General features: G+C 53.1%; 2 protein-coding genes and 2 long non-coding RNA genes across 9 annotated transcripts in view; 2 read left to right on the plus strand and 2 right to left on the minus strand.

The window, feature by feature from the left end:
- Positions 1-4,909, minus strand: part of LOC125106733 (NADH-cytochrome b5 reductase 3) — a 27,119-nt gene extending 22,210 nt beyond the window's left edge. The window contains exon 1 of one of the 2 annotated variants that reach the window (XM_047741219.1): positions 4,752-4,909. In XM_047741219.1, coding sequence (XP_047597175.1) covers positions 4,752-4,772 — 21 coding nt within the window. In that variant the 5' untranslated portion in view covers positions 4,773-4,909. Of the gene's footprint in view, positions 1-2,550; positions 2,629-4,751 lie in introns of those variants that run through there. The other variant, XM_047741220.1, reaches the window with a different exon arrangement.
- Positions 4,910-13,845: 8,936 nt separating this feature from the next.
- Positions 13,846-30,302, plus strand: LOC125107972 (uncharacterized). Of its 2 annotated transcripts, none has more exons than XR_007129718.1 (3): positions 13,846-14,031; positions 29,581-29,663; positions 29,965-30,302. It is a non-coding gene; the product is annotated as an uncharacterized LOC125107972 (long non-coding RNA). The 2 variants fall into 2 exon arrangements; XR_007129719.1 differs by having other exon boundaries at positions 29,977-30,302.
- Positions 30,303-41,660: 11,358 nt separating this feature from the next.
- A4GALT (alpha 1,4-galactosyltransferase (P blood group)) lies at positions 41,661-69,137 on the minus strand. 4 transcript variants are annotated; one of them, XM_047742429.1, is made up of 3 exons: positions 69,076-69,137; positions 45,748-45,868; positions 41,661-44,180 (listed from the first exon to the last, which is right to left on the minus strand). In XM_047742429.1, the coding sequence occupies exon 3, from the start codon at positions 44,132-44,134 to the stop codon at positions 43,073-43,075; it is 1,062 nt and encodes a 353-aa protein (XP_047598385.1). In that variant the 5' UTR covers positions 44,135-44,180; positions 45,748-45,868; positions 69,076-69,137; the 3' UTR covers positions 41,661-43,072. The 4 variants fall into 4 exon arrangements, with proteins under 4 accessions (XP_047598385.1, XP_047598384.1, XP_047598386.1 ...); XM_047742428.1 differs by lacking the exon at positions 69,076-69,137 and adding an exon at positions 46,580-46,706; XM_047742430.1 differs by lacking the exon at positions 45,748-45,868 and having other exon boundaries at positions 69,076-69,128.
- On the plus strand, positions 69,133-87,398 carry LOC125107395 (uncharacterized). Its single transcript, XR_007129535.1, has 3 exons — positions 69,133-69,275; positions 81,647-81,717; positions 86,100-87,398. It is a non-coding gene; the product is annotated as an uncharacterized LOC125107395 (long non-coding RNA).
- The last annotated feature ends 14,153 nt before the right edge of the window (positions 87,399-101,551 follow it).

Genomic DNA, 101,551 nt, shown 5'->3' on the forward strand with positions numbered 1-101,551 from the left:
CCTCAAGTGACTTGCCTGTGGTTGGGTCCTACAGCAAGTCAGGGAAGAAGCCAGGACTCAGCACCAGGCCCGTCTAGCTCTTCCCAGGCCACCTCCCTGGACAGGTGCCCTCTCGGTGCCCCGGCCACAGAGCCCGAGGCCCGAATCCCACCCACCACTGTCCCATATCCTGCCTCCCACAATGAGACCCCAACTGCCAAGCCAATGGGGCCCCCACTCCCTCCTCAAACACCCACGATGGCTCCCCACTGCCTACACTCAAGGCCCCTACTATATGGCTACAGCTCTGGCCAAAAGCCCTTCTTGCCTCAGGCCTTTGCACAGTCTTCCCTCTGCCCCAATCGCCCTTCTTCTTCCCTCTTCCAGACAGGAAACTCCTATTCATCCTTCAGAGCCCAGGTCAAAGATCAAATCTTCCTTGACTGGCCCTCCCTAGCTAATCTGGCCCTCAATGGACTTCCACAGCCCATGCTCCCCTCTGCAAACTCGGTGGGGGTGAGGAGAATCCGCAGGTCCCTCCCAGTCAATCGGAGAAGCCCTATCCGTTGGGAGCACTGTTTAGGGAGAGAGTGGAGTGAACTTACATTTGCAGGAAATCACCACTGGAAGGAGCCCTGCAGATGGACTGAAATGACGGTAAGGGCCAGCTGGAGTTGTGTCTGGTGCTCCCTGGAGTTTTATTTTCCCCAGACCTTGGCCAAGTTTGATAACATAAGACCCTCTGGGCCTGCAGCTCGCTGTGCAATTGGCAAAAGGCCTTCCCTTGCATTCCTCACTGACCCACAGCAGTGAGAGTCAGGCCCACTGCATTCATTTGACAAATGAGGAAACTGAGGCATCGAGGCCCAGGGTGGAGTCTGGGCTTGGGTCCCCAATTTTCTGTCACTTATCTCTCACCTGCCCCAAGCCCACAAACACTGGCTGTGACAAAGATTCCCAGGTCAACAGCTCTGAAGGCAAGTCCTGAATACGGGCTGCAGCCCTCGCAGAGCCCTTCCAGAGGCCAGGTACCAGCCTCAGGGACCGCAGACGCCAGCCTGCGCTCAAACGCCCGTGTGTGGTCACAGCTGAAGTGCCACAGCAGACCCCAGGGCAGGAACCCCAGGAGGTAGACATCTGGGTGTCTCCTCACCAGGGCACATCCCCCCTCAGAGACACTTGGTAAATATTTGTGGAAAAATCCAGGCCCCACCCCTGCCCCAGGCCGTTCTCTGAATCCCTTTATTTTGTCTGGAAGTTTCAGGAACCAGGGCAAGAGGCCAGGTCCCTCCCCAGCAAGCTCGGGGCACCCGCTTACCCTGTCCCTTTGAAAAACCCACAGCCCTTCACAGAGCACAGGCCAAGGTGGCTAGGACCCTTGCTCCCACCCTGCTGGGCACAGCCGCCTTCCAGAGGTCCGGAAGGATCAGTGCCCTGGCCCCGGAAGGAGCTGCTCCCGTGGGCAGTTGACAAATGTCATCCGCCTTCCTTCTAGTCCCCACTCCCCGTGACTGCACTACATAGAGCACATAATTATCTCTCATAACCCTGTAAGCCCAGAGACGTGAGCTATTACCACTCCCAACCCAGGCAAGGAAGCAGAGGCCCGGGCGACAGACCTGGCCCAAGGACCAGCATTTAAACCCAGGCATCTGACTCAAGTCCACGCCCTGAGTCACTGTACAACAGTCTCTCTGTGCCCGCGGGCCCCGTGTGGCCCCTGAGAGAGCAGAGGTGGACTTCTGCCAGCCTACACCTTCTGTCCGGGGAGGCAGCTGTGGGCTGTCAGTCCTTCAGGCCATAAACCCTAGGAAGCACACCTCACACCAGGGTCGTGCCACGGGACCCTGCCCCTGAGGAACGCAAGCCAGTGGGAAGACAGACACAGCCAGGGGAAAGGGTACAGTGGAAAGGTAAAGGCTTCAGCTCCCAAAAATGGAAGACTTTGCCAGATTCACAAGGGGTAGGGATGCTCTGTTCCCGCAACTTGGAAGTGGAATGAGCTCTGCACCGCACCCTCCCCCAAGCCCAGGGCACCACTGCCACCCCTGCAGGCAGTGGCCAGAGGAAATAGAATGCAGATGGCTGAGCCCAAGGACCCACCCCAGCTCCTGCTCAGCCGAGCTGCTCATACACAGACACACACATGTACCCACACGTACAACCAGGTCACCGCAGCCACTGGGTGGTGGGGGTGGTCTGGGAGACCGGTGCCTGCCTCCCAGACCTTGACCTGATGTCCCTCCAGGCCATGCTCTGCCCCTCAGGGAACCCTCCACCTGCCTTTCCTCACCTCTGCTGACACAGGAGGGGGAGAGGGGAAGGAGCAGCCAAAGTCCCAGGATGTCTCCAGGGAGCGCCCAGCACACCCACCACTGCTGAGGGGCTGGGAAGCTCCCCCCTACCCGCCACCCTCCCCAGGGCAGCCCACCCTGCTGCTCAGCCCCTGGAATTCCCTACTGGGACCAGGCGTGCCATCCACTCTACCTGTGCCATCCACTCTACCCGGGTTAGGTCTGAGGGGGCAGGGTGAGCCCTCCCCAGGCGCCAGCTCCATGTGCTGAGGCTTACCTGCCTTGTCGCCCACCAGCTGTCCTGCCGGGATCTGAGTGTCCACCTCCCTCCTGGTCCCCTTCTCAGGAAGTGGAAGGAAGTGGGAGGGAATGGAGGAAGTTCTGCAGGGGGGGCTCCTGGCTCGCAACTGTGGGGGAAGGGAACTCAGGAGGAGGGGCAGGAGGATAGCAATGGGGCTCTCAGCAGAGGAGACACAGCCCTGCTCTCCGGGGCCAGGGATGAAGGCCACAGACTAGACAGAGAGCTGGGGGAGGGTGGGGGGAGCAGCGGAAAGCCTGGGACTCTACCTGTGATGGCAGCCTATCAGCCTGTCAGGGCCCCCTGAGCACTCAACAGCTGAGCTGGGGACCGGGGAGCCACAGTCCCAGAGGGCGGGCCAGTCCCCCAGGGTTCCCCCCAGGTGGCTGACAGACTCCAGAGCCAATCCCTCAACTTCGGGGAGGCCCCCTGGAGCATGGGAGGAGGCCTCCTGTGGAGCCTGCATGTCCCAGATAAGGCGCCCCAGAGCAGTCTGGTGCGCAGAGCTGGAGCCAGCCCCCTGCAGACCCTGTAGAGCCTGAGCCCAGGAGGCCTAGCTAGGGTCTGCTGTGGGTATTTCCGGCTAAGCGGGAATCCCAACAGGGCACACAAGGAAGGGGCAATTCCTGCCCAGCTACCTGCGGGGGGCATGTAGGGGGACTGGCCTGCCATCCGGGAGGGTGACTCCCCTGTCCTCAGCACAGCTGAGTGCTCAGCAGGCTCCTTGGGCAGAGGAGGCCGAGGAGTTAACTGAGTCTCCTGATCCCCAGACAGGGCTCTGCCCCTCACAACGCGGTTGCCAGGGAGCCCTGGCTCTTCAGCAAAAATGGATGGAGCAGCCACTTGCTGGGACGCAGCGACAAATCCTACCACCAGCAGCCAGAAGGTGAGAAGCATCGCAGGAAAACAGCCGGGGTGCGGGTCAGGGGTCGAGGAGGACGTTCCTGTGCAGCTGAGTAATGCCCACGGGTTCACCCTGGGCAAGGCTGCTGCTCGGTCTGAAAGTCCCCCAGAGTCCTGGGCTAGGCCACAACTTCATGAGCAAGTACCCAGGCCAAGAGGCCTTTTAGCCTCATGAGGAGGAACCTTACAGAGCCAGAGGGAGGAGGCAGGCGCCCTCCAAGCCCCCGGGGCCTGGGGTGGGGACGGCGGTGGAGGCAAGCAGCCCAAAAGGGACAGCCGGATGGGGACTTTGGAGCCCACAAATCCAGGCCCTGCCAGACACCGGCAGGTGACCAAGTGTGATCTGCATTTCTTCATTTGTGAAATGCGGCTCACAAGTCAGTCAGCTTCTAGCCTTCACTGGAGAGCCCGAGGCGAGCCCAGCCGGGCAGCCCCGCAGGGCCCCTTCCAGCCAGACTACGGTGCCTCGGAGTCACTGTGGCCCCAAGAAGCCACAGACCCTGCCACCAGGCCAGAGTGCACACGTACGGCACTCCCACACCCACGAGCTCTCAGACGCTCTCACACACATTCACTCCCGCCTGCTCACTCGGCCACACAGGCTGCTCGGCGGCACACCTCCACACGCACACTGCCCACCACGCCCGGCCCATAGATTCGCGCTCAGCCACACATCTGCACTCTCGAACGCATGCCCATTCACGCTCACTCTCGCGCACACTCACACTTCACACCCAGTCACTTCATATATTCAACCAGCCGCCTATTTGCACGCACAAACTCGTGTGCGTTCACACTCCCACGCCACCCCGTCGTGTCATTTATTCACACTCAGCCACACACGTGCGCTCTCAAACTCATTCCCATTCACACTCACACTCGCTCACCGGCACACTCGGTCAGACTCCAACTTTCCCTGCCACACCCTCTCCCACCCGCACTCGCAGGGCTCAGGCGCAGCCCGCTCCTCCCTCCACTGGGCGGGACCGGGCGGGACCGGGAGGGATGGAGGGGGGTGGGATGCGGGCGAGCGGGCGGGGCGCCCAGTGTCCGTCAGCCGGGTGCCCGGCCCCCGGAGCCCGCCGCCCGCACGCCCCCACCCCCCGTCAGGAGAGCTGGGTCCCGGGGACGGAGGGCCGGGACGTGAGTCGCGGCCCCCGCGGGACACGCGCGGGGCGGGGTCCCCGTGCCCCCCGTCCCCACGTGCCCCCGCGACCCCGTCCCCACGTCCCCCCGCGACCCCGTCCCCGCGGGCCCCCGCGCCCCTCCCCGACTACCGTGCTCAGCTGGGCCCCCATCGTGGCGCCGCACGGTGCTCCTCCGCCGCTGCCGAAACAGTCGGTCCGCCGCGCCCAGGCCCCGCCCCCCGGTCGCGTCACCTCGGCGGAGGGGCGGGGCCGCGCGGGCCCAGGCGGCCCCGCCCCGCACGCAGCCGCAGGGAAGGGGCGACGGGGGAGTTGCCCGCGCGCTGCAGGTGGCCGGCGGCCGGCGGCGGAGTTGGGGTCTCCATGCGAGCGCGCAGCAGGGCTCCGGCCCGCGGGGCGGCCTGGGGTCGCACGTCGGCCTTCTCTGGGTCCCTTTTGTCACCAGAAAGAGGGAAGGTGGCGCCCCTCCTCGACGGGATCCGGAACAGAAAATCCGGAAGCGGCCAGGCTATGCCTGGCCTAAACTTAGACGGGGGCACCTAGCGCGGCGCTGGGCCTCACGGGCCTTCCCGGTCCTGACACTGCTTAGCTGCGTCCCCCTCCAGGCCTTTGAACCCGCTGTTCCCTCTCAACGGGTCACTGTCCCCAGCTGCCTCAGGGCCGCCGGACTCACTGTTTGGCTGCAGGCCAAATAGCTCTTCCTGCAGCTGAAGTCATCCCACTGTGTTTCCTCCTGTGTTGCCTGTCCCCAGGCCCACCGCATCCCAGGGGACTATGGGCTCCCTGAGGACAAGACTTTTTTTTTTTTTTTTTTTTTAAAGATTTATTTATTAGGGAGAGGGAGAGAATTCTCAAGCCGGATCCTCTGGCCTCCCCTGCCCTACACTGAGCGCACAGCCTGATGGGGCTCAATCCTAGGACCCTGCCATCACGACCTGAGCCAAAATCAGGAGTCCCCAGGGGTATCGTGGTTGCTCAGTAAATACTTGTTGGAAGAGTCAGCTGAACAGACGGCGCCGCCTCTTGTAAACCCATGCTGGCTCCAGGGAGGCTCTCTGGCCTTGGCCTCCTGGAACGGTCTTGGACTCAGATGTGAGCTTCTGTCGGATGTGAGCTTCTGGTAGTCTGACTGCTCGGGCTACCGGCCCCGTGTCCCTGCAGTGTGATGCTGTCCAGGCAGAGAAGAACTGGGCCTTCCAGGCAGAAAGAGTTGGACAGAACCTGGAGGTAGAAGAAAGGTGGACAGACACAGGGTTGCAAACACCAGAGGCTCACTGTGCCCCGAGCTGGACCAGGGGGCACAATGAGATTATGTAAAGCCAGGATGAGGCAGTGTGGGGACCTGGGTGTAGGGCACGGGGATGGGGGGAAATGTGAGGAGGATTTAGGCATGTGGGGGAGGGAAGGGCTGGTTTTGAAAGGCAACGGAACAGCGTGGAGGGAGGGACAGAGAAAGAGATCTAAGGGTGAATGTCACAGCAGATCAGTCAGGTATAATTTCAGTCTTACTGATCTCAATTTTCTTCTTCTTCTTCTTCTTCTTTTTTTTTAGTAATCTATGCCCAGCATGGGGCTCAAACTCAGGACCCTGAGATCAAAAGTTGCATACTCCCCTGACTGAGCCAGGCCGGTTCCCCCTTACTGAACACAATTTTAATATTATGAAGGAAGTAATCAAATCAGAAAGCTTGCCTTCAGAGTGTGCAGCCAGTAACTTCCCACTGGTAGGTCCTTCTTAGGATAAGCGCCCTTGTCCACAGATGCCTTCCACTGAGGCCCGGGAGCAGATCACCCCTGACCTCCTCGTTTTCCCCAGTCACTTCTGGTTTTCTTCATATCCCTTAATGATGATGATTATCACGAATGTGGACATGTGATGTTGGAGTTCGCTCTTCTTGTGAAATCTGGAGGTGACTGACTTGGCTTTCTCCTTTCGGTCATCCATCCTCACAAGCTAGGAAGAATTCCCACACAGGGCTTTTCCTCGAAAGATTCATCCCTTAAATGGCATTCAATACACAAACAAAACTTAAGTACCATTTAGACTAAGGCTATAAATGCTAGTCCAGCAAACAGTCCCACAAAATCAGAATTAAGACAGAATCTATTTTTCTGTCTTGTAGTATTATTTAAATTATTAGATGTCTTTGTAGACTCAAGAAGGAAATAGCCTTCTTCCTGAAGTCGTCACGGTATTACTGCCTCTCGTAGGATTTTATTAACTATCCACTTCTCTTTATTTATCTCTCAGAACCTCTTCATTTTTTCTGTATATGAAATTAGCAGTGTTCTTAACACAAATTGTTGAATTGTTTTGCTCTCACTGTAATAAATCCTGTCTGTGTTTACACCTCAACTCAATAACACACGTCAGTATGTAAAGCACAAAAAAGAGATTCCACTCCAAGTTACATCTGTAAGCGTCCCTAGAAAGCGACCCACCTGCCAGGCCTGGCCTCACACAGGTGTTGGCTCCGGCTTGCCAACTGGCTCCGGCACAGTCCGTGGCTACACATGAGTTTGGGGAGGCCAGACCTGGTACATGAGTGGACAAAAATTGAAGCTGAAGCCAAAACTAGGGGCAGATTTTGTCTGCTTGGGACACCCATGTGGTCTGGACACTTGCTTGAGCCCTAGGTAGTGCCGACTCCAATATCCCCAGAGACCCCTTGCAGCCACACCATCCAGCGGGCTTGGGCCCCAGGCCCAGCAATCCTGTCCTCCGGCTGCCCCCAGCCCTGAAAAGGGACTGGTGCAGGTGCACCTGTCTTGCCCAGTTATTAATCTGGGCCTCGACTCCCAAGAGTTCCTTCCTTTAGATCTGCTTACAATGGCCGAGTGCCTGTTGCTTTCCAGGGGACCACCATTATGACTCTTGTCCCCTTTTCTCTGGGCTCCCCTCGTCTCCCTCCTGTCTGATCCTGCGTGCATCTTGGGAGGTGGGATGTCCGTTCAGGGCAATGCAGGTTGAGGGAGCTGTGGCTCTGTTCCTTTGGAGAGAGAGGGATAGACTCTGCGGGAGCTGCTCACCTCTGCAGGTCTAAAGGGGGACCATAGTGTTGGGGAGAGTGTGGGGCGCACAGAAAAGAGCTGGGTTGACATTGACTAGGTGGCCCCCTCCTGCCCTTGAGACTCAAACTGAGATGGTAGGTTTAACTGCCGTTCACGGTGTGACAGGCTCAGGCCTTCCCCTTTCAGGGTCCTCCTCTGAGAAACCTTGGGCTGTGGGTGTTGGGGAGGGCACGGTGCCTTCAAAACCACTTCTACTTCTGCTATTTTATTTTCGGGGGCCCTCAGACTTGGAAAAATACCCAATGTTCAGAGAAATTGCAAGAATAGTACCACAAGGGAACACCTGGGTGGCTTACTCTTGATTTCGGCTCAGGTCCTGATGTGGGGGTCATGAGATCGAGCCCTGCATCAGGCTCTCTGCTCTTCAGGGAGTGTGCCTGCGGTTTTCTCTCTCTCCTTCTCCCTCTGCCCCACCCCCTGCTCATGCTCTCTAAATAAACAAACACACACACACACAAATAAATAAAATCTTTACCAAAAAAAGGACAGTGCGATGAACTAGCAGATTCACCAACTGTTATCATTTGACCTCTCTCTCTCCCTCCTTCCTTCCCAGCTGTTTTCTTTTTTTTTTTTTTAAGATTTTATTTATTTATTTGACAGATCACAAGTAGGCAGAGAGAGAGGAGGAAGCAGGCTCCCTGACGAGCAGAAAGCCTGATACAGAACTCAATCCCAGGACCCTGAGATCATGACCTGAGCTGAAAGCAGAGGCTTTAACCCACTGAGCCACCCAGGCGCCCCTCCCAGCTGTTTTCTTTTGCCGCACCTTGGAGAGTTATAGTTGCCGATAGGTGACCTTCCACCTCTGAACACTTGACCGCATTTCTCCTGAGAACAACGCCATTCTTTTACAGACCACGGTGACATGATCCAATTCAGGAAGCTGAACACAGACACGACACTGTGACCTCGTCGTCCCCAGTCTACAGTCCAACTGCCCCAGCTGCCCCTATAATGTCCTTTCCAGCTATTATTTTTTCTGGCTCAGGCTCTAATCCCAGGTTCAGGGTGGCGTTTACTTGGCAGATCTCTTAGTCTCCTTTGGGTCAGAGGGTAGGGGACGGACTGTTCGCCTGGTGTGCGCTGCGGGGTTTGCTGACAATCCGGTAACTTCCGTGCGATCTGAAGGTCCTCACCCCCCCACCTTGGTTTTCTCATCTGCCGAAGCTCCTTGCCTAAATCAAGGATCATCACGGTGGTTTAACTGGTTTCCTAGTTGCTTTGGGGAAAGAAAGGAAAAAAAAAAAAAGACCTTTGTCCTAATCATTCTTTAAGATCCAAGGAGCTGAAGAACAGAAGCTCCCCACAGCCCGGTTTGCCTTCTGGGCACACGCTGTCCGCTGAGGATTCCCTACCCCACTCAGGTGTTTGATCCTGGGGAGGGGCTGAGAGACAAGGTGGAGAAACCTTTAGTTTCATTTTATAGAAGAGGAAACTGAGGACCCGAATGAGGAGAGAAGTGGGCAGCAGTTTCCAGCGCCTTTCACAGACCAGGGTAGGAGTTTGGAAATGAGGCTTTCAGGTTGACTGCGGGGCAGAATTTCAGGGTCCAGGTTGGGGCTCTCTGACCCCCGACAGTACCCTGGTCCCTGTGACCTGTGCAGGACCTAGGTTGCCAGATTTAGCAAATAAAAATACAGGATGCCTGATTAAATGTGAATTTGAGTACAAGAATATCCCAAATAAGGGGCGCCTGGCTGGCTCAGTGGGTTAGGCCACTGCCTTCGGCTCAGGTCATGATCTCGGCGTCCTGGGATCGAGTCCCGCATCGGGCTCTCTGCTCAGCAGGGAGCCTGCTTCCCTCTCACTCTCTCTTTCTCTCTCTCTGCCTGCCTCTCTGTCTACTTGTGATCTCTCTCTGTCAAATAAATAAATATATAAATCTTAAAAAAAAAAAAAGAATATCCCAAATAAAGCACTTAAAACACATACTAAAAATAATACTAAACCCTCATGATGTCTGGGATGTTTGAACTGACTCAAACATTAAGATATATGACAATTAAGATATATGACACCTGGGACGCCTGGGTGGCTCAGTTGGTAGAGCATGAAATTCTTGACCTCACAGTCGTGAGTTCAAGCCCTATGTTGGGCATGGAGCTTACTTAAAGATTAAAAAAGAAAGAAAGAAAGAAAAAGTTCCCTCTGGCTATGGGGCAGCGGGAGCTTGGGCAGAGGTGAGCAAGGCTAAAAGTCAAGGACTGATCCGGGGACAGCTGCGGTGGCCAGTGACATGTCAGGAGGTTCGGGCCAATGGTCAGGGGATGAAAAGAACATTCAGGAGGCAGGACCTATGGGGCCTGAGGCCCAGCAGCTCGGGAAGGTGGCAGGAGGCTTCTGGACTGGCATGGGGGAGGGTAAGTTTGGGGTACTGTGGGAGGGGGCAGGGAAGGCCTGAGAGGTAATGGGGTTGGGCACCTGTTGTTCAGCAGGGGCCAGGCCCAAGGAGGAGAGTGTGACCGTGGGGCAGGGAAGGAGGGACACAGGGCTAGGGCGGGCTGGGGGGCTGCACAGCAGTGCCTGGGAGGCATCGCCTCCCACATTAGGTCCCCCAGCTCGTTCCTGCCTTGGAGGAGCTAGCTGGACTGTAGGGCCCTGGAAAGGGTCTGGGGGTGCCCAAAGCTGCCAGACCACCTGCCTCCCCCCACCCCTAGCTGTGTCTGGAGAGGCCCTGAAATGATTTGTTGGGAGCTCATGTATTCCTCTCCTGGGGCATCTGCAATGTGGAGAGAGAGCTTATGGGGTTCTGGAGCAGTGGGAGTAGCAGCAGGGACTGGGGCGACTTCCCGACCAGCGACGGAAGCGTTACTGATGGAATCTAGGCACCTGCTCCAGTGCTTCAATGGCAGGGGGCGGGGGGAGCAGAGGGGGTTGCGGGGACAGGAGGTCAGCTCCGGGATCACCAGGCCTGTTCTAGAAGTCAAGCAGCCAGCTTTGGCACAATCTTCATGTAGGCAACGGGAAGGATGATGACACAGGAACTAGTGTGGTCGGTCCTCTGTGTGGTAAGCCCGTGAGGAGTATTCAAAGACAGTCCTGGCCTGGGGAGCCCCAAAGCCACGCAGCCAGTGGAGTGGGGTGGGCCGAGGGGCCACCCAAGCTTGAGAGCAAGTCATCCCTTACCCCAGGCATCCCGTCCCCATCTTACAGAGGAGAGGTGTGGCTCGGAGAGGGAAGAACTTTGTCAGAGATCACCTGCCACACAGCTGATGGGAGTTTGGGCTGGAGTTTGAACCCGGGGCTATTTGCTTCTGAAACTCAGCTCTCCCCATGACCGCCTGGGCCAGGAATCAGGCATCTGTTTTTTCCTCTTCCTTGTCGGCCCAGGCTGCCTTGCAGTGAAGGGCAGGGACTGAATCCGGGCTGGGGAGGACTCTGGGTCAATCCCCCTAGAATACTGCTTCCTTTAGACCAGAGATTTTCAAAACCTGGCTCTTGCCATGTGACCCCGGGCAAATCACTCCCTTCTCTGGGCCTGTTTCCTCACCTATAAAATACAGGATCCTCTAGAATCTAGACAGAATCTTGATGGAACAAAGGTTGCAAACTGCTGGCCAAGGATGGCATCCAGCCCATGGAAGAATCTGTTCTGGGTTTTGGCATCATTTGAATTAATTGCCAACAGAAGATCTCTGGCTTCTTGTGACAAATCCACGGCTCTCATCGGATCAGCTTCTGGTCTGGGGGCCCTTCAGTTACTGGATTTGCAGCCTCTGGGGAAGCTGATTCAAAGATCCTCCCCAAGTGCGCCAACATGCCAGCCATGGGAGCACACCATCTTGGAAGCAGATCCTCTCGCCCCCTATTGAGCAGAGCTGAGACGCCGCCTGCAAACTGTGTTCTAATTGCACACATGTGAGCCAGTGACAAATCTTGTTGTTTTATACCACGACGTTTTAGAGGGCCTGGTTACACACTAAGAGTTCCCTGGAACGAACCTCACGAAGACAGTGTCCCCATTCTACACATGAGAAGCTTGGGCAAGGAAGGCGGAACCAGTTCGCCCAAGGTCTCCTAGCCATCCGTGAGACACCTGGCCTTGGAAATAAACCTCTTAATGTTGTATTTTGATGACCAGCCCTTCTTAATTTTAACGAAGTCCAATATAGCGATCTTTTCCTACATTGAATCTGTTTTGTGCAGATAGACTGTTTCGAAACATTTTCCCCCATCTATGACTACATGACCTCTTTGGTTGTTGAACATGGGACCACGTGTAGCTTCCTGGGAGCTAGGGAGGACGGTCATTTATTTGACCGGGCTCCGTTCACGGCTATCTAGCTCTTTCCTAATTTTTCACCACTTTGGACAAAACTGTGGGGGAACACCCTTGCATATATATCCTTGTGTTGTCCCAGTTATTTCCTAAAAGAGACGTGCTTAGACAAGCAATAGCCCGGGCAAAGACAGAGCAAAGTTCAAATCTTCCTAGGAACGCAGCCAAACGGCTGGTGGGCACGCTGTGTGAGCCGGTCGGCCTTTTCTAGGGCAGTAGTCACACATGACGGCAGGATGGCTGCCTTCCCTAAACAGAAGGATATTCTCTTCAGAGTTCAGGGGGCCAGGAGAGGAAATCAGGTGTGGCTCTCTCTGAGGGCCCTGAGAAAGAAAGTTCCCTCCCCTTCTCTCCGGGCCTGCAATCCTTGGTGTTTCTTGGCTTGTGGTAACATCACTCTGGTCCCTGCCTCCACCTTCCACAGCCTTTCTCTGCGTCTGCATCCTCTCCTCTTCTCATAAGGACCCCAGCCATTCAATTTAGGGCCCACCCGAAATCCAGGGTGATTGTACCTTGAAATCTTTCAACAATTACATTTGTAAAGACCCATTTCCAAATAAGGTCACAGTCTGAGGTTTCGGGTTGTGGGGGAAACCTATCTTTTTAGAGGACATGGTTCAACCAACCCACCATACAGCTGTTCCTTACTGTCTCCTTGGCACAGCCCAGTTGTTGAGGATAAACAGGATATTCCCAGCTCAGTCCAAGCTGTGGGCACCCGGGGTGGGGGGGAGGTCAAGCTAATCTGGGCAGATCTGTCTGACCCCAATGGCACAGGTCTGGCTGACAGCTGATTGCGTGAGAGGTGAGAGCCCCTGGGAGGGGAGCTACCCTTGGGAAGAGGAGCTGTGCTGCTGGGCACAACCCCCGTCCTTCCTGAGCACTTTCCAGCATGGTTCAGGCACGGCTCTGGGTGCAAATGGGGTGAGCTGCACCCTGAAATAAAGCTAGCCACTAAGAGAAGAGACAATTCTGAGTCTATCTGAGCCACCCCTGGGCTCTGGACTGCCTGCTAGGGAAGGCCAGATTTAAGCACTGGGCCATCTTGCTGTAACATGTGTGTTAAAACACTGAGCCCCTGAGGGGGAGCGCTGACTATGGCAGCCCTGATCACTAAGGAGAGTCAGTGTCCGGCCTTCCCCAAGGAGGACGTCAACCATACCGCGGCTGCCCTGAGGGACACGCCAGACAGACACCCCGGGGAGAGACTCCGAGGGTCTCGGTGGGTAGAGCCCAGAGCCTTCCTGATGGAAAAGCTGGAGTTCCTGAGCTCCTCCTGGGTGCCCGCTGCTATTACAACTCAGCCCGCACGGTAAGCCAGAGCGGGCTCAGATGGGGAAACTGAGGTCCTGCGCTATTCATCGACGCACCAAAGGTGACAGAGCCAGCGGGTGGGGCCTGGCTTCGGAGTCCCGGTTCTAGCGCCTGTGATGGGCCGCTGGGCGGAAGCGGGATTCAAACCCGCTGGACAGAAGGGATTCACTAAAGCCGCAGGTCACCAGAGCATAGGAGGGACAGCCTGGGGAAAGGCTGGGGAGGACCAAGGCCAGGGCTTCTCTCCTGCACATCTTTGTCTCTCCCTTCCCGGAAGCCTCATCTCTCCGGTACCGCGGGGCACCTTCCCACACAGAGGCACCTCCAGCACCCACACCCCGCTGGTTTGAGGAGAGAAATCCCAGGGAAGGACCCTGATTGGTCTGTTTTGTCGAATGTCCATCTTTGGGAGATGGCACTCTCTGATTGGCTCAATTTGGGTCAGGAGTCAAGTGGGAGGTGGAGTCAAGAGGGGGTGGAGTCAAGCGGGGAGGGGTGGGTTTGGTAACTCCCCCTGGAATCACAGGACAGGAGAGAGGTGCCCACAGGAGGGTCCCCAGATGAGGGGTCAGTCCAAGTGCCTCTGACCACTGGGCACTTGAACTGAGCTGCCTGCCACCCGATGGCGGGGGTGGGGTGGGGGGGCACCCCTGGGTCCCAGAACTGGAAAAGTCTCCATTCCCGACTTGCTGTGTGTGACCTGGGCGACGAGAAGATGGGAAAGTGCTCTGAAAACCTGGAAGAGTATGTGGTTGGAGGCAGACCGAGGAGGAAGGGAGCCCCGGGGTGCCAGGCGCTTTGCCTTGGTGGAGAGATAGGATCAGAGATCTTGATCTGGGCTCTGTTCTCTCTCTGTTTTCCCCTGTATTTTCCTCCTTCCTTTTGCCTGTTCTCGCTGCCCCTGAGGAAGGGCTAGGCAGGGCTTCTGCTTCCAGCACCCTGTCTGGAGCAGAGAGAGGACTCCCAGCATAGACAGAGCTCCTTGAGAACACACAGAGGGATAAAGGTTTCCAGCCCTGATCAAAGAGGTGGACTGAGGGCTGGGCAAGTGGCCAGATGCTAAGGGAGGTGTGGAGATCCTGGAGCCAAGAGGCCTGTCCTCCCCCCACCCTCTGTACTCCTGCTAGGCCCATAGGGATGCCTTGTGTGAGTTAGAGACAGGAGCTTCCTCTGGGAGATGCCCCTGCTCTGTCCCACACTGGGATCCAGGGCTTAGTGGGCACCCACGCCGGGTGTCGAGCTGGGTTTCCACTCCCCCGTCCGTTTTGTTCTTGCACGACAAGCCAAGACGATTCTAACCGCATCTGCCTCCTGAGTGGGCCACGCTGCCAGAGCCAGACCCAGGCAGTCTCTCTAGAAAAGTCCCCGGGCCCCAAAGGGTGGAGGAGGCTGCTGGGAGCTGCCCAATTTCAGCCAGCCCGTGCTGATGTGTGAAGACAGGCGTCCCGGCAAAAACCTGTGGGCCAGCCCCTCGCAGTCCCCCCTGCCTGAAAATCCTGAGACTCATAGAGCCAAGCTTGTGTTTTCCGCCAGCTTTGTGTTAGACACTGACACTGCCTTTTAGAAAACAGAAATCAATGTTTCTTGTACCCCCACGTGTATGGCGTGAGGTTCATATCCACTGCACACCAGGGACCTCACCTTACCCTCACATCAACCGATGAGGCAGGAAAGCCTATCTTCGTCTCACAGGTGGGGACCCTGGAAACAGACTCAGAGAGGTCCCGGGGCTGCCCAGAGTCACACAGCCCCATGGTAGTGGCTAATGCCACCCAATCACTAATGCGATCAGTCAGCCTCTACTTCCGTCCTCTCCCTCTTTCCCCCTTTTGACAATTTTACTGAGTGCCTGTTATACCCCTCATTCCCTGTGAGGTCCAAGGCGACATAGCAGGGAATAGACCAGACGGGGAACAGGCCAAGACTCCCCTGGGGAGCTGAAGCTTCCCCTTGACTAGCTGTGTCATCAGAACTTGGCCTCTCTGAGGCTCAGTTTCCTCAGCTGTAAAATGGAGACAATATGGGGTGCACCTAAGGGAGTTCTTGGGAAGATTCAATCAGATCAGCTATACTGTGGGAGGAGGCTTCTGGGCACTGCCTAGTTTGAGCGGGAGTTCCGCTCACCTCCCTGAATGTGGGGCATCTACATAACGTATTTGAAATTATCCTGCCTAGGGTGCCTGGGTGGCTCAGTGGGTTAAGCCGCTGCCTTCGGCTCAGGTCATGGTCTCAGGGTCCTGGGATCAAGTCTTGCATCGGGCTCTCTGCTCAGCAGGGATCCTGCTTCCCCCTCTCTCCCTGCCTGCCTCTCTGCCTACTTGTGATCTCTGTCAAATAAATAAATAAAATCTTAAAAAAAAAAAAAAAGAAAGAAGTTATCCTGCCTGGGAGATTTGTCCTCTCTCCCCTATTCATTTATGTAGTCAGTCGTTTATTTGTATCAATATGGACTCATGGCGATTTTTAAAATTTATTTATTTGACAAAGAGAGAGAGATCACAAGTAGGCAGAGAGGCAGGCAGAGCGGGTGGAAGCAGGCTCCCCGCTGAGCAGAGAGCCTGATGCGATGCAGGGCTCGATCCCAGGACCCTGAGACCATGACCTGAGCTGAAGGCAGAGGCCTAACCCACTGAGCCACCCAGGCGCCCCTCATGGCTATATTTTTAAAGAGATTTTCCTCCTTGAGGTTATCATCCTCTCCCTCTTTCTTTCTTTCACTTGGATTGTTTCGTCTTTGGCCATCAGTAACTTTTCGTTGGCCCGTGTCCCGTTAACACACAGCATGTGTATGTTTAAGCACATCCCCGGTTCGTGGACAAGGTGCTCCGGGCTCACCCTGTAGAGATCCCACCCTAGTCCCAGAGGAGTTTCTCCAAGGAGCCACCGTTCCTTTGACTGGAGTGTGGCATTAGAAACCAAGGTCTGGCTGAGCGACATTCCAGTGCACGGATATACACTTTGTTTATCCATTCTTCTGTTTATGGACACTTAGGTTGTTTGCCCTTTTGGGCTATTATGAATAATGCTGTGGGGCATCTGGGTGGCTTAGTCAGTTGGGCGTCGGCCTTTGTTCGGCTCAGGTCGTGCTCTCGGGGTCCTGGGATCGAGTCCCGCATCAGGCTCCCCGCTCAGCAGGGAGTCTGTTTGTCCCTCTCCCTCTGCCCCTCCGCCTCACTCATGTTCCCTCTCACTCTCTCTCAAATAAATAAATAAAATCTGTTTTTTTTTTCTTAAAGTAATGCTGCTTCGCACATCTGTGTGCAGATTTTTGTATGTATATGTTTTCATTTCTCTTGGGGATAGACCTAGAGGCGGAATTGCTGGGCCGTGGTGTAGTTCTATGTTTACCTTACTGAGGAACTACCAAACTATTTTTCAAGGTGGCTACCCTTTCTCCCACTCTGACCAGCAACGTCGGAGGGCTCCAATCTCCCCATGTGCTTGCCAGCACTTGTCATCGCTTGTCTTTTGGGCGGCCATCCAGTAGCTGGGAGGTGGTATCTTGGTGTGGTTTTGATTTGCATTTACCTCCTGATTTTTTATTTTTTACAAGATTTTATTTATTTATTTGACAGAGAGAGAGACAGCAAGAGGGGGAACATAAGCAGGGGGTGAGGGACAGGAAGAAGCAGGCTTCCCGCAGAGCAGGGAGCCCAAAACAGGGCTTGATCTCAGGACCCTGGGATCGTGACCTGAGCCAAAGACAGATGCTTCACGACTGAGCCACCCAGGCGCCCCCGCCCCATGATTAACGATGTTGAGCATCTTTTCTTGTGCTTGTTGGCCATTTGTGTCTCTTCTTCAAAGAAATGTCTATTCAGACCCTGTGCCCACTCTTAATTGGGTGGTTTGCCTGATTCCTGCTTTTGGGCACCCCCTCAATGAGGGGCTGGAGGAGTGTGCCTCTCTCACGTCACCCAAAGCCCAGCCTTGACTGAAAGAAAAGAATGGGGCTCCATGAAGTTCTGTAATGGGGCATCTCGTGCATCCCCAGAGGTGTTCGGTGACCAGGTGCAGGATGAAAACAGGGCTGAAGGGGCACCTGGATGGCTCAGTGGGTTAAATCCTCTGTCCTCGGCTCAGTCATGATCCCAGGGTCCTGGGATGGAGCCCCACACCGGGTTCTCTGCTCAGCCGGGAGCCTGCTTCCTCCTCTCTCTCTGCCTCCCTCTGCCTGCCTCTCTGCCTGCCTCTCAGAGATCACATACTTGTGATCTCTGTCTGTCAAATAAATAAATAAAATCTAAAAGCAAAACAAAACAAAACAAAACGGGGCTGAAGCCTAAGGGGCCCTAAGTCTGGGTGGGCGGGTGTCCTGTGTATGAAGGGGAGGGGGCCAGCACTGGACACCAGCAGAGAGGACCGCCAGGGGTACCTCTTTATGCACAGACCCTGGAGGAAGCAGGGAAGGTTCCATCCCACTCCAGCTATGAAGATGCTCCCAGAGTCCCCACAGCTGACACAAAACAGAGGCAGAGCCTGCTCCCGGCCGTGGCACCCCATCTCTCCCTGCCCGCAGGGCAGCTGGAGTGCCCCCCTCGGACTCTCTCAAGGCTACCCTGACCAGAGCGAGAGCCAGGGTGTTCGTCCCCAGTCCAGGTTGTGGCTGTTTATCCTTGAGACTGTAAGTCCTAATGGAATTAAGTGTTATGTAAGCTGTTGCAACTGGAGGGTGAAGCAGAACAAGGGCTGTGGTTTCCGTGAGAATAAACTTGAACCCCACAGGAAAGTGTGACATAAGCCAGTGGCTTAAAAAAAGGAGGTGAAGGAGGGGGCTGCTGCATTCAGGGAGGAAGTCTGTGTGCACGTGGCTCGTGGGGTCTCTGGGGGGTCGCGCTCTGCTTTGGGGGGGGCCATGCCTGGAAGTTGCAGGTGCTGCCTGGCGGGCGTGGGTCAGACAGGAAGCACGGTCCCCATCTCCAGCAGCCGCCCCAGGTTCAGAAGGGTCCAGGTCCTCGGGAGGGGATGTCCGCTGGCTTGCACTTGCTCAAGTGAAATGTTGAAGGCGCATGTGCCCCTTGTTACTCGCGGCGCTCTAATACAGAGAACATCCCCAGTAACCGACCGTCCACGGTCCTACTTGTGGAGGTCACGAGAGCGCGGCTATGTGACGGCGTCCCGGGCTCCAGGTATGGAGCCGCGTGGAGAGGAGGAAAGCTCATCTTGGGACATTCCCAAGAAGTTGGCCTCTAGGATTCAAGAGGATTCGGATTCTTTTTTTTTTTTTTTTTTTTTTAAGATTTTATTTATTTACTTGACAGAGAGATCACAAGTAGGCAGAGAGGCAGGCAGAGAGAGAGGAGGAAGCAGGCTCCCCAGTGAGCCCTGGATGCAGGGCTCCATCCCAGGACCCTGGGATCATGACCTGAGCAGAAGCAGAGGCTTTAACCCACTGAGCCACCCAGGCGCCCCAGGAGGATTCGGATTCTCGACACAGCTGGAAGCAGGCAAAGGAAAGGACACAGATTCCAGGCTTGGATGGAGTTGGGTTCAAGACCCAGACCCCCTACCCACCCGCCGGCTCTGCGACCTCAGGCACATTCGTTGGCTGGAGTCTGTTTCCCCACCTGCAGTGTAGACTTGACGATGTGCCCCGCAGCCCGTCTGTGGGGCCGCACTCCCTCTACCGTGAGGGAGCACCTTGCAGGGTTAAGGAACACGTGGACCAGTGGTGAAGGGTTGGGAGAGAGAGCTGCGGCCAGACCCCTGACACTCAAGGACTTTGCCACCCTGGCTGGCTCTCAAGGACCACGCTGTCAGCCGAGGCATGATTTCCTGGCCCCAGTGAAGGAGCCCAGGCTCCAGGAAGCGAGGCGTGGGCATGGGGGGTGGGGATGGCTGGGAGTGGCAGAGTCCCATCCAGTCAAGGGCCTTTCTCTGTCGTGATCACTTCCCCTCTGGGGACCTGTGTCTCCTCAGCTGTGCAAAGGGGACGATACCCCCGGCTATCGTCTGGGTGGCTGGGAGGGGCAGAGGAGTGCCTTCTCCATTCCCTGAACTCGATGCTTTCCAGAGCATTCTGAGAGGTCTGTTTGATCGGAGCTCCATTTTCTGTCATATCCTTGAATTGATTCACTGTTTTCCTTTAAAAAAGACTCTGTCATCCCAAGTAGACAATAAGTATCATTTATCAAAAACAGTAAGTAACCATGAAGATAAGCACAATGGAAATAATGTAATTAAGTTCTAGCTGGATAGTGTTGCCCCGAGGCCTGCGGTAGGACCGGGGTTCCTGGTCTTCCCTGAAAAGGGTGCTCCCCCAGGAAAGGCCATCCTCCTAATCAGAAGGCTGGGAAGAGACTTGAAAAGGCAGGAACTTTCTCTCCATGGGAGTCCCATATGGTTCACTGCCATGTTCACATAGCACCAAATGGCCCCAGGCCCCCCAGCCCCAGTGGGACGCGTGGGCACTTAGGGGAGTGGCAAAGGACCTCCTTGGTGGACCCACAACTGCCTTGCACACAGTAGTGTTGGGCTTGTGGCCAAAGGCCCCCCCCACACCCCACAGCGGCTCCCCCTGGGCTGGTCAGACCACATGGGTAACCCTCTGTGTGAATTAGGACCTGTCTTCTCTGGGTTCTTGGTCAGCTTTTTTGGAGTCTGGTTAGCAGAAAGCCAAATCCCCCAGTCCACTTCCAGTCCCCCTGGGAATGGCAGGGGCAGAGGACCCAACCACAGGTCCCCTGGGGTCCCATCCCCCAGAGGCCCAGAGGCCCTGTCCTGTCTGGACCACACCACGACCCACAAGGAGACCTTGTGCCATTCGTGCGCTCAGCACACTGTACGGAGGCCTCCCTGGGCTGTGCTCAAGGAGCTGAAGGTCTGGGGGTCTTGGGTCCAGAAACAGGGGGTTACAGAGTCAGAGATGGGGGGAGCACCAGGGAGGAGGGAAGGCCGAGCATCTCCCGTGATCCTCTGAGTGAGGGTGAGCCCCCAGCCCCCTCGCCCTTTCTGGGCCCTAGTTTTAGAGCAAAGAAGGAAAAGGAGGAATTCTGGAAATAGAAGAGGTGCAGGAGCACGGCCAAGGGCCCAGCTGGGAGGCCAGTGAGGTGGGAGAGCCATAATGCCCAGGTCCAGAAATGCCACCTTGATTAACACAGGTGTGGCCTCGCACACTCGGGACAGGGGAGGGTGAGCCAAAGATGACACCTGGAGGTCTGTCCAGGCTCGTGGGTGGGTGGGGAGGAGCTGCAGGTGAGTAGGCAGCAGGAGGGAATCCTGGGGCCCCCAGGGAGATGTCCTGGGCTGCTGGGGAAGGGATCTGGGCAAAGCTCAGGTCCCAGCTTTGCTGTCCAGCGCCCCCTGGTGGACAATTTGAGAGTGGCCGGCAACACTGAAGAAGGAGAGAGAAGACTGGTGTTGCCCTTCCTTCCCAGATGGGCTCAAGTCGCCACAAGAAGCAGCGTCCTTGAGCAGCCCCCACCGCTCCCTTGCTCTGGGACCTCAGGCAGGCCCTGAATTCTCAGTTGTATCGTATGTAAAACGGAGTTCAGTCCCAGGAGACCCTCGGCTACTTGCAGGTTCCTCCCCACCCCCATTTGTTTGCTCTGGTGAGGCCAAGGTAGCAGGGTCACTCTGCAGGTCTCAAAATCTGCAGGATGCTGAAATACAGACGCTGCGGTCAGCTTGACCTCTCTGCCACCCACCCCCCACCAAGCAACCCTGGGTAAGCTGCTTTCCCTCCCTCAGCCTCAATTTCCTCATCTGTAAAATGGGGTGAATGGTCTGTAAAGCACTCAGCACTGAGAAGATACTATCTTCTTCTAGGTAGGGTGACTCGGAGGATTTAATTACAGTAAGCTACTTTTTTAAAAGATTATTTATTTATTTATTTATTTGAGAGAGAGAGAGAGAGAGCAAAGCTAGCAAGAGAGAACACACGTTTGGTGGGGGGAGGGAGAAGCCTGCTCCCGGCTGAGCAAGGACCCCAGTGTGGGATTCGATCCCAGGGCCCTGGGATCACGACCCGAGCCACCCAGGCGTCCCAGTGTGCCTGCTTTAAACCCACCTCGGCCAAGCCATCCCTCCACCAGGAGGCAGCCACATACTCTTTCCTCTTCTATTAAGCCTGGTGGAAAACCCTTTTTCTTCTACCTTCTGTGATCCTGGGGCTGCTCCATACCTCTGCTCGGCCTAGGCCTGTCTCCCATGGGTTGAACCTGGGTTCACGGGTGAGACGTGGGTGGCTGCTGACCCAGGCCTGCTTCTCCTACAGGAGATCGGGGATGTGGGGACCACAGAGACTACACAGACCAGGGAACCAGGGGTGCTGGGTGGTGTCCCAGGAGCTACAAGGTCACAAGGATTCAGAACAGGCAGCAGTGAGGGACAGGGATAAAGGGCACGGGCTCAAAGAGGAGACACCAGCTCTGCCACTTGCCCACTCTGTGACCCTGGGCAAGCGACTTGCCCTCTCTGAGCCTTGTTTGCTGAATTGTAGAGAATCCTATCTTTCACCAAATGAACTGACTTTGGGAGAAACCCCAAACAAGCATCTCCATAGATGCCGAGGAGGTCCGACTTCATAAAATCCAATATCCATTCCGAAATTTAGAGAAATACTTTATTAAAATAGGAATGGGTTTTATGCTTCAACATGATAAAATATGTATAAATACATGACACCAAACGCCAGCATTCTATTCTCTAGTGAAACACAAGATGCATTCCCATTAACTTCTGGAACAAGGCAAGGACTTCCTGTCACTGCACTTTACCACTGCTCTGGGGGAGGGGCGGTAAGCCATGCAATTAGACAGGACACATAAGTAAGAGGGATAGCTGTTAGAAATGCAGAGGCCGACTTCCACTACTTTTAGATTATTACTTGGAAAAGCTAAGAGAGTCCATTGAAAAAATTACTATTTAAAAACCAAGAGCAACCGGTCTGTGTGATACCATAATGGTGGATATACATGATTATGCATTTTGTCCAAACCCATAGAATGTGCGACACCCAGAGGGAACCCTGATGGACTCTGGGTGACAATGACATGTCAACACAGGTTCATCAATTGTAAAGAATGTCCCACTCTGGTGGGGAAAGTTGATAATGGGGAGTCTGTGTATGTTGGGGGGGGTGCTAATGTATGGGAAATCTCTGTATCTCCTGTTCAATTTTTCTGTGAACCTAAAACTACTCCAAAAAATAAAGGCTATTAAAAAAATCAATGACCTATATATAGCCTAGATATAGATATAGATATATAGTAATTGGTCAAGATATGTATCTGTAGAAAAGACCTGATTCACAATAGCATTTACAAAACAAAAAAAACCAAAAAAAAACAACCCAGTAAAATACCAGAAAATAAATTTAGCAAGGATTGTGTTAATTTCTATGTGAAGAAAAGGGGCATAAAGGGAAGATCTGAATCAAAAGACAAGCTTTATTCTTGGAGAAACCCAACATCTTTTTTTTTTTTTTTAAGATTCATCCATTTACTGGATGTAAAGATACATCCATTTACAGGAGGAACAGAGGACTAGGGAGAGAATGGCAAGCAGACTCCATGCTGAGCACGGAGCCCGATGTGAGGCTTGATCCCATGACCCTGAGATCATGCCCTGAGCCGGTCTCGAGTGAGGCTTAACTGACTGTGCCACCCAGGCACCCTGAGAAACCCAGCATCATTAAAACATCTTTTTTTTTTCCCCTAAATTACTTATGCATCTAATGAAATCCAAACAGGATATTTTAAAAATTAATTAAATGATTCTTCTAGAAGAGTAAATGTGTGAAAATAGCTAGGAAAAATTCTGTAAAGGAGGCGTAATGAGGAAGGACTCACTCCATTAGCTATTAAAAGATGGAATACTTGTTATTATAATTATCTAAGTTAATTGAGCACTTAATATGCTTCTGGCTCTGTTCCAAGGGCTTTGTAAAGACCAAACCATTTGATCTTCATTCCAACACTTGAGGTCGTAGGTATTAGGGCTTTAGGGGCTCAATACATGTACCCTTTTCCCCGTGCCCAAGTTCAAGCCCACTGAGAGAAAGAGAAGTCAGGACATATCCTTCTTCCTGATAGAAGCTGGATCAGGGGGTGAGGCAGAGGCGGTGGCAACAATGAGCTTGTTTGTATTTTTATTTTATTTTATTTTTTTAAGTAAGTTCTATGCCCCGTGTGGGGCTTGAACTCACAACTCCCAGACGGAGGGTCACATGCTCCACCAAGAGCCAGCCAGGTGCCCCAATGATGAGCTTCTTAAAGCAGAACGCCATGAAGAGATTGGAAAGATAAGTCAGAGACTGGGAAAACCTATTTGTAAAATGCATATCTGATAAAGAACTTGTATCCAAAATAGGCCAAGAACCTTATCACTCAACAGTGAGAAAGCAAATGAACAACCCCATTTAAAAATGGGCAAAAGATCAAAACAGACACCTCCCAGACGAGATAAACAGACCAGCAAAAAAGCATCAGAAAAGACGGCCAAGATCATATGTATTAGTCAATTGCAAATTAAAACACCAATGAGATACCGCACACAGCTATTAAAATCAAAATGGCCCAGATCCAACAAGCTCAAATAAACGAGCTCAGATGCTGGTGAACAGTACAGCAAGAGAAGCTCTTCGCTCAGGGCTGGTGGAAATGCACGATGGCACAGCCCACTTGGGGAGACGGGTGGGTAGTTTCTTACAAAGCAAAACACGCCCTCATCATTTGATCCGGCACCCACGGGCCTTGGCATTCACCCGACTGACTTGAAAACTTATTGTCCACACAAAACCCTGCATATCAGTGTTTGTAGCAGATTCATTCCTAATTGCCCCAAACTGGAAGCAACTAAGACGTCCTTCAGGAGATAAAGAGACGTTGCAATGCATCACCATACAATGGAATAGTATTCTGTGCTAAAGAAATTTTTTTGCTATTAAGCCATGGAAAGGCATGGACTAACTTTAAATGCATATTGCTTAGTCAGAGGCCGGTCTGAGAAGGCTACACAGCTATGATGCCAACTACAGGGCATTCTGGCAAAGGCAAAACTGTAGAGACACCACAGAGGGTGGTGGATGCCCGGGGTCTGGGGGAGTGGGAAGGAGGATGAACAGGTGGAGTGCAGTGGGTCTTTAGGGCAGTGAGACTGGTATCCACAGTGTCATACGGGACAGTACGTATCCACACCATAATTGTGGACACACAAAATCACGCATTTTTCCAAACCCACAAAACTGTGCACCACAAACAGGGGACCCTAACGTGAACTACGGACTTTAAGTTAATAGCGGTGTACTGGTATCGGTTCTACTAATAGTCACTAAAAGTTACTAATAGGGGAGCCGTGGGCAAGGAAGGCTGGTATATGGGAACTCTGTACGGTCTACTCAATTTTCTGTAAATCTAAGGCTGCTCCAAAAAAATAAAACTTATTAATTAAAAAAGAAAGAGAAGGGGCACCTGGGTGCCTCAGTCGGTTAAGCCTCTGGCTTCTACTCAGGTCATGAGCTCAGGGTCCTGGGATAGAGTACCCCATCAGGCTCTTTGCTCTGTGGTGAACCTGCTTCTCCCTCTCCCTCTGCCCCCTTCCCTGCCTTGTGCTCTCTCTTTGTCAAATAAAGAAAGAAAATCTTTAAAAAAAAAAAAAGAAAGAAAGAAAGAAAAGAAAAGAAAAAAGAAAGAAAAGGAAAACCAAGAAGAAAAAAAAAAAAAAAAGAAAAGAAAAGAAAAGAAAAGGAAAGGAAAACCAACCCAGAGAGGGACAGACTTTCCCCATGCAGCACAAGCCCCTGGGAATGCTGTCAGCACCGACCCTCCTCCCCCACAGAGGAGTGGGAGGAGCCTCTCTGGGGACCCGGTGGCGGGGGTGGGGGAGGTGGGGGGTGGGGGTGGGTACTGGCGGTGTATCTAGGTCCTCGCCCTAACTCACCGGTCCCGTGGGCCTCGCTCCTTCTCCCGAGCCAGCGATCTAAGTGTTGGGGAAAATCCCTTCCGGGTGAGGGGGTTCAGAACGTGCTACCCCAGACTCTGCCGCTTGGGCGCATTGGTTATTTTGAGTTGAAGGCTTGAGAAGCTGCGGTGGCATCCAGGGTTCTCCACCCTCCCCCTTTCTACCTAAAAGCTGGTCATCACGTTTCCCAAGAGGAAGGTGCTCTCCCTGCGCCAAGAAGAGAACATTCTTATGGGGGGGGGGGGGTCGGGGGTCGGGGGCGGGGGAAGGGCGCCAATGCCAAATCCGAGGTGTAGGAAAAAACCTGCAAAAACAAGCCATCTCTTCCCAGAGTTTCCCTGTAAACTCCCCAGTCCCTGTCCCACGACTTCCTGCCCCAGCCAAAACCCTTCCTTTGGTCATGTCCTTACAAGGTACCTCATTCTTAGATTTTCTTTTTTTAATGTATTTATTTGAGAAAGAGACAGCCCCACCTGGGGTTCCCTGCTCAGACTCCCTGCTGAGCAGGGAACCCCAGGTGGGGCTGGATCCCAGGACTCTGGGACCATGACCTGAGCCTAAGGCAGATGCTTCAGGACTGAGCCACCCAGGTACCTGGTACCTCATTCTTTATGCAAAAAGATATATAAGCTTTTGGACCCAGTGGCTTCTCTGGGTCACTTTTCTCCTGAAGATTCCTATGTACACATAGAAACAGGCCATAAATCAGTATGCTTCTCTCCTGTTTTTTGTTTTTTTTTTTTTAAGATTTTATTTATTTATTTGACAGAGAGAGATCACAAGCAGGCAGAGAGGCAGGCAGAGAGAGAGGAGGAAGCAGGCTCCCCGCTGAGCAGAGAGCCCGATTGCGGGACTCGATCCCAGGACCCCGAGATCATGACCTGAGCCGAAAGCAGCGGCCTAACCCACTGAGCCACCCAGGCGCCCTGCTTCTCTCCTGTTAACCTGTCTCGTGTCAGCTAATTCTCAGGCCAGCCCCAGATCCAGGAGAGTCCTCAAGGTAGGTAGCAAATTTCCCCTATGCAGGGAAACAGAAAGGGAGCTGGGGAGGGGCTCCCAACCCCACAGAAAATCCTATTATTGTTCCCATATGGGGAAAACTGGGTCTGTCCAGTGCAGAACAAACATCAATGGAACATTCGAGTCGGGTACAAAGGTAGCATTCAAATTAGAAAGGGAGAGATGAATTACTCAGTAAGTGGAGTGGGGAGAGCCTGCGGAGACCCCCCTCCCCAGCATGTCACTGGACCTAAAATTCCAGCAGCACAGCCACTCACGCTGGGTTCCGGTGTGGCCACACCAGACTTCACCAACCTTACTCTTCCCGCAGTGCGTGCTTATCCCATCTGGGCTACCCCAGGGCTTGTCGCTCCAGGGGGCTATGTGTGAGTTGGCAGTTGAGGGGCCTGGCCCAGAAGGTGGGCACCCCCTTCTTGGATGATGGGGGTGGGCGCCAGCAAGCCTGGTGATGAACCGGGCGGAACGAGCAAAGGGTGCAGCACACGGAAAGGGCAGTGTGTCTGCGTGTGCACGTGCAACTGTGTGAGCGCACGACTGCCGTGCGCACATGTGAGTGCGTGCTTGCAGGCGTGTGATGGGCCGACTATGCGCCCCGGCATGTGCGTGCGTGCCCACGGTGTGCGCGTGCCATCCAGTGTGGGGGCGAGGGGATCCGGGACGGAAAGATCTGCTTGGTGGTGGATTCAGTACCTGCCGGTTGTAGGCTCCCCCCCACCTCTCCCTCCCCTTGCCCCGGGAATTCCTGGAGGAGGCGCGCACTCTTCACAGACTCCCCACCGATCCTCCCAGCCCGCGAGGAATCTGGGGAGAGGCGGGGGAAGGGCAGAGCAGGGGACACGCCCGCTAGCGGTTTGGGGAGGCCGCCCTGCCTGAGGTCGGCTGGGGGGGCGACGGGCAAAGCCGTGGTGCGCACCCGCTGGCAGACCCCGGCCACCAGGGGGCGCCCCGGGCCAGGAAAAGGCTCGGGGCGCCGTTTTGCCCGCCTGTGGTCTTTTCCACCCCAAAGAGCCACCGGGCGGGGGTGGGCGTGCGTGTCTGCGGGTCCGTGCGCGCATCTCCACTGCATGTCCGTGAATCTCCGCTGTGTGCGTGTGCGCGTGTCCACCGCTCCAGGAGATGTTCCTGGTCATTCGACGTCTGTCCCCCCCTACAGACTCCTCGGCGGAGAGGAGAGGCCGCCCCCCCCCCCCCCCGAGGGCGGTGCAGGACCCTTGCGCTGTGGGGCGCCGGGGAAGCCGGAGGACGAAGCAGAAACTCTGCCCAGGGGAGGGGTGGACAGGCCCGGTGAGGCTGCCCGAGACCGTCGGGAGGACGAGCAGGGGCTCAGAGGGTGGAGAAGGCGCGGCTCTAACAAAGGCCGCGAGGTGGAGAGCTGGCGGGGCTGGGGAGACCCGCCCGGGCCCCGGTGAGGGGCCGGGGTCGCCCTGCGGAGAGCTGCGCCCCCAGCCCCGCGCTCCGGACCAGGGCGCCCTCAGACTCCCCGGAAGGCCGCGCAGCCTGGAGGCAGCAACCGTCGGCCTCCTGCGCTCGCACAAATTCCCTTCCTTCCCGCCCCAGCCCCTCCCCAGGCCATCTCCGCCTGCGGCTTACTCCCCGCTGCACTCAGCACCTAGTTCTCCCGCGCCCCAGGGCTTCTGGCCTGGGTGGGACCAAGCGCTAGAACGAAGGCCAACAGGCATCTGCGGGGCCACCGGCGCAGGGCCCATCCCTTAGACGTCCCCACCCGACGGGTTCAAGGAGGTCATGCGCTCAGTGCTGAGAACAGAGCCTGGCACAAAGAAGGTGCTTAATAAATGCTCGTCCTTTGTAATAGCTGTCTCCCCGCAGACCTCCCATAGGTGCCAGTTAACTTCTCCAATTTCACATTCTGGAAAGTTCGGTCCCTTTCCACCGATCTCCTTCCAAAACAGACTCTGCTTCTTCCTGGCACACCCCATCTCCTTCCATCTGATAGGGCACTGGTGCTGAGCCCAGTTGGAGAGCGGGGAGGGGTGTTCCTGCGCCAGCATTTCCCGGGGGACTTCTGCACAGCCTGCGCTGGGCGGATTCAGCCGGAGACTGAGACGACTGCAGGACCAACTGGGCAGTGGTGAGGCGGGCCACCGGGGCCCTCTGTGAAATCCTACAGAATTCCAAAGATGGGGGATGTTACTGAACGCAGAGGCGGGCCCCTGACCTGACTTTGACACTGACTTTGACCTTGAGCCCATTACTTAACTCCCTGAGCCTCAGTTTCCTAGTCTATAAAATGAGAATAATTATACCCATTTGGTCTCTGGCAAACTTTTTAATGCCTCCGAGCGTCAATTTTCTCATCTGTAAAATGGAACTAATTATAGCCTTTCCTGTCTGCCTTACAGTTTTGCAATTAAATCCATCCACCCATTCATCAAACAATAAGGGAAGGAGGGTGCTTGTTAGATGCTCTCTGTGGCACTGTGTGCACACCTCCCATTCCTCCCAACCAGTCCGGAGGCAGACAGGTTGTATTACCACCATTCTACAGATGAGAAAACAGGCCACTGGCTCCCTCCCCGGCATCAGGCCACTGAGTGTGATCCGAACAGGGCATTCCTGCCTGGCAGGCCCCTCTCTGGAGCAGCAGAGGCTGCTGTATGGTAGCCCACAATAAACAGTGGTTGAGTGGACACTGCAGAAGTCCCCTTCGGACAGAGGGTCTGGCACACCTAAGTCAGCCTGGGGCCCGGGGTCCACACGGCAGCCTGCTCACTGACAACGGATGAGCACTGCAGGTTTCTGCACTGTAACAAGCAAAGGATGGGATTTGCCACGTAGTTTCATCTCCGACTGAGATCTGGGATTGTATGGGTCCCCTGGGTAGTTACGGGGCAGGGTCTTTGGGAGAAAGCTCAGGACTCCTTGGTGTGGTTGAAGGAGCATGAGTTCTATCCTCAGAGAGATAGTTCAGATCTTCTCTGTGTGACCACCTATCTGAGGCCTCAGTAGTCTCATCTCTAAAATTGGAATCTCGGGGTGCCTGGGTGGCTCAGTTGGCTAAGCGTCTGCCTTCGGCTCAGGTCATGATCTCAGAGTCCTGGGATTGAGCGGGGCGTGGGACTCCCTGCTTGGCAGGGAACCTGCTTCTCCCCCTTCTGCTCCCCATGCTTGTGCTCTCTTGCTCTCTCTCTGTGTCAAATAAATAAATAAATAAAAATGAGAATCTTTGTTACAACGTAGTAAGGGCGTTCTGTGAATTAAACAAGAAAACTGGGCGAGAAATCCTACAAAGTGAGCAGGAACCATGGCGCAGTCCAGTTTCTCTGGGGAACCATGCTGTGGTTGTTGAGGTAGGACCAGGAAAAAATTAACTTGCCTGGAAAATACCTTCTTAGTAGCTTTCCTTCTTCGCAGCTTCCCGGGGAACCCACCCTGCTTGGCGCAGGGGTCACTTGATTTGCTTAATGAAGCTCTTCGTGGAGACAGATCGTTTGCAGGTAAAGAACTTGTCGAATCTGACGCAAGACGGTGTCAGGACAGAGGCCCTGAACTGCATTTGTTCAAAGATTAATTCAGATAAGCACCGTCCCAAGGTTTGTCCTGGGCACAAAGAGAGCCAAGGTTTTGTTCTGTCTTGTTTCTTTAACTTTCATTCTGAGATTAATTTTATAACAAAAGAAATCAACCCTGTGGCTAAAAAAAAAAAAAAAAAGAAATTACATAATAGCTTAAATGTTTGAAACTAACAAACCCTGCCTCTGGTGAATCTCCTCTTCATTCTGCTCAAAACCCGAACAGTTGCATTTTTAGGTCCTAGGTCCTCTCCTATTTCATGACAGGCAACTAAAAGAAGACAGCTGGCATTTTCAACATTCTGCCTGGACAGCCTTCAACTGGATCTGTACCTTCCTTACACACCTTTTCTAGGTTCTCCATCACCCCATGCAATAACTGATCTAAGCGTTGTGTCATAAAGACTAAAATTAAAGCCAATATCGGGTACCGAGTTAACTTCCGGTGAAATCAGAAGACCCTCAAATAGCCTAATGACAAGTCCCCCTACCCCTAACTCTGCTCCCGTGGATGGATAAGGCCCCAGCTAGGGGCACCTGGTTGCTCAGTCAGTTAAGGGTCTGCCATTGGCTCAGGTCGTGATCCCAGGGTTCTGGGATTGAACCCCGTGTGGGGCTCCCTACTCATCGGGGAGACTGCTTCTCCCTCTGTACCTCCCCCCAGCCCTGCTCATACTTGTGCGCGCGCTCTCTCTCTCTCTCTCCCTGAAATAAATTATTTTTAAAAAAGAAAAAAGAAGAAAAGGAAATCACAGCATTTCTTGAGCTTTTCCGATGTGCCTAGTACTGTGGCGGGTACCCCTGTGTGCAATGCCACAACGATCTTATGAGGCAGGAACAATTATAATCCCATTTTACAGATAGGAAGTTGAATCACAAGAAGGTAGGTAATTTGCCCAAAGCAAATTCCTGGCTTACAGGAAGAGGGTCCAGAGTCACACCTGAGCAATCAAACCAGAGTCAAACTCCAGAGCCCAGCCTTAGAACCAGCAGCAAAGTCCAAAAACCATTATATTTTTATCCCGGGACATGGATTTGGCATTAATAGTAAAGTGGAACTGTGCCCAAGATGTTAGCAAGTTCTAAATAAAACAAACTTCGACATTCTTTTTTTTTTTTTTAAAGATTTTATTTATTTGTCAGAGAGAGAGGAGAGCGAGCGAGCACAAGCAGACAGAATGGCAGGCAGAGGCAGAGGGAGAAGCAGGCTCCCCGCCAAGCAAGGAGCCCGATGCGGGACTCGATCCCAGGACGCTGGGATCATGACCTGAGCCGAAGGCAGCTGCTTAACCAACTGAGCCACCCAGGCATCCCCAAACTTTGACATTCTTAACGCTTTAGCATGGCACATTCTGGAAAACTGTGCCATAGAATGGTTTGTATTTTCCCACAGGAACCCTCTGTGGCAGAAATGGCCAGTTTCTCCCAAATAACTATTCTTCTGTCTTAAATAGCAATAGACTTTTTAGTTGGGCACCTGGCACCCCACCTAACGACTGTTTTCTCCAGCTCCCCTTGCAATTACAGGGAGTGAGGTCTAGCCAGTGGGATAAGAGCGGAAGGGATGGCCACCATCCCTGGGTTGAGTCTGCTGGCGGAGTGTGGGTGCAATGGCAGGAGCTGGAGCAATTGCTTTGGACCATGAGATGAAAGCTGAGTGTGGAGGGACAGGGACAGAGCAGGTAGCAGGAGCCTGGGGGTTTGGATGACTTTGAGGGACAGCTAAATCCTTGAGCCCTGACTGCCCACCTTTGGCTTCTTGCCTGAGAGAGAAATAAAATTCTACCTTCTTTAAGCCATTGTTAATTTCAGTGTTTGTTTCTGCATTTGGAATTGTATCGTAACTCACCGGCTATCTTCAGATGGAAAGGTGAGTATTTGTGTGGGTATGAAGCAGCTGGCCTATGGTCTGTGGTCCCTCAGGGTCCTGAAATTCTGTGGCTTTGTGACGGGAGAGTGTTGGTTGGGTTGAGGACTTCCAGTAGTTTCTAGGCTCTGGACTGGATGCTGATCTTTTCCTTTTTTTCATCATGTGAACGATTTTCCCTCAATCCTACTTTGGCCTTCTGCAATTTGAATGCGGAGTTGGACTACATTGAAAGCCCAGTGGAAAGTAAGAAGCTGTTTGAGATGAATTTTCCTTTCGGTCTCTTTGGGAAGCTGGTACAGTTTATGATCATTTTCCAATAGCCAGAAATCATTTTGTGAAGTGCTGTGTGTGTGTGTGTGTGTGTGTGTGCGCTCTTTGCTCTACAAAACATCATGGAGTCATTTGGGGGTTTTGTGTGTGTGCATGTGTGTGTGTTTCCTTTTACTTTGATTAAAAAAAAAAAAAAAAGCTTTGTTTCTCCATCAGGGTTAGGATGTGGAGTTTCCTGGTGAAAAGATATTCAGTTGATTGAGCCTCTTGGGGCATGTGGGGACTTCCCTGGGACAGGGATCAGGATGGGGAGACTCAGGAGTTGGGGGAGACAAAAACAGAACTGAGAGGAAGGAAGCGTTGCCAGGCAGGAGGGTCTGGAGCCCCAGCCATGGCAAGGCTCAGGGAGAACCCAGAAAGAGGAGAGGGTGACAGGGCAGCTTCGTCAAGGACCACAGGTCTCAGAGCAGAGAGCCCCGTAGCTGGTTCCAGGGGGACAGCCCCCATGCCCGGGGCCTCTCTCAGATGGGGTGTCCCTATCCAAGGCGCTATGCCTGACATGTCTTGCCAGAGGAGTCAGGAGTCAGACTGGCCAAACATGGAAACAGAAAATTGATTAAAGGCCAACAACCAAATGACATTGACCCTCATGGCATATCTTGAGTTGGACGGATGCTTGGAGATCTTGCAAAGTGGAGTCAATATCGCTCCTTCTTTAGGAGTCCCTGGGCAGCTCAGTCGGTTGAGTATCTGACTCTTGATCTCAGCTTTAGTCTCAGTCTTGGCGTCATGAGTTCAGGCCCGTGCCAGGGGCCTGAAAAGAAAAGCCCCTTCTGCCAAGGGTGAGTGTGAGGATAACGAGGTTGAGAACAAGGGCTCGGAAAATGTGAGTGGCCACTGCCATCATCGTCGGGATTTTCCCTCTTAAATAGTTACTCGCCAGAGCCAGCAGTGGTCTTTTGTGACTAAGAAAGTCTGTCGTTAAGAAAGTTTCGTGTTGCTATTAAAACAGTGGGTGGCAAAGTAAGAAAGGCACTGCAATTTCCCTGTGATTTGAAGAATTTTAGGCTTGGGGTTTCTGTCTCTTAAGCACAGTCAGCATTGACACACGTCTGTTGGATGGGGTTCAAGTTCAAGGCTTTGCCATAGGGCTTCCTGATCTCATTGAGCACTTCCCATCTCCTGTTGGTTATCACTGCAAAAAGTTAACTGCGATAAAACATGCCCAAGGCTTATCCTCTCACACTTTGGGTAAGTGTCACGTTCAGTTGTGCTAGGCATACCCACACAGTTTTGGCTCATTATCATTTTAATTTTATTTTGAATACCATCTTGCCCCATCCTGGGGCTACAAGTTCATCCCTGTTGTTTCCCCAGGCTCTGAGGTTCCAGGAAGATGCCCTCTTCCCCAGTCTCTTAGCTTAGAAGGGGATCCCACTTGAGTCTTCTGGCTTGGAGGGGGAATCCCACCTCGGTTGGGACTTTAGATCAAGCTGGGGTCAAAACTGCCTCTGCCCGCCTCAGCCCTGCTCTGCTGTCCTGGAGAGCAAGGCTGCGTGGACTCCATCCACAACCCGGATGGGGGCGGGGGGGTGAGGAGACGCTCCAAGGGCGGGGTAGGTCTTCATGAAGCCATTGCCTCTGAGATGCCCTGCCACCCAGAAACAGCTGGTCCAGCAGAATGGGGCAAGGCCCGCTGAAGAGCCAAGTTCTGTCTGCCCGTGGGAGGTAACGCCTAGAAGTTAGGGACCTGTCTCGGTGGGTACAGCGTATGCGCTGACCCCCAGGCCGACATGTGCCATAATCATGACCAGACATCACGACCACACCCAATCATTGCTCATGGAATTTTTGTTTCCCATCCCCGAACCCTGGAACGGGGAATTTTTTCCACGGTGGTGGGGGTGGGGCAGAACAGTGTTTCCACTGACTTTGGAAGGGCAGACTGCCAAGTCAGGCTCCCTACCCTCTGAACCCCCCCAAAAAAGTATGTATTACATATTTAAAACAACAACAACATTATTGAGATACTGTAACATCTGCCCAGTGGTTTTGTTTTAACATACGCACAGAGCTGGGCATCTCTCACTCATTTTCGAACATTTTTGTCATTCCAGAAAGAAACTGTACCTTGTGAGCAGTCCTTTCCCCTCATCCCGCTTCCCCCCCGCCCCCCAGTCCCTGGCAGCCACTCATCTATTTTCTGTTCCCATGGGTTTGCCTATCCTGGACATTTCCTATCAATGGAATCAGGTGGTATGTGTCTGGCTTCTTTTAGGGAGCGTATTTGCAAGGTTCATGGGCACTACAGGATGTGCCCAGTTCCTGAGAAAGAAGCTATAGTATGGATAAAAGCAGCCATGGGGGGTGCCTGGGTGGCTCAGTGGGTTAGGCCGCTGCCTTTGGCTCAGGTCATGATCTCAGGGTCCTGGGATCGAGTCCCACATCGGGCTCTCTGCTTGGCGGGGAGCCTGCTTCCTCCTCTCTCTCTGCCTGCCTCTCTGCCTACTTGTGATCTCTCTGTCCGTCAAATAAATAAATAAAATTTTTTAAAAAAGCAATCATGAGTTAATAGACATTTGGGTTGTCCCCCGCTTTCGGCTGTGATGAACAGACACGCTCTGATCGTTCATGTTCATGGTTTCGTGTGGCTGCACGTTTCCAGTTCTCTCGGGTATACACATCCGAAGGGAACTTCTGGGTCACGTGATAACCCCGTGTTTAACTTTTGGAGGAACGTTCTAGCTGTTTTCTGAAGCGGCTGCACCATCTTAGATGCCCCCAGTGATGTCCAATTTCTAACTCCTTTCCCGACACTTGTCTTTTTGACGATGGCCATCCTAGTGCATGTGAAGTGGGGTCTTGCTATGGCTTTCACCTTTCCTTCCTGATTAATGGTGTTGAGCATCTTTTCATGTGCTTAGTGGGCCGTTTGTGTATGTTCTTTGGAGAAGTGACTTTCGTGCTTCCTGCCTCCTCCCAGTCTGGCCGCGGGAGACTCAGAGGCTCTGCGCCCCTGGGAGCTGCTGGAGGAGTAGGGACAGATGGTAGGTGTAGCAGCCCACCTGCAGTGCCCTGGGGGCTGTCGAGGCATTCTGCTCAAGCAAAACGGGGGGCGGGGGGCTGGCAATGTTTGCCAACAGGGGAGGGAGCTTCAAGTTCCTCCTACATTCCCCCTTAGAGGGTCAGTCCCTTGGCTCTGAAAGCTTTGTGGTTTACCCGATGGGATTGACCTGACATGGGCTGTACCTGCAGGTCCTGTAACCCTTTCTGCAATCCCCCTATTAATGAGTTGGAACTTCTTGGGTTTCCCTGGAGGACGTCAGAGCTGCATGATTCCCGGGCTCAGGATCGGACAGACCCGGACCGGGTCCTGGCCCTGCCTCCTGGCCCTGCCTCCTACTAGCTGTGGACTCTGGGCAAGGCCTTCTCAGGGCATGAGTGTCCCCTCGGTAAGAGTGGGGATAATCCTTGCCTGACAGGAAGAGGGGACACTTTGTGAAACGTAAGATCCTGCACCCATGAAAAGGACAAGATTTTGTCCTTGATGTTCTCATAGCCTGGAGGGGAGATAAAAGTGCTCTGTGCATGAAGGGCTGGGGTAGACAGGGGGACAGAGAGGGAGCATGGGGCCAGGCTGGAGGCCGTACTCAAGATTGAGCTGTTCCAGAGGTGCCTGGGTGGCTCAGTTGGTTACGTATCTGCCTTCGACTCAGGTCATGATCCCAGGGTCCTGAGAGCGAATCCCACATCTGGCTCCCCGCTCTGCAAGGAATCTGCTTCTCCCTCGGTCCCTCTGCCCTGGTCATGCTCTCTCTCTTGCAAAGATAAATAAATAAAATCTTTTTTTTTTTTTTTTTAAATAAATAAAATCTTTTTTAAAAAAGATTGAGCTGTTCTGGGGCGGGCAGGAGCCAGCTGTGTGACTGGGAATACACCAGCCCTCTTGGGCACCTGTCTGCTCTTTGGCAAGATCACAGTCACAATCCTATCCCTGAGAGCTGGGTGGAGCAGCGTTCAGTACACTCTCCTGCACTCTGCCTGCCATCTGGGGACAGCTCTCAGGCCTTCACTGCCTCTAGGCTTTGAGGCATGTGGTCTCCTGGCATGGAAGCTCTATAATGATTCTGTAGGCTGGATCCAGAAACTTCCTCCCAGGCACTGATACAGGCAACCCCACCCCTGCACCCAGGCAGCTGGGTCAGAGCCCCCGTCCCATCGAGGTCTCACCAGAGGCCTGTGGCCACATCCCAGCTCTAGCCCCTGAGACCCCTTGAAGTTTCTCATCTGTTTGGGGATTTTAGAGCCAGAAGCTGCTTAAAGGCTCCTTGGTTTCCGGCCCCCACTTTGCAGATGAAGAACCTGAGGCTTGGAGAGGATGTGATTTTCTCAAGTCCCATAGGAGGTTTACAGCCCAGGAACATAATTGTTTCCACTGCCCTGCAAAGCAGCCTTCCAAGGGGTCTCTATGCACTATGATTTGCACACCCCCGACGGACTCTTTCAACTTCTTAAGGTACTATTTGGGGTGAATATCCCCAAGGCCCCAAATCCCAGGGGCCAGCCTAGTCCTTCCACTCCTGGCTGATCTGGATGCCTAGCCCACCACTGCCCCTCTGCCCAGCTCCGTCCTCCATACCACGAAGCCTGGGCTGCATCTGGCCAGGCCTGCCTTGGCTCCCTGCCTGTCCTCTGCTCTGAGAGCATAGGCTGGGCAGGCAGGGACCCGGCCAAGTCTCCAGCATCTCCGCCAGCACCTCCTCTGCCTGGGATCCTGCGAGGCTTTCTGCCCTCTAATGGGCAGAGTGTGTCTCATTTCCATCTTCCTTATTCCTTCCAGCTGGAATTCATATGTGATGCTGGTGCTTGAGCAGCCATCTTGGGCTGTAAGGCAGAACCCATGTGCTGTGGGTAGTGGAACCTCAAGCTGACCGGAACCTGCCTGGCTCATGGTGCTGGCCACATCAGCCCTGCACTGCCCACCTTGGGTTTCTTTGCAAGCGAGAAAGTAACCTCTAACTCATTTAAGCCACATTTACTTTGTTGTCGCTGTTTACTGTGGAAATAAACCCTAACAGATTAATTTCCTTTATGATTAATGAATCTTCCAATGGTCTCAACCAGCCATGGAATGAGTGAGACACCAAAAAGAGTAAAACTGTGCATGGCACCTAATAAAACAGATATAAAAAAACGATTTTGCAAAGAGCCTTAGGATACTGTAAAGTGTGCATTCATTCAGTTACAATGTAGAATTAAACCCGGAGTCTCCCCCCGTTTATATCATCACAAAATATTTCGGGAGATCTAATTTTGCTGGTCATGGAACTAAGAAGGCCCTGTCACCTGACTTCTGCTGGGCTATCGGGCATTAGGAGGAGCCTGGATCTAGAGTTCGACCTGTTCAAGTCTCCTCTGAGCATCTCTGGTTGGCTCATCCTCCCACTGGGGCTGGAACTGCAGCTCTGCCACGTCTTGGCTGTGTGCCCTGAGGCAGGTCCTGTAACCTCTCCGAGTCTCCATTCCCTCATATATAAATTGCAGCTGGTGTCCTCCTCCCAGGGGTGAGGTGAATGAAATTGGGTGCAGGAAGGTGTCTACCGTGGGGCTTGGGGCAGAGCGGGTGGGCAGGAAGTACCAGTTCCTGCAGAGGCTCCTTCCCTACAGCCATACCTCCCCCTCTTCTTTTGCAAAGGGAACGCTGATTTTGTTCAGCCCTCAGGTGGCCTTGTGTTAGAAGGGAAGTAGGGCGCCCTTCCCAGGCCTTGGGGGTAAATGTCAGTGGGTCTAAGCCAGTCCTTGGTCCCATTCATTTCTGCAAAAAAGGTGACAAGGCGCAGCCCCGGCCAGGGCACAGAGGCCAGGAGGCAGGGAAGAGGGATCTTCATGCTCCCCTGCTCTGTCCTGAGCCTTTGGACTCCGTTTGCTAGTAACTGGGGTAGGAATGGGCATTGGACACTGCTTATGGGGCCAATGAGAATTGGGGAAGTCCGCTGGAGGAGAGGGGTTCTGAGAAAGTTTTCACAGACACAAGAGAGGAACATTCTCTTCTCTGCCCTTTTGCGTTAGCACATAAGGGTGTGAGGCTTGGAGCAGTGGCAACAATCTTGAAGCCATGAGGGGACAAGCTCGAGACCAAAAATCAACTCACGAGATCCTTGAAGATACGAAGATATTGATGAGCTGACTTAACTAACCCTCGAAGCACTCTGCCACCAGCCTGCTTGTTGTGTGTGACAGACACTGCTGACGGTCCCTCTTTGTTCCTACCCACCCCAATCTGTTTAGGAGTAGGACACGCTGAGTTTTAGCTGGGTGTGTGTTCCCGGGCTTCAGACCAGCCTTGGCAGCTGGGTGTGGCCAAGTGATTAAGTCCCGGCCAATGGGATGCGAGCAGGAGTGATGTATGCAAATTTTGGGATTAGAGCCGGTTGCCTTGGGCGTTGTTTTGCCTCCTTCCAGCTGGCTAGAAAATGGCAGCAGCTGGACCCTTTTAGATGCCCCAGGTTGGGGCGGTGGGTGGGTGGGTGGGGTGGGGTGGAGTGGGGTGGGGGTGGGTGGCCCCAGGGCCTCGGAGTACTCACCTGGGGACTGTGACCTGAAGCAGGAACCATCTTCTGCCTTCTTTAGGCAACTGTCTTTTGGAATCTTTTCATTGTAACAGCTTCCTGGGTTTCTTAACCAATACGTCACGTGGGGCGATAAATGCCTTGTTTCAATCACCCTGAGTTGTTTCTAGCAGCTGGTGGCCCCCTTTCTGGTCTTGTTTCTGTCCTTGAAACTTGGTGGGGGGGGGCTGGGTTCTGATCTGTGTTGGTGGTGGCACAAGGCTGTGACAAATGTCCTCCTGTTTGGGGACCTCCCCCCCACAATTCAAGTGAAGACTTTGGTTCCTTCCTACTATGGCCCCTTGCCCAGGGAAGTGCGTGCTCCCTCCACCACAGCCCCGATCACCCTTGAGTCCACGGCTGGTTGTCAGTTCCGAAAACTGTGTCCAGTCTCAAGCCCGGACCGTACAGCGGAATTCCCAGCATGCCTTGCACTGGGCTGGCCCCTGTTGGGAATGTGAGGGCCTATTTAGCCAGAGGGATTCCATCTTGGGTTAAACAGTGATTTTGTTGTTCACTCAGTAAAACTTAAACTGACCCTGCCACCCCCCCCCCAGGGACTTACTTAAAAGCAAGCCAGGGAAACCAGTCCCAGGTAACAAAGCCCAAATACAAGGGTGGGGCAGGCCAGGTGGAGGTATCCAATCAGTGGGGGCACATGCTGTCTCCCTAGCTACCAAAGAGTGTGGGTCCCGCCTTTTGGGTGCCAATTCTGACCAAGGTGATAGGCTGGTTCAAATATCTACTAGGGTAAATTGTAATTCAATTGGCCACCCGTGTGTGACCTAGCATGACTGTGCAGCTTTCTCCGTCTGTTACAATTTCATTGGCCACCTTGTGCATGGCCAGGCCCAACCACAGGGCCTTTGCCCTTAAAAGCTAGTCTGTAAGGCAGGGAGGGGTCGCGCTCTCTGTAAGAGGCGCAGCCCCGAACGGTCAGTTTGATTCTTGATGCTTGGCGCGAAATAAAGCTTTGCTTGACCTTCGCTTTCTATCAGTCTCGCTCCTTTAAACACGGACCCATTATTGGGGGACCTTTCAGGACTAGAAGAGATTTAGGAGTAAGTGAACCATGAAGCCAGACTTTCAGGAACACACTTCTTACTCACTCATCCTCCGTCTCTGTTAGGCCCTCAGATGGAGAGCATTGCAATTTAATATTTAAACAAGAAGCTGAATATTGCTACAGAGGCAAGGGAAGCATTCCCTCACCCCAGTGCGGCTGGCTACCAGCCTCCTTGCCTGTGCTCGGTCAGCTGGGAAGGTTCATTCAATTATTGACAACACACCTGCCTCAGGCCCTGGGGGACCCCTTGCTGACCCCCTTTGAAGGAATGGGTCCTCATCTTCTTCCCCAACTCCCAGGCAAGAGCATCTGCAAACGCACCCACCACCAGCCAGAAACAAACCGCAGGGTTCCGATTACTGTCCCTAGGGCAGGCTTCCGTGGGAGCTGGCCCCTCCTTTCTCTTTTCCGAGAACTGGAGAACTCAGTTGCCCAGCAAATGTTCCTGCTCCTACCACAAAGGGGGATAGCCCGAGGCTACCAGAGAGCACCTAACAAAGCAAGCTTGGGATGGGGCAGCAGCAAGCACAGGGTCTCCAGGGAATCGGGGAGAGGCAGAGGAGCCAGGAAGGGGTGTGTGCAGGGCTGTGTGTGGGGGAGGGGTACCTGGTCTGTGGATATTGCACAGGGAGGTCAGGAAAAGCCCTCTCAAGAAAAAAAGGAAGAAGCCTCTCTAGCTCCCGGAGTCTGCCTCCTTCCTGCCTGGAGCCTGGGGCTCAGGATGGCTCAGTGGCTGGCCCATGCAATTGCCACAGTCATGCAAGGAGGCTGGTCCCATCCATTTCTGCAGAAGAGGGAACAAGGCACAGCCCTGGCCAGGGCCCAGAAGCCAGGAGGCAGGAAAGGGGATCCTCATGCTCCCTGCTCTGCCCCGTGCATTAAGATGATTCCTCCCAGCCCCAAACCCTCCACCAGGATGGGCACGGGCTGGGGCCCATAGGGCTGGGTGGTGAGGGTGGCACCTTGTGGCCTCACAGCAGGGCAATGATTCAGCCTTTCCCCCTTCCCTCTGCCTGCCCACGCCCATCCCCTCGGTCTCTTTTCTCCGGGACATGGCTGTTATTTCTGGCCAGCGAGATCCTGACTGGTTTCTGTCTGCTTCAGTAAGGGCTGGGTGTGGGGCAGGCTCAGCGAGGTATAGCCCCCCACCCAACCGTCAGGTTGATGGAAGGACAGTCCTTCATGGAACGTGGGAGAGGAAAAAAATCACCTCTGTGCCCTCTGCCTTCCCCTGCCTGCCCGCTTCCTTGGAGAGAGGATGCCAGGAACATCTGAGAGTTCTCCCATTCTTGGCCCTGCCTGGCATGATGGGAGGAGAGTCTGGGGCCAAGGTTCCCTCCTGGGCCCATTTCCAGAACGAGGTCCTCCTCTGAGGTCTGTAAACATTTGGCCAAGCTGTGTTCCTTCAGAACTGGCTTCAGCTCTTCCTGACTGGCCCGGGGCTCCTGGGTTAGGAGATGTCAGGGATGGCCAAGGGCCCAGCGATCTTACTGATGCTCCTAGAGAAAGGGGATCCAGAGTTGGTCCCTCAGCTCTGCATGGACCGCTCCGAACTCCTTGAGCACCCCGCCTCCGACAATGACATGGATGTGCCCCGCCAGGAGCCTCAGACCAAACCCAGGAATAGCCCTGAGAGGGCTCTGGCATGGCTCTGCCCTTCAAGATCTTTGGGTGAACAGGCCAGAACCCCACAGTCAAGGAGGTGCTTGGGGACTGTGGGGCTGGAGGGAGGGCGGTCAGAGAGGGCTCCCTGGAGGGGACATGAGCCGTATGGGAAGGAACAAGAGGAGTTTGTTGGTGAAGATGGTTGGGAAGGGCGTTGCAGGCAGCCACATAGGCACAGAGGATCAACATGTGGCCACTGGGCGAGGAAGAAGAGTCAAGAATGTGCAGTTTAGGGCGCCTGGGTGGCTCAGTCCCCTGAGCATCTGCCTTCGGCTCGGATCATGATCTCGGGGTCCTGGGGTCGAGCCCCGCATCGGGCTCTCTGCTCAACGGGGAGCCTGCTTCCTCCTCTCTCTCTGCCTGCCTCTCTGCCTACCTGTGATCTCTGTCTGTCGGGTAAATGAATAAAATCTTAAAAAAAAAAATAGGGGAATGATGCTCTGATTGGAGATATAACGGACATATAATCCATTGTTGTCATTAAAATATCACCTGTTCTTGAATACCGCTAGAGCCAGGGAGTTCACTTCCTAACCAGGCTGCCCAAGACAGTCTATAGGCAGAATCCAGAGGTCTCTGAACATCTCCCTCTTGGCTGCCAAAGAGCAACCTGCCAAGCCCCAGGGTTCCTGGCAGTACCCCTGGTCCTGCACGGAAGTGCTTCTCCAGCCTGGTTGGAGCACGCGGCTCTCAGACAGGGCTTCCTCGGTGCAAACCAGCCGGGGCCAGGGCTGCACCTGGCAGAGAGCATTCTCCTCTGGCCCAGGCCTGGCGCTGAGAGCAGGGAGCCTCTGGTCTCTCCCAGGATCTGAGCCAGGCATCCAAGTGAGGCAGGTGGGACCCCACAGTCCCTAACACCTTCCCCCTCTAGGCCTGGGGACAGCATGCACCTACTGGGTAATGGGCTCCTGTGGTCTCTTGTTTGCCCCTCACCACCACCCTCCAGGGGCCCAGAACTCTGCTCTCCAGGCAGGGCTGAGTGACCTCAAGCACATCATGACCACCTCTGGCCCAAGCTGCTTCTCATCTGCAGAATGGGGCTACTGTGGGCCTGTGCAGTGGATTCCTTTTATCAACCACCAAGCACTCGGTGTCTGGGAGCCGCTTATATTATGTTTATTATCCTGTGTTTATTGTAGGCAGGATGGGGGTTGGTTTTCATAAAACCCGCCCCCACGCCCTGGAGTAGCCAGCGGGTGCACGTCACCCTTGCAAGATCTCTGGAAAGAGAATGGGGTGAGCAGGCAGGGCTCCCCAGGCCAGCTCAGCCACTCAGCGCCTCTGACAAAGAAACCAAAGGCAGGAAAGAGCAATGCCCCTCCAGCCCCAACCCCCAACCCGGGCTCATGAGGCCAGGTGTGCACCCCTGCTGCCTCCCCCACCCCCTCTCCTTCCTACCCCTGTTCTGGGGTTTTTCTATCCATGCTCCCATTGTGGGCACCTTGGCCCCCACTGGGCTGGCTGCCCCGAGATGCCCAGAAGCTGCTTTAATGCGCACGGCTCTGGTGTGCCGTCCAGAAGACCCAGACGCTCACGACAGCGGGTTCTGGGCTGGGGCCTTCCCCACCCCCCACTCGTTGCCTGCACCCTTGAGAAAGCACACAGGCTGGGGGGTGTCCCACCAGCCTCGCCCGGGAGGGAGCGGACCTGGGGGCCTGCAGTGGGTCCTCCAAGCACACCTCTGGGGCTGACAGCTGCCCACCCTCCCCTGAGCCCGCCCCGAATCCTAGGCTGTAGCCACTAGGGCCTCTCTGTCCTGGGCCCTCCCATCTCGCCCCCCGCCAGGAAAGGTGGCTGGGAGCTCTCCTCCATCAGGACCCCCAGTGGTGTGGGGAGGGTGCCCCCGGCAGGCCTGTCACAAGTACATCTTCATGGCCTCATGCGTTGTGGGGCAGTAGCGGGCTTGCAGCTGGGCCAGCAGCGCCTGGGACGTGGCCTCCAAGCGTGTGCCCTGGCTCTTCTTGTTCCACACGTGGACGGCGTACGTGGCCTTGAGCAGCCGCTGCAGCTCCTCGGGGCTGACCTCCTGGAAGTACCTCCTCCAGTCCTGCCAGGGGATGGGGTAGAAGGCCTCGCTGGGCAGGGTGGTGACGCCGCGGCAGGCGTGGCTGTCGTCCAGGCTGCGGATGGAGCACCACTTCTTGAATACCCGCGTGAGCAGCTGCGGGCCCTGGTGGCCCCAGATCCAGCCGTTGTAGTGGGCCACGAAGTCGCGCATGCACAGCGCCATGAACTCGTGGTGGCGATCGAAGGCCAGGAAGGCACCGTTGAGGACGTAGCGGGACTGAGTGCCCAGCGTGTTGGTCAGATTCTGCAGGTTCCTGAGGACGATGAAGTCCGTGTCCAGGTAGATGCCGCCGAACTTCCACATGAGCGCGATGCGGGAGGCGTCGGAGAGCACGGGCAGCGCGTACGGCTCCCAGCGGTGCCACCCGGCCGCGTACCAGGCCGCCAGGGGCGTGTCCCGGAACAGCGCCTCCAGGTCCAGCGGCAGCAGGTGCACGTTGGGGAAGCAGCCCAGGAGCGAGAGGCCCAGGTGCCGGGGCAGGGAGGCGTTCCCGCCGGGCAGCCCCTTCATCAGGACCATCACCCGGGACTCGGGGTGGGTCCTGGCGGCCGACTCCACCGAGCACATGAACAGGAAGTTGGGGTTCGTCCGATCTGAGGTCTCCAGGAAGAAGATGTTGCCCGGGGGCGGGGTGCTGGACAGCAGCGTAGGGGGCACCAGTCGGGGGCAGGGGACCTCGGCAGGCAAGTGAGAGAACTCTCTCTGGCCTCTGGGCTCTCCCACGATGTGCCAGTAGATCATGACGGAGACGAAAAACGTGAACTTGAAGCTGATGAGAAACAGGGTGCAGACCCGCTGTCTCGGGGCGCCCCGAAGCAGCCGCAGCAGGCACTCAGGGGCCCCGGGCATGTTCTCCCCAGATGACGCCGAGCGCCCGCGGCAGGAACTGGCCGGTCTGTAAGAGACGAGTGTCACATTCGGGCAGACCGCGGGCATCCCCGGCCCCAAGATCACTTCCCACAAGCACCAGTGATGGCCAGTGCTAGCTTCCAAAAGCCCACGGACCTGCTGGCTCCGAGTGCCACCTCCTTCCTCACCTGCAAAGCGGAATGGCAGGCCAGAGGCCGCAGGCTGGGAAGAGTCCCTTTTGCTCTCTGTGACACACCTGGGAGCTTCCCGGGAACTGAGCCAGTGCTACCTACAACACACGGCCATCATGCCCCAGGCCAGGGTCTGGCACAGACGAGGGTTGTCAGAAGCGATGCCTCTGCCACGTGGCACTCGGACCCCTTTGTCTGGTGAGGCCTGGGCCCCTTGGGCCACTGGCAGCCCGTGATTTGATGCCTAGCACATGGACCCCTCAGCCCCATTCAATTCCACAAGCCAGGCCTGGAGCTGCTCCAAGAGGGCACACTGCCAAGTAGCCTTCGGGCTTTTCAGCAGGAAAGCCTGGGGCCTGGGCAGGCCTGGGCACTGGCACCTGAAGCCTGGAGGGCTGGTGGGCTCCAGGCACCCAGGGATGCATGCTGGGTCCTAAAGCCCTTGGCTCAGACACAGTGGAGTCTCCTAAGTGTCTGGCTTTCCCAGCCTCTACCCTGGGCCGTGCTTCCTAGAGACACAGGTCTGGAGGAGAGGGGCAGGGAGATTGTGCTGCAAGCCAGTAATCCCACCTAGGACTGCTGCCCTTCGACCCTCACCCTTCTCCTGGTGATGTCCACCTGGCCAGCAGCCAAGAACATCCTGGGGCCTTACAAGTGGCTGGGGGAAATGCAACAGGCCTGGGTTCTGTCCCCAAGGGCAGGGCTACGGGAGCACCTGGGAGGCACAGGACCTTAAGTCTGCCTGAACCAGCTAAGACGTGGGGCAATTCACTGAGCTCACACTTCCTACCTGCAGGCGAGAACACCGGAACCCACTAAAGGGCTGACTGTCACCACACACGTGCCAGGTGGCCTGCTCAGGAAGTCACACACATGAAATGTTCTAAATCCTCCCAGCTGCTCTATGCAGTGGGGATCACTGTCCCAACCACCACGAGGCACCGAGAAGTCTGGTGATTCACACACGGTCCCAGGGCAGGCAAGTGGTGGGGCGGGGGCTTGAAGCCAGGCCACCATCCAGCCTGGGAGAGAAGTGGCACAGGGGGCGTGGGAATGCACTTGGCACTTCGGGGACTCAGTACGCATTTACCCAGGCTGTTACTGCTATTCACGGAACCCCGGCCACCATTTACCCAGCACTTTCTAAATTCCTGGGGCCCGTGTGCACCCCCTCTGGCTCTCCGTAGCCCCAAGGGTGGTTGGGCTGTTTCTCCTTTAGAGGCCAGGAAACGTGGACACACAGAGGGATGGAGGGACTGGGCACGCAGCCTGGGGGTTAACGGGGGCTGGAGTCAGCCCCTCCCCAGGACAGAAGGGTCTCATAGCCCGAGGCTAGTGCCAGGAGGCTGGGACTTGAGCCTCTGGCCTGCCCTCCTGGTGGGAGGCTGGGACCCGCGGTGACGTCACTGGCTGGTAACTGACCAGCCTGGGTGGCCCATGGCGGCGAGGTAGGGATCCGGAGACACGCCCTGGCTCAGCAGCCACAATCCTCTGCCGACAGGAACACGGCCCTTCCACAAATGCTCCGCACCCACAAATCCATCTGCAAAAGATGGCGAGACACAGAGTGAGGAGGGCGGCGGGCTCACAGAGGCCTCACGCCCCAGCCACACAGTGTCACTGGCTCAGTGATCTCTCTCGGCCCCACAGGGTGCTTAAGAGGAAGGAAGAGATAGGTGCAGCTCTGCCCCCGGGGAGCTCTCAGCGGGCAGGGGGGGCATCTGGAAACAGACATGGGCAAGGCTGGTGATCGCTGAAATGCAGCAAATGGTCCAGTGGAGCCAGGGGAAGGTGGCTTCCTGGAGGGCGACACTGATGGAAGGGCCTTAGCCAGGTGGGCCTCCAGAAGCGACACAGGGCCCTGTGCACCTTTTCCCCGCCAGAGCCCGGCTCAGAGCCTGACACACAGTAGGCACACACAGACGGACTGGCCCTCTCACTGATCTGCTCACTCATGGACTCACTCGCCTGGCGGCCAGAGGGACACTCCGAGGACATTAGCCAGGCCATGTCATTTGTCTGCTGAGATCCTCAGTGATGTGGGAGGCCCGGGTCCACCAGGTCCTGCATGACCCCCATCCCGGCCTCACACCCTGCGTCTCTCCGGGTCGTCGGCTCTCTCCCAGCCACACTGGGCCTGCTCACTCTTTCTCAAACCCATGCCCCCATATTGCCATCTCAGGGCCTGTGTGTTCACTGTCCCCTCTGTTTGGAACCCTCTTCCCACAGCTGTTCACCTGGCTCGGTCCCTTACCTCCCTCTTGTTCTCACTCAGAAATCATCTTCCTGGAGCGCCTGGGTGGTTCGGCAGGTGAAGCGTCTGCCTTCGGCCCAAGTCATGATCCCGAGGTCCTGGGATTGAGCCCCGCATGGGGCTCCCTGCTAGCAGAGAGTCTGCTTCTCTCTCTTACTCCTGTTCCCTCCTCCCCCTTGTGCTCTCTCTCTCACTCTCAGTCTTAGTCTCACTCTCACTCTCACTAAATAAAATCTTAAAAAAAAAAAAAATCATCTTTTTCCTGTGGGGCCTCCCAGGCCCCAAAACTCCACCTCCCCTGTCCCTTCATGGCCTCCTCTGGAGTTTACTGTCCCCGGTACTTCCTCTGCCGTACGGGACGTTTCGTTCTCATTTGTGTGGGTTACTGATGTGGAACGTCACCCCACGGGGACGGGTCTTTTTTGGTTTTCCTCAGCATCTAGAGTAGAGGGCCCCAGGGATGCAGTCCACAGTCACCGAGCAAAGACTCAGTGGGTGGGTGAGTGAGTCAAGGAAGGAGCAAATCAACGAGGGCAGGAATCAATGAATAATCAGTGAATGAATGAATGAGCAAATTAATGAATAGGCTGGTCAGCGAGTCAGCAAATCAGCAAATGACAAAAGCAGTCATGAGCGTGTGAGCAAGGAAAGGGGGCTGGAGAGCCGGGGAACGGCCTGGGATCCCCGGCTGGGTCATGAGCAGCAGCGGCACTAGAAATCAAGAACCTCATGTTCCCCTGCCAGGAGAGGCTATTTTGGTCCTGAGTATTTTTAACCCCATGTGAACCACACTGAGGAGTGGGCAGAGAGTTATACAGATCGAGGCCTCGGCCTCCCAGGGGCCCCGCAGCATTGGGGTGATCTGGCTCTTCTGTGGGGTGGGGTGGGGTCTGGGCCCGTTGGGGAGGCCAGATGTGCCCCCTGAGCCCGCAGCCGCCCCCGTGGAGAGTGCCAGTCCCAAGCAGTGTCGTTATTTGGTCCCGGAGCCCAAGACCCAGGAATAGAAACTGTGCACAGGGCCAAGTTGGCCACAGCCCAATCCCCGTGTGACCTCAGGTCCAAAGCATGCTCCTGGCCCCCCGGGATGGGCCTCACAGCTGCAGCCCAAGTCCTGGCCCTTGTCAGCAGAGCCTGGCACGTGGCCACTGCCTCCTCCTGCCTCCCTGCCCTAGGGAGACGTTTCCAGTTAGCTTGCTGACTGTGGCCACCACCCTGCTCTGAGCTCCTCTGCGGCTTCCCATCATCAGGACCCCCGTGATCCAGCTCGGGCGGAAGTGAGGGTGAGAAGCACACAGCTGGCAGGTCAAAGGCCTAAAGGCCTGACCACTCCCTGCTCACTGGGCCCTCAGCACCAGCTTCGTGCCCCCCGGCCCCCCCAGTCAGGAGCACCGGTGTCAGGGACCAGGTCCAAGTGCCTAGAAATGGCTTCTCTGCCTGATAATTGTCCCTCCTTCATGGCCCACAGTAGGGGCCACCCTACCTCTGACCTCCCTCGGCTCCCGTGTCCATCCAGCTCAGCCTGGTGCTGGTGGACCATGACCGGAACAGAGTCACGGTGATGGACAGACACGGTCCACGCCGAACCGCGGGCTGCTGGGATGGGTGCTGACTGGCTCCCAGAGGTCCAGAGAGGGACAGGGATTCTGCCAGGGTCACACAGCCATGGAGGGTGGAGCTGGTGCCCTCAGGGAGCCCTTCCTGCCCCGTCCACCAGCAAGGACTGTCCCACCCCCAGGTCTTCCTGGAGATGCTTCAGGAAGCAGACAGCCCAGCAGAAGTCACAAACCACAAAACCAAGGAAACAGAAGAGGGACCAGACTCTGATCTGCTCCCTGTATTGGCTTCCTGTAGCTGCTGAGACCAATGACCACAACAGGTGCCTACTTTTTTCACAGCTCCAGAGAGCAGAAGTCTGAAACCACGGTGTTGGCCAGACCCGACTCCCTCTCGAGCTCTAGGGGAGAACTGTTCCTTGCTCCTTCCAGTTTCTAGTGCCCCGCTCCTGCCCCCCGCCCAGGCCTGGGGCTGCTTCCTCCAGCCTCTGCCCCTGCGCTCACACGGCCTTTTCCCACGTATGTTCTTCTCCTCCTCTGTCTGTTGCAAGGACACTTGTCAATGGACTACGGCCCATACTTGGCTAACTAAGCCAGGATTGTTTCCTCGTCTCAAGATCCTTAACACCTGCAAAGACCCTTTTTTCCAAAGGAGGTCACAGTCACATGTCGCAGGGGGTAGGACACGACATATCTCCTCTCAGGCCACTATTTATCCCAAAACACCGCTTTATATATCCCCCCTGTCCTGGCATCTCAGAACCACCCTCTGGTCACACACTGCCTGGAACATCACTGGAATGGCAGCTCCTCTGGACCCCAAGTGGGCCTCGCTGCATGGCCAGAGAAAAGGGGTAGATGTTACCTGCACTGGTGATTCCCAGTGCAGACAGGGTGGCTGTCTGCTGGCTTTGCCTGCCCAGCATCCATTCTGACAACAGTATCCTGATTTCTTTTGAGGAACCCCTTTCACCTCACAGACCTCACTCTCTAGTTCTTGGGGTGGGCACACGATTCAAGTCTGCCTAATGACTGTGCCATGTTCTCCAGGACATAGTGAGCAGCTCGGGGAGGAAACGTTAACCCAATCCAGGCCAAGCAGAGTCACATGCTTTCTGATGGAGGCGCTAAGATGGAGCCATGAGCCAGGAGGGCGAGCCTGCCTGCCTGCCAGAGAATGAAGCTCGCCCAGAGGCTGGCAGAGACAAGAAATGGAGAGAAAGAGATGCGTGATGATGTCATCATTACTCCTGAAGCTGGTAAATCCTAGACTTCCTGTTACATCAACCAACCAACACACACACACACACACACACAGGGGAAAAAGAAAGAAAGAGATGAAGGAAAAGTCTACCAAGCTGAAAGTAGGGATACTTTTGGAGACAGGACAGGATCAGGAACTCAGACCCTCCTTGGTGGGAAGAATAAAAACTTAGATCTTGAAAATCCTGCTTGAAGAGTTCGCAGTCCTGGCCCTGTACCCCTCTCCCATCTTTTGAGTCATAAGTAAATATTTCTACTTAAGAAGCAGGAGTTAGGGGCGCCTGGGTGGCTCAGTGGGTTAAAGCCTCTGCCTTCAGCTCAGGTCATGATCCCAGGATCCTGGGATCGAGCCCCACATCGGGGGTCTCTGCTCAGTAGGAAGCCTGCATCCTCCTCTCTTTCTCTCTGCCTGCCTCTCTGCCTACTGGTGATCTCTGTCAAATAAATAAATAAAATCTTAAAAAAAAAAAAAAAAAGTAGGAGTTACAGTTACTAGAAGGTGATTTTTATAAAACAGCTGTTTTCAGAGCAGAACTTATACAATGTTTCTTCTCTGAAGCCCGTAAGATGTTCTAAATCCAGAATCAGGTCCACAGTGGCTTGCTCTTTGGGCAAGGTTACCAACAAAATGAGGGAGGTAGAGACTTGTTTTTCCAAAAGGAACAGGGCAGATTCTTGGTTCTGAATCTTTCCTCCTCTGCTGATGTCATACAAAGCACAGGAAACAGAAAAATAAACCACAAGCTTCAGCTTTAGGGACACTAAGGGCACGGAAAACCCATAAACCCCAACTCACATGTAAATGAGGCCCAAAGCTCCTGAGTCCACCAGATACAGCAGTGAGCCGGGGAGGAACAGGGTGCAGAGGCTACCGGAAGTGGAAGCTGACAGAAATTAGCACTTCTAAGAGAAAGATGAGTTAAGTCAGAAGAGTGAGCTGTAGTCCAAGTGAACCGGGAGAGTTCAAATTTGGAGGCAGGTGGCCCATTCAAGCCAGTTGTGTTCTGTGAGGTCCAAGTACAGTGGATCCAGAAAACGGTCATATGTTATTTTATTTTTTATTATTTTTAAAAGATTTATTTATTTGAGAGAGAGCACACAACAGGAGGGGCAGGGAGAGAGAGAGAGAATCCCAAGCTGACTCCATGCTAAGCCCAGAGCCTAATAGAAGGCTTGATCTTGGGGGCACCTGGGTGGCTCAGTGGGTTAAAGCCTCTGCCTTTGGCTCAGGTCGTGATTCCAGGGTCCTGGGATCGAGCCCCGCATTGGGCTCTCTGCTCCGTGGGGAGCCTGCTTCCTCTCTCTCTCTGCCTAATTGTGATCTCTGTCTGTCAAATAAATAAATTAATTAATTAAAAAAAAAAGAAGGCTTGATCTTGGGACCCCTGAGATTATGACCTAAGCTGAAACCAGAGTCAGACACTTAACCAAATGCATCATCCAGGCACCCCAAGGAAGGTCATATTGTAAAGGAATAATCAATTTCCGTAAAAATGGAGAAACTTCGAGAAGTAGCCTGGTCTCTCTCCCAATTTCCACCAAAACCTCCTACTAAATGCTGATCCAGGAAAATTCAACCAATTTGATTATTTAAAAAAAAAAATGGTTAAAGGAATTAAAAAAAAATAGTGTCCATACAAAGATACACCAAGAATGAAAAGGGAAAGGAATACTAATGTTCTCTTATGTACAAAGAAAAATCACCATAAAAATATTCCCACAAAATGATAAAAATTCTAATACAAAATTATGGCATGAATTAAAAAAGAACAAACAGGGGTACCTGGGTGACTCAGTTGTTAAGCATCTGCCTTAGGCTCAGGTCATGATCCCAGGGTCCTGGGATTGAGCCCCACATGGGGCTCCCTGCTCAGCAGGAAGCCTGCTTCTCCCTCTGGCCCTCTCCCATCTCGTTCTCTCACTCTCTCTCAAATAGATAGATAAAAAATTTTAAAAAGGGGTGCCTGGGTGGCTCAGTGGGTTAAGCTTCTGCCTTCGGCTCAGGTAATGATCTCAGGGTCCTGGGATTAAGCTGCACACCGGGCTCTCTGCTCAGCAGGGAGCCTGCTCCCCACCCCACCTGCCTCTCTGCCTACTTTTAATCTCTCTGTCAAATAAATAAAGTAAAATCTTTAAGAAAAAAATATTTTTTTAAAAAAAGATTTTATTGGGGTACCTGGGTGGCTCAGTGGGTTAAAGCCTCTGCCTTTGGCTCAGGTCATGATCCCAGGGTCCTGGGATCGAACCCCGAATTGGGCTCTCTGCTCAGCAGGGAGCCTACTTCCCTTCCTCTCTCTCTCTCTGCCTGATTCTCTGCCTACTTGTGATCTCTCTCTGTCAAATAAATAAAAACAAAAATCTTTAAAAAAAAGATTTTATTTATTTGACAGAGAGAGATCTGTCAAATAAATAAAAACAAAAATCTTAAAAAAGATTTTATTTATTTGACAGAGAGAGATCTGTCAAATAAATAAAAACAAAAATCTTAAAAAAAAGATTTTATTTATTTGACAGAGAGAGATCTGTCAAATAAATAAAAACAAAAATCCTAAAAAAAAAGATTTTATTTATTTGACAGAGAGAGATCACAAGTAGGCAGAGAATCAGGCAGAGAGAGAGAGGAAGGGAAGTAGGCTCCCTGCTGAGCAGAGAGCCTGATTCGGGGTTCGATCCCAGGACCCTGGGATCATGACCGGAGCCGAAGGCAGAGGCTTTAACCCACTGAGCCACCCAGGCGTCCCTAAAAATATATATATATAAAAATAAAAGTAGTCCCAGCTATGCAGGCAGACCAAAAAGCAGAAATACAAGAGCTGGAGAAGAAATGGTCAAAGTGACAGCAAGAAATGAGACAGTAGGGGCGCCTGGGTGGCTCAGTGGGTTAAGCCGCTGCCTTCGGCTCAGGTCATGATCTCAGGGTCCTGGGATCGAGTCCCACATCGGGCTCTCTGCTCAGCAAGAGGCCTGCTTCCCTCTCTCTCTCTGCCTGCCTCTCCGTCTACTTGTGATCTCTCTCTGTCAAATAAATAAATAAAATCTTTAAAAAAAAAAAAAAAAAAGAAATGAGACAGTATGTGATGTGAGAACTAACAGACCTCAGAAACAAATTAGAAGGAAAATATAAGACTATTTCAGAAACGAAGACTTGATGGTAAGAAATACCCAGGAGAACAGATTCCAGAAAAAGTACAGGAAGAGCTACGAAGATTAAAGTGAGAAAAAGTCACAAAATTCAGCAGAAATAATCAAAGAGATCAAAGAACCAAAACAAGATGAAACAGACTGCAGAGGAGATCCAACACATGTACAACCGACCTCCCGAAGGAGAAATAAACAGATAGAATAAATTGCTGGAATTATAATTCAGGAAAACCTTCCAGAAATAGGGGAAGGCCTAATTTCACACACCCAACTGAAAGGGCACACCATGTGCTACAGAACAGTGACCCAGAACAGTAAATCCCAAGAAACAGGACAGTAAAATCACTGGGCTTTAAAGGTACAAAGGTAAATCTCTGGGGAGCTACATACAGAGCTCAAGGCACGGACAAAGGACAGAGAATCTGGCTGGCATCTGATTTCTCTGCAGCAGTTTAAAGCATTTAAAGACAGAAGACCGTGGAACAACACCTACAGGGTCCTCAGAGAAAGGAAGCCTAAGCCAAGATTAACCTAGAGCCACAGTGTTCTTTAAATATAAAGATTACAGGACACCCGGGTGGCTCAGTTGGCTAAGTGTCTGCCTTCAGCTCAGGTCTCTATCCCAGGGTGCTGGGATCGAGCCCTACATCGGGTTTGGGAAGTCTGCTTCTCCCTCTTTTTTTTTTTTTTAAGATTTTATTTATTTATTTGACAGACAGAGATCACAAGTAGACAGAGAGGCAGGCAGAGAGAGAGGAGGAAGCGGGCTCCCCGCTGAGCAGAGAGCCCGATGCGGGGCTCGATCCCAGGACCCAGGATCCCGGGATCACGACCCGAGCTGAAGGCAGAGGCTTTAACCCACTGAGCCACCCAGGTGCCCCTGCTTCTCCCTCTTAATCGATCCCTCTGTCCCTCTCGTTCTCTCTCTCTCTCTCAAATGAATACACACAATATTTTTATTTATTTATTTATTTATTTATTTTTAAAGATTTTATTTATTCATTTGTCAGGGACAGAGGGAGAGAAAGCGAGCGAGCACAGGCAGACAGAGAGGCAGGCAGAGGCAGAGGGAGAAGCAGGCTCCCCGCCCAGCAAGGAGCCCGATGTGGGACTCGATCCCAGGATGCTGGGATCATGACCTGAGCCGAAGGCAGCCGCTTAACCAACTGAGCCACCCAGGCGTCCCTACACACAATCGTTTTAAAAAAATAAATACATGTAAAGATTATACGTCAAGAGTTTCAAAGTATAAGGACTTAGGCAAGATTGCTCCTCTGAGGAAAACCAAAGAATCAACTTCAGCCAACCAAGCTGGTGCTTGGAAGAACTGTAGTAAGAGGACTGAATGTATTTAACTGTGGCACCCTCTCTCTCCCAAGAAAGGGGAGGAATAAAGAGGACAGATGGAATGAAAATGTTATCTACCCAGACAATATGGAAATGATACAACTACCCCAAACTTGGCAGGCAAGGGGGAAAGGAGGTTGAAAGTGGAATGCGCTTTGTGGTTACCTCATCTTTAATCTCGAGCAGTAAGAGCTAAAAAATCCAACAGTAAAAGTTTAAGCACATTTAAAGTACAAAGGTGGCAACAAGAGGGTAACACTGCCGATTTTACCGCATCTAATAAGACGCATTGTTATGTGCCCACTTAAAAAACTGAAAATGCTGCCCATTAAACAATGTCAGTCTGCTTTCTTATCATGCAGAATTTTGATCTTGAAAAAATGGTTTTGTCAGATTTTACAATCACCTGACCAAGGGGCACCTGGTTGGCTCAGTTGGAAGAGCACGTGACTCTCGATCATGGGGTTTTCCCACACAGGATCACCTCCTGTACCCATCACGTGTGGGCCATGTGGCATTTCTCAAAAGTGCTTCACTGTTGTGTCCAGAATGTTCTCCCTAGCTGCTGACACTTCTTCAGGTTTTTGTGGCAATGACAACTGTCATGAGTGTCACCTGACCAGGAACTGCTGGGAGCGTTAGAACGGAAAGAAGATACACCTTCATCACTCAGTACAGTGTCAGCTGAAATGGTACAATGACAAGGGCAAGGGAAACAAAAAGAGGAAACAAGTTTATTGTTCCTAGAAGAGAAACAATACTGTCTACAGAAAGAAGAAACTAAGTAGTATATAAAGGTATAAATATAAAGGTAGCCACTATAACAAAAACACAAGCTTTCCCAGATATCAGGGGGACTTTTTTTTTTTTTTTAAGATTTTATTTATTTATTTGACAGAGAGAAATCACAAGTAGGCAGAGAGGCAGGCAGAGAGAGAGAGGAGGAAGCAGGCTTCCCACCGAGCAGAAAGCCCGATGTGGGGCTTGAACCCAGGACCTGGGATCATGACCTGAGCCGAAGGCAGCGGCTTAACCCACTGAGCCACCCAGGCGCCCCATGGGACTTTTTTTTTTTTTAAACACAGTGAAAGAGTAAAGAATATAGCCCTTCTACATGGATGAAGACATATCTGCATATGTACACACAATATGACATTGAAATGAGAAACCTGCGATATCAATATATGTAAACAGGCTTAACTCACTTATCTTTATGAAAAGAAAGATTTTTGATTGAGATCCCAAGCAAAAAATCTAACTCTATCCTGTATCTGAGATATTGAGATATACATCAGAGGGATTCTGAACAGTTGAAAGTAAAAGAAAGAGCAAAGGTAGAAAGACAAATACGAACAAAAACAAAGCTGAGGCCATGATCTTGAAACAAGACTGAGAATTCAAGCCAACCATCACTAAATGAGCCCAAGAAGGGCCATATAGAATGTGAAGGTATAATTTACAATGTACCAAGTAACACTGCAGCAATTTCCAGGAATTAGAAAGTACAAAATGTTAGGATAAATAGATTGAAACACACGAATAAGAGATTTTAATCCCCTTCTCTTAGCCCAAGAAATAAGTAGATCAAATATAAATAAGAATTCAGAAGATGTAGATAAAATAATGAGTAAGTTTCTATACTACATCAAACTCTATCCTAGACTTTCTTTTTAAGAGCAATGAAGCATTCATAAAAATCGAAAACAAAATTGATAACCTTGAGCTAGATTCATCAAGAAAAAAAGAGAAAGGACTCAAATAAATAAAATCAGAAATGAAGGAGGAGAAATAATTGATTGACACTCCCGAAATACAAAGGATTTTATGAGAATGCTATGGAAAATTATACACCAAGAAATCGGACAACCTAGAAAAAGTGGACATATTCCTAGAAACATACAACCTTCCAAAACTGAATCAGGAAAAATAGAAAAATTGCAAAGACTGATTCCTAGTAATGAAACGGAATTAGTAAGCAAAAAGCTCCCCCAAAACAAAAGTCCAGGACCAGACAGCTTCACAGGCGAACTCTACCAAATATTTATTTATTTATTTATTTTTAAAAAAGATTTTATTTATTTATTTGACAGACAGAGATCACAAGTAGGCAGAGAGGCAGGCAGAGAGAGAGAGAGAGGGAAGCAGGCTCTCCACTGAGCAGAGAGCCTGATGCAGGGCTCCATCTCAGGACCCTGAGATCATGACTTGAGCCGAAGGCAGCGGCTTAACCCACTGAGCCACCCAGGCGCCCCTCTACCAAATATTTAAAGAAGAGTAAATACCTATATTTCTTCTTCTTTTTTTTTTTAAGATTTAAAAAAATTTATTTACTTGAAAGAGAGAGTGTGAGCACAGAGGGAGAGAGAGAAGCAGACCCCTGCTGAGCAGGGAGCCCGATGCAGGGCTCCATCCCAGGACTCCAGGGTCATGACCAGAGCCGAAGGTAGACGTCTAACTGACTGAGCCACCTAGGCAACCCAATACCTATCCTTCTAAAACTGTTCAAAAAAATAGAAGAAGGAAAGCTTCCAAATTCATTTTATGAGGCCAGCATTACCCTGATACCAAAACCAGATAAAGACACCACAACATGTGTGTGATGAACATAGATGCAATAATTCTCAGCAAAATATTAGCAAACTATATCCAACAACATATTTTTAAGAATCAATGTGGGGGGTGGGGTGAGGAAAAAAGTAATTCACCACCATCAAGTGGGATTTATTCCCCGGATACAAGAGCGGTTCAATATTCACAAATCAATCAACATGATATATTAACAAGAGAAAGGATAAAAACCATCTGAGCATCTCAACAGATGTAGAAAAAGCATTTGACAAAGTAAAACATCCATTCGTGATAAAAACTGTCAACAAAACAGATTTAGAGGGAATATACCTCAACATAATAAAATCCATTATGAAAAACCCACAGCTGACATCACACTCAATAGGGAAGAACTGACAGCTTTTCTTCTACAATCAGGAACAAGATAAGGACGTCCACTCTCACCACTTTCGTTCAACACAGCACTGGAAGTCCTAGCCAGAGCAATCAGACAAGGAAAAGAAAAGGCATCTGCATAGGTAAGAAATGAAGCAAAACTCTATTTGCAGATGAAATGATACTATATATAGAAAACCCTAAAGACTCCACCAAAAAACGACTCTAACTAATAAATCAATTCAGTAAAGTCACAGGACATACAGAAATTAATATACAGAAATCTGTTGTGTTTCTACACACTAATAATGTAGTAGCAGAAAGAGAAATTAAAACGATCTCCTTAACGACTACACCAAAAGGAATAAAATACCTAGGAGTAAACTTAACCAAGGAGGTGAAAGACTGGTACTCTGAAGACTATAAAATATTGATTAAAAAAAAATGAAAGATGGGGCGCCTGGGTGGCTCAGTGGGTTAAGCCACTGCCTTCAGCTCAGGTCATGATCTCAGGGTCCTGGGATCGAGCCCCGCATCGGGCTCTCTGCTCGGCAGGGAGCCTGCTTCCTCCTCTCTCTCTGCCTGCCTCTCTGCCTGCTTGTGATCTCTCTCTGTCAAATAAATAAATAAAATCTTTAAAAAAAAAAAAAAAATGAAAGATGAGGGACGCCTGGGTGGCTCAGTTGGTTGGACAACTGCTTTCGGCTCAGGTCATGATCCCAGAGTCCCGGGATTGAGTCCCGCATGGGGCTCCCAGCTCCACGGGGAGTCTGCTTCTCCCTCTGACCTTCTCCTCGCTCATGCTCTCTCTCACTGCCTCTCTTTCAAATAAATAAATAAAATCTTAAAAAAAAAATGAAAGAGGACACACACAAATGGAAGGAGAGTCCATGTTCATGGATTGGAAGAACCAATACTGTTAAAATGTCCACACTACTCAAAGCAACTTACAGATTTGATGCAATTCTTATCAAAATACCAATAGCATTTTTCACAGGAGTAGAACAGATATTACTAAAATGTGTATGGAACCACCAAGACCCTGAACACCCAAAGCACTCTTGGGAAAGAAGAACAAAGATGGCGGAATCACAATCCCAGATTTCAAGAAATACAACAAAGCTGTTGTCATCAAAATAGTATGGAAACTGGTGCAAAAACAGGCACATAAATCAGTGAACAGAACAGTCCAGAAACAAACCCAAGCTTTCATGGTCAGTTAATCTCCAACAAAGGAGGCAACAATATGCAATGGGGAAAAGTCTGTCTCTTCAGGAAATCATGTTGGGAAACCTGGACAGCTACAAGCAAAAGAATGAAACTGGACCACTTTCTTACACCATCCACAAAAATAAACTCAAAGGGATTAAAGACCAAGCTGTGAGCCATGGAACCATAAAATTTCTAGAAAAGAGCACAGACAGTACTTTCTTTGACCTCAGCTGTAGAAACGTATTTCTCGATATGTCTTCTCCCACAAAGGAAACAAAAGCAAAAATACCTATGTGATTCTGGAATTTGACAGGTTGATTCTGAAGTTCATGTGCCAAAATAAACAAGCAAAGGGGCGCCTGGGTGGCTCAGTGGGTTAAAGCCTCTGCCTTCGGCTCAGGTCATGATCCCAGGGTCCTGGGATCGAGCCCCACATCGGGGTCTCTGCTCAGCAGGGAGCCTGCTTCCTTCTCTCTCTGCCTCTCTGCCTACTTGTAATCTCTGTCTGTCAAATAAATAAATAAAATCTTTAAAAAAAAAATAAACAAGCAAAGACGTCTAGGAAAACTCTGACAGGGAGGGAAAAATGAGGAAGGACTGGAAGTTCTTTAGATATTAAAACATGCTGTGAAGTTTCCATACTTGAAACAAGGCAATCTTTAGAAAACACAAAAACCAGAAAACAAAAACAATGCACTCTTAGCATCTGAACAAACAGGGCAAAGAAACAAAAGCTATCACAACCATGGTCAAGTCCCCGGATATCCAACCACGGATATCCAACCACGATATCCAACCACGGCAGGATTTCCAGTTAGTAAAGTAAACTAGGTCTTCTAAGGTGTTGGGAAACGGAAGTAGAGGCTGTGTTCACATCTCAGAACACGCTCCAGGATCAAGTCCAAATGTAAAATAACAGACCCCATAAACATTTAGAACCAAAACAACATGGGCAAATTCCTTTATAACCTCAGAGTTGGGAAAGTTTTGTTAATTACGTACGAAATCCATCCAGAAGCCATAAAAGAAAAGATGAATACATCTGACTCCTTGAAAAACCCCAATTGCTCCATGTCATCCTCCAAATTCCCATCAGTGGAGTCAAAATGGAAGTGACAACTTGGGGTAAGTTTTGTGCCCCTCGGATCCCAAAGTCCGATCTTTCCGAACCTCTAAAGAGCTCCCAGGAATCAAGGAGAAGACAACCAGGGACACAAAAGAAAAGGGGCCAAAGTCCGTACATACACACGTAAAACATGCCCCTTAATATGTAAGCAAGAGTGAGGATCTTTCTTAAGTAAGAGAAAAGCAAATCAAAACACTTGATACAGCATCTCTCACCTGTCAGATGGGCAAAATCCAAAACTTGGACAACACATTCTTCTGGCCAGGCTGTGAGGGAACATGCACCTTGCCCAAGGCTCGTAGGCTTGCCAAATGGTACGAACTCCAGAGGCCGAGGACAAGTAAACAACATCTCTCAAAATTACACAAATGCTTAGCCTCTCTCCGTATAACAGTGTGAATTTATCTGTAGATAAGCGCATTCCCAGAGGTCAGAGATTTTCAATCACCAATGGCTGAAAACAACCCAAGGTCTTTTTTGAAGGGACTGATTAAATACACAAATATACATTAATTCCATGTAAATGTCGGCTTCCAGAGGGCAGGGAGGAAGGCTGTTTTTACTCATTGTGGCATTTCCTGTGGCCAGTACAGGCCCTTGGACATAGTAGGGGCCCAAAGTATAATTTCTGAACAAATAGCCAATGATCCCTAAACTGCCCACAAAGCCAAGATCAGACAGGGTAACTAACCTTGGTGAATGCCATTTGCAAACGGTGTGGATGCCTGTTCGAAAGTGTAACTGAGGGGCGCCTGGGTGGCTCAGTGGGTTAAAGCCTCTGCCTTCGGCTCAGGTTATGATCCCAGGGTCCTAGGATCGAGCCCCACATCGGGCTCTCTGCTCTGTGGGGAGCCTGCTTCCTCCTCTCTCTCTCTCTGCCTGTCTCTCTGCCTACTTGTGATCTCTCTCTGTCAAATAAATAAATAAAATCTTAGAAAAAGAAAGAAAGAAAGTGTAACTGACATGTCCTGCCTCACCATCTGAGGGTACAAAATAAGGTCACATACTTTTTTTTTTTTTTAAGATTTTATTTATTTATTTGGCAGACAGAGATAACAAGTAGGCAGAGAGGCAGGCAGAGAGAGAAGGAAGCAGGTTCCTGCTGAGCAGGAGAGCCAGATTCAGGCTTGGTCCCAGGACCCTAGGATCATGACCTGAGCCAAAGGCAGAGGCTTTAACCCACTGAGCCACCCAGGAACCCCAAGGTCACATACGGTCACATAGTTTTTTGAATTTTCATATTTATTTATTTATTTGTTTGTTTATTTATTTAAGATTTTATTTATTTATTTGACACACAGAGATCACAAGTAGGCAGAGAGGCAGGCAGAGAGAGAGGAGGAAGCAGGCTCCCCGCAGAGCAGAGAGCCCAATGCGGGGCTCGATCCCAGGACCCTGGGATCATAACCTGAGCCGAAGGCAGAGGCTTTAACCCACTGAGCCACTCAGGCACCCCTGAATTTTCATATTTAAATACCTGAGTCTTTCCTGGTCCCAAGAGAGGAAAGGTGACTTTTACAAAGGGGCAGGGCTAGTAAGCACAGGAGATAGGATTTGTACCCAGGATTATCAGGCGCTGACCTCTCGTCTTTCCCGGAGGCCATCCCTCCCTCCAGGGTCACTCCAGCTCTGCAATGGAGGGCGGACTGGGGATCAGGCTGCCTGGGGTTGGCTTCTCAGGAGCAGGGTGAAGTCATCCCCCACCCCTCCCCCCCAGCTCTGTGCGCAGTCCGGGCAGCATAACCCACCACGAATCCTGACTCCCGCACATTTGCCGTCTTGGCACGTGCGCACACACACGCTTACTGGGACGTCTGCAGGGCCAGGATGGTTGGGAATGCATGAGCTTTCTGTGCTGGTCATCTTCTATGCCCAGCGGTCACAGAGGCACAAGGAGCAGGGGAAAACCCTTCATCAGATAAGATCACGCCTGGCAAATGAAATGCCCACGGAAGAGGCATTTGTAAATTCCAGCCCGAGTTAAGCGTCCTGAGCTCACTGTATTTGGAAGAAAGCTCCCGGGTTGCTTCACTTTTTCCTTTTTTTTTACCGTATGAAAGATCACAAATAATCGGCAGCAAAAGGAGAGCGTCAACCCTGCCCCGCACAGCACACGCACAGACGCACTGAGCGCACTGGGTCTGCTTAGTCTTAACCGCCTTCGCTAACGGTGCATTGCCTGAGCAAGGGACTGTTTTCTATCTTGCACACACTTGCTCTGTGATCTTGGAGGCTCACCACTCTCTTGCCAATTCTGAGCCTCAACTTCTTCATCTGTAAAATAAATTGCTGGGAAAGACAATCTCCAAGGACACTTCTAGAAAGACCTTCCAAAGCTGGTGTCTCCGGTACCAGTTCTGTTCATTCTAGCAGAAATGGCCCTCACTGACCTCTCTAGGCAGTGTGTTTCAGGGTCACCTGCCCCTTGGTGCCGGGCCAAGAGCACAGACAGATAATAAGACCAAAAGGATGACAATTCGCAGATAAGAGAGTTCGGGCTCAACCTGATTACAAAAGTCTTCTTGGAAAGAAACCCATCAAGCCCCTGGCATCACACACAGTCCCCTGATCCTTCATCCAACAAATGCCTGAACACCTATTATAGGCCATGCCCCACTCCACCATCTGGAAACAGACAGCAGTGAACAAAGCCAATTGTCTTTTGCTTCCTGGAGCTGAAATTCCAGTGGGAGAAAATTAACAAGTAAAGAAATACATCAGGTGGATGACATGTGCTATGTGGAAAAATGCGGCAGGGAGTGCGGACTGGGAGGCCTACCCTTCACACAGACGGGTGAAGATGGCCTCTCTGAAAAGCTGACATTTATGCCAAGAGCTGAAGGAGGTGAGGGGACGAGCCTTAGGGCTATCTGGGGGAAGTGTGTCCCTGGAGGGAAATTGGTGAGTGCAAAATCCCTGGGGCATGTGTGCCTAAGGTGTTGGAATAGCAGAGTAAGTAAAATGGGAGGGAGAAGGCACCAGGAGAGCAAGTCAGAGAGATAAGGAGACCAGGTCGTAGGGGGCTTGAGGGCCACTGGAAGAATTTGTCTCTCTGATTGGGAGGGCTGCCGTTGGGAGCTTCTGAGGAGGAAAGGGCTATAGTGTGCCATATGTCTTACACAGTTCTTCGGGATCTGGCTGCTTTTTGAGACTAAACCACGGAGAATGTGTGGCAACAAGAAAGCAGTTATAAAGTTCTTGCAACAGTCCAGAGGAAGGGGGGATGGAGGAGAAATTCTTCCCCTGGTAAACAGCGGGAAAGCCCCTCTCGGAACACTTTTCTGACACGTCTCTCCTTCCCACGTCAGCCCCATGGCCACAGCCCAGCTCAGGACTCTGTCCTCTGCTTCGGGACCCACCACCCCAGCCTCTTCCCTGGCTTCCTGCCTCTGCTCCAAGCAGTCTCTAGGCCTCGCGGGCACTTCCCCTGCAGCCCCTGCACCGCCTCGCCACCCCCCCCCCCACCCCAGGCCCACCACCTCCGGACCAGCCAGGCTGACCTCTGCCAGAATGCTCAAGCCATCAGCCTCTGGGAATTCCAGATTTCTGCAATATGCTCTTTCCCTTCCCTTAAAACATCCCTCCATCCTCCCCGGCCCTGCAACCTCTCAACCGTTATACGTTGGAAGAGCTGCTGCTTGCCAAGAAGGCACCACAGGTCAGGCATCCTGCTAAGCACTGATCACTCTCTTACGTCATCATGCCTACCAGTATGGCCCCCTTTCACGTGCCGGAAAATGAAGGTACAGAGAGGAGAGGCAACCTTCCCACCGCAGAAGGGCTAATAAGCCTGGGAGGCAGGATTTGCACCTAGGGATGTCTGCTCTGAATCCTCTGATGGTCCTTCCTCCCTGAATCTCTCCTGACCTAGGTGAGTGGAGCACACCACCTCCAGGAAGCTGCCTGGATTTCAGCACACCTCCCACTGTGGGCCGAGGCCTGGGTCCCCACTGCACGTACTGGCACTCATGGCTACCTTCCAAACAAGTGGGCATGTGAGCAGCCCTTAACCCCAAATCCCAGGCCTAGTCCACAGCCTAGACCACGGGCAGACCCTCAGGGCCCTGGGTGAGTCCCACCAGGAACGGCCAGGGTGCATTTGGCCGTGGAGGATACTGGGAGCTGAGAAACGTGGGCACTGAGCCACACATCTCCTACTCTTCTGAGGCTATAAATGACAGTAACCGAGGGAAGGCACCATCAATGTGTGAGGACCGAGGTATGAAGGAAAACCATGCTGATACTCCAGGTGCCCTTGAACATGACGCTAAACATGTGAAAGGAAAACCAACTCCATGGGTTTCCACCAGGCTCTGGGAATTCCACATTTCTGTAGCACATACTTCCCATTTCCCAAGACATCCCCGCATCCCGTCTCAGCAGCCTCCTAACCAGAACAGGTACGAGGAGCTGCCATTTGCTACTGGGTCCACCAAAATGCTGTTCCCGGCTGCATGGGGGGCAGGTGATGACAGTCGTGGCTTCATGCCTTTGCGTACTGTCCCCATCTGGCCTGTACGTCCAGTCAATACCCGTAGTCAATACCCCTGCTTTACCTCACCCTGAAGACAGTGTAAGGCCACTTAAGACCCAAGGCAAAAGCACGTGACAAAGATTCTTCTCCATCCCTTCTCCATGCTTCCATGTGGCGGGGGACCTGGTACTTGGCACTGTCGCGTCGCAGACACGGAGTGGAGTTTACCCAGAGCCATGTGCACACAGAGGGAGGTCCTATTCTACATACTCTTCTACACCTTGCTTTATTTTTCATTTAAAAACATGCAGGGCCCCTCTGTTTTAAAACTAGATAGAGGTACAACTGTACACATTTCCTAAAACTCATCAGGCTGTGTGCTTGCAGTGAAGCATAGACTGTACGGGGATAAGCCTGCTTGGAAGTGTACGCTACGCCCCCATGTCGGGTCCACAAACATAGCTCTGTACCCCAATCTTGCAGTGGTACAGAGTATCTCCCATGGCGGATCCGTCCTTCACTTTGCCTATTTCCTGTCCTGACTCCTAGAAACGTGGTTTCCATCTCTCTGCTTTTATGGACAACACGGTGGTGAATATCTCCGCACTCAGTCTTTGAGCACATCCTTAATTACTTCTCTAGGACTGGTTCCTAGAAATGAGCCTCCTGGGTCACAGGAAACATCATTTAAAGCTGTGTATACAGATCACTATCTTGTCTCCAGAAAGGTTTTGAAAACTCCACGATCTCTGGGCGCCTGGGTGGCTCAGTGGGTTAAGCATGTGACTTTGGCTCAGGTCAAGGTCTCGGGGTCCTGGGATCGAGCCCCCACTTCTCCCTTTCCCTCTGCTCCTCCCCCTACCTCATGCACACACACACACACACACACACACACTCACACACACACACACTCTTTCTCTAATAAGTAAGCTTAAAAAAAAAAATTAAAAGTCCATATTCTCTCCAGTGTCAGGACTCACTCACCTTCCCATGGGGAGTCAGGAGCTGCTTGAGCTGACATTTCTGAAAGGCTCCCCATCAGGCCTGGAGCTCCGTGGTTAACAGTAACAACAGTATACATTTCCTGAGGGCTTACTGTGCGCAAACACTGGTCAAAGTGGTTTTCCTGGAGTAACTCATTTAATGCTCCCGACAGCCCTGTGAGGCAGGTGCTCATGTTATCAACTACGGTTTAAGAGTTGGGGGGACCAAGGCACAGCTGGGATTCCAACGCCCCTTGCCAGGAGGAAGAAGTCTGCCTATGGCCCAGCCAAGTTCACCTGGGACTGCTCTGGTGCTGGAAGCTCAAACTCACCACCATAAAGGAAAAGTGCTTAACCCCGAGCCTCAGTTTCCTCATCGTAAAATGGGTCGAATAGCACAGGATGGCAGAGCATTGTTTTTTGTTGTTGTTGTTGTTTTTTATTTTTATTTTTTTTAAAGATTTTTATTTATTTATTTGACAGATCACAAGCAGGCAGAGAGGCAGGCAGAGAGAGAGAGAGGAGGAAGCAGGCTTCCCACTGAGCAGAGAGCCCGATGCCGGGGCTCGATCCCAGGACCCTGGGATCATGACCGGAGCCGAAGGCAGAGGCTTTAACCCACCGAGCCACCCAGGTGCCCCTGTTGTTGTTTTTTAAGATTTTATTTATTTATTTTGAGAGAGGGCACAAGAGGGGAAAGGCAGGCAGAGGGAGAGGGAGAAGCAGACTAGACGGAGGGATCACGACCTGAGATGAGGGAAGGCAGACACTCAATTGACTGTGCCACCTCAGCGCCCCTGCAGAGAGGATTAAATAACAAAGTGTCTGGCACCTGGTAAGGGCTCAATCCACGGCTGGCTGACCCCCAACCTCAGGAGGCGGCTTTGGAGACCCTGTAGGAAGGTACAAATGAAGACCTCAGACCACCGGATAATGGGCAGGGGCAGGGACCTTTCTTGGCTCTGTATCTTCATCTGGGATGAGGGATTCTGCTCTTTCAAATCAAGTCTGCTGGGGGCACGTGAAGACCACTTCTTCTGCTTCACTCTCAGGTTCCCCGTTGGCCAAGTCAGACTTTGCACAGTTCTGACTTCCAGAATGTGCAGTGTGTTCCCACCAGAGAGTGTGGGCACAGGGCACGGTGGGTAGGCACCAGGAAGAAGGGAAGGGCTCTTCCCGTCCTGCGGCCAAATTGGCTTCCACTGGAAGCTTCTGGAGCCACTGAGGTCTGTCCAGAGGGAAAACAAACAGAGACAGACGGGAGAGGAAGGGACTCTCACTCACTAAGATGGGCGCAGTTTCCTGACATCTACTAGAAACGGACGCGCCAAGAGGAGAGCGATTCTCAGGGGCACACGGTTAATGCCTGGAGAGCCAACTCTGGATGCATCCCGGCTACTCTGCAGCTGACCGAAAGTGCAGAACAAGGCACTTTCCCTCCCTGGTGAGTCTGTCCATTGGGGAGGGGGGCGGGGAGGTGGTAACACCTGCTACCTCCCAGGGAAGCAGGGAGGACCCCAGGGGATGAGGCTGGCAAACAGCACTGGGATCTGGGAGCCTGAGGACCAGAACCTTTTCTCTCCACTGAACTTTTCCACCTCCCTCTACATGAAGATCAAAGCCAATTCATAAGGTGTCAGCCTGGCCATTTTCCCTTTTGCTGAGAAGTTCCCTCGACCAATGCCGGACACCCCCAGCTCCTGCATCTTTTGGGACCTCAATCCAGGAGACGAGCCTCTCCGCCGGGACTCAGCCACGCCGACTTCTGGCTTCTTCCCATCAGCTCATAAATGCAGCCAAGTCTCCTTGATCGAAAAGCACCCACACAGATGAAGTAAAGTAGAAATAAAAAATGTGCTCTTCCAAAACACACACCAGCAGCAGGAGCAAAAAAAAAAAAAAAAAAAAAAGCAAAAAAAAAAAAAAAAAAAGCGCCAAATGATAATCTAGGAGGTCTGTGCCACCAAGAGACCAGACAAAGGGCAATTACCTGGCTGATGAGCTCAAACAAATGAATCAGAAACTCAGATATTGTCATTTCACAAGGTGCGTAGATGTCAGATCACACTGTCCACCTTCAGCCTACCTGGTGCTGCTTGTCAGTTACAGCTCCATGAAAAGGGGTGGGGAAGGGGTGGGGGGAACCACACAAAGATCCTAGACGCTCATACTCTTTGACTCGGTAATTTCATTTCTAGTAAATAACAAGAAATGCACGCTCACAGCCCGAGGAAGCGTGAAATGGTACAGGCCCTCTGGAGAGCCAGCTGACTCCAGGTAGGGCCCTTCTAGAGGCTCAAATGCAGTGACGACTAGGGGATGCTCTTTCCAGGAAAAATCGGGCAATGGACACGTGCACAAGTTCAATGTAACGTTATCCCAAAGCGCCTAAATTTCTTTTTTTTTTTTTTTAAAGATTTTATTTATTTATTTGTCAGAGAGAGAGAGGGAGAGAGAGCAAGCACAGGCAGACAGAATGGCAGGCAGAGGCAGAGGGAGAAGCAGGCTCCCTGATGAGCAAGGAGCCCGATGTGGGACTCGATCCCAGGACGCTGGGATCATGACCTGAGCCGAAGGCAGCTGCTTAACCAACTGAGCCACCCAGGCGTCCCTCCAAAGCGCCTAAATTTCAAACGCGACCCATTAACTAACACAATGTAACCCAAGTAAACAGTGAAAAAAGGTTTGAGAGAGGCGAGGAATTTGAAAAAATTTCTATAGACAAGATATATTCAAATATGTTAAAAAGTATTTTTAGAAAAGTTTGGCAAACGTGGTGAATTTCACAACAGGATTCTCCAGGGGTGCAAACAGGGTATCTTCCCCTTACTTCCTACAGGTAATTCATTCAAGTTCCATTTAGGGAGCACTAACTATGCACTGGGCTGGGCACTGGGGTTTCAGGTACGGTTCCTTTCATCCAGAAGTTTCCAGTTTGGAGAGGAGTGGAACAATGAAAACATAGGGCATTTAGCAGGACTTGTGAGCTCACCTAGGAGGTCCAACGGGTGGGAGGAAGTGGATTCCGGAGGGAAAGCGGTGCGGGTGCAGAGCTCGGTGACTAGGTGGCTGGTGGAGCCCTATACTCCACCTGCCTCGAGGGAGAGCCAGGAGGGGCGGCAGCCGGTGGGGAGGGCGGAGGTGGGGGAGGAAAGAGCTGTTTCCACATTTCAAGTTCCCTTTCTCCTGTGCCAGTCCTGTCCCAAATGTCCCCGGCAGCACCCTCCTTACTCTGCCTCCTATCCCAGTTGGGACCTTTAACCTAGACAGCTAGAAGGGCTTCCATCCGTATAAGGAAAGGAGACATATTTCAGAATTTCTATTTGGGAGTCTGTCCTCTAATACCGTGCTGTCCTAGCAGACAGGTGCCCCAGGCACTAGGAGCAAGTTTGGGAGGAAGAGGAACAGGATTCCATCTTGCCTCGCCTGGGGACTCCCGCCTAGGGGACTCCTTCTGAGTAGGAACACCCAGCGAAGACCTAGGTATGGAGGGTAGAGTCCTGGCCAGCCTGGGCCCTGCTTCTGCCTACCCTCGCCAGCGAGGAGCAGGCAATCACTCAGCACCTCCGGGGCACGGGAGGCGGAAAGGGTGTCCTCCTGAGGGAAGGGTGGATGCGGGGGTGGGCTGGGGTGGGGGGGATGGCTTTTAACCCTCTCAGAGCCAGAGGCTCCGCTGAGTCTGTCCAGGCGGTGGGAACTTCTATTGCAGGGCGTCAGATGAGGAAACGGAGGCAAGCTCCCCCGCCCCCCAGCAGCGAAGGGCAGTGGACGCAGAGACTCCTGCGGGAGCCTCTCCCAAGCCGTCCCCACTCCCACTCCGGGGTTCCCATCTGGACCAGAGGGAGGGAGCGAAGCGAGCCGGAAGGAGGGGTAGTTGGCGGGTCGGGATCCCAGAGAAGGGGTGCTCCGACCCGGGCCCTTCCCTCCACCTGCAGGGCCCTGCCCCCGCCCCGGCACTTCCGAAGCCTCGGCATCCCCTCCTGGCCCGGGGCCGACGCCTCCCGCCCCCCTCCAGCCGGCCGCTCCCCGGCGCTCTCCCAGCCGCACCCCCTCCGGGGCCAGGCCTCCCGAGACGATTCCGCGCCCCGGAGAGAGCCGCGCGCCTCCCCACCCGGCTTGGCCCCGGCCCTCCCGCCCCCGCGGCCCCTCTCCGCCCGCGCGGGACCCGGGCCCGGGCGGGGCCGCTCCTCCCCTCGCGGGCCGGGCTCCGGGTCCCGCCGCCGCGCTCAACTTCGGGGCGCAGTTGGCCGGGGACCGCCGCGCCCAGTCGGCGCGCACGCAGATGTCCCTCCGGAACAGGTGGCCCGGGCGGCGGCCGAGCCCTCCTCGCCGCCTCCGCAGCCCACTCTCGCCCCCGCCTTCTCGCGGCGCCCCTTCCCACCCGCGTCCCGGGCGTCCCCAGGGCCGCACCCCGGAGCCCCCGCCCGCCGCCCCCTGCGCGCGGTCCCCGGTACCTCCGGCTCCCGCGGCGGCGGCGGCGGACGAGCTGGCCCCGCGGGGCCGGCGGGCGGCGAGGCGGCGGGAGGAGGCAGTGCCCGGAGTCCCGCGGCGAGAGCGCCGCCCCTCCGGCCCGGGCGTGGTCAGCGCCGCCCCGCCCGCCCGCCCCGCTGGGTCCCCGCGGCTCCCCGCGCCGGGGCTGGACCACGGTCCACAGGTAAGGAGCGCTCCCCGGGCCTCCCTGTCGCCGACTGTGCGGGCTTAGAGTCTGATTTCCCCATTTAACAGATGAGAAAACTGAGGCTGGGCCGCTTAAGTCACTTGAAGGTCATGCGGCTGAGAAGGGGCAGTTGTCAGTGTTGGGACCCGGGCCTGATGTCACCGCCTAGAATATATTCATGAACGTCCCCATCCCACGCCCCAACTGTGACTGGTGCTAAACGCTTGGCCCGCATGGCTGTGTTTTACTGAATTTCACTGATGTGCTTGAACCGGCCCAACTTCCGAGGGTCCTTGCTGCTGCTGCTGCGTCCTGGCCCCGCCCACTCTCCTCCGGGTCCCCTGGGGGCTGGCTGTGTTGTCCTCCCTCCTCCGGGCTCCCCCAACCCCTCAGCCAATCCCTGGTGCCCAGGCCACCTTGGAGGACATGGAAACTCTCCATCCCAGTCCTGGAACAGTCTGGCACTTAGTAGGCGCCTGTGAATGAAGGCATCCAGAAGATCCGCGTGGGCTCCCATCACCCATCCGCAGCTTCCCGGCCTGTACTTGGGTCCTCAGCTCTGCCCACGTTCCTAGGTGCACGTGGAGCCTGGTCCTTGTCTCGCTGGTTCCTCCAGCAGCATCTGTTCCTGCTGCCCCCTTCCTGTCCTCTGAAGCACCTTCCTCTTTTGGCTTCTCAGATGTCACACATGACCACTTCTCCTCTGTGGCTGCCCCCATCCTCCTTTGCTGACCCCCTTCTCTCCCCAGCCTCTAGAAGTTTCCACAGGCTGTGCTCAGCTCTTGATCTTCTGCTCCTTTCCCCACTCTTTACCTTGATGCTGCCACCCAGACCCGCGGCTTTGGAGGCATCTCCCTGCCAATGACGCCCCAATGTGGCCTGCAGCCCAGACCTCTCCCTGAAGGCACGTTTCCAAACCATGCTCCCTTCCAGGGCTCCAGCCCGCAGCCTGATCTCTCCCCACGCTGTCCTGGATCTCCCTCTCCTGCCGCCTGGGCCCCCAGCAGTGCCTCCTCTCTGCCCACCACCCACCTTCCCCACACCCACTCCAGCGGCAATCCTATCAGATCTGCCTTGAAAATATGCCCAGAATCTGACATTTCTCACCCCTGCCCCTGTCCAACCACTAGCCTCTCCCCAGGGACCTCATCTGGCCTGTGCTCCCGCCTCCTGGACTCCCCTGTCCAAACAGTGGTCAGAGAGCGGTGGGAAGAGGTCAGACCCCATCCCTCCACATCCCTCCCCTGCCCACGCCCTTCCAGGGGCTCCTCACTGTACTCGGAAGAAAAACCCCTGCCTCACTCTGGCCTCTTCCCTTTCTTGCTTGGATGGGGACGCCGCCCAGCCTCTCTGGCCTCCTTGCTAGTGCTCACCCCCTCCTTGCTCTTGCTGGAACAGACTGTCTGCCTGGAACAGTCTTGCCCAGATACCCATGCAGCTGTCTCCCTCGCCTCCTTCAGGTCCGAGCTTCCTTGTCAGCTTCTGAGTGAGGATGCGCTGACCTCCCTGTCTCAGATCAGACACGCATATCCTGCGCTCCCCACTGCCTTCTTGCTTCGATGCTCCCCCGTACACCTATCACCACGCGACATGCTCTGTTTCACTTACACGTTTATTTTAATGCCAGTCCTCTGGGGTTGTGAGTTCCCCAGAATGGGGGTTCTTGCTGACTTGTTCACTGCTATGTCTCCCTCCTGGAACAGTGTTTGGAACAGAGTGACTGGACGCTGAGCACACATGTGTAGAATGAATGAACCTGTAGGATTTCACCACTGCTAATATTCACAATGCTTTTTCTTTGTATTGGCCTTTTCATTTCAATAAATGTATTTTAAAAAGGAAATTTTATATTACTGCCCTAGATAGGACACCGCTATTATTAGCCTAGAATAGAAGACAACAGGAAAAAATGACAGTGTTCTTCAGGGGCACCTAGGTGGCTCAGTTGGTTAAGGGTCTGCCTTCAGCTCAGGTTCTGATCTCAGGATCCTAGGATTGAGCCCCACGTCAGGCTCCCTGCTCAGCATGGAGTCTGCTTCTCCCTCTCCCCTTATCATGCTCCCATCTCATGTTCTCTCTCTCATAAGTAAATAAAATAAAAAAAAAATGTTCTACTGCTCTGGGGACCCCTTTGCCCTCCTACCCTCTCCTCATTAAAGTGTGAGATTCATAAGGTGTATCAAAGATAGGCTAGCACCTAGAACAGATTGGCCCCTGGACCTAAGCAGAAGAATTGAAAGATAATTGAATGGAAATGGCTTTCTTGGTAGCCCTTCTATCCCTTCTAGCCATCCCTCCTAGTGGCTGGTTTAACTCACAAACCTCTGAGATCGTGCTGTCACCATCCCCATTTTACAGAGGAGAAAACTGAGGCTGAGTTGAAACTCGCCCAGTTCACAGAGCATGTCAGGGTGGATAGAGATTGGAATTGGAGTTGGCCTGGCCCCAAGCCTTTGGCAGACTCTGAGGTCAAACCCCGCTTATCTGCTTGGGCCTGGGTGTTGGGGGAAACGGAGGGGGAGGGCACAGAGGAAGTGGGTGGGGATGGAGAGCCCACGTATCAGCCCTGCTCTGGCCTCAGTTTACCCATGTGTAAAGTGTTACCAGGGGTGCACCATCTGGCCGTCTTGAGTCTTTCGTAGAAGTCGGGAGAAAGTTGTGTCCTTTTTCTTCTGCGCGGGCTCTGGGTGTGTTTTTCTTCTGGATGAGGAGTAGGGAGTGTGTAGACTGGGGCTCCATGACATCTGGCCACCACACGAGGGAAGGCCCATCTCAGAACAGAGCCCACCTCCTGGGGAGGCTGAGCCATGAGACACAGGCTGGGCAACGGGGCATCACGAGAGCCTGTGTGTTCCCATAACCTGGGCTGCGTGGCCCACGGGCATCCCCATTTTACACTTTGGTTTAACCAGATCAGCTAGATTCTTTTTCCCTTATACACAGAGAAATCAAATTGATTCAGCCTTTCACTGATACTTTCTGCCCCACCCATAAGCAAGCTGGACCGTTGCCATCTTAATAAAAAGGACAAGAAATCAAAAAGCAAAACACGCCCTCCTTTACCTTGTGACCTCCAACTCTCTCCTACCTTCAGTCATGTTTCTCAAGACTCATCCCGGCTCTGTTGTGACCCTTCCCTTCCTGGTCCCCTGTGCCCGTTCTCATCTGCTTCCTGTCCCCCTCTGGGGTTGGGGGCTCCTGCCAGCGTCACAGTGACCTGCCTGTCAACCCCATTAATACTGGATTAACAACAACAATACTGTTACCCTTGGTTAACACAACCACAGACAACAGGCATTTACTGAAAATGACCTTACAAACACAGAAGAATTTCTGGCTTCATTTCTAACCAGAATGTCCTAAGCCACAGGAGTTTCTGATCACTGTCCCCATGTCTCAGGGACACCCCAGTGCCCAGACTTTGGTCTCTAAGACCTTCTCCCTAAAGGAAACCAGGATTCTTTGGAACATAAAGAGAAAATGAGAATGGACCAGAACACCCTGTTGTGGCCAGGAATGAAGCCACCCTCAGAAGTATTTGGGGAGCAGAGGAGAGACAACAGAATGATCAAAGTCTCCCCCAACACGAACCAAGCTGTAATAATACGAGCATCAAAAACGACCCGTCGAAATACTCACGATAAACTTGAATAAGTCTGCTCTGTGAATGGTCATGGCTATAATGATACTCAGAGGGAAAAGGTCAATATAAAGCATTCCCAGAAAGTTGTAATGTAAGCGAGATGACTGTCCTATGACTTGTTTGAATTTTTGTTGAGCTTAAACTGGGATGCATTGGTCTGTGTATCTTGATTTTTTTTTTAAATTTTACTGTTGTTAACAAATTAGAGAGATGTGTTTGCTTTATCTGTGTAATCAGAAAAGAATAAACTTGGAGCTCTGGGCTGGAGGCCTAGAATACACCAAAGAAAGGAGCGCAGACTTGGGGGGCCCTGGGGACCCCACGGAAACTCTGGAGTGGGCGAGACTACCTCAGATGCAGCGTGTGAGGTGCGGGTCACCCCGTCCGTTGTCCGGGAGAACAGAGCTTCACAGAGGATGTCCACGATGGCTCGTTAGCCAAGTCTCAACCCAGGAGAGGAAGCTAAGCTCTGTGTCCCAGCCGCTGAGGACCCAAGTCAAACATGCAGACCCAGTGACCTCAGCTTGCCCCGGGAGATCATTGCGAACGTGAGACGGTATTCAAATTTCATCACCAAAACTCCAGGGAGAAAGCAAACAAGTACGGCAAAATCCCCAAGAAGAAACAAAAGCATGATGGAAAGGATGCCCGTGGCCTTGACATTTCAGAAGGGGTTTTGAGTATAAATGTTATGGCATAGCTGTTCTCGGACCTCGCCATGAGACATCGGTAATTGCAGATTAAATTGTTGACAGAGATTTACTTAATCAAGTTTGTAATCAAGGTTGGGATACTCCAGATGAATTGGATTCCTAAGTTTCGTCTATGACATAGAAGGGCTTTAGGGGAGGATGTCCACAGAGCTGCAGCTGTCCCCTCTGGGGACCGAGGTCTCCTGACGGTAAGAGCTCCCTCCGCAAATTCACTGGGGGGGTTATGGGCTGGGCTGCATCTGGCCGTTGACCACAAGCTCTCTGTGCTCTGAGCCTCCTGCCCTCTGACTGGCCGTCCTCTGGAGGACTCTCGTTCTCCACCCATCCCTTCCACTCTGGAGTCCCTGGCCCTTTTCCAGGCCCCCTTCAGGCGTCTCCCGCCCATTGGGGCTGGCCTCCTTCCTATCCTGGCCTCCTTCCAAAGCTGAGCCCTCGTCCAGCCCACAGAGGAGCTGCAGGACCAGAGCCGCCATCTGCTCAGTTTTTGAAAATGGCTGCATCATCCCTCCAGGGGCCCCTCTCCCCTCCCGGCCACCCCATCGCCCCTGTGTGAGGCAGCCAACCACTGAGTCCGGGCGATCTCCAATAGGCCTGCTCCGTTCACCCACTATGGCATCCCTCAACCCATCATCAGCCCCACACGCAGGCTCTTCTAAGCATCTACAATGTTTGAGGTCCTGGAAATACAAGATGGACACGGGCCTGGGACTGAAGCCAGCCCTCTCTAAGTGTCACTGCACACGCGATCCCCGGGGGACTGACCAGTTACAGGGCAGACGCTAAGAGGCTCCCAGGAGCTGCTGCCACCGGTGGTCCCAGACCCGCTCGTTGAGTAGCAAGATCCCAGATCACACAGGGCTTTTGAGCGTTGCCACACAGGGTTAGCAGAGAGCCGTGGAGGGCCCCGAAGAAGGGTCCTTGGATGAAGTTGAAATTAAATCTTTCTTCCAGGCAAATGCAATGGACTTTGGTTTCTTTCATCAAAGCCTCTTCCCCAGGATGGGGCTTTTCCCCATCCTTGACTATATCAGGAAATTTCCCAGGATGCTTGACGAGCCTCTTGCCTCCTGAGCTTGATAACTACGGTACCCAAGGCTGTCAACCGATCTCTGGGGGTGAAAACAAACAGCCCTGCCTCCAGCCCCCTCCTCTGTCGCTACAGCCAGCCCCAGACTCCTAAAGGGTTTTGCCGGCTAGCTCCGTGCCTACTCCCAGCCGCCCCTGACTGCTCCAAATTCCTGACTGGGATTTGGTCCAGTTTTTCCTTTTGAACTTGCCAAAGCTCCCAGGGCTGAGGATGCGGTCCAGCCCCTTCAGACTGTCCTCCAAAGCCCACCTTTCTGGATCTGTCCTCTGCCTTCCTAACCTGGATTCACAGGTTCCTCCAACAAAGGGGACACATCCTTCCAGCTTCCCTCTTCGCTCCTGCTGGTCCTCAGCCTTACGACGGCCTTCCCCTCTCCTCGACTGACCCCCTAGCTTCTTAACAGGATCTTACAGTTTTGGCATTTAAGTTCTTTTTTTTTTTTTTAAGATTGTTCGTTTAATGCACATGTGTGTGCGCAGGGGAAGGGCAGAGGGGGAGTGAGAGGGAGCGAGAATCTTAAGCCGACTCTGAGCTGAGCGTGGAGCCCACCATGAGGCTCAGCTCCAGCGCCCCGAGATCAGCTCCAGCGCCCCGAGATCACCGGATCAGAAACCAAGAGTCTGACGCTTAACCGATTGAGCCGCCCAGGGGCCCCCTTCATCTGTTTAATGTCTATGCAATCGTAGGGAGAGCATAGGGCTTTGACCATTTCACAGATGAGAAACCAGAGGCTTCACAAGGCTGGGTCACTAAGTTCAGGCCACACAGCCAGGAAGATGTCGGGTGAGGGTAGAGCTACTTGGTCCTTCTGCTGGGCGGCCAGAGCTTTGTTTTCTAGCCTTTCCTTGTGATCAGGACTTCAATGGAGGTGAACACAGGTATGATGTGGGCCCAGAGAGACTCACCCACCAGTTACATGCTAGGACCAGCTCCCATCAGCCGGAGAGAGCCAGTGGGGGCATCTCTTCCCAGCTCACGTTCACAGATATCATCCTGGTAGTGTGAAACTAGCCACGGCAGGACTATTCACACCACGAACACTATAAATCAGGGCTTCCTTCCTGGAGGGCAAGTGGTTCGTTTGCTGGCATGCCACTGATGCTCTCTCAAGTCTGGGAGACAGGGCAAGCCTTCCGGAGGAGACGACGTCTGAGCTGAGCCTGCCAGGATGGGTGGGAGGCGGACAGAGGGGCAGGTGTTGCCTTTCCCCTGGAAGATTCTACCTGCCTGTTGAAGTCTAACTACACAGGCGGGCAGGAGCACATGGTACATTCTGGATAGGAAGCAGGCGGGTTCGGAAGAGGAGGAAGGGGAGGATGCTGGGAACATGGAGGGGCTTCTAGTCGGCGAAGAGAGCAGGTACCAGGGTCCTCTAACCCAGTGCTGTGACCCAGGAGAAATGGGTTAGAGTTTATCCTGCACACCCCTGGTGGCCCGTTTGCATGCTGGGGTGGGACAGGAGTGGATGTTTTAGGGGAAGATGTCCCATGTAGCAGTGGGAAGGCATAGAGGGTGCTGACAGGGGCCAACGAGGAAACCACTTAGAGAACCCAGAGAAAGGATGCCGGGAGCAGTCTACAGCAGGTGCCTGGGGTGGCCGTGGGCAAACGAGCCAAGGGCTGTGGGGCAAGGAGAGGCGGGTGTCTGGAAGGAAGGTTTCTGGCTTGGGTCTCCGGATGCTTGTCGTTTGAGCTAGGGAACCTGGGTGCGGCTGGTTTGGGGGAGAATCATGGTGAACTCCAGTCAGGCGTGTGGCACCTGTGCCATCCGGGTGGGAGGTCAAAGGCAGATGAGCGTTGGAGCTCCAGCTCCACGGACAGATCTGCGGCTGGAGTGCAGTGATGGGTATCGGGACGGAGCCCTGAGCAGCTCCAGGGTTCAAAGGCACGTCAAGAGGGTCACCCAGTATTTACCATCAGAGTGATAGGGTTTGTCTCTTTTCCCCCTCTTAAAAACAATGAGAATATTCAATTTCCAGGGCAGCATATAAAGAGCTCAGAGGTCATCGCTCCCATCCTCACAGCAACAACAACAAAAAGCTGAACAAAGCGAAAATCAACAACTCTTCTCAGATCCATTAGAGAATTGGGGTCACAGGGCAAACCACTGGCCCAGAGACTGGAGAGAGAGGCAGATACCGAGAGTCCCCACTGCCGAGGAGCGAAAGCCCGGCAGGAGCACTTGAGCTGTACTTGATCGTTGCTGGGGCTCCGGCTACACGAGCTCGAGAGACGAAAGCTCAAGGAAACCCCAAACTTTCATGCCGAGCTTTGGGCAGGGAAAGGGGAAAACCGACTATTTTTAAATACATCATACGCGTTCTGTTCTTCTTTCTTTTCTCCGTAATGCAGGGATAGCACACATTTTCCTCTACCTGCTTAGGGCTTCCAGCTGGGACTGACATAAGACAGATGGGGGACCTGGGTGGCTCCTCAGGGGGTCAAGCGTCCAACTCGCTCTCAGCTCAGGTCTTGATCTCAGGGTGGTGAGTTCAAGCCCCACTATGGGTTCCACGCTGGGCATGGAGCCTACTTGAAATAAACAAAAACAGGGGCGCCTGGGTGGTGTCATCAGTTAAGGGCTGGACTCTTGGGTTTGGCTCCAGTCGTGATCTCAGGGCCCCGCATCGCGCTCTGTGCTCAGCTCAAAATCTGCTTAAGACTCTCTCTCCCTCACCCTCCGCCCCTCCCCCCTCTAAAAGAAACACATAAATCTTTTTAAAAACCAGGAACAAAAACAAAAAGAGAAAACGGCAGAAGAGCATACAATTTTTTTTTTAAGATTTCATTCATTTATTTATTGGATGGACAGAGATCACAAGTAGGCAGAGAGGCAGGCAGAGAGAGAGGAGGGGAGCAGGCTCCCTGCTGAGCAGAGAGCCCGATGCGGGGCTCGATCCCAGGACCCTGAGATCATGACCTGAACCAAAGGCAAAGGCTTAACCACTGAGCCACCCAGGTGCCCCAAGCATCCAAATTTTATTTATGAGTACTTGGGTGTTCTCACAAAAAAAGGCAAGACCCCAAGAATGATGAGACCCAAGATCCAAGGTTGAAGATAAAGTAGCAATTGTGGAAAAGTCACTAAAATATGTGGGGAGACTGAAAGAAAGTAAGAGTTATTCTAACAAGGTCTGGTGGTACACATTTCTCTCGGCCTTAACTTTCCGTTTCTTCCTCCTGGTACAGAGAAGTCACCTTTGACATGCGCCTTTTATTTCCTGCTTTCAGAAGGAAAAAGGGAAGGTCAGAGTGTACCCTGTTGGCATCTGCTTTTTGAGTGCTTTTAACTCAGCGTATTCAGTATGCCAATGCAGCATATTTAGGAGGAGGGAAAGGGGGTGTTTTGAAGTCCTTTAGTAGCAAAGCCAACCTTTCAAGATGGGGCTGTACTAGAACTTTATCCTACCGGAGAAAGGGAAACGAGCTAACTCTACGTCTTCTGGCCTTCTGGTCCTACATAAGGGAAGGGGAAAAAATGGCTGAGAAACTCCTCTGAAGGTCACAACGCAGGGACGGTGGCCTTCCAAAAACAACAACAAAACCCAGGAAGATTTGATTATAAGATTGTGGAATATTTCTCCTCCGTAACCTTCCCAAACAGAAAGCACCAGGCCTGAATGGTTTCACTGGTGAATTCTACCCAACATTTGAAAAAGAAATGACATCAATGATCTATAAACCCTTCTAGAGAACAGAAACAAAGGAAACGCTTCCTAACATTCTATGATCCCAGCATTACCCTAATACCAAAACCTGACAAAGACCTTACAAGAAAGGGAAACAATAGACCAATATCTCTCATGAACGTAGATGCAAAAATCCTCAACAGGATATTGGCAAGTTGAATGCAATTTTTTTTTAAAGATTTTATTTATTTATTTGACAGAGAGAGAGAGATCACAAGTAGGCAGAGAGGCTGGGGTGGGGGGAGCAGGCTCCCTGCTGAGCAGAGATCCCGATGCAGGGCTCGATCCCAGGACCCTGGGACTATGATCTGAGCCAAAGGCAGAGGCTTAACCCACTGAGCCACCCAGGAGCCCCTTGAATGCAACTTTATGCATGAAGAGAATTACATACCAGGACCTAGTGGAATTTATTCCAGGTATGCAAGGCTGGTTCAACATTTAAGACTTAGTTAATCCAATCAATTCATCAAAGGCTAAAGGAGAAAAATCATATAACCATATCACTAGTGTAGAGACAGCGTTTGAAAAAACTCAACAACCACTCAGCAAACTGGCATAGTGGGAACTTCCTCAACTTGATTAGGAACATCCTCTCTGAGTTCAATTTTCTGTAAATGGAAACCGCCCTACAACAGAGAGTCTGTTAATTTGAAAAGTCCCACAAAAAACAAGGGGCACCTGGCTGGCTCAGTCAGTAGAGTGTGTGATTCTTGATCTCGGGGTTGTGGGTTCAGGCCCCGTGTTGGGTGTAGATATCACTAAAGTGTTTTTAATCTTAAAAAAAGCCCTATAAAAAACCAAACCAGAGGTGCCTGGGTGGCTCAGTCAGTTGAACGTCTGACTCTTGACTTTGGCTCAGGTCAGGATCTCCTGGGTCATGGGATCGAGCCCCACACTGGGCTCCATGTTGGGCGGAGAATTTCAGTTGAGGATTCTCTCCCTATGCCCCTCCCTCCACATGTGATTTCTCCCTCTTTCCCCAGTCAATCAATCAATCTTTTTTAAAAAAGATTTTATTTATTTATTTGACAGACAGAGATCACAAGCAGGCAGAGAGGCAGGCAGAGAGAGAGGAGGAAGCAGGCTCCCCGCTGAGCAGAGAGCCCGATGCGGGGCTCGATCCTAAGACCCTGAGATCATGACCTGAGCTGAAGGCAGCAGCTTAACCCACTGAGCCACCCAGGCGCTGCATCAATCAATTAACCTTTTAAAAAAACAGACCGAAAATTTATCAGGGTAGGAAATACTTGCATATGGTCCAAACTACAAAGAGCATGGCGGGAAGGGAGCCTTCTCACCCCTCCTTACCTCATTTCCTCACTTACCTAATTTCCCTCTGCCCCGAGGGTTTGCATTTACAAGCATATCTGTCCTTAAAACACACACACGTACACGGTAGTGGTTTGGATGCATGGTTTCGAGTCTTACTTGTTCTCTTAGCAACGTACCTTGGAGGGTTTTCACGGTAAAACAACCATGGCCAAGTCTCTCTCCACCAGGTTCCCTGAGAGATCTATGGAAAATGATTTGGAGGCCCCTTTTCTGGATTGTCCCAGTGATGAGCCACAGCTGATACCTTTCTAGATGCCTAGGAGAAAAGCTGATTCATGATTTTAGCTCTGCCCTGGAGCCGGGCAACGAGGCTGCCTTGTATGTTGCCGTGCAGTGTCTCCTGGCTTCACTATTATACGGTTATTTAAGTGGTCCCCTGTTGCTGCCCCCTCTTTTAATCCTTTTTTTTTAAAGATTTATTTATTTATCTATTTATTTGACAGACAGAGATCACAAGTAGGCAGAGAGGCAGGCAGAGAGAGGGGGGGAAGCAGGCTCCCCGCTGAGCAGAGCCCGATGTGGGGCTCGATCCCAGGACCCTGAGATCATGACCCAAGCAGAAGGCAGAAGCTTAACCCACTGAGCCACCCAGGCGCCCCCCCCCTTTTCCCCCTTAGAAAAGGAGTGGCTATTGCAATCAGTGGTGAAATTTAAATATCCACGTTCTTGGGCGTCTTCCATGTCCTCTCTGGGCGGTGATTAAATTTTCATTCTTTTTTTTTTTTTTTTTAAGATTTTATTTATTTATTTGTCATAGAGAGAGAAGCGAGAGTGAGCACAGGCAGACAGAGTGGCAGGCAGAGGCAGAGGGAGAAGCAGGCTCCCTGCCAAGCAAGGAGCCCGATGTGGGACTCGATCCCAGGACGCTGGGATCATGACCTGAGCCGAAGGCAGCTGCTTAACCAACTGAGCCACCCAGGCGTCCCTAAATTTTCATTCTTTCTCTCGTTTGTTAAATAGGTTCCTGTCCTTTAAAATAGAGAGAGTAGGGGCACCTGGGTGGCTCAGTGGGTTAAGCCGCTGCCTTCGGCTCAGGTCATGATCTCAGGGTCCTGGGATCGAGTACCGCATCGGGTTCTCTGCTCGGCGGAGATCCTGCTCCCCCCGCCCTCTCTCTGCCTGCCTCTCCATCTACTTGTGATCTCTCTCTGTCAAATAAATAAATAAAATCTTTAAAAAAAAATAAAATAAAATAGAGAGAGTACCGTTTTACCCCTTACCCCAAAGGTTCTGACATGGGCTTTTATTAGTCTTTTCTAAATGTTCCACAGTTTGGGGCCCCTGGGAGGCTCAGTGGTTAAGCATCTGCCTTCAGCTCAGGTCATGATCTCAGGGTCTTGGGATCGAGCCCCGCATCAGGCTCTCTGTTCAGTGGGGAGCCTGCTTCCCCTCTCTCTCTCTGCCTGCCTCTCTGCCTACTTGTGCTCTCTCTCTCTCTGTCAAATAAATATATAAAATCTTTAAATTCCACAGTTTGGATTTTTTTAATTGAAATTCAGTTAATAGCATATAGCGCATTATTAGTTTCAGAGGTAGAGCTCAGTGATTCCTTAGTCTTAGATAATACTGGGTGATGGACAGGGACGAGGCACCCACCCCCCTCCCCTTCGGTAACCCTCAGTTTCCTATGATAAGAGTGTCTTGTGGTTTGTCTCCCTCTCTTTGTCTTTTTACTTTTCTCCTCCCTTCCCCCATGATCCTCTCTTTTGTTTCTTAAATTCCATACGTGAATGAGATCGCATGATAATTGTCCTTCTCTGATTGACTGAAGTTTGGATTTTTATTTCTTTTTCCCCCCAAGTATTGTTTAAGAGGCTTCAGAATTTTCTGGATGTAGGACCTTTGCCAGGAGGTTGGACTGTTTATTTTACAGTACAGGCTGAATTGTGTCCCCTTCTCCCCAAGGTCATGTGCTGAGGTCTTAGCCCCCAGTAGCTCGGAATGTGACTGTGTTTGGAGACAGAGCCTTTATCGAGGTAAGATAAGACAAGATCATCTGGGTGGGCCCTAATCCAAAGGGACTGGCATCCTTACAGAAAGAGATTAAGACAGACGTGGAGGGGTAATCAGGGGGACAGGGGGAGAGAATGGCCCTCTACAAGCCCAGGAGAGAGGCCTCGGAAGAAACCAGCCCTGCCAACACCTCGACCTTGGACTTCTGACCTCCAGGATTAGAGAAAACAAATTTCTGTTGTTTAAGCACCCTAGTCTGTGGTGCTTTATTGACTAACACGCTGTATGATTGTGTCTTTCTGCATGACGCTCAGCGAACTATTATCTATGGCCACATCTCCTTGAGGACATCTGTCAAGTCTTCCCTCATCATCGGCAGTACTTAACAGTAGATTTTTGCGAATGACCCACTGGTGCCTGCAAGAAAGTTGTGTTCTGTTTTCAGAGTACAGAATTCAATCATCTCAGTTTTTTAAGTTACTCATTTATTTAAGTAATCTCTACGCCCAATGTGGGGCTTGAACTCAACACCTCGAGACCAAGAGTCATGTAGTCCTGCGACGGATCCAGCCAGGGGCCCGTCAATAATCTCTGTTAAAAGAGCCTCCTTGAGGGGCGCCTGGGTGGCTCAGTGGGTTAAGCTGCTGCCTTCGGCTCAGGTCATGATCTCAGGGTCCTGGGATCGAGTCCCACGTCGGGCTCTCTGCTCAGCAGGAAGCCTGCTTCCCTCTCTCTCTCTCTCTGCCTGCCTCTCCGTCTACTTGTGATCTCTCTCTGTCAAATAAATAAATAAAATCTTAAAAAAAAAAAAAAAGAGCCTCCTTGATTATGTCTGAAGGCTAAGAGACAAGCATCTGACCTCAGAACTTCTGGGGCATGGGGTTATGAGGGGAACAAGATCACTACCACAGAAAAACCCTCATTCAGAGAGGAAGGGAATGAAAATGGCCCAGGATCCCTGACCAGCTCCTGCTGGGCAGGTGTGACCAGTGTCCTTGCTCTGGCAAAGGGCCGAGCTCCTCTGCTCCCCAATATGGTGGCCAGTGTGGAGGCTCGGCTTCCCTTCCCCGACCCAGCCAACCTCTGCTCTGTCCATCAGAGGCTTCTGCCAGCCTTCTCCACCTACTGTCCTGGACGGCTCCAGAAATCCACGACCCTCGGGGGGGAACAAGCTAAGGCTTGAGCTAAGGCCACAGTCACCTGATTTGAGGGCGGATTCTGCCCTGGGCTAGCCACGGGACCCCATCGAGCCTCGGAGGGCGATGCCGGTAACGGTGCACACATTGTCGGAGCTACTGCCCGAGTTCACGGGTTCAGAACCCCCCCACGTACGTTCGGCCCATCTGCTCCTCCCCCTCGGATGGTCCTCTGGCCTCGAGGACTGTGGCTTTCGAACGAGGGGCGCACACCAGAACCCTCCAGCGGGCTTGTTAACACACAGATGGTGGCGCCCCACCCCCTGGAGTTTCAGATTCCGTAGGTCTGGGGTGGGGCCTGGGAATTTGCATTCCTGCCGGTTCCCAGGGGCTCCTGCCGCTGCTGCGAGTCCGGGAGCCCCACCCTGAGAAACGAAATCCCACAGGGTCCCGCAGATGCCTGGGCCCGGGAGATGAATGGCAGTCGCAGACTGTTCTGGACGGGCCGGCCCAGCATTGGCAGGTCTTAGAGGAAACTGGGTTTACCTTCCAGCTCTGCCTCCCAACACAGGAACCACAGCAGGTCAGCCTTCACGGCCTTCCTGGGGCCCGGCAGCTCAGCTTCCTGCCCAGCCTCACCTCTCCCTGCCCCCACCCCGCCCTGGTGACACAACGGAGACGTGGTCTCTTTCTCCCTTCTCAGCCCCACTGAACAAGGGCTCCTAGAGGGAGGGCCTGGGTTCGATTCGAGCCCAGCAGTGTTGCATGAATGACTGAATGAATGAAGTGAGGTTTCCCCCCAAAAGTCAACTCAAAGTGCCTTTCTCCCAGTAAGCAGTTTGGTTTCAAGCCCCTTGCTGGTGTCTAAGAAAAAGAACCGTAACCACATTCCCCACTTGAAAGGTCGGCTCAGGGAAGCAGATGAGTTGGAGGTTGTGGTCCCCGTCCTACAGATGAAGACACTGGCAGCCTGGATCGAGCCATCGCCAGGGATGACCCATGTCAGTGATGCTGGGCTCCATCAGCTCCAGGGACACCCACCATCTCTGCTCTAGAGCTGAGTGCTGAAGCATGAAAAGCTTTTGTCCATAGCCAGTCAGTGTGGCGAGGGAGTGCCTGGCAGCGGGGACAGCCTAGACAAGGGCACAGGGGCAGGAGGAGCTGCTCCCGGAAGGATGGTGAGTTCAGTTTTGGGGTGTCACCTCTGATCTGTGACTCCTCTGAGGGACATCCACGGGGCGCCTGTGAACATGGGAGTCAGCAGAGCCGGCTGGGCTGGTAAGGGAGACTCGATGGCTGTGATTGTCCTGAGAGCAATGAGCAACAGTCCAGGAGGGGCCCAGAGCAGGAGGGAGATTGCCCTCAGGTGACGACAGTGGGGCTGGGGGACAGGTCTTGGGGGAGGGAGGGGGTCCCAGCATCAGACCCTGAGGGGGGGCCAGGAGGAAAAGGGCAGATGTTCCTGTGCTGTGGGCCTCAGGGAGGAGAGACCGGAGGGATGAGGGGGAGACAGCAAGTGTCTACCCCTCTGGTGGAAGTTCAAATGCAAAAGGGAGGAAGGGATGGGTCAGGAGCTAGAGGGCAAGGAGGAAGCCTTTTGTTTTCCTTTTTCCTTTTTTAGTGATTCAAGACCTCTATACCTTATACTGTGCTCATCATGAGAAATGTGTTCTTCATCCCCATTGTCTGTTTCTGCCAGAGGCCCCCCCCCCCGCTCTGGAGACCAGCAGTGTGTCCTTTAGAGCTAAGAATCTGTTTCTGGGTTCGTCTCTCTCTTTCTCTCTCTCTCTCTTTTCCCTTTGCTCATTTATTTTATTTCTTAAATTCCACAGACGAATGAAAGCATATGGTGTTTGTCTTTCTCTGACTGGCTTATTTCACTCAAAGTAATACTTTCCAGCTCCATCCATGTTGGTACGAACAGCAAGATCTCCTTTTTTATGGCTGAGTAATATTCCGTTCCAGATCTGCACCACATCTTTGTTATCTATTTGTCTATCGATGGATACTTGAGCTGCCTCCGTATCTCGGCTATTGGAAATAATGTTGCAGTAAACCTCGGGTGTGTGTCTGCCTTCGAATGAGTGGTTTTGTATTCTCTGAGTAAATACCCAGTAGTGCAATTGCTGGGTCATAGGGTAGCTCCATTTATAACTTTTTGAGGCACATCCATACTGTTTTCCACAGTGGCCGCCCCAGTGTGCCTTCCCACCCGCAGTGCGCGAGGGTTCCTTTTTCTTCGCATCCTCACCGACACCTCTTGTTTTCTTGTTTTTGATTTTAGTGATTGTGACAAGTGTGAGGTCGTATCTCATTGTAGTTTTGATTTGCATGTCCCCGATGATGAGTGATGTGGGGCATCTTTTCATGTGTCTGTTGGCCATCTAGATGTCTCTGGAGATATGTCTGTTCACGTCTCCTGCCCATTTTTTAATTGGATTGCTTGTTTTCGGATGTTGAGTTGTATCTGTTCTTTATATACTATGCATACTAACCCTCTACCAGCTAGGTCATCTGCAAATATCTTCTCCCATCCAGTAGGTTGCCTTTTATTTTTGTTGATTGGTTCCTTCATTGTGCAGGAGTTTTTATTTTGATGTAGTCCCGGCAAGGCTTTGCCCCGCCCCCCATTTGTTTTGTTTGAGGGTTGGGAGGCCTTGAGTCAGCAACCCATCTCATTCATCCCTTAGACACAAAAGGGATTCATGGGCTGGTGGCATCTGCAGAGGATTCCAAGCAGTAGGGGAGGGAGAACTTGCTGCTCCCCTCAGGTTCCGTGGCTGGCCTGAGATTTATCGGACATGAGACAGATTAGCAGGAGAGAAGCGCACAGGTTTCTACAATGTTTCTAGGCATACACAGGAGTCTTCAGAAGAAAAAAGCATCTAAGAAGTCCTTAGGCCCCAAGGCTTATATACTTTCCGAGACAAAGAATGACACCTTGTAGGGATGTGACAAGACCGAGGGGCTTGGCTGGGCCATAGGCTGTGGGACAGCGACCAGGAAGTGTCCACAAGAAGCTCGAGACTGTCTTAGCAGGTTTGTTTGTACACCTGCAATTTGGCATCAGCCCCCTGGGCTCTGGTGATATGAATTTTCTCTTCTTCGTGCAGGGAGGGCACCTTTCTCCAGGGAAATGTGATGACAGGCTTTTAGGTAGAAAGGGGGAGGGTGGAGAGCTGCTTCTTAAGTGCCTTTGAAAGAGTGAGCCCATTAGCTGCTGCCATTTTGATCTAGAACTTTCTCATTGATGAAGTTCTTCTTTCCAGAGTCTCTCCTAACTCAGGCAGAAGACCGATGGGCCAAGCAGCCAGTGACAGAATGGCAACTACCACCTCAAGCCACCACCCCTTGAGCCGGCATGTCCCCCGGGTGACTGAACCCATGACAATGACCGGCCTGACCTGAACCGCCCACCTGCACGTTCCCACGGATCTTTGTCCCACCTTTTCCCTCCGTAAACCCGGACGTCTTTCCAGCTCTCTAGGGACAGCCTTTGAGACGTCAGGGCGCCGTCTTCCTGGCGTCGGCCTCGCTGACATAAACTCCTTTCCTGTGTCACCGCTGCTCTTCTCCTGGCCTCAGGATCTTGTCGGCAGTGAGTGGCCGCACCCGGTCTGTCTGGGTCCCTGGACTCAGGCGCTCTTGCTCCCCGGCCTGCCCGGCTATACCTTCAGCTCAAAAGAATTGATATGGCAAAGGGACATACCGGGGGGGCGGCATGTTCTGAACTCCTTCAAAACCAGATCTCGGGCAAGGCAGGAGCACCCCAAGCGTGCAGCCTCCCAGGCAGGAGAAAGGAGACCTCCTGTGGCTTTTCTCCCATGGGGTGCCATCCTGTTTCCTGAGATCCCACTTCTTCTGTGTCATCAGAAAGACACCTCCCAGGGCTTCTGGGTTCCGCCTCTGACCTCCTACGCCCCTGGCAAACACTAACGCCGTGTCCGCAGCGACACTGGGTCTGGGCTCCGACTGGCCTTCAGCTGCGTGCGGGCAGAGGCTCCTGCAGGCCCAGGGTGCTTCGGGGGTCCCTGAGGCTGGTTCCTCGTTTGCACCTCGGGGCCAGTGCACCCATGATTTGGAGCCCCTCCCGCCTGGGGGCTGCTCGGAGCACCCTCTCCCCCTGGGAGGGCCCTGCAGGCCGGGAGATTGAACGACCGTGAGGGTCTGGGCCAGGGGGACCCTCAGACTGGGTGGGCGCCAGATGCCCTCTGTCCGGTCCTGCCTCCTGATTACTCAGAGGACATTTTATTCTTCCGGGGGTTTCACCCCTGCCCTGCTGGCCCTACTCTGCTCATCACCCCTGCCAGTGTCCCCGGGGGGAACAGAGAGGGCCTCTGGGGCCCCCACTGGGATACTCCCTGGAGCCAGGCTCAGGCTCAGCCCTGGGAACGCCCTGGTGGGGGACCCGCTTGGCCTCCCCTTCTTGGGACCTCTGATCTTTCTGTTGTTTGGCCTTTGTTTGCCTGCAGTTTCCCAGGAAATTTGCTTTGGGGGATTCCAGCTGGCCTCAGCTGAGCCTAGAGGACAGCACTTGTGTCCGTGGGCCTCCCTCTGGTCTGGCAGGCTGGGGCCCAAGAGCATCCCCGGAGGCTGGGTGGGGCCCGGGCCCAGTCTGGAGAGCGCAGGGAAGCCAGGAGGGGTACAGGGACTGGAGAGTGTGACAAGAGAGTGAGTGAGAGAGAGAGATGGGGGTGGGAAGAAATGCCGGTAAAGAGACACGGAGGCCCAGAGATGGGGTGGAGAGCGAGGGATGCATGCGGAAAGGGTCCGATGGCAGGCGCTGAGGGAGGGAGCCCCAGAGACTGACTCTGGCCCCCAGGTATGACTGAGGGTTTTTGCTGTTTGGGCCAGACACTGAAGACCCGGGGTGCCTCCTCTGGTCCCCAGAGCCCAGAGGGAAAGGGGGTGACAGCCATAGCTTGGGCCTCAGGCCTCCTGGGATGGACACATGTGGGAGGCAGGCTCCCGGGGCACGGCCACCTGATGGGAGCAGGAGCCCCTCCTACTGGGCAGAGCCAGGCCTCCCACCACGTGGCCTGTGACCGCCCCCCTCACCCCCCCCCCCCCCCCCCCCCGCAACTCACAGGCATCGACCACAGGCTCCAGGGCTCCCTGGTGTGACCGGATGCCCAGCACTGCTGAGGGGGGCACTGGGGCCAGACCAGCAGTCATTCTGTCCGTAGCCTACCAGGGTGCGGACAGAGCGAGCCCGGCTCACTCATTCATTCAGCAAACCCACGCTGAGCGCCTCCGAGCAGGCTCTGTGTGGCCTGGGGCTCACGGTTTAGGGAGGGCACAGGAGAACCAGCGGACAGGGCAGGGTGGTGTGTCCAGGGGCCACAGAAGACCAGAGCAGGTGTCTGTCCCAGCAAGGCATGCTGGGGAAAGCTTCTGGTGAGAAAGCAGAGGAAAGGTGGCTGGAAAACGTGTTCCAGGGGGTGGCTGGGGGGGCTCAGTCGGTGAAGCGTCGGACGACTCTTGATTTCGGCTCCGGTCACGATCTCGAGGGTCGTGGGACTGAGTCCCGCATCAGGCTCCATACAGAGCATGGAGTCCGCTTGTCCCTCTCCTCTGCTCCTCCCTTGCAAGTTCGCGGGCTCTCTCTCTCTCCCTCAAATAAACAAATAAATAAAGTCTTTAAAAAAAAATAAGTGTTCCAGGCAGAAAGAACAGGCTGAGCAAAGGCCCAGAGGTGGGAAGCAGCGAGGTGCGTGCAGAAGCCCCCGACAGCTGGAATTCTCAAATTAAGAGATGAGCCGAGACCAGGACGACCCACACAACAAGAGTACGGCGGAGAGCGAGCGTGGAGGGGACCCGAGGACACCCCAGAGAAGCAGCCTGGGGCCACGTGGGGTGAAAGGGGCAAGGAAACCCGTCCCCCACCCTCCCGCCAGGAAGCTAGGATCCTCGAAAGGCACGGGGGTCCCGCTGCAGGGTTTCTCTGCCTTTAGTGCCCGCCGCTCTTGGTCATGCCGCTTCGAAGAATGAAGCTGTAGATTCCAGACGATGAGCGGTGGGCGGCAAGGCCAGGTTTCCTGAGTGATAGGATAAAGCTCCCGGAGAGGGAGGGGGCTTGAGAGGGCTGCCCCCAGAGTTTCTAAGTTTAGGGGTTTCTACGAGCTGTCTTGCGGAACTATCTTAAGGACCCAGGCTGTGCTGAGTCATGCCAATAGGGCTCTGGTCACGTATCTGTGTCCGTGTTCAGTTAAGATCTGTGCGCTGATGGGCTTTTGTGGCTGGTTTCAGGGGGCTTAGGTCCTAACTGCCCCTTGCCAGCAATATTGAGAAGTGCTTTGTGGTTAATTGTCTTATTCTAGGATGTTTTGCACAAGTCCCTGCTGCAAGGGCTACAAAGCAGAAGGTCAGTGTGTGTCCCCTCAAGGCTGCAGCCCAGGATGTCAGTGCTGTTTGATCTTGCCTGTCCCGACCCCATCTGTTGTGACTGGGGACCCCGGCTCTGACGACCTCACTGTCCAGCTAACTCCGGACAGTCCCAGGTTAGCAATGACCCAGGAGCCCAGCTCCTGGCAGAAACAAGTGCAGAGCCTCTTAGGGGGAAGGCATCCCTGGTTTGGGCTGTCTGCATTGCCAGATTAAGCTCAACAACATATGAGTTTACAAAACACACACACGCACATGGAAGTAAGCCACTAGGAATGAGTCAGCTGAAGTAAAACATGCTGGAAATACAGACGTACCCCCTGTCCCCACCGAGGGCTACAGACAGTGGACATCAGATACAGAGCATGAAACAGCCACGTACCAAATATTTAGAAACATAACATGAAATTAACTAGTGACCAGGGGACAAGACACCATCAGCCATGGTCAGGGTGCTTGAAAATTAAACCAAATGGAACCTGCGGATATTAAAAATACAATTAAAAAAATTAAATTCTCAGCGGAGAAGGGCTTTGTTGACCACTGGGACAGGATGAAGGACGGGCCGGGAGACAGGGATGAAAAAACGCCTCTCGTCGGGCAGCTCAGAGAGGCAAGGAGATCAAACATGTGAGGGAGACTAAGGGACACCACATAGAATAAGAAGGTACCATGGGCCTGAGTCCCAGAAGGCAGGCTTGGAGGACAAGTGACAAATGAGGAGATTATGGCTGAGAATTTTCCAGAAGTGGTGCAAGCCATGAATCAACAAATAGAAGATTCACAACATATACCAAGCAGGGTTACTAAAAATACCGTCAACTTAGATGTGTTTTCACAAAGCTGTGACGATCGGACCCTGCTCTGGGCTCCTGGGGCACAGCCCGCTCCCCCGGCTTCCGAGCCGGGCAGCATGCAAGCACAGGCACTTGCGGGGGTCGCTCTGGGGCCACCCCCGCCCCGTCCTCTCCTGGGAGCTGCCTACACACCCTCCCCAGCCTCATGCGCCCAGTGGCTCTTACCAGGCCCCGTATGGAGGTATGGGGGCGGGGGCCCTGCCTCCCTGCCCAGTCCCTGGCCTGGCTGGGCCCACTCTGTCCTCAACCTCAGGAGGCTTCTTGGGTCCGAGTCCTGCCACTGACGCTGTGTGGTCCTGGCCAAGCCCATTGCCCTCTCTGGACCTGAGCTTTCTTCTCCTGAAGATGAAATTTGGCTCCTTGGCCTCCTTGCTGGAAGGGCTGTGGAGAACTGTGGTGCCGCCCAGATTCTTTGGCGGGGGGAGGAGGGAGGAGTGGGGAGCGCTGACCCTGACCCTGACCCTTCCCAGGGAGCTGAAAGTGACTCCTTCCAGCCCCAAGGTCTCAGGTCCGCTGGGGCCGGGCGAGGAACGTTCGCCGGAAGAAGTCACTAGCCAGGCGCCCGGGTAACCAGTGCTGCATCCTGAGTCCAGGAGGGAAGGAGGAGCCTTCTTCCCGGTTTTCCAACCAGGAGGCAGAGGCTCTGAGCGGCCCCACCTTCCTCTGCGGGACCTCGGCCACCAACTCACCTCTCGAAGCAGAAATCAGCTCGGTGGCTGCCCCACAGCAGGTTCTGGGTCTGTGGGACGCTCCCGGCTTGGGCTAGGAACTGGGAACCTGGCAAAGCACGCGTTGTTCTTCAGCTTCCTCAGTGGTTCCCTCCTAGGGCTGCTCTCACGATCGAATGGGAGCTTCTGGCTAAGCTCGGGCGCCGTGTCACAGATGGCGCGTGTCTGCACAGTCGTGGACTCGGGGTCCCCCATGTGGAGACGGGTATGAGGCCGAGAGCAGTGAGTGTCCGGGGTAACCCCGTTCCTGCCCGTGCACCATCCAACCCATCCTCGCTTTGGAATGACAGTGTCCCCAGCATGTCCCGTCACACTGGGTGGTCTCTCCAGGTGCCTGGGTGCCTCTGCCAAGGGCTGGGCACAGACCCAGCCAGGCCTCTTATGGGCGGGCGGGGGAAAGCCCGCAGTGGCCCAGCGACCAATGACCTCAGCCTGGCATCCGGGGAGCCCGTCCATCATCACTACCAACTGTAACCTCATGAGTTCTGCTCTCCCATCGGCCAGAGCGCTGGCTCCTGCAGTCTGTTCATGGCCCTTGGCCACGGAGCGTCCATAGGGGGCTGGCTGGGCTCCAAGGCCTCTGAGTGTCTGTTCATCAAACAGATGAGTCTCCAGGAGGACAAACTGGGAGCCCACCGGGAGGAAGCCTGACAACCAGCTCGCTTCGCTTCTTCCACAGCCTTGACAGTGGGACTGGACAACGTTCTGTTATGCAGATGATGGATAGAGACCCAGGCTGCAGCCGACAAGGGGCCAGGTGCCAGGACCCCAGGGCTCCGTGAGAAAGCCGAGGGCCAGGCTCTTCTTAACCCTGGGTTTGTGCAGCTGGGCCCAGACCCAGCGGGAAGGAGCGAGACCAAGCCCACGATGGCCAACGTTTTCTTTTAGGAAATTCCTCCCATGAAGTAGAGCCCCCCCCACCCCCAAAACAGAGGGCAAGGCCAGGGTGAGTGGAGAGTGGGGGGCCTGCCGGCCACACCCACCAGCTGCCCAGTGCTGCCATCTGGGGACCCCACCAGTCTCCAGGGGAGGCCTCAGCAGGGCAGGTGTCTCCTACCCAAGTGCAGAATGAAGCCACCCCTGGGGTGTGTCTGGCTTTCTCCCCGACTGCCCCAGTCCAAGTGGCTTTGACTTTCTATTTGAAACAAAACAGAACAATCAGGAGATAGGAATGTCCCCTAATCAACTTAAAAAATTGTTCCTCAGAAAAGCAGGCCAGAGGACAGCACAGCCAAGGGTGCATCAATCATTCGGGAACCAAGAGAGGACTTTAAGCTGTCCCCTGAGTCACAGACATATGTGGGAGGGTGTGACAGGCGTCCCCCAGTACTCCCTCAGGCAGCACGGAGAGGCTGCCTCCCTGGTCTCCTTCGGTGGGGGAGCAGGGGGGGCAGGGGGAGAGAAGAGGGCCAGAAATGCCAGGGCCCTGCGGTCCCTCTAAGCCAGAGGAGGAAGACAGGGCAGGGGACTGGAGGCCGCTGCGGACTCCCCACCACCCACCCCGCGGTCTTCCCCGTGGTGGGCGCACCCCAGTGTGGGCCCACTCAGCTCTTCCTCCTCCAGGAGACTATGGGCGCTCAGAGCCTCCCCCTCCTCATCGGAAAACCAGGAAGAAGGCTCATCCCTCCCCCCTCCCTCCGAATCAGGATGCAGACCTGGTTCCCCGGGGGGGCCTGTGTAGGGGGGCCCCATGAAGACGGACAGGGCCACCCACCAGCCACAGGGGCCTGTGTTTCTGCAGCCCACAGCCTCCCTCCATCAGCCCTCCCAGGACCTGTCCGGCTGTCTGGGCTGCCGCAGTCCTAACCAGATTATCTCGGCATCCGCTTCAGGGCCAGTTCCCTCGAGGCTCCGCCCCTCTCCAAATGGATTAAGTAGCAATTATGTCTCTATGACCCATGGCTGGGTTTTCCTGGCCCGAGGTGGGGTTTTTCCAAGTAAAAGGAAGAGATCAAAGAGGCAGGCTCCTGTCATTTCCAAGTGCCTTCGCTGTGCTGGGGAATCGCGTCTGGGAAGACTCGTCCCACAAGTCATGTCCATGCCTCCTCCAGGAAACCCCCGGAATGTCTCCACTTCAACCCCCAGGAGCACGTGTGCCCGGTTCCGCTGGCTCTGCCTCCCACCATGGGCTCTGAGCTCCCACTCTCTTATCCAGGGCCTGCCAGGACCAGTGCCCTGGGGTCACCAGCCCCCTTCTGGAGGCACAGTGCTCTGAGAACTGGAATCTCACCCCAGAGGTCAGGCTCATCACCACCATTCTCCTTCACGACCGCCTTAGAGCTGCTGGGCATGAGCCATGTGCCCTGGGCACATCCCCCGGCTTCTGAGCCTCAGTCTTCTCCCCTGCAGAATGGGGCAGCAGTGGGCAGCAGGCAGGTGAGCTGTTACCAGGAAGGCAGGTGTATGGCCCTGGCCGGGGCCAGCCCCACGGCGCAGGCTCTGGAGCGAAGGGGACAGGTCTCCGTGGTGCCAGCCACCCAGCCCTTGTTTGTCACTGTGCTCCTTCAGTTTTAAGTAAATTTTTAAGAAGACTCGCAGTTGTTGCGATAAGAGTAAGGAAAGGTAAGAGTTCAAAAACTAACAATAGTGACAGAAACACCTGCCTTTAATAAACGGTGTTGACTCGGCGGGGGGGTGGGGGGGGCGGTAGCCCTAGGGACAGAAGTGAATTTGGACACCATCCCCCATACCGTATGTAAAAACGACTTCCAAGTGGACCGAGGATCAAACAACGAGAAAGGTAAAACAATTAACCTAGAAGAAAATGCAAGTGAGTATCTTCATTACTAGGTTATACAGAGACATCTTAAAAGGACACAGAAATCATCCACGTAAAGGAAATGATCGATAAATTGGGCTAGGTTAAATTTAGGAATTTCTGTTCCAGAAGAGAGAGAAAAAGGTCACCCACAGAGGGAGAAAAGACGTCTGCCGCAGAATCACACGGCGAAGGTCTGCCTCTCAAATCTGTGGGGGAGTCCTACGAAGCAAGGCGAGGAAACAGGGGAGGAAGGGAACCGATGACCGCACAGAAGGGGCTCCGGACGTGGCCAGCAAGTAAACGGCGCAGAGAAGAGCAAATGAGTTATTCAGCAAGGAGGTGAGAAGTAAAAGCACAAGGGCAGATCATAGTGCTGCCTAACCCCCAGCAGGGTTCCAGGGAAGAGACAGCTAAGTGTGCACTGATTGCTTTGGAAGACCTTTTGGCAACATCCACCAAAGACACCCCCGCCCCCCGTTGACCTAGAGCATCTCACTCCCGGGTTCGTACAATAGGAATCTCACGGATGTCCCCCGACCCCTGCCCCGGGATTTTGGATCTGATGGTTCATCGCAGCTCCATGCATAGTAACCCCAGATCAGAAACACCCATAAGGCTATCAGCAAGAGAATGGGCCCACAGACTGTGGTGTCTTCACACCTTGGAACTGAGGACAACACTGAGAAGGAGTGACCCAGCACCAGCAAGGACGGAGCTCGGGGACGACATAGCGAGTGAGGAAAGCCAGATGCACAGAAAGTGCCAAGCAGATGATGTTGATGGGGATTCGAGAAGACCCCATGGGGAGAGTAACTTGGCAGGGAGCTCAGGGGGGCTTTCTGGTGTGAAAATTCATCCCATGGGTATGTCTGTATTCGTGGAATTCCACAGTTCAAAAACTTCCTTGAAAAAAGTCACTGCAATAATTTGGAAAACAACTCCAGTTCCTGTCCCCCGGGGGCACAGCTGATGAGGTCAACAGTCTTTTCTTGAGTGCATCTGTACCCACTTTAGGCTGCCTGATAAGCCTTACTCAGATCATGGTTCCTGATTCTTCATTCCTACTAAATTGGAAAATCCCATAGGCTCTTGGGGTTGACTCTGAGCCTGTGATGATCAGTTTCATGGCAGTCCTTGGCAGGACCATAGTCCCCGTCATTCAATGAAATGGGAATCCACGTGCCAGGGAGAAGGTATTCTGTAGATGTGATTAACATCAGGATCAGTTGACTTGATGAGGTGGGGGTCTTGATCCCATCAACTGTAAGGTCTTCAGAGCTGAGGGAAGCTTCCGGAAGGTTGAAGAAACCAGCTGCGGACAGCAGTGTTGGCTCCTGATCACGAAGGAGGTTCCTCTCGCCCCTCCTGGGGGCTTGCCCTATGCGTTCCAGACCACGACTCACACAGGGCCCTCTGGGAGTTCAGGTCACATCTGGGCTCTGAGGCTGGGGACGGCTCCCCAGGAGAGAGCCTGCAGTGTGTCCCCAAGGCCACAGTGTGGCCACTATACCGGCCGCACATCCCCCTTCTGACCCGGGGGTGTTTCAGGCCAGCAGAGTCCTGAGCCTTTCCAGCGACATTTGAGTTTGGAGAGGGTTTCTTTAAGCTCTGCCGCAGCATTTATTTTTATTTTTAATTTTATTTATTTATTAGAGAGAGAATGAGCGCAAGCAGGGGTGGGAGGGGCAGAGGGAGAGGGAGAAGCCGACTCCCCGCTGAGCAGGGAGCCTGATGCGGGGCTCCATCCCAGGACCCTGGGATCATGACCTGAGCTGAAGGCAGAGGCTTAACCGACGGAGCCCCCAGACGTCCGTCTGCCACAACATTCAGGTACAGCTAATAATTTGTGTCATTGAGGTAATCCTCGGCCCCTTAGACAAAAGGAAGAGTATCAGTCTCCCAAAGGAGCCAGATGGCCGGGGTGCTTCCATGGTCCCGGCCTCACGGCTGAGGGACTGTGGGCAAGTCAGCCCACTTCATCCAGGAATCCAGACAAAAGTGCCTGCCTCCAACACTCACTCCCGTTCACACGAGTGTGGAAGTAAGAGGTGCCTCAAACCATGCGTTGCACGCAGGAATGGCGTCTTTGCTAAATGCTAGCTGGAATTACTATTATTTTGGTTTTGCTGGAGCAGATTGGGAAAGAACCAAACTGTCTGCGACTGAGCTATTTCCAGTCTCTCTTCTCTCTTCTAGAAGTTCCCACAGCTTGTCTTTACATGAAAATTGTGATATCTACACATTCAGGCAAAACAAGACTGCTTCTAAAAAATGTCATGCTTGCAAGTCATTTGAAATCAGGGAAATGGCTTTTACTGGAATTAACAGTGTCAGGAAGGGGAAAAAAAAAGGATCACATCCGGTGTTTCCAGATTTCCCGCGCAAGGCTTACACCTGATTGTGGAAATCCAGTCCTGAAATAGGGGGGCATTCCAGCATGCTAGAAAGACACATCATCACTGGATTCAATTTGTTTTGATTCTTATCTTTCCCCATCTCCCTCCCCACCAGAGCAAGGCGAGGAGGGCTCTGTTGAGTAATGGAAAAATGGAAAGACCTTCGTGCATGACCTCTCATTCCAATTGTATTTGGTGCTCCTTCAAGACCGAGGTCAATATGACTTTTCCTCTGTTGAAACAAAGGGAGTGTTTCATACACGCAGCACACACGCACACACACCATCGTTTCTCCCCAGCTTGGGTTCTCGGTGACGCTCAGAAGCCATCAAGCACTTCTCGCTCATCTACAAACTGTCAGAGGCCAAGAACTGAGACGCCAGTGGTTTTGTCCAAAAGACAAGAGTGTCTACTAGTCCCCTCATGTGGTCTTCCTTTCCATTCCACCCAGTACATAGCTGACATTCTGGGACCTCCAACCACGTCTTTGCATTAAGGAATTCTGCAAGCCGCATGTCATACTTCCTGAACATGACACCTGACAGTCTGTCTTGGGGTGTACACATGTCCTCGGGTCCCCGTGGCAAAACACCATGGGTGGGGCACGTAAGCAACAGAAATTTATGTCCCCCAGTTCTGGAGGCCAGAAGTCCAAGACCAAGGTTGGCTTCTTCTGAGGTTTCCTCTCTCATTGGCTTGTAGACGGCCACCTTCTCCTTGACCTTTGGGTGCGTCTGAAGACCCTCTGTGCAAACACACTCAGAGGTACCAGGGGTTAGGGTTTCAACTTCCGAATTTGGGTGGGGTCACAATTGAGCTCCAGAGTTTCCTGCCTTCTCAGATCAGTTTCTCTTTTCCTGCTAGAAGGAAGGGAGCGTTGCCTGGTGTCTCTCTATAGTTTGGACATCTCCTCTGCCTTTGGCATCAATTTTGTAGTAGAAACAAGGATTTTTTTTTTTTTTTTTTTTTTTTTTTTTTTTTTTTTTTTGCTGGTTCCAGAAATCACACTAGGCTACGGGTTTACGGGGAGAAGCCATGGTGCTATCTTCAAAAACAAGCCACCGGCCCTCCTATCCTAGCTGGCAAAGTTGCATCCCTACTGCAGTGGGGGGGCAGGATCTGATTAAATCAGTCTATTTCCCATGTCATCCTTCCAGATCCTTCCTCTTCCGGCTGCTCTGGGGAAGCATTGCTCCTGCGGGTTTGCTGCCCGGGGCACGCAGTTCACTGTCTGGTTTTCCAGCCTTCTCCTACTCCCGTGTTCATGCTCACCATATCGTTTGGAGTTCTAGAATCCCTATGTCTCATTGCAGCCCCACATTTATGACTGAGGGAGTCACTTGGAGCCATGGATTCCGGCTCTGAGTTGGAGGGCTATAATGCGATACTATAGTGATAAAGAAAACTCAAATTTAATACATGTAAACTCTAAAAGGCAAATGACATGCAAATGCATCTGGCTGAGGTGAACCAGCCAGGACGGTCCTTGGGGCTCCCGTGCTACCTTGAGGGCAAAGATTATTAAGAACACAGGGAGATGTCTGCGAAGTATCATTATCAACCTTGCATCACACATTGGTGAATTTATGTCACAAAATATTTGTTGCTTTTTTCTCTACGAGGGCGAACTCCCTAGAGGACCCCTGGATAGGCGACTAGGGGTCTGCCCAAATTGTTGAATCGCCTTGCTCTGGGGGCTGGAGACCAGATCAGCTGTGGTCTGTCCGCCTTGGGGGTCTCATGATTTTGCAAGGAGGCATGCGGCTCTGGAAAAAAGTTTGTAAAGATGAAGCAGGGGTGCTTCGGGGCCAGGCAGGCCTTGGCAGCCAGAGATGGGGGCTCTGAGCTGGGCTCCTCCATTTACTAACTGTCCCACCCCATATGGTCTGACAGCCTTGGTTCCTTCACCTGCGTCTCGATGGTGAGAGTATCTCATGGGTTTTCAAAGTCCTTGCACAGAGTAGATGCTCAGGCAATGTGCCCCCTCCCTCTGGAGGGCACCCTCCACTCTGCTGCCCTGAACCCTCCCCCTTCATCCCAGAGCACCCCTACCCAACGGTGTGGTGCCCATGGGAGCCCCAGTTCTTCTTCTCCTCCTCCTTCTTCTTCTTAAGATTTTATTTATTTATATGACGGAGAGAGAGAAGCAGAGCATGAGCGGGAGGAAGGGGCAGACGGAGAAGGAGACACAGACTCCCCGCTGAGTGCAGAGCTCTAGGCAGGCTCCACCCCAAGACCCCAAGATCACACACAACCGATCCCCAGTCAGACGCCTAACCGACTGAGCTACCCAGGCCCTGTGGGAGCTGGGACACCACCCTTAGGCCACTTTTGATTGGTCGGGGGGCGGGTCCCAACCGGATGAAAGCCAATCAGAGTCCTTTCCTGGGAGTCCAGGTAGCCCGGAACCAGGAGGGCTGGCGCAGAGGGCGACGCCTGGCGGCAAGTCCAGGAGCTGCAGGCCAGGGGCTCCTGCGGTTCAAGGAAGCAGTCGGCGGGGAGGGAATGGGGGGTGGGGGGCAGAAACTCGGGGAGAAGTTGCCGCCCACGCGGGAGCACCTGCGTCTGGCTATTTCTGAGGCCCGTATAGCTGTCTGTCCTCTCCCAGCTTCAGATTCGCTCCCCAGCCCCTCCACGGGGTCTGGAGGGACCCCCACGGCAGCCTCCGCTCTCATTCACCCCCCCTGGGAGGCCACCCTCGGCCTCTGTCCCAATCTTCCTCCCCACAGCTTGGGTGGATAAAGTCGGTTTTATGGGAGATTCACCGGGTGACAGACCACCGTGCAGGACTCCCATGTCCTTCCCTGTCACCCCCTGACTCCACCCCCACCCCCACCAGCACACACCGGGCGTCCCAGGCCCTCTCTCCCACTGCCCCCAGACCCTCCTCTTTGCACAAAGCACCAAAGCCAGCCTGAGTTGCCCATGGGGACCACCCAAGGTTCTGCAAACAGGAACCTGGCTTCTCTATTCACCTGATGCCCAACCATGGAGGAATTGGGGTTCTCCACCCAGAGAGGCTGTGCAGTGTTCCCCCCGGGGAACCAGAATCTTCTCTGATCCGTGGCCCAGCCTCCTCCCCTCCCCCATAGCTGGGGCCTGCGCTTTCTGCTGAGCCTGGCAGGACAGGTGGCTGTGGCAGGGGGGAACCGGGTCTGACAGTCCATCTCATGGAAGTCTTGGCCACTGTGCCCTGGTGGGTTGGGCCCTCCCTTGGCTCCTGAAAGGCAAGGCGCAGGGTGAGGCCTCCTGGGTAACGCCCAGCCTCGCACAAGAAATGGAACAAGGTGGCGTGCCCTCCTCCCACCCCTGGGAAGCCCTCTTTGTCCCTGACTTTGTCTTCTGCCTGCCAGGGCCTTGGAGGACTCAGCAGGTGGTGCCTGGGTGGCCCATGGCCAAGCTGGCTCGGTGGGCAGAGACTCAGGTTGAGATGCCTGATGGGACCAGGTTGTGGTGTCCACCTTAGGGCCTCCAGGGACCACTAATGCCGCAGCCCTGAAATGCGGCTTTGTTCTTGAACAGCTCTCTTTCCTAAATGAGTCTCATTGACAGAGAAAGCTAGGAGTGGGGTGGCCTCTGGGTCTCTGGTGAAGTCCCCAGGTTCCTAGGGGACACGTCTCTCTAAACTGCTGTCCCCTGGCCACCTCCGGCCAGGCAGGCTTCTCCATCACCCTTTGGGGCTAGCCACAGGTTTCTCTGGTCCAAGAGAAATTCAGGGATCTCAGGCACTGTCCCAACATTAGCCATGTCCCTGTCGAAAGCTGTTGGGCATTGGGCCCCTGGGACACGACTTCGTGACTCTGAGTCCCCAGGCCTTCCTGGTGGTCTGTCATTAGTGTACCTCTGAGCCCTGTCGTCTGGGGACGTTTTGGTGACTTGGTTCTTAAGGTGACCACAGCCTCCCCTCCTGGGCCTCTACACCCTGAGCATGTTCTGCCTCTGAGACCCGCCTGAGGGCCGATCAGAGGCTTGGAGCCTCGGCCGGTGGGGCTGACTGGGCGGGCAGCTTGGCGAGGGCCTGCATTGCGGACCGGAGCATGTCCGCTGCCGACCTACCTACAGTCTGCTCGTGTCTGACTTCAGATGTGGTGTTGTTCTGGCTTCCACTCAGCACACTACTTTACAGGAAAGTTTCTTGAACTGCCTTGACCAAGTGACTTCACACAGCCCTGAGCCAGAGGGGCATTTATGCAAAACCCACAAAACTCAAACCTTGCGGCAGACCGTGGGGAGCGCCCTGAGAAGGCACACACGCAGGCATATTCTCTGCAAAATTCAAGGAAGTGAGACATTTCCTATTGCAATCGGTCAATCCCACCATCTTTTTCCACACTGACCGCACTTGCCTCTGCAGCTCTCCCTGGGTGTGGGCATTGGGCGAGCTCTGGGGTGGGCAAAATTATGTTGATACCCAGCTACAGAGAAGCTGAGTCTGGCTGTCTACGGTTTGGGTTGGGTGGGATGCATTTGTGTGGTTTGTACTCACCACTCTGTCCCCCCAGGTACAACCACACAAATGGTGTCCCATGGTGATGAGACGACATCCCCCAGGCCAGGCCCAGAAGACGTACGGGTAACGGGGGAGACATGCGGCACTCCCAGCGGTGTGTAATGTACAGTGTTCAACCAAGCTTGAAACATACAGAGCCACAGGCCAGCTGGAGGAATATTCTTCCAAACACCAGGCAGGTCAAAGCGTATGCAGGGAACTAAATGGTCACCAACGCGTGGCCAAAACTATTAATGATAAAATAATAATAATAATATTAGTTTCAATCAACCATGCTGGAATCAGGCTGAATTAGCATTCTGTTCTGTCAATAAAAAAATAATATTTCAAGACAGTCATTTTACAAAGAGGCGATCAGAGCGTATACAGGTCGAAAAAAAGTTTAAAAAAAGTATCATAGAAATGCATTGGGCACCTCTAGTGAAACCGTGTTAAGTTTTTGGATCTTATCATTATTTCTTTACTCTTAATATTCACTTCAGTACCTCACTTGGTATTCACGGTTTTGCATCTTTTTCCCTCAGAAAGAGGCATCCAGATGGTCCGTGTAGTGTCAGGCTGTGCCCTCCTGCAGGGACGCTCCCTGTAGTAGAAGGGGGCCCTCCTGGGTCAGCTGGGGTCTTGCTCCATCTTGTCAAATGTCACAGGGAGGGTCTGCTCCGGCTCACTGCCCAGCGGCTGGATTATATCCAAGATCCAGGTGAGTCCTGCCCTGGAGTTAAGAAGCCCCAAGCTGTCCCCGAATGTCACCAGACTTACCCCCTTCTTGTTCTCCGACTGTTTCTCTTGCTGGAATCCCGCGCTTGTTTAAGAGATGCAGTACTGTTTCCTGTCTCTCTGAGGATTCTTTTTTTTTCCAAGATTTTATTTATTTATTTATTTGACAGTGAAAGACACAGCGAGAGAGGGAACACAGGCAGGGGGAGCTGGAGAGGAGGAAGCAGGCTTGCCTCGGAGCAGGGAGCCCGATGCGGGGCTCCATCCCAGGACCCTGAGATCAGGACCTGAGCTGAAGGCAGACGCTTCACGACTGAGCCACCCAGGCACCCCTCTCTGAGGATTCTAATTATGTTAAAATTTTTTTA

Source organism: Lutra lutra, chromosome 8 (genome assembly GCF_902655055.1).
Source record: "Lutra lutra chromosome 8, mLutLut1.2, whole genome shotgun sequence".
In the NCBI taxonomy this organism is placed as follows: Eukaryota; Metazoa; Chordata; class Mammalia; order Carnivora; family Mustelidae; genus Lutra; species Lutra lutra.

Coding starts and splice junctions, on each gene's coding strand:
- A4GALT (XM_047742429.1), bottom strand. CDS start 44,134: ATGCCCGGGGCCCCTGAGTGCCTGCTGCGGCTGCTTCGGGGCGCCCCG.